The sequence below is a fragment of the Muntiacus reevesi genome, chromosome 2 (genome assembly GCF_963930625.1).
Source record: "Muntiacus reevesi chromosome 2, mMunRee1.1, whole genome shotgun sequence".
Taxonomy (NCBI): Eukaryota; Metazoa; Chordata; class Mammalia; order Artiodactyla; family Cervidae; genus Muntiacus; species Muntiacus reevesi.
The window spans coordinates 170,590,755-170,732,675 of NC_089250.1; the positions used below are offsets into that span (position 1 = coordinate 170,590,755).

Below are 141,921 nucleotides of genomic sequence, written 5' to 3' on the forward strand. Positions count from 1 at the left end.
GTGAGACGGTTTTCATTCACCTGTTGCAAAGTCATTACTTCTACTTTTCCATTGACTTAGCCATCCTCTTTTAAATCATTAATGATGTCTGTAAAAAGTAATAATGCAGTGGGTTGCCATTTCCTTCTCTAGGGTATCTTCCCAACCCAGGGATCAAACCCATGTCTTCTGCACTGGCGGATGGATTCTTCACCACTCAGCCACCATGGAAGCCCTTGTTTTACATATTGAGATATATATATATATATATATGTATGGCCAGAAGCACAGAGCCTGGCACGTAGTAAGTATTTAATAAATGCTCTTTCCTTTCTTCTTGCCCTCTTATTTAAAAAAAAGCTCCCAGAACTTCCTTGGGCACTAGTATAGATTATTGACTGTTTCATTCCTTTGAAATTCACAATTTCTTTAGATGTTCTGTGACAATGGTGTTCATCATCTTTGCCTGGAAACGCGTCTCCCTAAACGGCAATAGCTCTCCTTCTTATTTTCCAGAGCTTGAGGAAACCATCCCCTGCAGAGAGAAGCGAAACCCCACCCCCAGGCCATCTGCCTGGTTCCAGTCCGCCAGGGCACTCGTCCCTGGGGAGCGAGCGGTCTTTCTTTTCCAGGATGTTTTCTGTGCCCTCCGGGAGGGCTGGTCTCCCCCGGGGCAGAGCCTGGCCTGCAGTGGGCGCTCGGGAAGTCCCCGCCCACGGGTGGTTAACCATCTTCAGTGGTCACTCCTGCACCCTTGATTTGCCGTCATCCTCACAGCAATGCTGCAGATTTCCCTGGTGGCTCAGACGGTAAAGCGTCTGCTTACAAATGCAGAAGACCCAGGTTCGATCCCTGAGTCGAGAAGATCTCCTGGAGAAGGAAATGGCACCCCACTCCAGTACTCTTGCCTGGAAAATCCCATGGATGGAGGAGCGTGGTAGGCTACAGTCCATGGGGTCGCAAAGAGTCGGACACGACTGAGCAACTTCACTTTCACAGCAACGCTGCAGGTCTGCCTTCAGGTTCGGATAAAGAATCAGAGACGTCAGCCTCAGAGACGCGGCTGCACAGGTTGAAAGGCGGACCTGAATTCAGACACGCCTCTGTCTGGATGTCTTCTGCCCTCGCCTTTCGTTCTGTGGAAAACCTCCTCATTACTTAGCAGGTCTTCTGAAACCCAGTGAGTTTGACCAAACAACAGCAACAGTTCAACAAAAGAGCTCTGCTAGTTGGCCCAGGGGCCTTGATGTCCCCGTAGGAGTTTCCAGGCACGGCTGCTGGGTACAGAGCCCCGCAGGCTTCCTCAAGGGGCGCCTCTGCTGTGCACAGACGTGAATAATCCTTATTGTGAACACCCACCTTTGTGCTCAAGGTGGCTCATGCCTGGGAGTGTGTGGTCAAGGGCTTCTCTTCCTAAAAATCTGTGTCCCCCGTGCCCAGCACAGAGGGGACCCAGTCAGGGTGTGCAGGGCTGAGCCGATGAATGGACGCCTTCAGCAGAGGTGTTTGTGGGGTCACCTGCCTGCCCTGGGCTATTTTCCGCTAAAGACAGCCGATGGATGTTTCTGGGATGTTAAGTGGGACAACAAAACAACGAGAACGCACAAACCATCCACTGGTCCACCTCTTGTCTTTGTATCATGTCTTATGCTTCCATGCCCCAGTCCAAGTGTTACTAAAGAGTGGCCGGCCAGGACCGCCTGCAGGGCCCCACGTCAGCCCGCCGCTCCTGCCTTGCTCGTCAGGCGGGCAGCACACGGACAGCTGCTCCACCCCAAGGCGATTAGAGTCGGAAGGATGCCCGTCTCTCTAGAAAGTCAGCACGGGTACCGCGAGGGGCCCACTCACATGGACAGCTGCTCCGCCCCAAGGCAGTTAGAGTCCGAAGGATGCCCGTCTTTCTAGAAAGTCAGCATGTGTTCATCTTCCTAAGGGTCATGGCTTTGTCTCCACGTTATTTTTGCTCAGGTTATTATTTTTTTTTATGGCAAGACTCAGTATTAGATTTTTCTAATTGCAATCCTTATAATGATCCAGGTTTATTTCATTAAGGCAAATCATAATGATAATAGCAATAATAATAAACCACCATTTTCAACTTTCAAACTAATATCCCTACACAGAGACCTTTGGGATCTAAGCCATTTCCCTACGTTATTCCCTGACATTGTACATATGTCCTTCAGGGATGATCAAAAATAGGAAATTATTTGAAAGGCTTTACCACCAGTGCAAATTAGAGATTTGTACAATACTGTAAAACGTGTGTGCCTCCATCCATCCCATAATGGGACTGTAAACACTTGCTACATACAGTGGGCAGGGATTTTATAGTCTGTCATTTTGTATTTTCTACATAGGTGCTGTAGAAAAATTAAAATATTAATAAACCACATATGTGCTTGCGAAAGCATTAGCTTTAGATTTGAACCTTTTATCTCGCTTTAACTCACCTCTGCGTCTCAGCCCTGCATAATGATTGTTAAACGCCAGACACGAGTATACTTCCTGTGCTCTGCTGTTTCGGCAGTAGGTGGAAATTTTAGCGTGATGTTTTATATTTCATCCTAAAATTTTTTTATTTGCAGGTGTATGAAGTCACATTGGCTATGTTTGACAATCCATTTTTGGCACGTATTTTCATATAAATTATAGGGTGTTTTTGCCTCTCGGCTCTCACAACATAGTAAGGAGAAACCCCCAGGCTGTGGAAATATGACTGAGGCCACGTTAGCGTGTGGGTTGGAAATAATAAGGATTATAAATGACTCGGTGGGTAGAGAAAACAAGGGGAGAAGACTTATTGGGGAGAAGTAAAACAGCTTGCTCTGTTTATGCGCAGCTGAAAGAAGGCTCCCTGAAAGATATATCACTAGTCACCTTCTTTTTATTTCTGAGGGGCTTTTATTAACCCCTTTTTATCAATCAAAATAAATTGATTGCCAGTGGATACCATCTTTTCTGACTGTTTGAAATTATAAAACAAAAGCAAAGGTACACAAACTCACATACTACATCTTTTGGTAAAGAAGAGACAAATCCGTCCAAAGGGATTGCTAAATAGTGTTAAAGATTTTTATCGCTGTCCTTAAAACAGAACATCTCATTTAGGGATCAGAGTAGGCCTTGGGATTCTTCTAAACTCGGCTTCCCTATCTGTGTCAGTGGACAGGAATTCCAGAACACTGTTATTTAATATTTATGTCCCGTCATAAAAGGACATGTTTCTGTAGGGTAAATAGTTATGCCCATTAATAACTCAGTGCTGGGTAAGACCTGATTCAAGGGGAGAAAAAAAGCAGGGCGGCCAGGAATCCCCGTGACGCACATCTGGTCATTTCTAGCCGTGAAGCCGCCACAAAGGATGTGCGGAAACTGGAAAACCAGCCTCTCACCCAGGTGGGCAGGAGCCCCCTCCGGTCCTCACCCGTTGGAGAGAAAAGCCTGAGAGTTTGGGGAGTGGGCGTAAGACACAGCAGTGCAGGAGGAGGGGTTTCAGGGGTGCAGGGTCTGGGGGCGTGGGCTAGCAGGCCGCGGCCGCAGACCTCCCTGAGGCCCCGGGAGCTTTGCCTCAGCCCTCTCAGCCTCGGGGCTGCTTCGGCCTGACCTCTGAGGGGCTTGGCGCCTGGCAGAGCCAGGGCTGGGGGTCGGGTTTGCTTCCTCCCTCAGGCCCACACCGTGAAGGGCCGCCCGCTGGGAGGCCCCGACTTCTCTTAGGAAGGAGACCGTCCCGGTCATGTATCTCCTGTTAATCATCTCATAGCTCAACAGACCATGGACTGAAAAAAGAACGTATGTCATAGCTGGAAAGTCTGAAGGTCATGTGGGCATCGACAGGTTTACATGAGATAATTATTCTGATTAAAATAGTGAAGCATATTTCATACAGAGGAGCGAAGAATAGATCCTAACTTAAGTTTAAGCAAATAATGGAATCACCGCTAAGTTTTTTGCTTTATTCTGATGGAGGTTTGGCTGCTTTATCATGAGAGCCTGAAATCCTGACCCAGATTTATTTTACTCTTTTCAGACTTTTGTGTTTTATTTCAAAAGCTGAAATAAGACAAAATAAAGGTCTACCAAGTCGTAGGGAAGAGACATGAGGATACCAAAGGTCAGAAAAAGGAGAATGGGTGGCAATGGTACAGACATGGCAAGAGCGTAGAACTCAAATCCTCTGGATAAAGAAAAAAATGTGCAAAATGTGTTTTGAATATAAGTTAAACTTATTTGCTGTTCAAGGTGAGAAATGCATGCAAGAGAGCACTCACCACCCCCCAAAATGTGTGTGTTTGGGACGGTGGACGCTAGTAACGGGGCAGGAACCGACCCGGTTATTTTATATACACGCTACAGGGGACTTCCGTGGTGGCTCAGCCGGTAAAGAATCCGCCTGCAATAAGGGAGACCTCTGTTCGAGCGCTAGGTCGGGAAGATCCCCTGGAGAAGGGAATGGCTACCCACTCCATTATTCTGGCCTGGAGAATTCCAGGACAGAGGAGCCTGGTGGGCTACAGTCCATGGGGTCGCAAAGCGTCGGACACAATTGAGCAACAGTCACTTTCACTGGGCAATAGAGCTTAAGTATCATTTAAAAATCAGTGGTTTGCTTTTTCCTTTCTTGTTTGTTTGGTACTAGAGGAAGGAAATTTAAGTCAGCAATTTTTTTCTTTTCTTTCTTGGTTTTTTTTTAAACAGAAAATCATCCCAGCCATTGTAATCTGAGGTGGGTGAGCCAGTTGAGAGAGCATGGGAACTGGGAAGGCTTTCAGACTCTGACACAAACCCAGGTCTGTTCCCATCATCCGGGGTTATTGTACTATTTCACCACCTCCCTGAGCTGCAGCAGGAGCGGCGGCTGCCACACCGTGGGGCCGGGGGCTCCCACATCTGCTCAGCGGGAGAGCACCAGCGTCCCTGCCGTCCCGCCGCTGGACTCCGGCAGGGCTGTGACCAGCCAAGGCTAACACAGCCTGCCCCACAGCGCTGGAAAGCTTCAAGAGTACAGATTTCCGAGTCATATTGATGCATGGCAAAAGCCATCACAACATTCCAAAGTAATTATCCTCGTAAAATAAATAAACTTAAAAGAATACAGATAACAGATGATTAAAAAAAGATACCTGGTGTTCCTTTGCCCCATACCTGGGGGAAATGCCACCGTTATCTTTTAGATAACAGAGAGGCTGGGGAGGAGGCCTTTGTAGGTGTACCAGATTTTTGAGGCATTTTGTCAAACATAGGATTGTTGTGGTCATTGGTTAAATCAGCTAGCTCTCCTGGTTGGGATGGCTCCTGCCTCGTACAAGAGAATCACTGACTGGCCATGGCTTGGTTCCTGGCACTGCACGGTAGGGTGTATTCTTTAAGGGGTGTGTGTTCTCAGCGTACCCCGACTTGCTTGTACACGTAAGAAGGGCCAGCTCTGCTCACAGCGCTCGCCGTACACTCCAGACATCCGCCCTGTGAGGAGAGGTCTAAAGGCAGAAGCGACCCACGAGAGTGCCAAGGTCAGTGGGACGGAGGGCCTGTGAACTCCAGGGTGGAAGGGTCCCCTCTGAGACAGGACACCTCAGAACCACTTAGCCCAAGGGGCTTGACTGCTTGACTGCTTAAGACTTCTTAGCTCTCTTTAGAATTACCTTGGATTTTACAAGGGATCTTGTTTGTGACAGCAAAGCCATTTGTATCCTTAAACAAGAATTACAAGCAGCAACAGAAAATTAACTCCAAAATAACCTGGAGAATAAATACACAGACACACCCGCACACACACACACACCACCGTTTATATGCGAAACGTTTGACTCAAGACAACACACAGCTGCATACAAATGTACACAGTGACTCTGTACACTCATGACCAACCAAGTGCCATCCCATCTGTATGTGGGTGGTCATGCAGAAAACGGAACCGTCGGGTAGACAAAGGTGCGTGTAGCTGTGTGTGCGAGTTTCTCCTCCTCCCTCACCGCGCATCCCAGCCCCGGCCCCCGTACTGGCCTCTTTCTTCTGTACAGGGCAGACTCGGTACATTTTACAGGACCTCACATACACTGCTGGTTGAACTGAGCAGGCAGGAGAAGGTATTAAAAATTGGCAGGTCAGGGGTGAAGCATGTTTTTGCAGGATCGACAGAGCCTCTACAGATAGAGCATCAAGATAGAGCATCAGTTTGGGTTGATCCTGAATTGCGGAGTCTCCAGGTTGAATAAAGAAACCACTCAACAAAGGATGCTCCTTCCCCAGGCTGAAGAAGCAGCTGGTGCCACCTACAGCCTGGAAACTGGTTCTACAACCCGCACCTGCCGCCCTGGCTGGTCCTCTGAGGAAGACAGATTAGAATTGATGCAAGGGATGGAAAATGGGCAGTCAGCTCTCAAGATGAATTTTCTCTGATAAATTGCCAACAACTAGAAGTGTGTTTAAAAATGATTTTGGCTAAAGAGATTTTGAAGATTGTAGCAATTAGGTCAAGATTTGTGAACTTCATTTCTTATAAATATATTTCTTCTAGAGCGCATCTTATGAGATGTGGTCACTTTTTTTTTTTTTTGACATATAGCAATCCCAAATCGTCCAGCCCAGTCCTAGATTAGGTTAGTGGGCACACACTTATCCACACTGTCCTGTCTTAGGGGAAACGGGATTACTATGAAACCATCAGAGAGCACGCACTTCTGAAAAGAAAGGAAATGTATTTTTATTGGCGGAGCCAAGATGAAGTATGTCTTGAAATCTGTTTTACAAATAAACTTGCCCATAAATTGTCCATTCACTGCTTCGAAATCTTTTTTCACATTTGAGGAGCTGTCAGAGGTCCCTAATAAACATGAGTCTTATTTAGTTTACTGGATATGTAATTCTTTTTTTCTTTGAAAATAATTATTTTTCAAGCAAGTGCAGCAAAAATACAACCAATAAAAATCTCGCTATGGCAGCATAAACAACCTTTATAGCCAGCATATACATAGAGTTCTTCCAATAAAAGCAGTTCTTGGTAAGGAAGGGGACAGAAAATTGGCCAGACTTTGCCAAGATCGCGTGCAGGGCTCCCTAGGGTTGACAGAGGAAACCTCACACCCGTATCCACCTCCGTATCCCAGACCAGTTCTTGGCTATTAGGATGAGAGTTGGAGCATCTCAGTTGCTGGGGAGGCCCTTGGGCCACAGAGAACAGGGCGTGGTCACTTGGTGGGAACCCCGTGTGTCCAGTTTATCTCAGCATCATTTGTGAGGCAACCTTCCCAAGGCCCATTCTTGAAGCCCCCAAAGCTGGTGGATCGTGGGGTGAAATTCCCTGGGGGCTCCCGAGGGGCAGAACACAGACCATCCACCTCTTAGTTACCTTGCTCTCATTCCAGACCGGGGGCCCCTCAGCAGGATTCTGCCCTGGGGCAGTCCAATAGGGGTGACCCTCTGGGGCTCCTGGGGAGGAGCCTTTGTTCAGCCCTCCCAGGCCTGCGGCCAGCCGTGGTCTGTGGTCACACCACCACCCCACCCGGCTCGGGTCACCCCAGCGGACTGAGCCCCAGTCCGGGAGGATGCCCCCCGGGGAGCTCCGTGTGGGCAGGTTCCCAGCAGAGGTGTGGGCGCTCATTTATGCCTTTACAGGAGCTTGAGAAGATGTTATCGCAGCTTGAGAACAGAAATTAAAACATGTATCCTTCAGGTGCAAATCTACTGTACTTACAGTTTTACTGTTTCTCAGCAGGGGGGCTCCATTAATCTTGTAACAGTGAAATTCCTGAGGAAATTAGTTTCTTCCAGTTGGGTTATCCTCAACCAGTCTTTGGGGGAGGAGTAATTAGGATTTAAGACTCTCTCTTAAAGCAAAGGAAGTATGGCCATTTTACCTGAGTAACGACACTTTTCAATGCCATGCTTTGCCCATTAAAAACCTGTGTGTCTCTCAGCTCGCCGACAGGGTTTACAAAGATTTAGCCAGGTGGGAACTCAATTCCAAGTCCTCATCTATAGCGGCCAGGTAGGTGTTTTTCTCTGCCTGGGTTATCTGTGCCCACCTAGCAGTCAGCACTCTACCCTGCTGGGGAGTAACCCTTGGGTCCAAGAGGGAATAATGTGCTCTCAAAAATGGGATGGCTAAAATATGTCCTCACTTATTCAGAAGCGCTGAAATGTTAGCTGTCATTAAACATAATTACACCTCAACCACACCTACATATCTCTCTTTGAACTGGGGTCAATTCACAGATGCAGGGTGCAGCACTTTGCCTGCAATAAATGCTTCATTTTTCTTCCCCCCACCCCCTGCAACCTGGGGCTGGTAGATTGGCTTTACTGTGGGCAGGCGAGCGGACCCAAGTTTGGTTAGGTATCACAGGCAGTGACGTTTTTGCATCATGGACTGAAAACAGCAAGGGCTTTGGGAAGCTGAAAAGCACTCTGTAGCTGTGTATAACCTTGTCTACCTGTAGCTCAGATGCGACAAGCCCTGGTACATGACTGGGGCTCAGAGCCTCGAGGAGTGGTCTTCATTGCCGAGCTCAGTGATCCACTTGCTGAACATTAGACTTGTTGATGTCAACAGTGGTAACTGCATAAAGGGCAGAATCTTCCAAGGAGAGGACATCCCTGGTGGTCAGAGGCTAAGATTCTGTGCTCCCAATGCAGGGAGCCTGGGCTTGATCCCTGGTCAGGGAACTAGATACCACATGCAACTAAAAATTTGTGAGCCACAATGAAGAGCGAAGATCCTCTGTGCCACCACTAAGACCTGGCACAGCCAAATAAATGAATATTAAAACTCCCCTGTTCTCCCTCTCCGGGAGCAAGTGCTCCTAACTTGTTGGGGCACATCCTTCTGAAGACTTGTTCTTTGCTACATTCACCTATACAGTAATATGTTGTATTTATAGAATTCTGCTTAAAGATGGTCATCAGAGCAAACACCTTGTGTTGCAACATGCTGTTGTCTCCCCTTTTGTTGCATTTTTCATAGCAATCTCTAGATTTTATCTACTTTTTAAGAAAAATAATCTTTTTATTTAAAAATAATTGTAGGGTCACATGCAGTTACAACCCACTCTAGTACTCTTGCCTGGAGAATCCCATGGGCAGAGGAGCCTGACAGACTACAGTCCATGGGGTTGCAAAGAATTGGACATGACTGAAGTGACTCAGCATGCATGCAGTTATAAGAAATAACATGAAGAGATTCTGTGTATGTTTTTTCCCCAAGGACAGCATCTTGAAACACTGTAGTACAATATCATAATTAGGATGTGGATGGATATTCATACAATCTGTCCATCTTCCTCCATTTCCTCAGCTTTACTTTTTGTGTGTTTTTTTTTGTTGTTCTATGCTATTTTGATCACATTCAGGTTTGTGTATCCACTACCAAAGCCAGGATACAAAACATTTCCTCTCTTTTTACATTTTAAATAATGTAATTTACCCTCTTCAGTTACATCTTCTCGGGCTGAGTCACAGGTGTAACTGAAGGCCCCTGTCAGTCACTGGCACAATGCTGCCCCAGAGAAAACACAAAGTGAGCCAAAAATGAGTCACCTGCATACTTTAAACATCTCTAGCAACCACATTTAAAGGGTGAAAGTGAAAGGTGGTACAGAGTTGTGTTCGATTCTTTGTGATCCTATGGACTGTAGCCCACCAGGTCCTCTGTCCATGGAATTTCCCAGAGTATTGCAGTGGGTTGCCATTTCCTTCTCCAGGGGACCTTCCCAACCCAGGGATCGAACCTGGGTCTGCTGCATTGCAGGCAGATTCTTTACCAACTGACTTACTAGGGAAGCCCCATTTAAAGGGCAGAAAGAAGTAAATCTAATTTTAATAATACATTTCACACAACCCAGTATATTTCAACATGCAATAACTGTAAAGACTCTTCACGGGATACACTACATGAACCTATTTTGGTAATGAGTCTGAAACTCCGGAAGTCCTCTTCGCCCCTCCTCCCCCCGGTCGCAAGTAGAGAGCGTGGTTCACAGCACCTGCCACGTGCCGGGCTCTCACTCAGGCTCTGGGATGGAGACACAACTCCCGCCCTTGATGTGAGACCACAGACGCTTTTAACACGGTGACGGGTGAGGCGTGCCCGCAGTACAAGCTGCGCGGGAGCCCTCACCCGAGGGTGGCTCCATGGGGCCTGTCCTTCAGCCGGGTACAGAGCCAGAAAACCCCACATGTCTGGAGGAGCCCCACGTGTCTGGGTGGAAGCAATGGCGGTAGTGAACCTGGGATCCAGGAGGGGCGCTTTGGAGACAGGGCCGGGGCTGGTCTGGGGGGAACCTTAAAGAGACCATCCTCCCCCGCCCGCCCCTAGCCATGGGCATCTGGGGCAGGGGAGGGCGCTCTGCGGGAGGTTTCCTTGGCGATGGAGGCTACCGGGACCATGGACAAGGTCAACCAGGCTGGAGAGGAGTGCGAAGCAGTGGTGGACAGGTGGCGAGGGGGCACTGCCTGGAGCGTCAGCATCAGGAGGTGCCCAGGGGATCCGGGGAGGCCTGAGGTTAGAGGGGCGCGGGGCGAGGGTGAGCGGGTCCTGGAGCCGGGCCTGACCTCACGGTGGGTGATGGTGGGCCATGCGCTGGCGCGGCTTCGGGTTCTTCAGGGCCGAATTCGAAACTCCTTGTTAGCGATGCGGTTCGGAGAGGGCGCAACCTCCCTTCCCCTGATCTCCCTTTCTTCCATCCCTACATTTTGGATTAAAATTTCAGCTTGTTAAATACACGCTTCCCTGGTGGCTCAGATGGTAGAGAGTCTGCCTGCAGGGTGGGAGACTCAGGTTCGATCCCTGGGTTGGGAAGATCCCCAGAGAAGGAAATGGCAACCCACTCCAGTACTCTTGCCTGGAGAATCCCATGGACAGAGGAGCCTGGCGGGCTGCAGCCCATGAGGTCGCAAAGAGTCGGACACGACTGAGCGCCTTCACTCACTCAAATACACACTCACATCACACACACACACACACACACACACACACACACACGCATAAACCCTTCTCCCAGATGCCTTAGGAGCTGCTAGCATCGCAGGAAGCCCTGACTTCCAGGAGCCCCGGAGGTCAGGATTCCTGAGAGTCCAGAGCCCCGGGGTCAGGGTCCTACTTGGCCGGCCGGAAGCCGCAACCCCAGGGTGTTCACCTGCTCCTGGCTGGCACGCGGCCCTGGGGGGGGCGGGGCGGGCCAGGGGGTGGGGCCTCCGGGACGGCCGGGGCGGGGCTTCCTGCGCCACCGCCCGCGCTCCGCCCCCATCGGCCGCCCGCGCTCGATTGCTCTAGTCTGGCGGCGGCAGCATGGCGGCGGGGGCGGCTGAGGCAGCGGCGGCCGTGGTGGAGGTCGGCTCAGCCGGGCAGTTTGAGGAGCTGCTGCGTCTCAGAGCCAAGTAAGCGAGGCGGCGGGCGGCAGGGTTGAGGAGACGCGGCGGGGGCCGGCCTCATGGGCGGACTGCCCGGCTCCCTCATGCGCGGCCCAGCCTGGGCGGCCCGGACCCCGAGCTCGGGTCCCCGCCCCTGTGAGGGAGCTGGTCCACCGCAGACCGAGGTCCCGAGCCGCCGGGCTCCCCGAGGCGCCAGGCCCGGCGGCCCCCCGGGAGGCGGCGACGCGGGGACCCAGCCCCCGGCCGGGGGTGGGCGCGGAGACCCCGGCCCTTTGCCGTGTCGTCCCGGGCGGCCGCTGCAGGGAGGCCGAGCGGGGCCGGCAGTTGGCGTCTGACGGCGCTCGTGGTCGGGCCGAGCGCGCCTGCCCGGGCGCTGGACGGGGCTCTCCCGTCTCCTGAGCGCCGCCCTCGGTTCTGGTTTTGCCCGCCTGCCTCTCGCCCTAGGGGGAGGCGTCGGAAGAAGACCCGCGGGGGTGCGTTGGGCCCGTTTGGGGGACACCCGGAAACACAGCCCCCGCCCCCCAACTTGCGGGTCGGCGCTGGCGGGCGCGCGGGGCCTCCGGGCGGTCTCTCCGCTTCCACGTCGAGCCCTCGCCTGGGCACCCGCTCCCCGCTCAGCCCCCTGCTAGCCCAGGGCCTCCCCTGTGCTCGCGCCCTGGCGAGGCCTCGGTGTCCTCTGCGATGAGGGGGGTCAGGGCCGTGGGCGGCGCGTGGCCGGCGGGCGGGAGCGCTCGGAGGCCCCAAGGGGCAGAGAGCCTGCGCGGAGCTCAGGGCGGTGGGGCGTGTGAACCTGAATGCAGCCCCGAGTTTGAGTTGGAGACAGATGGGGAGCGCCCTGGGAGCGTGGCAGGGGGCGGGGGGGAGTGGGGGTGCGGGTGAGAGGGGAGAGCCTTCCTCGCCGCGGTGCCGAAAAGTGTTCATCAGAACAGCTCATTTGGCGTTTCAGGTCCACTTGGTAAATTGTTGAAAGAGGTGGGCCCGGGGAGGCGGGTGCGTGGGGAATGACGTTGACTCATTGATGGAAAGGGATGCGGTCCGGAGGCGGTCTCTGGAAGGAGCCGGGCTTGTGTGGATCTGTCCTTAATAAACGCTCAGTTTACCCATCTTAAGTAAACAGCGCCTGACGTCATGAGGACAGAAACCTGAAGCAAACATAAACGCGGTCACTCTCTCCCGGTGAGGGTGAAGACTATTTTGTTGTTTGTGTGTTTGGCATTTTTGATTCTATGTTTCATTTTTTTTTTTTAACGTATAGGTCCGTAAGACGTCACAGTCGGTTAAAATTTCGATGTTAATACCATTTGGATGCATTCTTGCCTGTATCTGAAATGACCCAAGTTCAGAGCGGTGGCAAGAACACATCCAGATGGTGTTAGCATTGAAATGATTCCTTTAGATGGGCACATGGGAAGTGGCTTGGCATCTGGGGAAGGAACAGGTCTGTGCTCCTTTTGGTGGAAATGGCAGCATTTCAGAACATGAAACGCCTTGTTAATGCCATTTAACGTCTGTTTGACAGATCATCGCTTCTCAATTTTAAAATTTCATGTGAATTGAAAATGGTTTTTGCCTAAGTCATCTAATCACATGTTTATGTGTTATCGAAATCTCAGTTAGCCTATACAGTGGGGATATTAATACCCATTTGCAGAGTAATTAAGGTTTTGCCCATTTGTAAAATATTTAACTAATATAGTTTAATACTATATGATTTTAGTACATGGTAGTTGGTGTTATCTGCACAGGATTAACCTCAGGAGCAGGACATCTGAAATAACAGAGAGACAGCCGTTTATTGACCACTAATTATTTTACTGACAACCAAGGTTCACTACGTTGTTTAGAAGCACAATAGTTAGGATTTGAGCCTCGGTCTTCTCTAAAAGGTTTTTCCTTAAACAGTGCACCCTGCACATTGGGCTATCCATGAAGATGGAGAGAGCAGTGTGACGTCAGGAAAGGGAGACAGCATTTATGTTTGTTTCAGGTTTATGTCCTCATGATATTAGGCATTGTTCACTTAATTGGAAAGTAGAAGTTAAGCATCTAAATATGAGAATAGCGTGGATAATTTAAAATAACATTAATGTAATTCTTTAATGTTTTTAAAGGGCTTACATATTTTTGTTTGATCTTCCCAACCTTCCAGGGTATTATTGCTGTTTCACAGATGTGGAAGTTAGGTTAAATTACTCTCCAAAGCCGCATTAGTAGTGATGGAATTTAAGTTGTATATGTGTACTTTTTTCTTTTTTACATACGTTGGCACATACTGTTAAAAAGTTTTGTAATCTATTTTAATTTTTTTAAAATGTACTCTTTGTAAGCATTTTCCTGTTATTAATTGTTCTTTGAGATATGATTTTTAATGACTTTATAATATTTTATGATCATTAAGAAAACTATATTGTTGAACAATAGCTTTTTACAGTTACTTGCTATGTAGAATACTGGGGAAGTATCCATATACATACATCTTTGTCTCTTTAATGACTTCTGTAGGATAGATTCTTGACAAGAAATTTCTGAAAGTTTCCAATTGAACTTTTAGCAGTGGGATATGAAAGTGTTGTCTCACTTTATCCTTTTTATCATTGAATATTATGATTTTAAAAATCATTTTTCAGTTTGGTAAGAAGTGGTAATGTCCAGCTGCATGGGTGAGAGGAAGAGGAAGCAGTAATTGGTGAAGTGTCAATACTTCCTCCATAGTCTCCGGCCATGCGCCAGCGCTCCTCTGAGTTCTAGATACAGCGGGGCCTTACCGTGTGTTCCTCTCCTGCCTTAGGTGGCTCTTCCTTCGGAGCCTCCTGCTTTCTGTGTCCCAGGCAGCTGTCCCTTCTTCTTTGGTCCTGTCTGTGACCCTTGTCCTCCATTTTCCTTTGTTTGAGCACAAGACCTTGCTTCCTACCTGGGAAAATAGGACTTCAGTAGCCTCATCAGACTGCTTCTTCTATGCGCCCCTCCCCCAACACAACAGATTTACTTGTAGCTTTTCCCACTCTAGGTGCTTCCTGGTGGCTCAGACAGTAAAGAATCCGCCTGCAATGCAGGAGACCTGGGTTCGGGTTCGATTCCTGGGTCAGGAATATCCCCTGGAGAAGGGAATGGCAACTCACTCTAGTACTCTTGCCTGGAGAATCACGTGGACAGAGGAGCCTGACAGGCTACAGTCCATGGAGTTGCAAAGAATTGGGCACGACTGAGCATCTAACACTTTTTTTCACTTTACCCATTCTTGATTCCTTTGCTCCTGACCCAGAGGAAACTGTCCTCTTCTCAAGGTGAATTCTTCTCTACTCTAGATTTCCCTGTCCTGCCACCTTGAATCTCATGTCTTTAGCCTCTCCCTCTCATTTGCACTGTCCCCTCACAAAATAAGCTATGAAGATTTTCTTGCACTGAAAAAAACCCATCCCTTGATCTGTCTGGATCCTTGCTCTCTCTTTGTCAACAGCCCAGTCTCTTACCTAGTAGGTTCCTAGCAGTTTACTTCCTCATCCTCAGCTCAGTGGTCCACACATTGCTTCTCTCACCTGCTGAAATGACTCCCCACTGCTGGTTACTTTTTTTGCTCCATTTGCTGGTTGTCCCCCTCCCTTCCTGACTCCTGTGAGACCCCTGAACCTTCTCTGGTCTACCGCCAGACTCCTGTTCCTCCGTCTCTCTTGACTTGGTGTTGACGAGCCCCAGAGGCTCTGCCCTTGGCCCCTTTATTCTCCGGCGTGGATGAGTGTGGTGCCCACTATCTCTTGATTCGCACATCTGCGGATTAAGTGCGGCTGCCTTTCCTGAGCTCGACTGTCACTAACAGCCCACTTGACTTCCTTTCCTCTCAAGTTGCCAGCTTCTAGACTGTGATTCGTGGTGAGTGCCACCACTGCCTAAGTCACTAAGCCAGAAACTCGGAGGTACTAAGCCCCTTCTTTTCTCAGTTGTATTGTTTTAATGGTTTAACAGTTGATTACTTTTTTCCTTGCCCAGGTTTAATTGTCCTTGTTTTTTTCCTCCTTGTAACATATTTTTCGATGTGTTTTCCTGAGTTTTCAGATTTTTTGTACGTGAAAGTGAAAGTTGCTTAGTCGTGTCCTACTCTTTGCGACCCCATGAACTGTATAGTCCATGGAATTCTCCAGGCCAGAATACTGGAGTGGGTAGCCTTTTCCTTCTCCAGGGGATCTCCCCAACCCAGGAATCGAACCCCGGTCTCCTGCATTGCAGGTGGATTCTTTACCAACTGAGCTGTGAGGGAAGCCTTTTTGTAGTTGAGAGAGAGTGTATTTGAATTTGGGCTTCCCAGGTGGTGCTGGTGGTAAAGAACCCCCCGGCCAGTGCAGGAGCCATAAGAGGCTCAGGTTCGTCCCTGAGTTGGGGAGATCACGGTGCCCACTCCAGCCTTCTTGCCTGGAGAATCCCGTGGACGGAGGAGCTTGGCGGGCTCCAGTCCGTGGGGTCGCAGACTTGCACACGACTGAAGCAGCTGTTTGAATTTAGAGTTTTGTAAAAGTGAAGGGTTTTTCAGTTGAGTATGAGGTTAGACTTAAAGGTGTCTTTGCCAACATAATTTCATATGAAAATAGTTAATAGATATATACTGAGATTTCTAAGGATTTTATCAACAGTTTATTAGTCCACTATTCTGTCTGTTCATACTGTCAATTTTTAGAAAATACTTTGTAGCATAATATAAGAAAGTTTGTCTGTAAAAAGCGGTTCTGTGTTTTTCCTTGTTTTCTGCCTATATATTTCATTTGCCACATTTTATTCCTAGTCCTATGATCACTTCATTACAATACCATGTTTAAAAATACTAACATTAATAGTAACGCATATACAGTCATGTTTCACAAACATTGTGTCCTGACTGCAGAAATCTAATTTCTGCAGGGTCTCAAAATAGAGTTAATTTACATGTCTAGTAGTTGAGGTGGGTGAATGTTCAGAACCACTTCATGTGAGCTAAATATTGACTCAAAAAATATCGTTAATTTGAAAATTCATCTGAAAGAAGACCTTGAAATCACATTTCAGCCTGTGTTTAATATAAGATTCTAGCAGTACAAAAACAATTAAGGCGGTCCTTGAAAGGTTTCTTTGGTAGTAAAATTTAATCTATCACTGTTCGCTTATTTCTAAAGCTACTGTTTTTAAAAGCTGTGTTTTTCGGATTTACAGGTCCCTTCTTGTGGTCCATTTCTGGGCACCATGGGCTCCGCAGTGTGCTCAGATGAACGATGTGATGGCAGAACTCGCCAAAGAGCACCCACAAGTCTCGTTTGTGAAGGTACTGCGTTTTCAGTGTCTTGTCTTAGGAATTTAATTCTGATTTTTGGGTTAGACTACATTTTATTGACATAGAAAGGAGTGGTGGTGTGGGATTCCTCATATTCATAGGTAGTGTTGGGATCTGTTATTTGCACAGTAGATTATTCTTAAACATCTTAAAATGGGTTTATAGTTTTCAAGCAAGAAGTGGTGTAAAACTCACCACACTTTCCTGAATACATGCTTGGGTGGGAGGACAGGATGGGCAGTCAGGAGAGGGTTTACGTCGGCACTGGCAGGCGAGATCACTCATTGTGGGTAATTGTGGTTTTATACAGTAGAGATGTTAACAAGACTTGCTTCATTGAAAAAGTAAGTGGGACATGGAAAGTGATTCAAGAAAGGGTGTGTGAGGGCTACAGGGAACAGGGGAGGAGGGAGAGCTTGCTGCCAGGGGTCGGGTAAATGCAGGCCTGCAGGGAAACCAGAGTCTCTCTGTCGCCTTGGGGAAGCAGAGGGAGAAGGAAGCCAGCCTCTCCCTGGCTGCCTTTGTTTTCGCTCACTTTGCATGTGGCCTTCTTTGTCCTTGCTCTGGTGCTCCAGGCCCCTCATTCCTGGTGTCTGTCTCGGCTAGGCAGGACTAGGGTAGTGAGAGTTACAAAGGACAAGCTCACTTGGTTTTAGCACATTTAATGTATCAGTCAGGACTTGTTGAGGCAACATGGCCAACATGTGAGCTGAGTGTTTTAGAAATGAACTTTTGGGAAGGGAGGCATCCCCTGTATTCAGAAGCTGAATCTTTAGGATTTAAGAAAACAGACAAAACCCCAAAGCCTTATTTTTTTAAAAAATAACTAGAGGATGTGTTGGCTAGCATGTGGAGTTAAAAGTGATATCAACTGTATTTGTCTGTGTGCCACTTTTTATGTAAACTGAAGACCCAGAATTCTGACACATTAATTTATTTGTATAGTGGCTGATACACTTTTCAGACAGTTTCTGTTTAAATATGTGTCCTTTTAACAGGTATTGATTGCACATAGATGGTTCAAAATCAAAACAGTGTAGGAAGAAGTCCATTGACAAGGCCCAGCCTACTCCTTCCCACCAGCCCTGCCGTCCCATCCCATAAGTAACACTTGTATTAATTTTGTATGAATTCTTGCCGTGTTTCCTTATGCAGATAGAGCACGTATGAATAGTTAGCTTTTTAAAATTTAAGAACTTATTTAAAATTCCAATGAAATGTGTAATGTAACCTTAGAATACAACCTTAAAATGTCCAATATAAATAATAGAAGCGGACATTAAAACTGCATGTTTGGTCAGTGATAAAAGATAACGATTACAAGTGAAATAAATGATTAAACATTTCAATCGTAAGATTAATCAAGACAATGGTAATTGTTGTAAGTCTGCTTTTCTGTGTATCATGTTACTGGTTCAGGTAACACATTGTTCTTAGCTGCCATTTGAATGATTTATTTAAAGTGACTATAGGATTACTTCTCACATCAGTACTGGACTTGGCAGTGAGATTTTAAGTTGTTCAAGTGCTTAAGTGTCTCGGCAAGCCAAGGATTGGGAACCCTCATCTGTTGGGGATACCTAACTCTGACTGCACCTGCTGTTCAGAGAGGGTGACAGGTTTACGTGGGTAGTTTGCTCAGGTGTTAGTTTCTGGGAAGTCACTCTGTGGCATAGTTTTTCTTTTCTTAGACATCTTCAGAGGCAAAGATGATTTGCATGTAGGTAGGTGATTTAAAGGTCACAATGCTGAGCAGTAGCCAGCCCAGGAGAGGTGAGGTCCCTGAGAGGGGCGCTGGCATTTCCCAGAGGAGGGGCATGTGGTTCAACTAAACACAGCTTTCTCAGTGAGAGCTCTGTGACTCTTCCAGTCTATAGAATCGACATTTTCTAACTCTCTGTTTCTTATGATTTGATTTTTTGCTTTTTTTTTTTTTTTTAAACAACTGCAGTTGTTCGGCAGTTTTGACTTGAGGTATAGAGATTAGTTCATTCTATGACTTAGATTTGCAGAATCATTGCATAGGACGATCTTAAACACTGTGTTTTTAATACTTTGATTCTAAAGTTTTGTGATCAGTTCCTTATTTTGTAGAAGATGGTAAAATAACATCTGAGAAAAACCTAGAATACATTTTTTTTTTAATCCAGTTGTTTGTGCCCATTGGAATAGGTTGCTGAAAGGCAAGGTTTTCACTTCCTGCGTTTGAATCCCCTCACTTCCTGGACGGATGATACGGTGATGAAGGACATGTGCGCCTTCCTGGTGCCACGTGTAGGCCGCCTGCCGTGTGTCCACCTGTGTTGGCTCCACGTCCCGTCAGGTCCTGGGGCTCTTCCCTGACCTTCTCACACCTCCAAGGGCTCAGAGGAGATAGTGAAGTATTTCTGTTGCTTGAAGTCTCACAGAAACCTTACATTTATTCAGAATAAGATTAAATAGCTAATGAAAATGTCAAGTGTCTTTGCATTTTAAATTATGTAAAGTCAGTTTGTTAGTACTTTAACTACAATGGGAATACACATTTATCATTAAATCAAATTGTTTGGTCAGTAGATTATTTCAAGATACAGTGTCTGGTGGTGGCGTGGGAAAGAGGAAGAATAGTTTTGGGTGGTGAAATTGGGGCCACTGGTCAAATTCATGGTTCAAATCAAAGCCATTTAAAAAAAAATAGGAGTGGCAATTTATTTTTAAATTCTTACATTTGATATTATTATGACTTTTGCTTTTTAAATAAAGATTGTGTGTATTTAAAGTGTACAAAGTGATGATTTAAATCAAATCCATTTTGTGTGATGTCTTTTTTGTGTACCTCTGTGACTTTTTTTTAACTTTCCTCTTTTTCTGAACTTAGTCTGTTCCATTGGTTGGACTGTCAGGGAGTCTCTTGTTTTTTCATTGGCCCTGTCGTTTCGTTCCTATTTGGTTGACTTCTTGACTAGGTGGTGAGATACTTGAGGTCAGGACCTTTACCGTACCATGTTTGTTTTAAATTGCTTTTCTTCGTGCAGGTGGCTCCCACCTCACGTGCCAGCCCTTTCTCCTCTTTATTCCCTCCCCCGAATTCTAGCTTAGTCCTGTTAGACTCTGATACTCAATTTACCATATACTGCACTTTGGTATAAAAAATTTATTCTTGAAGTTAGACTTAGCAACCACCTGGTTGGTGAGATTTTGTGTTAAATGTATTTAATTTACTATTAATCTTGTTTGTATGGTAGCTGCTGTTCTTGCATTTTATGTACATTGTATTTTCAGATATGAAATCAAGGGTACAGAAGGAATTATATACTTAAATTTTTTTTTTATTCCTTAAAAAATAGGAATCTATAGTTTGATATATTCTTAAATGTGCAACCATCTTAAAGAACAGCTTACACTGTAATTTTTAAAGGTTTGTACAGTTAGTATAGATATTTCTGTAGCTTACACTGTTTAAATTCTAAATAATCTGTATGATTAGTGAGTGTAAGCAGAAAATGTAGGGCAGTCTCCAGAAGGGTGCCAACTAGCTGTGTAACTAGGTTTTGGCTAACTGGCTGTATAACTGCTATCAGCATCGGCTAACTGGTCTCAGCTGATAACTAGTATCAGCTGACTATCTGAACTTGCTTTTTCTGTGTGTCAGATTATTGATCAGTTTATTTGGTGTCTTACAGAGCATATGTAGGATTCCATTTTTTAGGAACTATAAAAATGTGTCTCAGATAATTCTAGTAGGATGGTTAAATCTTAAAAATAACATAGTTTATTAGCTGTTACTGGGTAAAGTTTGGCAAACTGTTATAAAAAGTTATTAGAAATGTTCATTTAAATACTATTTTGAAATTTATATTTGACTTTCTGACAAACAAAAAATTTGACTTTGAAAGAGTCACCTTTTATAGCACGTCACAGAGTAGAAAGAAGCCCTGTATGAGGTATAACAGTGTCCCAGAATGTCAGGTGCTTTTGTTTGCTTGCTTGTTTTTTTGAAGTCTAGTTGATTTACGTTGAAATGTCAAGTTTTCTCATCCTTGCCTTTACCTTGGAGCCTCAGTGCTGCCACTGGCAAGTAGTCACTTGTGTTTTTGGCTTAGGAATAGTGACTACTGTTTGTTCAGAATTCTGTTTCTTGAACACTTAATTATATGCCACACAGGATGCTAGTTATTGGGAATACAGGACAGTAAGGGTATAGACAGTAAATGGGTAACACAGAACCAAGGTAATTTTAGGTGGCATGGTGTTCAACAAAAGGAATAAACAGGCAGGCTGTGAAGAGCGGGTCTTGGGTAGGCGGGGTGCTTTTATGTAGGTTGTGCTGAAAGGGTGTATCTACCAAGTGAGAGTTAAAAAACGCAAAGATGGCAGTCACTGGAAGAGCTAGCAGAGAGCCTTTAGGTAGAGGCTTAGCAGGTGCAGACCTCAGAAGAGCAGTGGGCAGTCAGCGGGGCTGGAGAAGAGGGAAGGGGTCGAGGCCCTGACCGGAAGCTGCAGAGGCAGGGAGGGCCACGTGGCCTTGTGAGCCGTGGTCGAATTTTGGTTTTATTGCAAGTTCAGTCTGATGCAGTTTGATTCCTAAGTCGATTACTGTGGCTGCCACGTGGAGAATGGTTTGACGTGGTAAGGGGGCAGACTTGAAGCAGGTCTTCCAGTTAGGAGGCTGTTTGACTAGGCCAGGTAAGAGATTTCTCAGACGTTAGTGGGGAGATTGTTGAAATGCTGTTGTCATCTGTGTCGGCTTATAGTTTAGAGGGGGCACCCAGGAGACCTGTTGATGGATTGGATGTCAGGGTGGAGGAAATAGATCAGTCAAGGTTGTCTCCTCTTGATCTGAGCAGCTCAGTGGATTAAATGAGATGGGGCTGCCCTGGGGAGGAACAGGTGCAGTGGGAAATATCTAGTGGGGATCTGTGGGCACATGTCGAGTGTGTGGCTTGGAGGTGAGAGGAGAGGTTTGTGCTGGGTAGAGGTTAGGTGGCGGTGCCATACTGGAGCCTTAGAGCCAGGGTGTTGCCTGAGACCACTCTAGGAAAATGAGTGTAGGTAAGAGAAGCAGGTGCAGAACCAAAGCCTGGGGTGTGCAGCAATGTCGTGGTTGGCAAAGGTGAAGGAAGAAGCCAGACACTCAGTCCAGGAATTAGAGGAAGAAAAGACACGGAAAGCCAAGGGACGGGAATCTGAGAAGGCAGCTGTGGTCATGCCTACTGGGTGGGACTGAAAGGTCAGTAAAGTGAGGAGACAAGGAGGAACCGTTGGGTCTGGTGAGGTGCTAACAGGGCTGTGTAGAGTGGAGTGTGCCTGGAGCCAGACTGCCTCGCTCCCCCGCTCAACAGTGTAGTGACCTAGAAACCAGGTGTGATGACAGCACCTGCTGTGAGGATCCTTGCTGGGGCTCAGACGGTAAAGAATCTGCCCACAATGCAGAGGACCTGGGTTTGATCCTTGGGTTGGGAAGCTTTCCCTGGAGAAGAGATTGGCTACCCACTCTAGTATTCTTGCCTGGAGAATTCCATGGACAGAGGAGCCTGGCAGGCTACACTCCATGGGGTTGTACAGAGTCAGACACGACTGAGCGACTAACACTCACTCGCACACTCACTGTAAGGATTAAATGAACCCAGTATGTGAACACACTCAGAATGTTGTCTGGCCTAGAATACACCGTAGCTCTTAGCCGTTACTATCACGGTGGTCTTTGGGGACCCCTGATATATCGAAGGAGATGATGGAGATTCCTTTCCTCTGGATTCATCCTGCTGCGGTAGTGCTCCCTTGCCCTCCTCCCCTCTCCACAGACACACAGCATCCTGGGTGGGAAGGGTCTGAGTTTGAGATTCACGGTGTAGGAAGCACGTGGTTCCCTCAAGGCATTCTGGCTGGGAATCCATTCCGGACATGTCCATGTCTGTTTGGTCCTGAAGTCATATATAATCGTGTCTTTTAAATTTGCTGTTTCTTATTTGTTGTGGTAGAAAAGGTAACCGTAGCATAATGAGAAAAGCACAGGGTTTGTCATCAAACAGACATGGGTTTGTTTCTCAGCTGCTAATTAACTGTGTCTGGAGTGACCTCTGTCCTGGCCCCTGTGGAGCTGAGATGATAACACGGCCCCTACTTTCCAGGTTGTGACAAGTCTGGTGTATAGCGCAGAGCAGGCCTCCAAGGAAGGTAGCTCTTGTTGGCCGTCTTTGGTCACTTCAGAATGCAGAAGAAAATTGAAATTAAAAGTTTTGAATATTTATGCATTTATCTTCTGTTGCTTTACATCCAACAGAAATATTTCCAAGGAGTTTTAGTGCTGTGAAGGTTTTCGGACTTCAGCTGCCCTTGCTATTCTGGGGAGCGGCTTTGCCTTTAATGGCCCTCCTGGTCTGGACTCAGGAGGATTTGCCTGTCACTGTTGCCTTTGTCTTATTAAGCTCTGTCTTCTGGGAGCTCATTTGAGGGGAGGCACGTGTAGTGATACTCCTGGTTTCAGCAGGAATTTTGAGAGCATCATTTGCTTCCCATAAGAGTTGTCAGTAAGGGGCCCTACTGGAAACCAGCAGAAATATGAGAAGAGATCAGCTTTTAAAAGCATATAGGAATTTGATTTTATGAGTCAGGATGTGACTTGTTTTGTTCTGTTTAAGACTCTGTTATCTTGCTTTTACTTAGTAGCACCTGTTTTTTGATTTGTATTACTTTTCTGTTAGAATCCCGGAGTGCAAGCGATGGGGATCTTCACTGAGCCTGGCCCAGTTCCCAGAGTGTGGGGGGCACTCATCAGATGTTAGTGCTGCCTCGGTCACCACCTTTCTGCTCTTCTTTGGTCTAGTGTGGAATTGTCTGAAAGAATATGGTACAGAAGTTCCTTAGACTTTAGAAAGAATGTCTTCTGAATAGCTGTCTCCAAATGCTTAACCTTCTCTTTGTTCTTTTTTTCAGTTTTATTGGACAGTTGACATTGATTTTAAAATATATGTGGTTTCTCACATTAAAAATGAAAATAATTTAAGCTATTGTTTCAAAAGGGTGTTCTAAATAAAATAGAATTAAGGCGGTAAAAGAGCACCCAAGAATATATGAGATGGAAGACACAAGCCACAGACATAGGATAGCCTCCCCCTGTGTCATGGTCATTTTTATGGATAGAAACAATGGATTGGTTAAAGCTCTGGATAAAGAGTATTTTAAGCCCAGTGGAAATCTTTTACTCTTGGAAAAACACAGTGTATATATATTTAAAACTCTTTAATAACATAATTTATCAGTAAACTCTATTTCCTATAGGTATAATGTGGATACAGATTCTTATTGGTTTTAAAAGTTTATATTACATTGACAGTCCTGTGAGGGAAAAACACAATATATCTTGGTTTTTCTCAAAGTATATAAAGTCCACATAAAAAGCTTATAGTAATTGTATTCTCATTATTTAGAGAGCATGTTACTAAATACATTTAAATTTATGTGTCAAATATCACATCAGATCTTGTTGAAGGGCTTCAAGGAAATTTTCAAATAGAATGTGGTCATCTTATTTAAAATGCATTCAAATGTATGAACAGACCCAGAAGCAAGTAACCTAGCAAGATATCTATCTGCTTAGGGTTCAGCAGCCTTTCAGGAGTTAAAAGTAAAATTTATCAGACATCAATAGTTTATTGAAGAAATACTCCTTTTTGCTTCATAATTTGCAGAAGGCTGCAACTGTCAGTCATGATGTACTGCCTCTTGAAATTAGTCAATAGAGCAAACAGCAAGAATTGCTGTGGGCAGAAAATAAGCACTGTAATCATGACATAACTGGGGTCAGTGATTTATGGATTTCAATATAGTAGTAGCTGCATATGATTGAAAATTTACTAGGTCACTAGTGCACCAAAAATTTTATTCACAGCCTCCAGGCATCTTTTGAAATGTGCAACAAAATAAAAACCTCTGAACCTGTTTTGACACCGCAGACTCAGTGGATGACATGCCAGCCCAGTGAGTCTCATTTAAATGTAAATGTGTCATAAACTTTTGTACTGTACTCTTTAAAACCGTCAACTACCTGAAGGGATAATGCATGTGAAACTGATTTACATGTTGAAGTAGTTAAAAAGAAAAGACCTTTTTATAATCACGCTTAATTCTTTTATTTTAAAGTTGGAAGCAGAAGCTGTTCCTGAAGTATCTGAAAAATATGAAATTAGTTCTGTTCCCACCTTTCTGTTTTTCAAGGTAAGGATAAACATGGTGGAGGAGACGCTTTGTCAGTAACACGGGGCCGTCTGTGCTGGTTCCCCTGATTGCTGAGCACGGGGTGTTCGCTTGCTCATCGCCTTCACTGTCTTGTAGTCTCATTACTTGCTTGCCCTGGGGGTCCTGGAAAAGTGACATGGTCTGTGGAGGTCCAGCCACCAGAATGCGTGACTGTAAACCCAAAATGTTTCCTGAGTTGGGTCAGAAGTTGATTGGTTGGGAAGTTGGTTGGTTGGGGCCTGTGCCTGGAGATGATGAAACATCTGGCCGCTTCTGGTTTGCTTAGTGACTCTCTCAGGAAGTGGGTGCAAATCTGTGTCAGGGCACTCCTGGGTGTCACCATAGTCCCCCAGGTGCCTCCTTTATACTTCATAACAGCCTGACCACAGTGGGGGGGAGATCCTTTCTGATCTGGTTTGAGGAGTAGTGCTTCTTTCCCAGCGTTTGCAAAAAGGAAAAAGGAAACCAACTATTTATTTCTAAAATTGACATGTATAGCAGGCGGTTTGTAATCTGAGTTTTCAAAAATTTCTCTCGTGATAGTGTTGACTGACCTCTTTAAATATTGGCTAGAGCTATGGACTTGTGCTTGTTATAATTTTGGAGCCTAAAATAGATGATGAAGGAATGTACACATACTCTAAATGACTTCTTTAATTTTAGAATTCTCAGAAAATCGACCGATTAGATGGTGCCCATGCCCCAGAGTTGACCAAAAAAGTTCAGCGACATGCGTCTAGCGGCTCCTTCTCACCAAGTGGTGGTGAGCACCCGAAGGAAGACCTCAGCCTGCGCCTGAAGAAGTTAATTCACGCTGCCCCCTGCATGCTGTTCATGAAGGGAACTCCTCAGGAGCCGCGCTGCGGTAAGGGGCTGCTGTGAGCCATGGCCTCACGGGGGTTGGGCTTGAGACCACGTGCTCTGTGCAGGCTGTGCTGGACAGCTTATATCGATGCTTGTGATCAGACACCCTTAGAAGAGCAGAAAGGTTGTAATTTCCAGTGGACTCTGTAGTTAGGTGATGAGAACTTGTTTGCAGTGTAGACTTGGAGAATGTTGGAACCAAAAGGCATTTTGGAAATCATCTAATTCAAAACCTTTGTTGTCTGCCTAATTCCCAGTGAAGGCGATTTGCTCAGCCACGGAGTAGCAGAGTTGGGGCTGAGTCCCGGCCACCATATTGCTGTTTCCATTAATAGGCTTTGGTCTGTTCAGCTAGTCTGGCTCTTAACACTTACCTTCTCTTTCTTGGCAGCCTCCTTTAATTCATATGGTTCAGATTCAGCAGTTCAGAAATGCACGGAATTACGGTAGCGTTCCAGTGTCTACCCTGTATGCTTTTGCCTTTCCTGTTGTCTCTCACCGTCTGATCACACTGTTCACCCATGCTGTCATTTCCAGTTCATTGCTTCTCGGGATTTAAAGATTCCTAATTCTGTGGCTTATAGTCACTCTTACTGTCTTACCTCAGATATACATGGAGTTTTGTCCTTAAGTAAATTTCAGAGTTATTTGACCCCTCTGGTATTGAATTTATGTTGTTTTCTTTTTACTGTGCCTCGCGAAACATTATTATGCTGCATAATTGAGCATTTAATGCCTTTCGTTGATGCTGTTGAGAACCTAAGAGTGTTGGCTTCAACTACACAGGAGGGATTTGTTAAAGATAGGTGGCAGGGAAATTAAATGTGTTATCAATATCATTACTGCTTGTCCAGTGTGACTTTATAAATACAGCCAAACTTCCACTATAAAGTTAGTTGTAAATTCTTCCCTATATAGTTAGCAAATTACACATTAAATTACGAAAAAGTCTAGTTTTAAATGTGAAGTTTTCATGGTGAATTCTGTCTTAGTTACTAAGAAATGGTTCCTTTCTTAGTTCTGCTTGAAAATTTTCTTTGCCAGCATTTACATGTTAGTTGCCTGCTGTTTATGTACGGAAAGGCTGATTTAGTCTGTGTGAAAGTTAACCAGAGAGAGCCGCAGATGGGTTCTGCGTGTTCGTTGTCTGTTTTTAATGGATGCTGCGCCTGGCCCGCCTCCTCCATCACGCAGGAGCACCATTTCTGACACGCTCTGTGCTGACCTCACAGCAGCAGTCCCGTCGGTCCTAGTCAGGACCTTCATCAGGCCCGAACCATGCAGAACTGGCTCTAGGGCACGGAGGAACCTGCGTGACAGGTTAGACATAGTAGACCCACAGTAAAACCAGTAGGGTGTTATCTTCTTTGGGAACAGAGCAGTGATATTCTCTTAATCTCTTCTGAATGAAGAGATTACCTGGCAAGTAAAACTGGCAGGTGGTGAAACTGCAGCTGGGGAAGGTAGTCTGAATCGGCAGAGGGGAAGGGGATGTCCTGGAATGCTTCGCAGACCAGATGCTGGCAAGCAGGCGCTTGTTGGCTGTGCCTGCCCTGATGCCTCGAGCTTCAAGTCTGCCTCATGCCTTCAGTTCTTCCTTGGTAGTGTCAGAAGGTCGGAGTCAACCTTGGAGAGCCATCCAGATGCTGAATGATTATTCAAATAAAATAGAATTACACTTAAAATAATCATTTTTCTGCTTACCATGTACTTTATTAGGCTGAATGTATGAGGTATTTCTAGCCATCTTTATATTAACCACCTGAGTGGCATTTAGAAGGCTGTACAAATAATGAGTTAGAATGAAAAAGAAGCTTTGAAACATTTCAGAGCAATATATTATTGCTCTATATTATACAGTATAACATACACTATATTATATACATTTAGATAATACTTAGGAGATATAAAAACGATTTTTAGATACATATGATAAACATAGTTTCATTCCTTATTATTTTTATATATATGTTTGGTAGAATTTTTGTAACTACGTTTTAGTAGGCTTTTCTGTTTCCCAGTATTTGGTTTCTGTGACAGCACGTCTTTCTTCACATACAGTAAATAGATTATTTTGGAGTATTGGTATTCTTTACACAAGCACCTAGTTGAGGCTTAATCAGGAGTCTTCCGCCGTGACTGTGCCTGCTGCCCCTTCACTTTCGCTGCTCTGACCGTTGGCCCTTGCCTGTGTGTGCGGCGCTGCGCGCTGTCTTTATCTTGGAATGGTCCTCTTACAGGAACGTACACAACTTTTACCCTCTTCCCTTCCCCTCTTCCTTGTTTACTGGAAAATTGCTTTCGCTTTTCTGATGGTACGTTAGTGGTGAGACCTAGGCAAACTCTTCTTTATAAGAGAACAGCCATCAGCTCTCATGAACTCAGGTGGCTGGTATTTCCACACTTTGAAGGCACTGCTGTCGTTAACACGCATTACTCCCTTTGAACTCCCCGTGGGAGTAGAGCTACACTTGATTTTTGATTAGCGCGTCCGCACTTTGCTTTCAGTAAAACAGAAAAACATGAATGAATAACGCTTAAACTTTCTATCAAGGAAACCTTGAAAGCCGTTTCAGGGTCTGCCCGGGGATCTGCTTGGACTCAGCCCAGCCCCTGCACATTGCACATCTCTGTCTTCTCAGCCTTAACTTTTGGTTTTGGGCTCTACCTGTAGCATGGTTAGTGTCTCAGGAGCCTGGCATGCTGATAGGGTCTCAGTCGTCAGAGGGTTAGACTTCCTTTTTCTGTGCTGCCCAGGAGGACAGGAAAGAAGGCTGTTGTGCTCTAGGATGATTTTCGAGGAGCACTGAGATGCGCATCTTTTAAAACAGAATGATAAATCCTTGATCTTGCAGGTTAATTAAGTTTTCTGTGAGTTTTCATATCTGTTTCCTCTAATAGAGCTTTTAGTAAAGCAAAAGGTATTTGAACTATGGTACAGAAATTTCTCCTGCAGTGAGTCATCTAATTGGGTTTTACTTTTTAAATCAAACATGGAAACATTACAGATTCCAAAGAATTCTTTAGGGCTTTATTGTTGTTAGATAGTGATGAAATGTGGCGGTTAGGCTCCTTATTCATGTCATCTGTCATGAGTGGAAATGATTGTGGAGAAAAATGGTGGTTCTATAACAGTTAAACATGGTTTTTCTACTTCTAAATATTTTTACTGCATTCATGCATTTTTCTTAAAAAAAAGTGTGTAAATATTTTGTTATTAAAATAAAGCCTTCTATTTTATCCTTCAGCATAACATTTCCAGTCTGCCACTTTAACCCTTAAAAATGAAACACTACCAATCAATCTCTCTAGTCTGCATGTAATTGCCTAAAGCAAAAATAAAGCTTTTTCTCAGTCAGTTACAGTAGAAATGAGTTAATATATTGGCAACAGAATAACCATCAGCAATCAGCCGTTAGCTGTTTACTAATGAACTCCCAGATGAATGAAAAAATTTCAGAATCAGTGTTTTACTTCAGGCTGTACATGAACTTAACACTTCAGTTGTAGGAAAAGCAACTTACATGCTATACAAATAAACACTGGTGCTTCATCTCAGTGAATGGCAGATCTAAAAATGTCTGGAACTCAGTAATAGATCCACGTTTTAATAGTAGAAGTGCTTTTGCATGACATCAGGTAAAGCCTATTCATGATTTGATTTTATTTAAAAATAATTGCAGATGCTATTACCTTCTAGGAATTAATCTGAAGAGTAGGTTATTTTCCAGTGGATTACGACTGTTTGGAAAGAAGAATGATGGAATGTGAAAGAGTGGAGTACAGAGTGTTGAAAAACAATCAGGAAGAATTAGCTTATAGGAAGAAAAATACCCTCTTTTCAGACAAGACTAAATAGGTTTATAAAAGACTGATATGCACACTCTTATTCTTCAGTAGTAATGTCATAATAAGAAAATGATGTCAAAAAAGTACAGAACAAAAATGTGTCACAAAAGTGTAATAAAATCATGGAACATAAGATTGTCACTACAGTGTGGTTAAAAAAAAAAGAAATCATATTACATGCTTTGGGGAATATAAATAGTTTTAGAAAAGAAACTGTCAAGTAAGGACACTGGATGAGAAAGGATACTGTCAGTCTATTGACAGTTCATACACAGCAGTGGAGGAGATAGCTTTGAAATTCAGTGCGCTGTGTCATTCTAGACTAAAAGAGAACATACTACTTTCTTGATTTTTAATTTATTCCATTGAGGGATGATGAAAATTGAGAACTATTGGAATGGATACACAGGAAGTAGTAAAAGGACAATAGAAGCCAGACAGAATTGGGTTTCCGAGCATGGTCCAGTAGTAGTGGAAAATAGCAGTTGTAGAGTTTTCTCTTCCACCTAGTGCTGGTTCTCACAGATTCACAGGACAGCAGGGCCTGGGGGCGGGGGTACTGTCTGGGTGTCCAGGTCAGTCTCCCAACTGATAGCAAAGTGCAGGGAGGGGGAGGTGGCCTCCAGACCTGCAGTGGGCCTCCGCTTGGTGAACGGAGCTGGCTGCCTGGGCTTGAGGTCTGTGCTGTTGGCTGGCACTGTTTCCCCTACTATGAAAATGTACCTAATATTGAAGAGGAACTTGGATAAAAAGACACACTTTTTTAAAAAACCCACAAGTGCGTTAAAAAGTTACGCCATACCTGAACATATAGTGTGGTTCAAGGTCAGAGAAGGGGTTCTTGGAATTGGTTTCCTCCTTACACACTAGTCAGCCAAGCTGATTAAATTATTGGTAAAATAGAGGCAGATTGTCTGTGTTCGGTAGGTAGTGTACACTCTGAATTAACATAAAATTGTGTGTACATGAGAGAGAGAAATAAATTTCTTTATTTTCTTTTTCTTTGTGCAGGTTTCAGCAAGCAGATGGTGGAAATTCTTAACAAACATAATATTCAGTTTAGCAGTTTTGACATCTTCTCAGATGAGGAAGTTCGTCAAGGCCTCAAAACCTATTCCAACTGGCCCACCTATCCCCAGCTCTATGTTTCTGGAGAGCTCATAGGAGGACTTGATATAATTAAGGTTAGAATTGAGAAGACCATTGTAAAGAATTTTCATGTTTATTGTTGTTTAGTCGCTAAGTTGTATCTGACTCTTGCGACCCCATGGACTGCAGCTCACCAGGCTTCTCTGTCCATGGGGATTTCGTAGGCAAGAATACTGGAGTGGGTTGCAGTTTCTTCCTTCAGGGGATCTTACTGACTCTGGGATTGAACTTGTGTCTCTTGCATTGTCAGGCGGGTTCTTTACCACTGAGCCACCAGTTTGGTATTTTCATATTTAAGCATACTTTTATAAGTGCTGTATTAAATCAAAAGTATACATTTTTGTAGAATCTACATTTTTGAATCTGGAATAAATAAAATATTTCTGATTCACTCCCATGAATTCACTAATAGGTGATTCATTAATATTTTATATAATGGTATGCCCGAGGAGATTTGTTATAATAAATGTATAAATAAAATATGTTTATTTTAGGAGCTAGAAGCATCTAAAGAACTAGATACGATTTGCCCCAAAGCCCCCAAGTTAGAGGAAAGGTAAGTGTGTTTAAAGTTTCAGTCTGCTATTATTTAAAAAAAAATTTTTGAGTTTTCATTTTTGTACTACTCTTTCTATGTAGAAATCAGAGGTTTGCTATTGTATGCCAAGGTCATAATTGTTACAGACTTAACCATGCAAACTTGGAAAGATCTCATTTGGACTGGAGAAAATTTTGCACCAATTTAATGATTATGTGGAGGATATTCTTGGTTTTTGTAGAAATGTCACTGTCACCATGAAATGACCAGATTTTAGCTCTCTGCAGTTTGGAGCTGGCCTCCAGTCTTGGTGTTCGGTTTCAGCTTTCTCGTGTGTCCTGCATGGCGGCCTCGGGCCGGCTGCTGTCTCCATCTTGGTAGAGCTCGGTGAGACGTGTTGAATGCGGAAGGCAGAGGCTGAGCATGGAAGTCGTGTGGAGACTCTGGGATTTCTCATTGCCGTTCTTAGGACCGTGGTAGCTTAAAATTCAAGGACCTTTTGTTTGGAGCTGTAAAACTGCTGTCTTATGAAGGGTCTCAATCTGCTTTTAAAGATTTTATCTTATAGAAAGTTTGGACTTGGGTCTGTAGGATTTTAATTTTAATAAATGTTAATTGTAATAAATAGTTATAATAAATATTAATGTAGAGGATTAAAAAGCAATTTATTTTGAAATACAGCAGCGTATCAACCATTCATAGTTGGTGCTTGAGTTTATAAGGTAAAACTTTCTCTCGTAATTTTCTTCTCATTCAACATTTTAAGATTTCCTGCAAGTGTTCACTTGGCTGTTTTGGTTAGTACAGTGCCCCTCATAGTTGGCGTGTGTGCCGAGCTGACCTGGAGGTGCCACGTGCTCTCAGATGGCGGGCCCCTCTCAGATGGCGGGCCCCCTGACGGGAAGGTGCAGCTGCGTGCCCCGTGGCACTCGTCTCCTGGGCCAGGGTGTGCTCTGTAGCCTGAGTGGCTCAAGGAGGGCGCGGCCCCGGAAGACTGTCTCCAGACACACTGGTATTTTCTTAGTTTATTTTCCTCTGTGTTGAGTTCACCTTTGCTGTTTGTATCCCTGTTTTCATTAGACCACTCTTTCCTAATGTGCTGTGTTCAGGCACCAGAAGATGACTGGTTAGAATTATATAGAAAGTAATAGTCAGTACATTTTGAGTCATAATTTAAAGGGCTCCTGGAAAGCGCAGTGTCGGAGCCCAAGTTCCTGGCCTTGGCCACGTCTCTGTGGTGGGACAGATGGACCTGTTTCGGTTCCCTGGATCCCAGTAGCTGGAGCTCCAGGTGAGAGGGGGCTTCTGAAAATTGGCTTCCACAGCACCATGTGAAAGTGTGTGTGACGCAGCTTTGTGCTTGATTTGTCTACTTCATTTGTGAGACCTTTTTTCTCGGAGGAGATTTGGAGCCGTGAGTGTTCCAGAGCACGTGGAAGGAGGAGAACGCGGTGCGGTGACCAACGCGGTGTGGTGACCACCGCGGGGCCCCTGGTCCTGATGCGGGTGGGTCCTGGGATCCGCTGTGGGCTCCAGGGTGTGTGCAGATGGTCAGCGTTCTGGACAGCAAGCTAGATCAGGAGGTTTGAAAGATGGTATAAAGTTGAGAGGAGAGCATTAGACTTCAGCAAGTGAGGCTGAGCGCGTCTCCCCCCAGGTGGGACCCTGTGGCCATGAAGAGTGTGGGGCTGTGCTGGCCTCATGGTGGGAAAGGACACACGTGTCTAGTTCAGGAAATTCCAGGCGGGCTCAGTCTGTATGTCCCTTATTGAGCAATTCCTTACTGAGTTGGTTATTATTTTTTTTAGTTCTGTGAGTTGATGGGCTTAAATTTGCAATTTGAAGGCACATTTGTTGCCTTAAAAAGCCATATTGTGTTTTACAGTGGCTTAGGGAGACAGTGAAATAAAGGGAAATGTCAGTGCATTTGCTTGTTTAATACACTCAGTGCTGTGAACTCTCATCCTGCCGTCCCTCAAATGTGCACGGTACCCGTGAAGCGGAGCGAAAGTGGTGTTTAATAATTGAGCTGAGCCCTTTCATATCAATTTTCTCTCTTCAGGCTCAAAGTACTGACAAATAAAGCTTCTGTGATGCTCTTTATGAAAGGAAACAAACAGGTAAAGAATTCAAAAATGGTTTTATTTGTAATTTCTTTTGATGTTAACATCTGCAACAAGGGGACACTTAAATCTTTTTTTCCTAGCTTTAGCTAATGAAGCTGTAGTGGTAGCAGGAAGTTATCCAGGCCTTAATTGGTGCTTATGGAGATCAAACAAAGTAATCTACATTTTCCTTGACTTTATCATCAGCATCTCAGCAGGGTGTATTTCTTTCTGCTGCCAAACTTTGTCAGCGGATGTGGTCAGTACTGCTAGCACTGGACGGGTTCCGTTAGCTGCTATCTACTCCCAGAGCGTGCACTTCGGGGCTGAGAACCTCACAGTTCTTGGTTTGCAGCTCTGGACCATGGTCTAAAGTGCTGGCGATGGAGAAAGATGCAGGGCTGCATCTAGGGGGCTCAGAACTTGTTTGATGAATGAGTGGAACGGTTTGACAGTGTTTATTTGTAATTGGGTGGTTCTTGTCGCGCCCATGGATGAAAGTTGTACTGATTGTGCATCATTCTGAATACCAAGTTTGATAGCTCACCCCCACTGATAAGTTGATCAAAACCATCTAACCTGTGTATTTGAATTAGATTGGTGATCTCTAGAAGCCAGCCTCTGTTACCTTCCTTTGTTCTAACCAGGTGCTGAGGTGGGCAGGGCTGGGCAGAGGACAGTAGAACTCTGGAAGGCTGGGCGGAGGCGGTCACGACTCTGCCGTTCCATCTGCCTCACCTGTCCAGTGGGGTGTGTTGGGCAAGCCACTCGCCCCAGAGCTTCAGTGTCCCCTCTAGTGGATGGACAGGGTCATTCTGGGAAATTTATATAAGTAGTACAGCTTATACAACTAGTAAACATAGCTGTTACAGTGGAAGTAACAGTAACTAGGAAGATGTGGTGATATACACTTTACCAGATTGGGGTCACTAGATTAGGACCTGGATTCCTTGACTGCTTCACTGTATTTTTTAAAACAAAGTAGAGGAAGTTAATAATTCCCAGTCACCTTTTTTTTTTTTTTTCCTTCTTGGCGGTTATTTAAAGCAGATTTTTATATTTTGTTCCTGGAAGCCCAGGAAGTAATCATGAATTCTGGGAATGGAATTGTGAGTGCTGGTAAGATGTTTACATGGGGCCAAGTCTTCTCTATAGGACTGGGATTTGGGATCTTCTGGCATGAAAAAAAAACTGTTAGACTTTCCTTTAACCTCAGAAAAGTTTGGTACTCCATAATGTAAACATATGTTTAAAAAGTGGGAGTAGGAAAAGGATGATCCCAACAACTGCAGAAAGGAGGTGTTGCGGCTGTGGGTCTGCGTGAAGTGGAGCAGAGGCAGCAGGGTTTGACTCAGGCGGTTCTTGATCACAGGGTGACAGTGTCAGAACACAGTCATCTCCAGTGCTGACAAGCCCAAGTCAGGCTGGGGGCCGCGTGCCTGAGGTGACATCTGGATGGGTCCTTCTTGAAGGGGCAGGTTTCATCCTTCCGTCGGCTCTGGTACGAGGAGGCCCTGGGAGCTGGCCGTCTTCTGCAGTGCCGTCTCCTGGACAGAGCCTCAGACAGGGCTGTGCTTGTGGGCTGTGTGGGCATGTGGTGTACCCTAAAGTTTGTGTTTTTTTCTAAATGTAGGAAGCTAAGTGTGGCTTCAGCAGACAGATTTTGGAAATACTAAATAGTACTGGGTAAGTAAATCTTGTTTTCAGAGGGTGTATTTAAGAAGTTCTAAGTTTTCAATTCTGACACTGATTCTTCTTAGTTGTTACATCTGTTCATATATTTCTATGTTTGTTTTTGCTGTAGCATTTTGTGAATGCTTTAACTTAGACCACAGTAGAATTTTTTTGACCAATGCCAACCTATTGGTAACATAAAGGAGGTATTTTGGCAGCCATTGAAATAACTATTTGTCTACTTTCCCAGAGGAAAATTACTGAGTTCTTAGCATGCATAAAGATATTTTAGGGAAAGTGTATTACAGGTTTTTAATTTTCTTTAAAAAAAAAAAAAATTCTAGTTTCCAAATAGTTTGTGAAACAGGAAGCACAAGAAGGTCCGTTATCTGGATCTGTTATGTAGCAAATTAGATTGTGGTGCTCGTGCTTCTGATCTCAGCGATGAAGCTGCCAGGTAAGAAAACTGAAATTGTGGTCAAACCACTTATTTAGAGATACTTAACTCATGTTCTGTATTGTCCAGTGTTTTTGCTTATTTTTCTTCCTTATTACTTCTCAACTGCCTCTTTTATTATAAGGATTCTAACTGTAGCTTTAGATAGACTCTCCAACCCTATGACTTGACAGGGAAAGTCACCTTTGAAGTGTGTGGGCCTTCTTGGGCTGGGTGGAGGAACACAGCCCCAGATGCAGCTTTCAGGACAAAAGAGGAACAGTCGCTCTATTCAGGTGACTGTGACACTTCACAGAGGAGAGTCTGGCTGCTGCTGTCCTCTGGCCTCCAGCTGCCCCGTCCTCACCCCGCCCTGGGCTGCAGGAGAGGCTGGCTCTCCTCTGGTCACGTCCTTCCCTTTGCCACGTCTCCCGTGAGTCACCCTCAGGCCGCCTGTCCTTAGCATCGGCCAGTGCCCTGGGGTTCTGAGAGCAGGATGGGACAGTTCTGGGCCCATTACAGCCTGAGTGTTTGCTGGGAAGTCTCCATCACTTACTTTCTGTCCCGTATCTGTCTAAACTGGATTGGATTGGATTGGATTGGATTGAAAGCACCGGTTCCCCTAGAGCAGGGAGCTTCTTTGGGACAGAGTACCCTCCCGACTCCAGGCTGGCTGAACACCTCCCAGGGTCTGTTAACGTGGAAGACTGTGCCTACTGGAGCTGTTGGAATATGGGGGGGGGGGGGGGGGAGTGCTTTTAGCGCTCTATTCCTTTCCTCCATCCTTGCTCTTGTCTGTTCCTTCCATAGGAAAGACACGTGTGCCCTGAGGAGCTGAGCACCCAGTGTGCATTGGGGTGTGGGAGGCGCCCTTTACAGGGGACTTGAGGAGGTGTACCTGTGTACATGTAGGCCCAGCATTTCTTAGAGCCCTTATATCAGTGGGCAGTTCCAGAACTCAGTATTTTTATAATATTGTGTCAATTAGGAGATCTGCCTCTTTAGTTCAACTTGAAGGGAGGCTTACACTGTGTGGTTCTGTTTTTCTTTTTTTAATCTTTTTTGCTCTTCTTCCAAACATTACTTTCTTGATGCTTGTTGATTTATCCTGTCAAGTTCTTTTTTTGACTCCTTCTTGCATTATGGACCATTTTCTTTGGAACTTGTATATTAAGTAAACAGGATTTCCCTATGAAAATGGCTTTGGTTTTATGGAAAGCAAAATTATTTTTTTCATATGTGGTGTTCTTTGGCCAGGTTTTGAAATTGCACATATACTCACAGTCTTCCTGCAGGGATCCAGTCACACATGCTTACTAATTCCTTGACCACCTTGTAATGAAATCCTCCTGAGTAGATGTTGAATTTTCACTCATTTATACAAGTAGCGTTCATTACACGGCATAAAGCCACAACCCTTTCACTGGTTGTATGCATCGTGGAAATAGCATGTGTGTTCTAAAGTAAGTCATGCTCTGTGGAAGGCTCATTTCCAGAGGGCTAGCTGGTGGGAGTGTGTCCCCCAGCTGGTGAACTCCCAGCCCCCATCCCTGGGCGCTGCAGGGCTGTTCCGTCCTCCTGAAGCGCAGAAAATCCAGAAAAATTTGTATCTTGGGATGATTTATTCTGTCAAGTACAAGACAGATAAAGAAGTAAAATAATTTCTGTTTTCCCCCAAATTTTGTTAGCAACAAAACAGTTTTACTTTTCTTGACTGTTTTTGAAACACCAAATACAGTTTATAATTTTTGTCTAAAACTGTATTTCTTGTTAAAATGTTGTCTCCTTTTTGTAGGATTGAATATGAGACATTTGATATATTGGAGGATGAAGAAGTAAGTTCTGTGTTTTAGGTTTTGTCTTTTGTCTTAGTTTTAACCATCAGGATTGTCATTTATTCTAATCTGATAGGATGATTTCAGGGTTCCTGTTGTTTCTGTAGGTTCGGCAAGGATTAAAAGCTTACTCCAATTGGCCAACATACCCTCAGCTGTATGTGAAGGGGGAGCTTGTCGGAGGACTGGACATTGTTAAGGTGAGGTCAGGAATCACTGGGAGCCTGGAGGAATGAAAGCCTGAGCGTGTATGAAAACTGTCGTTTCACTGGACTCGTCCTTGGTGTCCTGTTCTGGCCTTGTGTCTGATCGCTCCAGCCCAGAGCTACCATCTCTCCGCCAAGAATATCTTGTCTCTTACCTCTCACCTGAGCCAGTCAGAGTCAGCCCCTCACTGTACGGCCTTGCCTACCCACTAGGTCCTTTGCTCTGGCTCTGAGGAGCTGCCAGCCAGGGTCCGCAGAGAGACTCGGCGCTCAGAGCAGCTCTGGGTGTGGCTAGGCTCCAGCCCTGATTCACTCTCACTCTACTGTTCTTCCGTGTTTCAGCTTCTTTCTCCACTGTCTCTACTTTGGGTTTCCGTGCAGAGTCCACATCTGTATCCTTCAGGCTCCTCTTGTCTGTGAATCTTAGGTTTCTTCAGCCAGAAATGATTGCTTTGCATCTGCTTCTGAAGTTCTCCTGCCCTGCTACATTTATATCGCTATAATTAGATTACTTTCTGGTGTCATTTCAGTTGCCTTACTCACATGTACTCGGTGATGGAGTAAAGAGTGCTGGGCTACGGGCCGGGGGCCTGGGACACAGTGCTGGCCTGGCCCTGCTAGCTGTGCCCCTGAGGCCTGAGGACTGGGTGAGGTCATCTCCAGGTCCCCCACTGGTTCTCAGATGCTGGGAAACTGGAGACCTCTGTCAGGTTGTCAGTGTATTTCAAGGACTCTGTTTCTTCTGCGTGTTTGATGATGGATTTTCTAGTTGGACTGGCTTTCAGTTCAGTTGCTTAGTTGTGTCTGACTCTTAGCAACCCCATGGACTGCAGCACACCATGCTTCCTGTCCATCACCAACTCTCAGAGCTTGCTCAAACTCATGTGCATTGAGTCAGTGATGCCATCCAACCGTCTCATCCTCTGTCGTCCTCTTCTCCTCCCGCCTTCAATCTTTCCCAGCATCAGGGTCTTTTCCAAGGGGTCAGTTCTTTGCATCAGGTGGCCAAAGTATTGGAGTTTCAGCTTCAGCGTCAGTCCTTGCAATGAATATTCAGGACTGATTTCCTTTAAGATTGACTGGTTTGATCTCCTTGCAGTCCAAGGGACTCTAAAGGATCTTCTGTAACAACACAGTTCAAAAGCATCAATTCTTTGGCACTCAGCTATCTTTATAGTCCAACTGTCATATCCATACACAACAACTGGAAAAACCATAGCTTTGAGTAGATGGATCTTTGTCGGCAAAGTAATGTCTCTGCTTTTTAGTATGCTGTCTATGTTGGTCATAGCTTTTCTTCCAGGGAGCAAAGCATCTTTTAATTTCATGACTGCAGTCACCATCCGCAAAATGATTTTGGAGCCCAAGAAAAGAAAATCTGTCACTGTTTCCATTGTTTCTCCATCTGTTTGCCATGAAGTGATGGGATTGGATGCCATCATCTTAGTTTTCTGAATGTTGAGTTTTAAGCCAGCTTTTTCACTCTCCTCTTTCACTTTCATCAAGAGGCTCTTTAGTTCCTCTTCACTGTCTGCCATATGGGTGGTGTCATCTGCATATCTGAGGTTATTGATATTTCTTCCTGCAATCTTGATTCCAGCTTGTGCTTCATCAGCCTGGAATTTCTCATGATGTATTCTGCATATAAGTTAAATAAGCAGGGTGACAATGTACAGCCTTGAGAAGTACTCCTTTCTCAATTTTGAACCAGTCCATTGTTCTATGTCTGGTTCTAACTGTTGCTTCTTGACCTGCATACAGATTTCTCAGGAGGCAGGTCAGGTGGTCTGGTATTCCCATCTCTTGATGAATTTCCCATAGTTTATTGTAATCTACACAGTCAAAGACTTTGCGTAATCAATAAAGCAGAAGTAGATGTTTTTTCTGGAATTCTCTTGCTTTTTCTATGACCCAACGGATGTTGGCAATTTGATCTCTGATTCTTCTTCCTTTTCTACGTCCAGCTTGAACATCTGGAAGTTCATGGTTCATGTATTATTGAAGCCTGGCTTGGAGCATTTTGAGCATTACTCTGCTAGCGTGTGAGATGAGTGCAGTTGTGTGGTAGTTTGAGCATTCTTTGGCATTGCCTTTCTTTGGGATTGGAATGAAAACTGACCTTTTCCAGTCCTGTGGCCACTGCAGAGTTTTCCAAATTTCCTGGCATATTGAGAGCAGCACTTTCACAGCAGCATCTTTTAGGATTTGAAATAGCTTAACTGGAATTCCATCACATCCACCAGCTTTATTTGTTGTGATGCTTCCTAAGGCCCACTTGACTTCACATTCTAGGATGTTTGCTCTAGGTGAGTGATCACACCATCGTGGTTATCTGAATCATTAAGATCTTTTTTGTACAGTTTTTCTGTGTATTCTTGCCACCTCTTTTTAATATCTTTTGCTTCTGTTAGATACTGGCTTTAAGTAAATTCGAAGTGAATTTTAAACAGACATGACTTTGTAGGATTTCAAATCCAGAACCTAGGGCCCCTCACCTGGTAGCACCCATGTATCTGGAGCTCTCCTCAGCAGCCCAGGACAACAGGGGGCAGCTGCAGCTTTAACATCCTCGAAGCCTCCCTGGAGCCCGGCCCTCCCCTGGCATCGCAGCGATAGGGGATGGTGGCATTGCTGGGCGCAGGAAGGCCTGGGCAGCAGTGAGGGCTCAGCTGCAGGAGTGCCAGCCTTCATGGAAGGCGGTGAGTGGTGCTGCCCGGGCTCAGGCCCTCCTCGGCCTTGCCAGTTAGGGGATTTTATCTGAGGTCAGGTCCTTGATGTTTTAAGTGGAAAGCAAGTAGTAAGTGCTGCTGCCCCTGGTTGTCTTATAACCTGCTGTCTGGTTGCTGATGCCTCTGTAAGTTTTTGACTTGATGCCGTCATCCCATGAAAGAGCTCTGGCCCAGCCCTGGGGTCTTTAGCACTGAGTGCCGGCAGGTTTTCCAGGTCACAGGGCTGCGGTCCTGCGGTTTCATTGCCCAGGTTTTGTCTCCTGCTGAGTTCCAGGTTTGATGTCACACTTCTTGAGGAAGCCAGTGAATCATTTCCCCAGTAAACTCTCATTCCTGGAGGGAAGAAAACATCTAACATAGTAGCTGTGAACAGCCCTGAGGCAGCAAAACTCGGTCTGCATTTGTTGTTCTGTATCTGTTTGTGTGAGACAGGCAGTGTTCAGAGCCCAGACACTCCCGAGCCTGTTCTTGTCTGAAGGTTTATGGCCTGTCCCTCAGCCACTGCAGCCCTGGGGAAGATGCAGTCACGATGTCTCTTTTCACTCTGAAGCTGAGCTGCGTGGGCAGCTTCTTTTAGGTGTGTAACAGTGTGTGTTACGTGACTTCTTGTGTTCTCCTGCTAAGAACTTACACGTCTGGAAGTTTGTGATACTGGTGACAGTGTTCTGTGAAAAGATAACGGGTTTGATGTCATGTGCTGTGTTGGTCTCTTCTGGCAGAGGGCAGCGCTCCATCTTTACGTCAGTTACAGTCTTAGCTGTGTTGCTGACGGCTCACCCCTGGCTTCCTCAGCAGGAGCCGTGAGTGCTGGTTTGGTTGAATGATGAGTGAATGGATTATGTGGTGATGTCTGGATAAAAGTGTCGATAGCTTAGTATGGATGCAGAGAGGTAACATTAGTGGCTCTGCAGCATTGCAGAGTTTGGGATGCAGAATCAGCTGAGAGTCAGGTGCTTCCCGTACGTCACTGCCTATTACCCTCCCAGCAGGCGAGGAAACACAGGGAAGTTGGGGGAGTGGTGTGCGCCCTCCTGGCCAGGGAGCTGTTGGGTCCCGGTCCCACGCCGGGCCCGCCCACCCACCCACCCACCCATTGAGCTGCGTGGCCGGCTGCCTCCGAGTCGTGTGCTCCGAGGTCGTGCATGGCTTCTTGATGTCTCCAGATGTTTGCTTGTTAAATGGGTACAAGATCCCAAGAACTGCCTGTCTGGGTTTAATCCAGAGAGAGTGCCAGTGGATTTTAGTGGTTTTATTGATTGATGTTCATGAAGCTTAAGAATAACCTGAAATGTTCTGTCAAATTGTTTATTTTAGACTAGAAAATCTTATTTATCCTCCACCGTCACATTTTAAACCTGATGGCTTGTTCCAGTTTTAGATCTGAAAGAGAAAGATAGGCACAAACCCTTTGTGAATACCTCAGCTTTTTACTGGCTTCCGGCCTCTGTGTTTACATATCAGTGCCCGGCTTTTCCAGGTTGCATTGAAACTGTGAAGCCTCTTTACTACCTGTAGGGAGCAGGTGTCCTGCGCATTGTATCTGAGTAGACCTGATGTTTCTTCAATCACTTAAAGTTCATTTTCCCTGTTAATTGCTATTGTTTAAATAGGAAGCTTCACTGTTTTGCTCCAATTGCTGTGTTTGCTAATGCTGAAAAATCTGTGGATTTTCAAACATCTTTTAACTCTAATTTTGTAATGTGATAGTGTGCCAGTTTTTAGGGCGGTGCCCTAAAAGTGTGCTGGTGGACTGGAATTCGCATCCAGTGAGGTGTTTCTTTGGGTTCTCTGATAGAGATGCCATCTGCCATTGTATAGATGTTTTTATTTTCTATATATATGTATGCATGATACTGTTTCCTTCTTTATTTTTAGGAACTGAAAGAAAATGGGGAGTTGCTGCCTATACTGAAAGGAGAAAATTAATGAACATTAGACTTGGTGCCCACCCACTGCAGGAAGGCTTCCTCCAGCGGAGCAGTTCAGGATTTAGTCCTCAGAAACGGACTAGGAGGAGAAAATGCTCATCCCCAGTTACGCTTTGTGTATTTCACAAGGCTGTGCTAAATAACATATGTGACCTTTTTTTTCCACCAAAAATAGAACGTAATAAACATCTTCAAGTTCAATTAAAAATAATTGTATAAAAAAGTGTGTCTTTATAGTGATGTTAGGCGTGTAGTTACTGTAACTACCCCACTTTTCATCTCTTTTTCATCATCTGTGGGCATCTTGCAGTTAAGAAATAGACAGTCTTCAGAGAGTGAGGAACTTGAGAATCTGAACCACACCAGCATTTAGAGCCACTCACAGACCAAACCAATGGCTCCCCTCACTGGCCGAAGATCTTTTTACAGCTCAGAAAATTGTGCTGCAGGCCTTTTTCTGAGCATCACTGAGCTGGGCCCTGGTGAAATGGCTGTGTCCGTGCCGGCATCTGCAGATTCAGGAGCTGTGTCAGTCCCAGCAACGTAGTACCTGGGAGCCTCTCAGGAAGGGGACTTCTCAGCGGATTTCTTTCATTACTTGTCCAAGGACAGGCAGCCTGGCAGAGAGCAGGATGGTGTTGTTGGGTTGTGTTACACATCACAACTTACTCTAATCTTTGCACTAAAAATACTGATTTAGTCCTTAAATAAGTTGAGAACATCCAGAAGTCCATGAACATTTCAGTAGTATTTTTGATTCTAACATACTGAATTTTGAATCTAACATACTGAAAAAACAGTTGCTCCTTTAGGTCTCTGCCAGGCATGTGTTAAACAGAAGGCTGAGTCCATTGCGATGTTCTTAGACTCTCTTGGTACTTGAGGCACATGTTATCCTCATGGAGTTTTCCCTGCCTGTTGCGCTGGGTGGCTAAGGCTCCAGAAGATTGGTGTTGGTCAGGAAAGGGGCGCAGCAGCTAGCAGTTGAGGTGGGAGAGACGGGAGGAAACGCAGGCAGTTCCAGCACAGGTAAGCCTTCGCTCACTAGGGCGCTGGCATTTCCCACCTCTCATGCGACAGGCCATCTCGCTGCCGTTCCGCGTGCAGAGAGGAGAGACGTGCCTGTGTGAGTTACGCGTGGCCTTGCTTCCTGCCACGAGGACGACACGCCTCATGGTTCAGTGTCTTCTACTTAGATGTGGCTCTTTTGGGCATTAGTCTATGAACTACGTTTTTCCACTTTGAAAATAACTGTATAAGCAAAACCTCTAAAATGCAGATGGAGATGGATTTTGACTGAAATTTTATTAAGCCGTCAGCTCCAGGGATGTGCGTGACTCATGGAGGGGCCCTGATTTCCTTTATCCCAAACAATCTAAACCCCATACCACTTTTGTGACTTCTGCACTGTCCATGGGTGCTGTCTGCCCTGTTGTATTTTCTACTAAGTCAGGTTTTAACCTCACTGTATCCCAAGCAACAGTATCTGCTGTCACAACAACACGAAAAGATCTTTTTTTATTTTTCCTCTTGCATATTCAAATAAAATGCATAACTTTTAGCAAAAATTCTGCCCTCCAATTAGGGAGCCACCCTTCTGCTCAAGAGGTGTTACTCTGATAATATAAGATGCTGCATGCGTTCTAGGACAGACTCCCTTCAGGGGACTCTGGGCGTGATGAAGAGCTCTGGCAGTATCGTCCTCGGTTGAGCATCTGGTTTGAGTTGGGAGAGTGGGGAGCTGTCCCTGTGCTGAACATGAGGGTGATCTCTAAGCCCTGCTAGTTGTTGGCTCTGTTGGCTCCAGGTATGTTGGAGTAACAGTGGACCAGATTTCCATCTTGCAGGTGTTTCCAGCGAGACGTCGGGAAGTCCTCGAGACCTTCGTGCAAACCGATAGCATTCCTCGCTGACTTTCTGGATGTATTTTAGGAGTGAGGCAGGTGAGTCCTGTGCCCAGTGGAACTTCACCTTCCATAGGTCGACCCCGATGAGATTTCCTAACAGTCGAGCCTGCCCTAGTCATCACCTTTGTCAGAGTTGGTATCTTCTCTTTGGAGGCAAAGTAGTTCCCAGCATCCAAGAGACCTCAGTGGGGGAGGCGACAGAGTGTCATCCAGATGCTACCCGAGGCCGAGCTCTGCTGGGAGCAGACTGCGGCCCAGTGCTGTGTGGGGCTCTAGTGAGGTCAGGAACTTGGGGAGCAGGCGTGCGTGTGGATAGAAAGGCTGAGCATCACTGCTGTCCGCCAGGGAGCACGGCCTCTGCGCGGCTCCCTGTGCTTGAATTCACTTGGGAATTCAGGGAGGCCTGCTGGGCCGGGGGCTCGTGCCGGGCTGGGGCCCGGGAGCAGCGGGTCACCGCGCGTGAGGCCGCTGGCAGCGCCTGCTGCCAGGACTTCGTCTCTGGGTCTCTGGACCCCGGGGAAGCAAGCCTCCCATCGTCCGGGTTGCCCTTCCGGGAACCAGGAGGGCTCACTGGGGAAGGGCAGGCAGCTCCGCTCGACTGTGGGTCCTGCCCTGAGGTGGCCTCCTAGTGTGGGTTCCTGGGGGATTGGTAGCCACTTGGGGAAGCAGCTTGCAGGAATGGACTTTAAAAATCCCAATAGAACCACTTTGATTTTACTTTTAAGCAGACATGGGGGAAAAAAAAATGAAACCAATGAAAGGAGTTAGGAATTCAGGTGAGGAACTCAGGGAACTACGAGACTCATCAGCTGCAGGACCCAGTGGAACTACGAGACTCATCAGCTGCAGGACCCAGTGCAGGGCTGGGCTTTCATGTGTGACTCCAGGACTGTACGACTCCCGAGACGTGCGGCTCGCCCTGTCCGTGAGGCCGCCCCACCAAGGTGGATGGAATCAGACTGCCTTTCTGCCCGTGATGAGAAGTGCGGGGTGGCCAGCCAGCACGCTCCGCTCTGGCTGGCCCTCTCTTGAGCATCAGGGAGGCAGTTCATCCCACCTCCTCCATCACTGTTACTCCTGTAGTCCAAGGATTGACCTGAAGAAGGCTGTAGGCACATGTGTTGAAGCTTGCTCTAATAATGTCAGTGGTCCTTGGAAGATTAAAGGACAGGGGGTGACCTTGCCCTGTGCTGATGGAGCCCCCGTGTCATTCTGGGTCAGTGGGGCAGCCGTGCTGTTCTTGGGTCCTGCCCATCTCGACTGATGGAAAACTTTCTCAAGAAAGAAGAATTATTCTCCATTTTCAGACACCTACTGATGAGTTTGAAATACAGACTGCTTTTTTTAAAAAGCACATTTTTATAATTAGAAAATCTCATTTAAAAAAAAAAAAAACAACTTTCCAGTCATGTAGAGAAGTTACAGTCAGTTAGTTTAGTTGCTCAGTCATGTCCAACCTTTTGTGGCCCCATGGAATGTAGCATGCCCAGCCTCCCTGTCCATCACCAACTCCCGGAGTTTGCTCAAACCCATGTCCATCGAGTTGGTGATGCCATCCAGCCATCTCATCCTCTGTCTGCGTCCCCTTCTAACTTCAGTGTTTCTCAGCATCAGGGTCCTTTCAAATGAGTCAGTTCTACACATCAGATGGCCAAAGTATTGGAGCTTCAGCTTCAGCATCAGTCTTTCCAATGAATATTCAGGACTGACTTCCTTTAGGATTGACCTGTTTGATCTCCTTGCAGTCCAAAGGACTCTCAAGAATCTTCTCCAACACCACAGTTCAAAAGCATCAATTCTTCAGCACTTAGATTTATTTATGGTCCAACTTTCACATCCATACATGACAACTGGAAAAATCATAGCTTTGACTAGACGGATCTTTGTCGGCAAACTGAATGTCTCTGCTTTTTAATATGCTTCCTAGGTTGGTCGTAGTTTTTCTTCCAAGGAGCACGCATCTTTTAATTTCATGACTGCAGTCACCATCCGCAGTGATTTTGGAGCCCAAGAAAAGGAAGTCTGTCACTGCTTCCACTGTTTCCCCATCTACTTCCCATGAAGTGATGGGACTGGATGCCATGATCTTAGTGTTCTGTATGTTGAGTTTTAAACCAGCTTTTTCACTCTCCTCTTTCACTTTCATCAAGAGGCTCTTTAGTTCCTCTTCACTTTCTGCCATAAGGGTGGTATCATCTGCATATCTGAGGTTATTGACATTTCTCCCAGCAATCTTGATTCCAGCTTGTGCTTCCTCTAGCCCAGCATTTCTCATGATGTACTCTGCATATAAATTAAATAAGCAGGGTGACAATATACAACCTTGACATACTCCTTTTCCTATTTGGAACCAGTCTGTTGTTCCATGTCTAGTTCTAACTGTTGCTTCTTGACCTGCATAGAGATATCTCAAGAGGCAGGTTGGGTGGTCTGGTATTCCCATCTCGAAGAATTTCCCACAGTTTGTTGTGATCTACAGTCAAAGGCTTTGCATAGTCAGTGAAGCAGAAGTAGATGTTTTTCTGGACCTCTCTTGCTTTTTCAATGATCAGTGGATGTTGGCAAGTTGATTTCCGTTTCCTTTGCCTTTTCTAAATCCAGCTTGAACATCTGGAAGTTCCTGGTTCACGTACTGTTGAAGCCTGACTTGGAGAATTTTGAGCATTTCTTTGCTAGTGTGTGAGATGAGTGCAGTTGTGCGGTAGTTTGAGCATTCTTTGGGATTGCCTTTCTTTGGGACTGGAATGAAAACACCTTTTCCAGTCCTGTGGCCACTGCTCAGTTTCCCAAATTTGCTGGCATATTGAGTGCAGCACTTTCACTGCATCATCTTTTAGGATTTGAAATAATTCAACTGGAATTCCATCACCTCCACTAGTTTTGTTTGTAGTGATGCTTCCTAAGGCCCACTTGACTTCACATTCCAGGATGTCTGAGTCTAGGTGAGTGATCACACCATCGTGGTTATCTGGGTCATTAAGATCTTTTTTGTATAGTTCTGTGTATTCCTGCCACCTCTTCTTAATATCTTCTGCTTCTGTTAGGTTAAACTTCTGCAGAGAAGTTTAGTTGACCTCAGAAACAGCTGTAATGCATTTAAAGCACTTGACACAGGTGATCATTACCTGCCTCATTGGAAGGAATTACAGAAATAAGACCTATCCCGTGGCCAAATCAGAAGTTCAAAGCTTAAGACCAAAATATGAAACATGATTTCTGGCTTAATTTTTAATGAAAGTCAGTTTTCTTAAACTTGACAATAGATACATGTTACCAAAATTCAAACATTTTTTCCCCTGAAGGTGAAAGTGTTGACTCTTTGAGACCCCATGCAACCCACCAGGCTCCTCTCTCCATGGAATTCTCCAGGCAAGAATACTGGACTGGGTTGCCATTCCCTTCCCCAAGGGATCGTCCCTTCCCAGGGATTGAACCTGGGTCTTCTGCATTGCAGGTACACTCTTTATCATCTGAGCCACCTTGCAGATGAATTCATTTTTTATACCACATTTCAGATGGTGAGCTGGAATGGATATGTAAGTTGCTGCCTCATTCACCAAAATGGGTAATGTCAGAGACAGGGTTTTATAGTTCACAGCCACACACAGGCTTCAGAGCTCCAGGCCCTCTTCATAGAGGTCTGTCCGATGTCTATAGGTGTTCAGATCCGGAAGATGTGAGTTCAGCTGGTTTTAGCTCAGTCGGGCCACAGCGGGGAGGGTGTGTGTTGGGCGTTGCCGGGCTCACCACGCGCCGGCTCGGCTGAGACCTCAGCATGCCTGGGGACGACTTCAGGGTGTCTAAGTCACTCTGCAGGGGTCTGGGGCTGGCAGCGGGGTCTGAGCCAGGAGGACGCTGACTCCAGCCCTGGGAACTGTGCTTTGGGCATCTTGACACGACAGCTTCAGCCGGAGGTCTTGGGCTTCCGAGATGACAGGACTTTACATCCGTCAAGAGTACTGTGGATTTTAAAATTAGGTGCCAGGACTCAGCACAGGACCAAAAGGGCCTCTCTTCTGCTCCCCCACCTTCATCTAAATGGATGCCATTTGTAGATAATTTTTAATCATCTAAAACAACACATTTTGTGAGCAAATTACAAGTTTCCCATAGGAATCCCTGGAGGTCAGAAAGGCAGACAGGGTTCCTGGTCACATGTGGCTCTTAGAATGCTATTGCCTTCTTTCTGTGTACGAAGCAAGTTGTGGTCTGAGTGGAAAGCATGGCCTCGGGGCTCTGGGGTCATAGGTGTAACACGCTCCCCTGCACTTGCTCTGAGTCTTGAGGGCGTCCTGTGCACGGGGCACTGGGATTCTATGCTGTGTATGAACGGGGGATAGGGGTCATGTATGAATGCATGTCATGGGCACTTACTGTCCACACACACACCCTTGTCCCATAGGACTTCAGTTCAGTTGCTCAGTCGTGTCCGACTCTTTGCAACCCCATGAATCACAGCACGCCAGGCCTCCCTGTCCATCACCAACCCCTGGAGTTTATGCAAACTCATGTCTATTGAGTCGGTGATGCCATCCAGCCATCTCATCCTCTGTCGTCCCCTTCTCCTCCTGCCCTCAATCCCTCCCAGCATCAGGGTCTTTTCCAGTGAGTCAGCTCTTCACATCAGGTAACCAAAGTATTGGAGTTTCAGCTTCAGCATCAGTCCTTCCAATGAATATTCGGGACTTATTTCCTTTAGGATGGACTGGGTGGATCTCCTTGCAGTCCAAGGGACTCTCAAGAGTCTTCTCCAACACCACAGTTCAAAAGCATCAATTCTTTGGTGCTCAGCTTTCATAACGAAAGTCTGACTCTCACATCCATACATGACTACTGGCTATACATACAGGAATATAGTCCAACTCTCACATCGACACAGGACTTCACTTAGCAAACCCAAGTCCAAAGGTACAGTGATGATGCATTTCAAGGTGACAGGGGAGTGTTGAACAGCCTGGGTTCCCTGAGGGTGGGCCTGCCAGGGGTCCTGAACAGGCCAAAGAAGCCCTGGGGTGTGTTCTGTGGGGGCATCAGTGTTGTTCCCTAGGCATCCTGCTAAAGCACCACTTGGGGTAACCACCGGCCTCCTGAGTCTTCTCTTTGAACTTGACTGAAACTGTTAGCCAGGGGAACACACATTACCCTCATCCTGGTCACTGGGTCCTGGCTCCTGGCTCCGCGTGCATCCCTGAGTTAGTGACGTGGTGTAAGGACAGCTAGCCCCCACCTACCTGGTGCTGATGACCTGTCAAGTCCTGTCCTATATATTTGATGCCATGAATCACTTACTTCTCACTATGACCCTGTGAGGTGGGCATCATCAACCCCATGTTATACTTGGGGACGCTGAGCAGAGAGGGTGAGCCACCTGCTCCAGGTCACGCAGTACCCGGGGGGCTGGTGTTTGGCCCTGGGTCACCTGGCCCCGGTGCTCATCCTGCACAGAGCAGAGTCACCGACTCAGCTCCTTCCCTGGGGCCGCAGAGGGAGGCCATTCACGTTCCCGGGTGTCCGGGGGGGACTGAGCACAGGGCACGGCTCTGCCCTAACAGGGCGGAGAGCGGGCGCGGGGTGGGGGTGCGGGGTGGGGAGAAGAGCCCCTGCGGATCACCGGGGCTGCCCCTGCTGAAGGCCCGTCTGCGGGAAGCCTGGTGCTTCTCGTGTAGGAACTGCTGAGGACTTGGCACATTGGGTGCCACAGGTGTCGTTTTTGTCGTGGGGGGAACAGGTGCAGAAATTTGCCGAAGTCGCCCCTGTAAGGGGGTGGTTGAGCTCCTAGGCCCCGCACCTCTGGAGCGCAGCGCAGGGTCATCACCAGCCGCTGGGCTCAGGCTGGGGAGCCGGCCAGTCGCCCCTTGGCTCCCCAAGTGGCTGCAGTCAGCAAGGGCCCCTCTCTGTGCGGGGCGAGCCCCTCTCTGCCCAGTGGGCCCGACCGGGTGCTGTCACCCTGGGGCAGCCTGGGGAGCAGCAGGCGCTGAGGGAGCAAGGCTCCCGCCCTCTGTGCAAACACCAAAGTGCTAAATCTAGGGAACACAGCGTTACTGTGTGTGTTCTCTCAACCTGACACACACCCAGCCAGTGACCCGGAGGCCTGCCCTTGAATTAGCCCTTGGAGGGCTGCCCGGGTCGTGGCAGATCGCCCCGCCCGGCCGCCCCTCTCTCCCACCTGTTTCCCTGGCCATACCCGAGGGCTGGTGCCCAGACCCATCCCGCCCGGGACAGGGACAGGTGTGCGTCCTCGGGGGGCGCACCGGGGAGGGCGCGTGGAGCACGTGCGGGGGGGTGGGGGGGCGGTGCGCTGCGCAGACTACTTTCTGGAGGGCTCGGCCCCAGTGCACCCCGTTCTAGAGAGGTCAACCCAGGTGCTCCCTGCCTCTGGAGAGGTAAGTCCCGGTGCGCCCCTCTTCTGGAGGGGTGGGCCCCTGTGCGCCCTGCCTTCTGGAAGGGCTGGCCTGGGCGCGTCCGTGCTGGCGGGGGTTGGTCGGTGGGTGTGGGGTCTCCTCTCCCTTGGGGACGCGCAGCCCTTGGCCAGGGTCCGGGGCGCACTGCCCAGGAGGACGCGCGCAGAAACCGGCCCTGTAACCAGAGGTCGGAACGCGTGGCCAGCCCCGCCTGGCTGGGGCGGGTCCCTGCCCCCGGACCCCCGGCCCCCGGCCCGTGTGCCGCGGTCGTAGCTCTACACGGACAGCAGGCGACACCCAGGGCCCCGCGTGACGCCCGGGCGGCCTGGGGGGGACCAGGCCGGGGAACTGACGGTCACAGGCGCCAGGAGGTCCTCCAGGGGCTCTCACGCGTCCGTTCTGCCGCCTGCAGAACAGCCCAGGCTGGCGGGCTCGCTCTCCGGCCGCTCCCGTATCGCAGGGGTCCGCGCGGGCTCAGCGGCGGGTGGACCGGGGGAGCGGCATGGACGTGAGCGGCGGCCCTCCGCGCGGGCGGAGGCGGCGCGTGTCCACGCGGGGGCGCTGCTCTCCGCGCTCGGGGCCGGCCCGCGCCGCCCACAGGGCCGGCCGCCGGGCGCCAGGGGGCGCGCGAGGACCGAGGCTCGCGCGGGAGCGGGTCCCGGAGCGCGCGCCGGGCCGTGTGCGCACGCGCGCTCTGGGGTTGGCGGGGAGGCACCGGAAGCCGGAGATTCTCGCGAGGACACCTCGCGCGGTTGTGCAGGTGTCTCTCGTCGGCGTTGCCTCTCTTCAGGCTTCCGCCCTGGGCCAGACCGTGGGCCTCATTTCCAGGCCGGCACACGGAGGCCGCGGTGCTCAGGGACGACGACTGCTCCTTCGGCCCACGGGGATCTCTGTGGCCCGGGGCGCCCCCACAGGGCGGCACCCGAGACCTCCGCCCTGGGGGTCCTTGGGCGTCCCGGGGTCTGCGCCTCTGCGGGGGAGGGACCCTGCGACCCCTCCTTGCCCGGCTGGCCGCGGGGAGCCCCAGCCGGCAACCTCGCAGCCGGCCCGGTTTATCTGGACAGCTGTTGGGGGTGGGGCGTCGAGCCCCGCTTGCTCTTGGGCGCCTCGCGGCTGGTACCGGGCTGGAAACCCGCACGCCCCTCCCAGGTGCGCACAGGTGACCCGGCCCGCTGCTGCGGCTCCCAAGGACAGGCCTGCCCGGCCTCAGCTCACTCAGGCCTCTGGCCCCTTTGGGTCAGCTTACCCCCCTCTGAGTCTGGTGTTTTAGCCTCAGAAGACCTTCCTTGTCCTACAAAGGGGGAGCTGAAGGACCTAGGGGGACAGTCGGGACCATCGGGGGTTAGTTGTTGTTTTTAAAAATTTATTTATTTAAATTAATTATTTAATTAATAGACTTTTGATTTTTTTCAGACTAGTTTTAGATTTACAGAAAACTGGGTCACAAAGTTCAGAGGGTTCCATATCCCCGTCACCACCCTGCTTCCTGTGTTACTAGTGTTTTACACCAGTAGGGATGATTTGCTGTAATTAATGAACCAATATTGATACATTATTATCAGAAGTTCATACCTCATTCATATTTTCTAATGGTATGGACCTAACAGAAGCAGACGATAAGAAGAGGTGGCAAGAATACACAGAACTGTACAAAAGAGATCCTAATGACTCAGATAACCACGATGTTGTGATCACTCACCTAGAGCCAGACATCCTGGAATGTGAAGTCAAGTGGGCCTTAGGAAGCATCACTACAAAGAAAGCTAGTGGAGGTGATGGAATTCCAGCTGAGCTATTTCAAGTCCTAAAAGATGATGCTGTGAAAGTGCCTCAACTCAATATGCCAGCAAATTTGGAAAACTCTGTAGTGGCCATAGGACTGGGAAAGGTCAGTTTTCATTCCAATCTCAAAGGCAATGCCAAAGAATGCTCAAACTGCCACACACTGGCAGTCATCTCATACACTAGCAAAGGAATTTCTAAAATTCTCCAAGCCAGGCTTCAACAGTATGTGAACTGAGAACTTCCAGATGTTCAAGCTGAATTTAGAAAAGGCAGAGAACCAGAGATCAAATTGACAAATTCTGTTGGATCATCAAAAAAGCAAGAGAATTCCAGAGGACATCTACTTTTGCTTCATTGACTACACGAAAGCCTTTGACTGTGTGGATCACAACAAACTGGAAAATTCTTCAAGAGATGGGAATACCAGACCACCTGACCCACCTCCTGAGAAATCTGTAGACTGGTCAAGAAACAACAGTTACAACTGGACATGGGATAATGGAGTGGTTCCAAAATGGGAAAGGAGTATGTTAAGGCTGTATATTGTCACCCTGCTTATTTAACTTATATGCAGAGTTAGTTCAGTTCAGTTGCTCAGTCATGTCCGACTCTTTGTGACCCCATGAACCGCAGCATGCCAGGCCTCCCTGTCCATCACCAACTCCCGGAGTTCACCCAAACCCATGTCCATCGAGTCGATGATGCCATCCAACCATCTCATCCTCTGTCGTCCTCTTCTCCTCCTGCCTTCAGTCTTTTCCAGCATCAGGGTCTTTTCCAGTGAGTCAGCTCTTCGCATCAGGTGGCCAAAGTATTGGAGTTTCAGCTTCAACATCAGTCCCTCCAATGAACACCCAGGACTGATCTCCTTTAGGATGGACTGGCTGGATCTCCTTGCAGTCCAAGGGACTCTCAAGAGTCTTCTCCAACACCACAGTTCAAAAGTATCAATTCTTCGGCACTCAGCTTTCTTCACAGTCCAACTCTCACATCCATACATGACCACTGGAAAAACCATAGCCTTGACTAGATGGACCTTTGTTGGCAAAGTAATGTCTCTGCTTTTTAATATGCGGTCTAGTCATAGCATATTAAAAGTCATAGATTTTTTAATGATAACTTTAATGATAATGATAACAGCTTTTTAATATGCTGTCTTGGTCATAACTTTCCTTCCAAGGAGTAAGCATCTTTTCATGGCTGCAGTCACCATCTGCAGTGATTTTGGAGCCCAGAAAAATAAAGTCAGCCACTGTTTCCACTGTTTCCCCATCTATTTGCCATGAAGTGATGGGACTAGATGCCATGATCTTAGTTTTCTGAATGTTGAGCTTTAAGCCAACTTTTTCACTCTCAGAGACAAGTATGCTTCTCATCACGTCCTGCCCAGAGTGTGGTCCATACTTGTGGACCATATGGTCCACACGTGACTGACGCTGCTGATGGCGACCTTGGTCACCTGGCTGAGGTCTGTCAGATGCCTGCACAGTCCGGTCACTATTTCCCCTGGTCAGGGTCCTCTGGGAGGAAGCCATCTGCACGGGCCACATGTAAGGGGTGTCGTTAGGGAGAGTATTGGAGTTCTTCTACAAGGAGATTTGGGGAGATTTGTCTCTTTTCTCCATTTATTTATTTTTCCAATAATATATTTATTGTGGTGTGGACTTGGGTATTTAGCAGGCAGTGTGATTTAAGATTGAGCAAGGCTGGTGGTCTATACATGGTTTTCATTGTATGAGCCACTGTTCTTGTCTGAAATGTTTCAAGTGCAGTGAATGGGAGGTGAGTGTAGGGCTGACGTCCCGGGGCTGAACCAGGCTGGTGGACAGTCACGTCCCCATGTGCCCCCTTGGCAAGGACGGCGGTACCCGCCCCTTCTCCCTTGCCCCGCCCCTTGTCTGTGGTCACGGCCAGGGCAACCAAGGTGCAGGCTCACCATCACTTAACATCCAGAACCTGCCGTTTGCAGGGTCCTCGCTCAGCTGACACAGACCGAGTCCAGGCCCCGCTGGTCCAGGCTGCCTCCCTTCCAGGTGCCCTGACTGGGCACTCACCCTGCCCCACGCTGGCCTACGTGGAGCCCGTGGAAGACCGTGTGGCCTGGCAAAGCCCTGGGCTGGACCCCGTTCCTCACGCGATCTTCGGTCAGGTCTGTGATTTGTGCCCCAGGTGGAACCTCTGCCGGGTTTGGGCCACATGGCATCCTGAGCAAGGCGCGTCTGCAGGGGCCCGGCCCCTCCGCTGAACCTCCCCCCTCGCTTGGATGGCTGCCCGCCTATGCTGGAGGATGTGGATTCATTATCTTGTCTGTCTTGCGGGACGGTGTTAGCTTGGCAGTTAATAAAGGATTTTAATTAAAGAGGGAAGAATCATATTGGCAAACTAGCCTTGTTCACAAACTCAAATGACCCGTCAAAGTTATAAGTTGGGTTCATTTCCATCTGAGCCTCTGCTGTTTGGGGGGGGTTCAGCACAGAGCCTGGGGGTGATGTGGGCACCTGGGGGAGCCTGACCCTGCCTCCTCCCCCCGAAGCCCAGGCAGCCATGCCATCCTTGCTGCTCCAGGCTGCCCCGGCCTGCAGCCCCCGGCCCCCAGGAGGCCCCCCGCATCCACATCCGCTCATCCCTTAAGGGGTCCAGCCTCCCTGTAGCCTTTTCTCCGAGTGCTGGCCGGCGGGGCTTTGACAAAACTGGAGATAACTGTAGGCTCATGAGCAAGGGTAACCAGGAGTCCTGGCTGTCCTCACACCGTGCCCACGCAGGGTCAGCGACGGCAGGCTGGCCGCAGTGACTGCCCACTGACCTCCGTCAGATCTTACCCGTCTGGGTGCCCTGCTGTGTGCTTGCGTGTGTGTGCTCTTGGGGGTCCCCGTGCGTGCATGCGTGTGTGTGGGCACGTGCACGTGCCTAGTTCTCTGCCCTTTACCACATGTGTGAACTCATGCACCCACGTCCACTGTCAGGACACAGAACAGCCTGGTCCCTGCGGGGCTCCCTGCCGCTGGCCTTGTGTGCCCAGGGCCACCTCTCCTGCCCCCCTCACCTGGCCAGTGAGGCCCCTTCTCAGCAGATCACTGCCCTCCCCAGCTCTCGCCTTCCTCTCCTGACGCTTGACCCTCCTCGGCTCAGCCCATGGGCGCTTGGTGATGGTGAGAGTAGCGGCCTTTGGCTCTGCGCTGCCTGGGGTGTTGGGCTTTCGCTGGCCTGACTTCTCCTCCCCTGCTGCCCGCAGGAGGGGACAGGAACGAGCTCGGGTCCGGGTCAGCTGCCCCCCACGCCTTGATGCCTTTGCCCGAGCGCCCACTCCCTTTCTCCCGAGCTCTGGCTCCACTGAGGCACGAGGCATGTCCTGCTTGTCTGCGTCCAGCATCCATGCGGGTCCCTTGGCCACTCGGGGAACTAGCACAGCGGCTGAAAGCCCACCTGTCATAAGTGTGGGTCTGGGCCCTGACCACGCAGAGGGCCGGGGAACCCCGGAGGCCCCTGGGCAGTGGCGATGGGAAGTTCAACTCTGCTCAACTAGACGGGCCTGGGAGGCGAGGCAGGGGACGCCATGCCAGGGAGGCTGGCCTCAAGGAGGCCATGGCGGGAATCCAGGTGTGGGCGGCTGGACGCGGCTGTGGACAAAGCGATGGAGGTAAAGGTCATGCTCAGGTGTGAGCCCAGGTCAGACAAGACCCCACGGGGCCGTCCTCCCAGCCCCTCGGTGCCGGGGGCGGGTTGTGCATCAGTGTGGGGCCTGGCAGGCCCACTCCTTGCTGGGCAGGCGGGTCAGAGGACGGGAGGAGAGCCGCTCCCTCCCGTGTGATTCTCGGCAGCCTGAGTGTGGTCTCCTGGCCCGGAAGGTGCGCTGGGCCGGGCGGCCCTTCCCTGGTATCGGGGCAGGACCCTGGTTTCCAGGGCAAAGAGCCCAGCGTCTGACGAGACTCCTCCCTCCTGCGTGCGGCTGGGTTTTGGTTGGCTTTGGTGTAAATCGGGCGGTTGCTGGTATCACCTCCGCGCCAGCGCGCACCCCGCCCCTCCGCCGCCCGCTCGGGGTCTCTGGTCCCGCCTTGGCCTCATCTGGTGGGGGGCCTCACCTACATGGGGTGGGTGGGGTCAGCTGGGGGCTGCTCCCACGAGGCCCCTCCTCGTCCCCCGGCCAGCCTGTGCTTGTCCTGGCCGTGGTCACAGGGCAGCGACAGGCGCGGGCGTCTAGTGCCTCCGGAGCCCCGGCGGGAGCTGTGCCCTGTCCTCCCCTCCGCAGCTGCGGGCCCGGGGCGGAGGGAACCTGTCTTCTCCGTGGGCCCCGGGCGGGGTCCACTCTGCTGAGCGGGGCAGCTGAGCTTCCGGGGGGAGGGCTCCCGGTGTCCCAGGCAGCGCCCGGGGAGATAGGCTGGTGCGTACGCGGGTGCACGTGTGTGGGTGTGGGGGTGCGTTTGCCCACGGGCGTGTCCACACACGCGTGTACGCGTGCAGCTGTGTGGGAAGACGCAGCCCGTCTCCGACCCGTCTCGTGGGCGTTCCTGCCGCCGCCCCGGGCCGTCTTACGGGGCCGGCATCTGCGTCCAGACGCCGCCGGGCAGGAGCTGCCGGCCGGGCCGAGCGGCCCGTCAGAGCGCGGTCCAGCCGGGCCGCCCAGGGAGCCCGGGGCTGCTCGCGCACGCCCCTAGCGGCGGTGTTGCTGGGAGCGCGCTGGCGTGACCGATGCTCTGAGCATGTGTGGGCGCAGCGGCCGCAGGCGCTCCGAGCCCCGGCTTGTCTGACTCGGCCTGAGCTGGCGTGCGGCCGGCCTGTTCTCCCTACTGGCGGCTCGGGGCGTCTGGGCCCTGCCTCCCTGGGCTCCGGGCGATGCTGACTGGGCTGCCCCTTGCCAGGGAGGGGGCCTGTGGCCCTGAAGTTGCGGGGAGGGCCCTGGCCCCCGCGCTCCCCGCCCCACATCCTCTGTGCCGGCTGGAGTCAGTCGGATTTGCTGGGACTTTCTTCTCCCGCCCGCGGAAGTCGTGGGAGCAGAGAGGATCTTTCATCAGGACGTAAAAAGTGGGGAGCGATTTCCTTCAGTGCCTGTGGCTGAGACCCTCGCCACAGAACAGGGAAAGGGTAGCCCTGCCCCCAGCGTCTCCACCGATGCCCGGGAGAGCGGCCTTCCTGGTGTCACGTGTCGCCCCCCGCCTCTTGCAGGGTGACTCGTGCGGCCACGTGGAGGAGCCCCTCCAGGTGGTTCGGGGGTCAGAGCAGGCGGCCCACGGGGCGGGGGGATGCTCTCAACCGCAGAGGGCGGAGTCCCCGGGGGTGATTCTCACAGCCTGCTGTGAGGGCTGCACCCTCTGTCCGGAGGGGCTCTCTTGTCCCTGGGGACCAGGCCCTGAGCCACCGTTGTCATCATCACCTGGGCGGGAGGCGGGTGGAGAAGCCCCCGGGACCCTTCATGAGGGAACCCCTGTCCTGGGCCCAGCAGGACATCAGACAACTCCCTGGACCTCAGCCAGATGGGAAACGAGGCCCCTGAGTCCACCTCTGGCCCTGGGGAAGGTGTCCCGTGGAGGTGGATGCCAGTCCTAACTCAGCCCCCCGGGGCGGGGCTGCCTTCCTGGTCAGGATTGGCCAGCTGGAGCTGACCGGAAGGGAGAGGGATCCACTTAGAGGAGAGGGGCTTGGGTGTGACGGGGGCGAAGGGGAGACCAAGGCCCGGGAGAGCGGCTGCCCCAGGGCTTCCAGGAGCTGGTGGCGGAGCTGGGTGGGCTGGTCACCCCGCCCCGCGCTGGGGGACAGTGTGGAGGTTGGGGGAGGGGATGGTTGGGTGCAGCCTGTCCACCTGGATCGGTGGGGTGGGGATGAGCACGCCTGCCCTTGCAACCTTCCCGTCTCCTTGAAGCAAGAGCTTTGTCTACGCTGGCGAAGGGCTGGAAAGGCGGCTAGATCATCAGGGTTTTGATGCGGGGGTGTCGTCCACGCCCGTCCTGCACCCTCAGCCACTTTCTCCAGCCACGTGCACCGGATCCGGGGGATCTGGGTTATCTGTGCAGTTCAGGACCCGTTTGTGTGCATGGATAGTCTTACTCAAGTGTTTCACCCTCACGTGCCACAGGGCTCACGGGGTTCCGGTTTATGGGGCTTTTTCAAATGTGGAAGCCATGAGAATGAACAGTCCTGCCCCCATCTGCCAGGCCGCCTCCAGGACGGGCCCCTTGTGGCCCATCGCATGTCTGCCCGTGTGGTGTGAGACGCGCTTCTGTTTGAGCGGTTGTCTTACAGCCTTCCGCAGCCAGGCTGTTCAGTCCCAGAGGAGGCCACTGGCCCTGGCAAGGGGCAGAAGGGCCAGCCAGCGAGAGCCCAGCGCCAGCGCCCACCGCCCATCCGCTGTACCAGCCGGGGCCCCAGAGCCGCGCCGTTCCCCCTGAAAGGACATCCGGAGATGAGCACCATCTTTCAGAATTAACTTCTCCCAGGGAACGTCAGAAGTCCCATAACTTCATTAGGAGCGATCGGAAAACTCCATTTGCTTTTATTAGTTTGAAAGCTGCTCTCAGGGCCGACGTGCGGAGCAGCCCCAGAGGACAGGGTGACTCCCAGCACGGGAGGAGGAGAGTCCAGCCCAGTGTCAAGGTCATGGCTGCCGTGACCTGCGTCCCAGCCTGTCGGATGCCTCTGCCCTTGAGGCCACCCTTGGAGGCTGAGGATCGCTTTCTGCTTTGTAAAACCTGCATGCCTGTGTGCAATGGAATATTATTTAGCATTAAACGGAAGGCAGTTCTGACACCTGCTATCACGGGGGTGAACTTTGAGGACATCCTGCTCAGTGAAGTAAGCCAGACACAAGAGGATAAGCAGCAAGTGATTCCTTTTCTGTGAAGTATCGGAAATAATCACATTCGTAGAGGCAGGAAGTAGATGGTGGGCGCTGGGGCCTGGGGGTGGGGAATGGTAAGTTAGTGTGGTTGTTTGGGTAAGATTTTTTTCTTCTTTTTTGGATGTGGACCATTTCTAAAGTCTTTATTGAATTGGTTACAGTATTGTTTCTGTTTTGTGTGTGTGTTTTTTGGCTGCCAGGCATGTGGGATCTTTGCTCCCCTGAGAGTTCTGGAGGTGGGCAGTGGTGATGTCACCGAGTCCAACCTTGTAGCCCTCACTGCATGACAGGCCAGTTGATCGGAGACGACGTATCGGGGCAGTGGAGAGTGGCTTTATTCAGAGGCCGGCAGACCAAGAAGGTGGCAGACTAGCGTCCCAAGAACCATCTTCCCCAAGTCAGAATTCAGGCTTTTATACTCAGAGGGGACGGAGTGAAGGTCTGGTTTAGCTGGACTCTGGAGGGAATGTTAATTTCTTCCTTCCTGCAGCCTTCACAGGGTAGGTCTGGTTCGAATGTTTCCTACGAGCTAAGCAAAGGTGTTTTAGCTTAATGCTCGTTACCTGGGATGTAGGACGACCACAACTGGGCCATTATGTGTAATCTAAGCTTGTAGGTGATATCCCGCTAGTGATGAACTTGAAATAGGACATGAAGGTCCTTCCCTGTCTTAGTGATAGTTACACAGCCGTGAGAACGTACTTCATACTGAACTGTGCACTTAAAGATGATCCATTTTATGTTCTGAATGTTTCCCCATGATTTAAAGGATAGGAAATAATGCACTCTTTTCAGCCTGGACCCCCTGAGCCCCCAGTAAACCTGGAAATGCATTAGCATATGTGATAAACCAGCCTTAGGACTCGGACAAAGCTGCAGTGAGGGCATGGAGAGCTTTCACTGCAGACGTCCAGGCTGCCTGGGCTGTGAACCTGGGCACATCACTCCGCCCTCACGGGGTCGGCCCCGCCAGTATCTTAGCAGACTCAGAATCTGCATCAGACGCGCCTTTTCTTCTCAGTCCCCAAATTCTCGGGTGATGTCGCTGTAACCAGGGTGACCACATGTCCCAGCCTGGCTGGCCCATCCCAGTTCAGCCTGCGGAGAGCTGGGTGGGCCTCTGTCCTCCTGGTGCGGGTGACGTCATAGGGCCATCCTAACAGGAGATGCCCCAGTGCCCTGGCTCCTCTTGGGGTGCCAAGGTTTACGCCCTGGCTGCTGGGAGACTGCGGCCAGTTCAGCCCTCTCCCAGAAGTGCCCTCTGCCCGCCCGACCTGGGGACCCTCCTAGCTGAGCCGGAGAGGTTGTGAAACCACCTCCAGGAAGTCAGCGGAGACCTGATGCCCCCGGCGAGCTGGCGGTGTCCCTCTGAAGGCACGCGGGGTGCCGGGGAGCAGGCAGGCCCCATGATGGGGACGAGTTAGTCCCGTCTGAGCCGGGGACGTGTGTTCCAGGGCGGGGTAGAAGATGCTAGAGCCACCAGTGTCCACCACGGGGGCTTGGACACGAGCACTCAGGCTGCGACCCAGGAGGGCACTGGGTCATCCAGGATGAGTTAGCGCTGGCCGGTGAGGGAGATGGCGGACCCGAGGGGGTGAGGGGGCCTGAGCAGGGGAGGGGGCCTGAGGGGGTGAGGGGGACCTGAGGAGGTGAGGGGGACCTGAGAGGTGAGGGGGACCTGAGGAGGTGAGGGCGACCTGAGAGGTGAGGGGGGCCCTAGGAAGGTGAGGGGGGCCTGAGGAGCTGAGGGGGACCCCAGGGAGATGAGGGGGACCCTAGGAAGGTAAGGGGGACCTGAGGAGGTGAGGAGGGCAGTGAGGCACTGACAGGTTCAGCTTGACCACTTCCTGCTCCCAAATCTTTTGATTTATCGTTTAAATCCTGGTAACAGGCACACAGTGAACTGTACCCTCTTAGCTGTTCCCAGTGTACAGTGCAGTGATGCTAAGTACATAACACTGTTCTGCACTCTTTGCCCCAAATCTCCAAGGTCCCCAGGTCCTGCAGGAGCCCCAGGCCTCGGTTTTCATAACTCTCTGTCCCATTTTGCTGGTGGCTTTGTGGGTCCTTGATGGTCGGGGAGAAAGCCACAGCCTCCTCCTGGCTTCTCCACGGTAACCTCCTGCCGTTGAGACCCACAGTGACCATTCGCTCGTAGGCATTAATTGGTTTTTAACACATGAGAGAATCTTACCATGACCCTCCCCCAAGGAACGCTTAGCTTTTTAGAGAGCTCCCAGGAAGTCAGAATAATTCCCACTGGTTGTTTTTAACACTCTTGTTACAGGAGTCGCACAAGCAATAGTCAGCAGTTGGATGTAGTTTTTCTCCTTGAAGCCCTGGGGCTGTGTCAGCCCTGGAGAGCCCTGCCCGTCCGCCGCCCCTCCCTCCCTTCCACTCCCCCCTTCGCCCCCTCTCCCTTCCCTTCCCATCTGGGGGCTCGGGGATTGCAGATGTCAGGCTAATACCCATGGCTCTTCACATGCCACCCTGTGTCTGGTGCCCGATGCCCTGAGCAGCAGAGGTTATGAAATGCTGGCTGTGGTCCGAGCGTTGGTTGGTGGGTGCCCACCACAAGGCCCGGGGGCAGACCTGTGCTTCGGTGGCAGCTCTCAGCTGCTGTGCCTGGCTCGGACCTGCCAGACGGGCTCAGGGTTGGCGTCTGGTAGAGGATGTCGCTCCAGCCACAGAGGCCAGAAGTCCAGCATCCTTGGCGGGGCCTGGGGTTCAGATGGTTTTCTGGACCATCGCCTCATTCATGAAAGCAGGTCCTCCAGGCCTCTGGCCACAGTGGGTGATGACCAGAGCCGGAGACATCCTCACTGTCGTGGGCACAGTCTGTTGGCAGCCTTGGGCTCCCAGCCATGTCCTGTGTCCCTGTGGACCCCTGACCTGGCCCGCGTGGGGTCCCGCCCCAGTCTGCCCTCAGACGAAGGAGCTCTGGTGCAGGGCTTCTGGCTGCCTGTCTTTCTGACCTTGGCTCCAAAACCCGTTGAAACTCTTATGTTACAAATTCTGTAAATACTGTTATTTCATGTTGAAAATGCTGACCAGGAGACTTAGCCAGAGTCTTGAAGGTCACAAAGGGTTTGTGAAGCCAGCATGGAAAGACACTTGTGGTGAACACAAACTCCTGGACACTTTTCTGTTTCTTGTGGTTTTCACTATTCAACAGGCAATGAGATTTATCTCATACTTTTGTTCTCGTTTTCCGCTAAAGATAATTATGTATGATACACTCGGGTGTGCTGAGTTCCCCTTTCTGTGTTCCCTGACTTTGAGATGTGAAGGTGTTATAAATTGTGCAATAAAAAGCTGATTCTGTAGCGAATGAAACAGAAAGACTCTCTTTCTAATTGTATCTGTTAATCTCCTACACGTCTTCATTAGGGGTTTTGGTATATTGCAAAGATGCATCAAAGTTGGCAATTAAGGAAGCGTCTTCATCAGTATGGGTTAGTACATTTTTCTGTGTCGGCGGTCAAGGGTAGGGGTGCATCCAGGACAGGGCTCCAGTCTGCACGCAGTCCCTTCCGCTCTCTTGGCCGAGATGAGCGTCCGCTTCTCGGGGTGCCTGGACCAGGGGCTCAGAGCCAAGCGCTCATGTGCACGTATCCTCCCAGCATGACCGAGCGCTCACCCTGACTCTGTTCTGCAGACGGGGAGCAGGTTCAGAGAGGTAAGGAGAGGCGCAGAGTGCAGATGTGGATCTGAGCCCAAACCACAGGCCCCCCTGAGCCCAGGGGGTACCTGCCCCAGAACAGTCAGGAAGCAGGGGGTCTGTGAGTCGTGTGTTAGTCCTGCTTTCCCTCTGGGGACTCACGGCCCACAGCTGCCTCTGGTCCCCCAGCTGGTCGGTGGAGGGGCCTGCTCCGCACCAGGCCCTCTTCCGGCAGGTCTGTCCAGCACCACGGACAGAGGCGGGCCGAGGCTGCCCAGAGTGGGCGTGGGAAAGGACCAGGACCAAGAATGGAAGACCTGCCTGCTGCTAAATGTAGCCGTTTGGCTTCAGGATCTGAGAGTGAGGAATTAGGAGAACTTTTGAGGGAAAAACACTTAAGTGACAGTTTATGGGTCTAGTCGAGGAAAGAATGATGGGAATTTATTTTCCTGAGGAGCCAGTTATTTAATCAGCGGCTGATAAACAGGCTCGAGGCTGACTCGGAATTTTGAGGAGCTGTATTTTCCTCCCGCCTCTGCCATGGTGAGAGGCTTAGCTCATGGCTTAGCTCATTCCGTCTTTCTCATTATTTTCATTCTGTTAATTAACTCAGCCAGCCACATGTGACATTTATAAAAAGCATCGGGAACGTTCTGTGCAGAAGCAGCGCTTACCTGTGACGGCGTTCTGCTGTAAGCAGGGGGTGGCATTTTCATGGAGAAGCGTCATGAAGGGGCCACGCGCTTGCCCCCGCCGGGTAGGGGCCTGAGTCCAACGGGCGGAAGCTGGTGTCCAGGCAGGGGCCTGAGTCCGGCGGGCGGAGGCCAGCGCGTCCAGGCAGGGGCCTGAGTCCGGCGGGCGGAGGCCGGCGTCCAGGCAGGGGCCTGAGTCCGGCGGGCGGAGGCCGGCGTCCAGGCAGGGGCCTGAGTCCGGCGGGTGGAGGCCGGCGTCCAGGCAGGGGCCTGAGTCCGGCGGGTGGAGGCCGGCGTCCAGGCAGGGGCTCCCCCTCTTGCGTCGGGGTGGGTGGTGCTGCTATGACACGTTTGTCGGCACGAGGAGGCTCCTGGAGGGAGCGTCCTCGGCCCGGGAAGTTCTGGAGTAACTTAATGGTCAGCACAGGTGGTGTGCGCTTGGCCTGCCCTTGTGCAGCCGGACCACTTTGGAAGTGGGGGGGTGGGTTGAGCCCTGATATGTTACCAAATGACTGCCACCTGCCGCCTAGTTCAGGCAGGAGAGGGGTCACTGTGATAAATACACGCGTGCTTGGGCTGAATGTTCAGATGCTTCTGCGCGGCCAGCAGCATGTGCGGTGTCCTCATATATTCCATTGTTGCTGTTCAGTTGCTCAGTTGTGTCACATCACTCTTTGCGAGCCCATGGACTGCAGCATCCCAGGCTTCCCCGTCCTCCACTATCTCCCGAAGTTTGCTCAAATTCACGTCCATTGAGTTGGTGATGCCATCCAACCATCTCATCTTCTGTCATCCCCTTCTCCTCCTGCCTTCAATCTTTCCCAGCATCAGGGTCTTTTAAAATGAGTCAGTTCTTCCCACCAGGTGACCAAAGTATTGGAGTTTCCGCTTCAGCTTCAGTCCTTCCAGTGAATATTCAGGACTGATTTCCTTTAGGATGGACAGGTTGGATCTCCTTGCAGCCCAAGGGACTCTCAAGAGTCTTCTCTAGCACCACAGTTCAAAAGCATCAGTTCTTCGATGTTCAGCCTTCTTTATGGTCCAACTCTCACATTAGTACATGACTATTGGAAAACCCATAGCTTTGACTGGACAAAGTGATGTCTCTGCTTTTTAATACGCTGTCTTGGTTGGTAATAGGTTTTCTTCCAAGGAGCAAGTGTCTTTAAATTTCATGGCTGCAGTCACTGTCCACAGTTAATCCTCAGAAAAATCCTGTGAGATGTTCTTTTTTTTCCCCAGATTTTCTTTTTCTTTCTTTCTTTCTTTCTTTTTTTAGAAATATTTATTTATTTTTGGCTGCGCTGGGTCTTTGCTGCCTTGAACAGGGATTTCTCTAGTTGTGGCGGGCGGGGGCTTCTCTCTATTGTGGTATGTGGCTCCTCACTGCAGTGGCATCTCTTGTTGCAGAGCAGGGGCTCTTCAGTAGCTGCAGCTCTTAGTTGCCCCGAGACATGTGGAATCTTCTTGGACCAGGAATCGAACCCTTGTTCCCTGCTTTGGCAGGTGGATTCTTAACCACTGGAAACCAGGGAAGTGCCTGTGAAGTATTATTCTTATTTGAAAGATGAGAAAACTGACACTTAAAGAATGAGAATCTTGATCCAAGCCCTGTAACTAATAAACCAAAAATCCGGGACCCACAGAAATTCTAAATAATGGGCTTAACATATAATCATACATCAGTGAGTACATGGAATGCATTTGAAAACACCCTAGAATGTGTTTATCGAGTGTTTTCTAATGTCAACTATCGTGGGATTTTCAGGAGCAAAGGTGAATGAGGCCTGGTCACCCTGGCCCTGAGGCCCCCATAGGACCAGGGTAGATGTGTGTCAGCTGGGGTGTTGGGGACAGCCCGTGAGGGAGGGAGGGCAGCTGCCCTGGACACTGGACGGCCCCCCGTACTCCAAAGTCCTCGGCACAAACTCAGGCTGCAGAAGCCCTCTGCAGGGCAGGGGGTGGGCGAGCAGCTCTGGGTTGGACCTGGGTGCGTGCTCTGGCCCCATGCTGCTGTTGCTGGGTGGCCTGCACAAACTGCTTGACCGGTCTGTGGTTCTGCCTTCCCATCTGTTACAGCAGGTGGTGACCGTGGCTCCTTTGAGTCTCAGTAAGTGTGGGCTCCTGGCCTCAGCACAGGCCGGGAGGCGCAAACACGCATGTGGGCGGTTAGAACTCTTCTTCATCAGCACATGGTTTTGGAGAACGTGTTTCCCTTTTCCTTTCTAAGTTACAAAAGTAATAGATACTCATAAGTTCCAACAATATTTGTTTAGTCGCTAAGTCGTGCCATGAACTGTAGCCCACCAGGCTCCTCTGTCCATGGGATTTCAACTATAGATGTATTTAATTATAAAGCCAAGTGTGAACTTGCTTCATGCTTTGCTGCACCTTCTGGAGGGGAAGACCACTGTCAGCTGTTGGCAGATGGTTTCCTAGATCCTTTTTCTAGGTGTTTACCATGTGGATCCACCATGTGCGTTTACAGCGTTGCCTCAGCACTCACTATACTGCATGTAGAGCAGCATGTCCTGGCCCTGCTTGTGTCATTTGATGTACAATGTCGACATTTACAAATGCTACCTTTCCTGTGGCACAAGTTACCTCAATTCTTTAAGATTTACACTTGGCTGCGGTGGGTCTTTGCTGCTCGCCCGGGCTTTCTCTAGTCGTGGTGAGCGGGGGCCACGCTGAACCTGCAGCGTGCAGGCTTCTCACTGCAGTGGCTCCTCTTGTTGCAGAGCACAGTCCCTGAGGCGCCTGGGCTCAGTAGTTTGGTGCTTGGGCTTAGTAGTCCTGCAGCGTGTGGACTCTTCCCAGACCAGAGATTGAACGTGCCTCTTATGTTGGCAGGTGAATTCTTAACCACTGGACCACCAGGGAAGTCTACCTCGGTTTTTAAATCACTTCCTTACCTGGTGGACGTTGAGGAGTCTGGCCTGCATTCTCCCCACCCCCATATTTCATTTAGAAAGAACACCGCATCAGACATCCCTGTCCATTCATCTTTCAGTTGGGGGAAGATCTGCATTCAGTGAAAGAAATCCCAGCACATTCAGTGTCTGCCCAGTGGTCCAGGAGTCTGCCCTGGTGAGTGCTGCTCCATCTCTGAGATGTTCCAGTGGGGCAGGCTGGCCCTCTGTTGGTGAGGTCCTAGAGGGGACTGCTGGGCTATGGGTGTAGAGCTCTTGGCTCTTGGGAGAATTTTGGCAGTGTCTATTTAGGAGTCTAAATAGACATGTCAATGGTAAAACAAAATGGTGAGGATTATATTAAGAGAATTAAATATTAATTGACAAGTGGGAGTGCATCTAGGCGAGGATTTCCAGGCTGGTGGAAGATTTCAAAACTGTGTTTTCATCAGCCGGGATGTTCAGCCTGAAAAGCACGGGGACCACCATCAGAACCACCATTAGGGATCACCTATTGGAAGGACAGAAGAAGGAAACCTTTTCTCTGTGGTTCCAGAGGATGGAGCTAAGGCTAATGAATCCAACTTAGAGGAGGCTGACTTAGACTCAAAATGCAGAAGACCTTTGGGCATTCAGATATTTCTGCAGAAGCACTGGGCTGAAAGTCCAGGTCCCTATGGGGTGGAGGGGTTGGTGGATCCAGGCATATTCCTCTCTTCTCTGCTCCTGACTCAAGTGCTTGAGAAGTGAACTGTTAAAAAACTAAACAAAGGAGCCACGTTCAAAAGGAAGAGGAGAGCTTCCAGCCCCAGGAGTGGGGAGAAATCCAGGGAGAGCAGAGGCTGGAGCAGTGGGTTCAAGGGAGGTGGACTGGAGGGAGCAGTGGAACTCAGGCTTTTGAAGCCCCAAATGCTTCTTGTAAGATCTGCTTTTAACCACACAACCGGCAGGCAAGGTTGACGCAACTGCAAAATCGGATAAGAGGGAAAATGTCCAGGGCACACGTTGCAAACAGAATTACAAATCATAAGAAAAGACTCAAGAAACAGCCAGGAGATGACACACATCAGAGAATGGGCACTGAGCGAAATAGGGATTATGACTGTCTGAACACAGCTTTAAGGTGGAGGGTTCAGAATCAAGGAGACTGCGGAAGGAACTGTGTTCCATCCCCTTGAAATGGAAAAGGAGGGCGTGGGGCTAGGTCTGGTCCAGTTCCTGTGAGGCAGACTCTGGAAGGAAGTCTTCTGTGCAGGGCGTTTATCTCAGGGGCTCTGGAGCGATACCTGTAGGCGTTTGAGGGAAGATGGGACAGACAGAGGACTTGAACGCTGATGCAGCCACAATGGAGGCCACACACAAGCCCGCGGTGCTGGTGCTGGGAGCTTAGAGCTTGGGCGGCTCTCAGAATTGTCCCCAGGGAGGCAGGGGGTGTCTGTAGCCCCGGGCAGGGTGGCTGTGTTCAGCCGGGCTTGGGGATTGGGGCCTGGCTCTGCCAGTGATTTGGAGGCTCTGACACTGCTTCTTCAGTGTGGACACTTCTGTGGCTTTGGGTAGGTGTCTAGGGCCCAGGTGACTCAGACGGTAAAGCATCTGCCTACAATCCAGGAGATCCAGGTTTGATCCGTGGGTCAGGAAGATGCCCTGGAGAAGGAAATGGCAACCCACTTCAGTACTCTTGCCTGGAAAATCCCATGGATGGAGGAGCCTGGTGGGCTACAGTCCATGGAGTCACAATGAGTCAGACACAACTGAGTGACTTCACTTTCTTTGTTTCTAGGGCCCAGATATCTCATTTCTTTGTTGATTAATACAGTACTTTTCCTGGTCCAGATGTGGTGATGAGATTTGTGTTTTTTGCAAATGTTGTTTCTCTTGTGTTATTACCTAATCAGATGGCTCCCAGCTATACAACACTTTGAAGCAGTTATTCTAAGTACAAGGAAATTTTTCTAGCTAAAAAGCCATGCACGATAATGCTCATGTATATTTCATCACTACTGTTGTTTGAAATCATTCACAGTTAAAAAAAATAGAAATTTGTTGCTTTGAAAAGGTAATAGAACCTGAAACCAGTGGGACGACGGAAGACTCTGTATGCATCACAGAGAGAACTGCAGGTCTTGGTGTTTGCTGGACTGTTGGCGATGTGGAGCTGGCCCCGTGGCCTGTGGTCGGCAGGGGGCACAGCTGGGGGCAGGGCCAACACACAGTGTGACCCCTGCCCCTCCTCCCCTTGCCGGGGGAGAAATTCCAAATTCCAGAGAACCAGGCTCCGTGCACATTTTGTGAGTTCAGGTTCTCTTAACTGCGTGCTGGTCCGCAGCTAGGTGGCTCTGACGGCCCTGTCCTGGGGATAGGGAAACTTAGGGTAAGGGATGCTCGGGGTTCAGTGTCAGCATTGATGAGGAGCTCTGGCCTGTCACCCACAGAGGTCTTGTTACGGAGCCAAGCTCGAGTCCGCTCACCCTTGCTATAAAGCCAATCTGCCGCCAGGTCGGGGGGAAGGAACGTGCAGTGTTTGCTGCAGGTGCCAAGCAAGGAGCCAGGCGACTGGTGCTCAGAAGACCTGAACTCCCTGAAGGCTGCAGGAAAAGGCTTTTAAAGACAGGATGAGGGAGGGGTTGTGGGGGTGTGGCCAGCTCATGGACGCTCTTCTGATTGGCTGATGGTGAGGTCATCGGAAGTCACCCTCCTCAGCCTTCTAGTTCCGGCTGATCTGGGGTCTATTGCTGGTGGGCAGCATGCAGTCAACTTCTCCTGGTGGGGGCTTCAGTATCTGCAAGACAGCTCCCAGGACACGGCTCAGAGTATTATCTATGCCCTTGCGTGTGCGTGCTAAGTTGCTTCAGTTGTGTCTGACTCTGTGACCCCATGGACTGTAGCCATCAGGTTCCTCTGTCCAGGGTATTCTCCAGGGAAGAATACTGGAGTGGGTTGCCGTTTCCTGCTCCAGGGGATCTTCCCAACCCAGAGATCGAACATAAGGCTTTTATGTCTCCTGCTTTGGCAGGCGGGTTCTTTACCACTGGTGCCGCCTGGGACCCCCTGTAGCCCTTGAGGGAGATCTAAAGGCCCTTGGCTTGTTTAACGGCTGAACTATTAGTGTGTTGTCTTCCCTGTTTTCCTTTCTTTCTGCATTTTCTCACTTCTCTGATAACATTTATTCTTGGGAACTGGGGGAATGCCTAGGAGGCTGAAGTTTCTGCACAGACAAGGCAGGTGGAGGAAGTGGGAGGGTGGTGTCTGTCCCCAGAAGGCCCCAGTGGGTCCGGCTCGGTCACACTGAGTTTTCAGATCCTTTGCTGTGCCAGGACACTTCCGTCTCCCACACCTGCTCCTCCAGGAACGGTAATGCCTCTCCGGTGGTTCAGGAGAAACAGGCTTCTGTACTCTCTCTCCTCCGTGTGGGTCTTTTCCCAGGCATGCCGTCAGGGCCGGAGCGTGACAACTGCTGTTTGTTTGCCCGCTGGCCACACCGATGCTTGTCAGCTGTGTGAGTTTTCCGGGCGCTGTGGGAACAAATGGCCGCAGACTGGGCAGCGGAGGGAGTTCATTCTCTCTCCGCCCAGAGGCCCGAAGTCTGCAGTCATGGTGTGGGCAGGGCCGGCTCCCTCCCCAGGCTCTTGCAGAGGGGCACCTTTTCTTCCCTCTTCTGTGTCGGGAGGCTCCGAGTGCCCTTGGCTCATGGCCACGTGGCTCCCGTCTCTGTGTCCATCTTCCCTGTATCTCCTCTTCTTCTGTCTCTTCAAAGGACACTCGTCACCAGATTTAGGGCCCTTGGGCAGGAGGGAGATCCAACCAGTCCATCCTAAAGGAAATCAGTCCTGAATATTTATTGGAAGGACTGATGCTGAAGCTGAAACTCCAATACTTTGCTCACGTCATGCAAAGAACTGACTCATTGGACAAGACCCTGATGCTGGGAAAGATTGAAGGTGGGAGGAGAAGGGGATGACAGAGGATGAGATGGTTGGATGGCATCACTGACTCGATGGACATAAGTTTGAGTAAACTCTGGGAGCTGGTGATGGACAGGGAGGCCTGGCGTGCTGCGGTCCATGTGGTCGCAAAGAATCAGACTGAGCGACTGAACTGAACTGGGATCATCCAGGATGGTCTCATCTCTGATGAGATCCTTGAGTTGATTACATCTGCAAAGACTCTATTTTCAAATCAGGTTAGCCCACAGGTGCTGGGGGCTAGGGTGTGGACACGTCTTTTAAGGCCTCTGTGTCACCACTGCGTCACCCAAGATGCACGTGAGGCTGTGGACGTGAGAGCACCCTGGAGTCTGGGCACTGCTGGTAGTTTCATGGTCGAAGGATGAGAAGGACACGGGCTTTCTGGGCTGGGAGGGTCGCTTGGACTAAGCGTGTGAACACGAGGATGCCGAAAGGGCTTGCTGCACCGGCTGGGGAAGCCCTCGGAGGTGTTGAGGGGGCGGGGTGGGCAGGACTGGGATGTCCACTGTGACTACAGTGCTTGGGTCACTTCGTCCTTAGGCGGACTCGACGGCCTCAGCCGGGTGAGCTGGGGGTGGCGGAGGAGGGGCGGGCTCTGCCTCCCAGAGCTGGGTGCAGGCAGGCCTCTAAGCCCACCTCTACTTGGACTTGGCTTGATTTGGGGTTGATGTCCCAGGTGGGAGGGCTGCCCACAGAGGTATCTGTGTGGACAGTTCCCTCCCTTTATTTCCAGCCTGTGGCCTTGAGCTAGGCAGCTTCTCCGGGGCTCCTGGGGGGCTGCTGTCCCTCCGAGTTGGCCGCTGAACCAGCGTGGGCATCTCGTGGTGTGAGGAGGGGTGGAGGCCGTGGGAGGCGGTGGCCACGGGTGGTGAGAGCTATGTCAGGGTCCCTGGAGACCCAGGTGAACGTAGGAGGGTGTGCTCACCCCCAGGTCCCTGGGCACGCCCATCAAGGACTGTTCTGCCTGATTCCTGCCCTCCCGGGAGCCGGCTCTCCAGCCCCGGGGCGGGGGTCGCGTCCCCTCTCACCCAGGGCCTCCCGCCATCTAGGGAGCCATCTGGCCAGGGGGTGCCCCCAGTGGTCCCCATCTGTCCCCTCTGCAGGGGCTGCATTGGGCTTCCCTGGGCCCCGGCACCCTGGCCTTGTGGGCCCTTCCTCTGTAGGAACATGTTAAAATTACATTTTACCACTATGGCAACCCACTCTAGTGTTCTCGCCTGGGAAATTCACGGACAGAGGAGCCTGGCGGGCTACAGTCCATGGGGTCGCAGAGTCGGACAGAACTGAGCGCTGTGCGCGCACACACAGACACAAGTTGGTATAAAGGCGAACAGAAGGAAGACGTGACGAGGCTTGCTTATTGGGAGAAATGGAATGATTCTGCGGGCCCTGGCCTGAGCCTGTGGCGGCCTCCCCTCCTGCACCTCCCACCCCCGGCTTGGGGCTCCTGTAGTGATGGACGGCACTCATGAGCACTGGCCCCAACCACCCTCACTCCCGCCCTGCGAGACCCGGCAGAAACACTGCAATTTCTTCTTATTTTTAGGGTGAAGTGTTGTTGATTTACAATGTTGTGTTGGTTTCAGGCATACAGCAGAGTGATTTAGCTCTCTCTCTCTATACAAGCATACATATATATGTATATACATATTTCGAGAGATTTCCCATTGTAGGTTGTTGTAAGATATTGAATACAGTTCCCTGTGTGGTACAGTAAATCCTCATTGTCTGTCTGTTTTATGCAGAATAGTTTGTACCTGTTAATCCTGGACTCCTGGTTTACCCCTCCCCCTCTTCCTTTCCCCTTTGGTAACCAGGAATTTTTCTATGCCTCTGAGGCTGTTTCTGTTTTGTGTATAGATTCATTTGTTTTATCTTTTAGATTCCACGTATAAAGTGACATCATATAATGTTTGCCTTACTGTGTCTGACATACTTCCTGGGTACCTCAGCTGGTAAAGAATCCACTGCAATGCAGGAGACCCTGGTTCGATTCCTGGGTCAGAAAGTTCCCCTGGAGAAGGGAGAGGGTACCCACTCCAGTATTCTTGGGTTTCCCTGGTGGCTCAGATGGTAAAGAATCCGCCTGCAATGCGGGAGACCTGGGTTCGGTCCCTAGTTGGGAAGATCCCTTGGGTTGGGAAGAGGAGGGCATGGCAACCCACTCCAGTATTCTTGCCTGGAGAACCCCCATGGACCAAGGAGCTTGGCGGGCTATAGTCCATGGGGTCACAAAGAATTGGAGATGACTGAGCGACTAAGCGTATATGTACGTATATGCCACATTTTCTTTGCCCGTTCCTCTGTTGACCAACATTAAGTTTGCTTCCTTGTCTTGGCTATTGTAAACAGTGCTGCAATCAATACTGGGATGCATGTGTCTTTACTAATATCAGGGCCATGGTTTTCTCCAGATACATGTCCAGGAGTGGGATTGCTGGGTCACATGGTAGCTCTGTTTAAAGTGTTTTTTTTGGCCAGCCAGTTGCCACTTTCAGAGCTTCACCACCTCTACTTTTGTACTGGCCTCCTCCCCTGTCAATGCATGGCAAAACCCACCATACTATTGTAATTAGCCTCCAATTAAAATTAATTAATTAATTAAAAAAAAGAAAAGAAACCTCCATACTGTTCTCCACCGTAGCTGCACCAACTTACATTCCCACCCACAGTGCAGGAGCGCTTCACTCTCTCTCTGCCCTCTCTGGCATTCACTGTTTTTGGACTTTTTGCTGATGGCCTTTCTGACTGGTGTGGGTGATACCTCACGGTGGCTTTGGTTTGCATTTCTCTAATAATTAGCAATGCTGAGCCTCTTTTCATGTGCTGTTGGCCATCTGCGGGTCTTTTGCTGGCTGTTTGTCTCCGGCTCTGCCACAGGACATGTGGGACCTCGGTTCCCGCTGTTGCTAGCTTGCTCAGTTGTGTCCAACTCTTCGCCACCCCTTGGACTACAGCACGCCAGGCTGCCCTGCCCTTCACCATCTCCTGGAATTTGCTTAGAGTCATGTCCAGTACTCTTGCCTGGAGAATCCCATGGGCAGAGGAGCCTGGCGGGTCAGGGTCCCTGGGGCCGCAGAGGGTCGGACACGACTGAAGTGGCTAAGCGGCAGCAGCAGCATGCCCATTGAGTCAGTGATGCCATCCAACCATCTCGTCCTCGTTTATTCCTGACCGGGAGTAAAACTCACGACCCCTGCAGTGGAAGCACAGAGTCTTAGCCACCAGACTACCACAGAAGGCCTATGTCTTCTTTGGAGAAATGTCTGTGTAGATCTTCAGCCCATTTTTTTAATTGGATCTTTTTTTGGTGCTAAGTTGTATATGCTGTTCATATATTTTGGATACTAACCCCTTGTCAGTCATGTTGCTTGCAAGTATTTTCTCCCACTCTATAGGCTGCCTTCTCATTTTATTTATGGTTTTCTTTGCTGTGCATAAGCTTTTAAGTTTGATCAGGTTCCATTTGTTTATTTTTGCTTTTATTTCTTTTGCCTTGGGAGACTGACCTAAGAACATACTGTGCTTTTGAATAAACAAATGTCAGAATGACTCCTGACCCCAGTGGTTTAGGCGCCCACCAGGGTTTCCCAGTGCTCATAAGTCTAGTGATTTTATTACTTTAGGAATTTGCATTGCCCATTACTGGAGCAGTTGGGAACTTAATCGGCAAAATTAAGGACACATATTTCAGAGGGTACAGTAAATATTCACTGATGGATTACCTCGGGCCAGGCCTGCTGGGGCATTGGGCGCAGTCACCGCTTTCCTGCCTGGACGTTTATCCCAGCATGGGCGGAAGCTGCAGGGCAGCCGCCTCCCTGGGGGGGACTTTCTCTGGCCCTGAGAAGGGGGATGGCTCTAGGGGAAGGGTGGGGGTGAGTGGAATTTGGATCCGTGCCAGCAGGAGGGCGAGGGGACTGAACTTCGTCTGTCACATGGGCAGCCGTGTGACAGCCCTGTTTGGAAAAATGAAACCCGCCCTTGCTGACATCCTGATGAGGATATGAGTGAGGGGTGATGGTCCAGGGAAGCCGATGGGGCCTCCCGCTAACACGGCCTGGGCACTCTCCACGCTGCGGGTGTGTGGCCCCCCAGCAAGCAGGCAGACCCTCGTGGGGGCAAGTGTTGCTGTGAACAGTAGGTGGGATCTCAGGGCACTCCAAAGTTTGTAAGTCCACGTGCCCCTGATAATTCTGAACTGATCTCCAGTAGAAGGAACACCAAGAGGGTTTTAAAAAATCAAGCAGAACCACAAGGACCTGTCCGTAATAGTCTTCTTGAATTATGCTCTGGGCAGTCACAGACCCCCATGCCCCACACTGGGCAGAGTGCCTGAAGCGGTCTCTCCTGCAGGGTCCTCATGGGGTCCAGCAATGGGGGCCCAGCTGGGTGTCCGGTCCCTGCAAGGGTAGCCCTTCCCCCGAGGGGCCTGCAGAGGGATCATCCTGTTTCACACTGTGGATCCTTCTGTTTGGGGTTTTCCTGTGATGGGGTGAGAAGAGAAGGAGGTGAACAGGATTGGATCTGCGGCTGAGCAGGGCAGGTGGCCCACCCAGGCCCTGGACGTTCACCTTTAAGATGGGTCCTTTTCCTGGGCGGGTAGAGAAGGGTCTGGAAGTCCTTGGTACAGTCATCAGCCCCATTGCCTGACCCGGTCCTGCCTGACTGCAGCCTGGTCTCCGGACCAGGTGGAGCGGGAGCGTCCTGGTGTAGGAAGGAGGCTGTTCTCAAGGGGAAAGTGATCAGCCTCACCCTGTGAATTCTGAGACGAGCCCATCGCTGCATTTAGAGTCCTGAGGCCTGGATGTGGGGAGCTGGCTCTTGGTAGCCGTGTTTCATGAATTTGTATTTCAACGTGTTTCCTTTCTAAAACCCAGGTGGTCCTATAGTAGATTGATTCCCAAAGGGGCCAAGCATCAGAGTCACTGGAAGAGCTTAAAAATGTGCATCTCCAGGCCTGTCCCCAGAGGTGTTGAGGGATCTGTTGATTTAACACGTAGCAATCCTGTCATCCTTGGCTACCCTGTATGTGCTCAATCGCTCAGTCCTGTCCGACTCTCTGCGACCCCATAGATTGTAGCCCACCAGGCTCCTCTGTCCATGGGACTCTTGCGGTAAGAATACTGGAACAGGTGGCCATTTCCCATGCCAGGGGATCTTCCCGACTCAAGGATCAAACCCACATCTCCTGCATTGACAGGTGGGTTCTTTCCCATTGAGCCACCTGGGAAGGTGCCTGCTCTTTGTACCTATATCTAAAGAATCAGGGATTTTTTTTTTTTTTTTGCCAGCTGAATTTAAAAAAAGAAAGAAAAAGAGAAGCAGCAGAGACACCAGCAGCTTCCCTCTTTGAGTGATGTAATTGCTCAACTCAGGGGTCACCTGACCCACCTGAGTCCTTGTTGAAAATGCAGGTTCCAGGGCCTCACCTTGGAACCACTGAACTGGCCTGACATGGAATGGGGGATAGAATGTGCATTTCCGACACACACCCAGGGATTCTGGAACCAGTGGTCCATCGAGGGGACTCACATCAGGCCACAGTAGCTGTGAAGGTCTCATGTGCGGCAGCCCTAAGCATTTTCCCTAAGCATTCAGATTTAGCTGCCAGGGCCCTGACAAAGACCACAGGATGCCCTTTGAATGTGGGCAGGATGAAGCAAAGAGCCTCAGGTTTAGCCCACCTCTCCTTCCTCCTGGGGCCTGCCAGCCTCCTGGTCCTCCACCCTGTGGCCCACGAGATGCTAACCACCCTGCAGGCGCTGGGAACCAACAGTGGAGACATGGCCTTCATTAGCAATGCAGTTCAGAGGTCAGCTGCAAGACCACCAATTAAAACAGGATCCTGCTAACTTCTGACACAAAATCAAAGCCATGAGCCTCAGCAGGAGTGGCCTGGGCAGAGGGCTCTGATGTGTCCCGAGGGCTGGGCCATGTGGCCTGTTCATCGCAGTTGACTCTGGCTCCATGTGGGCCTAGAAGGTCCGGGACCGGCTGAGCCCTCTGAGTCCTCTCTGGCCTGGCCTGGACTGGGCTGTCCCTCTGAGTCCTCTCTGGCCTGGCCTGGCCTGAGGCCGTCTCTGGACACTTGGAGGCACAGCCCCAGAAGCTTGGCCCCCGGGTCTGGGGCAGTGGGTCTGCACTGAACGTTGGCTCCGTGTTCATAGCAAAAATCTATCAGCTTTTGGGCTGACAAACTCAGGATCCCTGAAGGTCTGAGTTGTCATGTCCCATCTGAGTGGCCTTCACTTCATCTCTTTGTTCACATGCATCTGTTTAGTGAATTTATTTGAATCAAAGGTGATTTCCTTTTAGATGCCGCACGCTGAGGTGGGGTGTAAGTTGGGGTGGCTTTTCTGGAAAAAAGTATGCATGGAGCAACCTGAGCAGACACACCCATTGCCTGATTATTCCTCGGCTAGCAATGGGCCAAGCTTGGGCTCAAGGTGCAGCCTTCAGGATACACGTCTCTGCTGTGCTTGTGACACTGAACGCAGGCGGGCAGCCTCAGTGTTCTCTGTTATGAATTAGTCCAAATGAAATGCGATCAAGCCACGTCATGTCATGTTCTACAGTCATTAAAATACAACATTCAAGAAGAAGAGTTAATCAAATGGGAAATACTGTAATAAGTGACATTTTAAGAGGCATTAAAAGAGTAGATGAAGTAAATCTTATTTTGGTTGACGATGAGGAAAAAAATATCCTTGAATGTGTCTCCATGCAAATGTGTGGATGGTTCTCTGGAATGTGTGCAGACACGTGTGTGTGTGTGTCTAAGGGGAGGACAGATTCTCCTCTACCTTCTTTGAGTCTCTGCTGGTTGGACCTAAGAATTAAGTGGACATAAGATAGATTGACAGGAGAAAATTTTATTGAATTTGTGCATATATATGAATCTTTACCAGAGAATGAAGGTGTGCAGAAGTGACCAGAGCAGGAGGCTTTCACATCTTTTAGATGAAGGAACAGTAAGTCTGTGGAGTTGACAGAGGGGTCTGGGCTGGGGGCTGTAGAGGGTGAGGATGTAACTAGGAGCTAAGGGTTAGTTTGGCCTTCCCTGGTGACTCAGTGGTGAAGAATCCGCATACAATTCAGGAGATGCAGGTTGGACCCCTGGGTCAGGAAGATCCCTGGAGAAGGAAGTGGCAACCCACTCCAGTACTCTTGCCTGGAGAATTCCTTGGACAGAGGAGCCTGGCGGGTTGCAGTCCATGCGGTCGCGTGGTCAGACGTGCCTGAGCAACTAAACGACAAGGGTTAGTCTGGCAGGCTTGTGTGTCCAGGTCTCTCAGCCCCGGTGATAAGGACGTCTCCCTTCCCGGGGGCGCTGGAGGCCCTTCCAGGAGCCTTGCCTCCTGCTTCCGGCAGAGGACGGCGGGTCAGCGTCCCCCCGCCCCGTGTCTCCTGCTCCAAGCAGCGCGTCGTGAGGCGGCGAGCTCTGCTTCCCTTGTCTGGAGGCGCTGTCGTGCGCCAGAATGAGTTGGGTCATTTCTGGGGTGTAGGGTCACTAGCTTCAATTTTCTTTTGTATTTTAAATTTGTAATAAAAGCGCAGATTTAAAAACTGTGATACAAAAGTAGCCTCAAGCAGACGGGCCAGTCCCTTCTGCTCTGGCAGATGTGCTGATGGGGCGGGCAGTGGTGTTGGGGAGCCACGCTGACGAGCCACACTGACGAAGGGACGGGCCAGAGACAGTGGCCGGAATGAGTGTCCTGTGACCACGATGGCCCCCCGCCATTGCACAGTGGAGAGAGGAAGAGCCTCTCGTGGCCCAGTGCGGCTGCACCTGCTGCTGAGCCTCCTTTTTGTGCTGTTGTCTGATGCCACCCCTTCTCCTGGGGGGGCCTTTGGGATCCTCCCAAGCCCCCCACTGCAGAGCTCTCCCTTTAACACCTCCTGCTCTGAATCTGCATCTTCTCTTTGGCTCCCGTTATCTCCTCTTCTTCCTCCTCTTGCCTGTCTTACCGCCTCTGTTTTCTTACTTTTGTAAAATATGTATAACATAAAATTTAACCATTTGAAAATTTTGACCATTCTTAATTGTACCATTTAGTGGGATCAAGCATATTCACATTATTGTGCAGCCATCACCACCATCATCTCCAGATCACTTTCCATCACTTTGCCCCCATTAAACACAGCTCTCTGTAATGTAGACAGCATATTAAAAAGCAGAGACATCACTTTGCCAACAAAGGTGGATATAGCCAAAGCTATGGTTTTTCCACTAGTCATGTACAGATGTGAGAGTTGGACCACAAAGATGGCTGAGCGATGAAGAATTGATGCATTTGAACTATGGTGCTGGAGAAGACTCTTGAGAGTCCTTTGGACTGCAAGGAGATCCAAACAGTCAATCCTAAAGGAAATCAACCCTGAATATTCATTAGAAGGAGTGATGCTGAAGCTGAAGCTCCAATACTTTGGTCACCTGATATGAAGAGCCGACTTATTAGAAAAGACTTTGATGCTGGGAAAGATTGAAGGCAAAAGGAGAAGGGGGCGGCAGAGGATGAGATGGTTGGATGGCATCAGTGAATCAGTGGGTGTAAGTTTGAGCAAACTCTGGGAAATAGTGAAGGACAGGGAAGCCTGGCATGCTGCAGTCCATGGGGTTGCAAAGGGTCCAACAAGACTGAGCAACTGAACAACAACCACCCATCCCCCTTCTCCCTACCCACTGTCCACCTTGTGTCTCTGGGAGTCTCTGCCTCTTCTATGCACCTCGAATAAGTGGAATCACAGTATTTGTCCTTTTGTGACGGGGTCATTTCACTGAGTATAATGTCCTCAAGGTTCTTCCCTGTTGTAGCAGGCACTAGAATATCATTGCTTTTTAAGATTGAATAATAGGTTGACTGCTTGACACATGACCCATGAGCCACTTTGCAGACCTCACATTTATTTGCATCCTTAAGGATGTGCTTGCAGAGGACAGGTGTGTCAGGCCAAGATTGAAGGGATGCAAAGAATAAACATCCTGTTGATGAAGGGAGCCCAACCTGGAGGGGTGGGTGTCTACTGGAAATGCTCTCAGCTTCTGGCCCTGCTGGCCTGGGCCCTTGAGGATCGTCTGTGGCCCTTGAGCATCCAGTGAGGTGGCCGTGAGCGTCCTCCACGTGTGGTTAGTGAAGAGCTGACCACGTGCAGGACACAGCGACTTCTGCGATGGTTGGGATTGGTGAGCGTTACGGGCTCAAGGGGCTGGTTTAGGGTCTTTGAGAACCGGTCTGGTGGACTGGGGCCATGGGAGGAGTGGATGGATGGGCCAGTGAGGGCTTTGAATTTGGATACCTTCCTGTAGCAGGCCTGCCAGCGGCTCTGTCATCCATCACCTCGGCAGAGAACTTTCCGAAGCAAATATCCATCTTCAAGAAGAGCAACTCTGGGCTCCCTGACAGCATGTAACCAGGGAGACATTTGTTCAGGGCTTAGGAAGTATTCATGCCATAAACTTCCTGCAAAATCAGGGGCTGTTACAGACTCATCACAAGGTGTATCTTTTTAATAATGTGATGTTCAGTGATTCTCTGACTTGGCTGCCGGCCCTCGTCCTTGGTGCCTGCCTGTGTAGGAGGTGGGGTCTCCTGACCCCCGGAGGGCAGAGAACACAAGGCTTCCTGCCCGCAGGTCAGGGCGGCCAATGCCCATTTCAGCAAGAGGTGCATTTGGGCAAAACCCTGACCTTTGGCCAGTGATAACAGGGGAAGCAACACACATTTCCATCAAAGAGGTAGAGGAGGAGATGTTTGCTTAGGTTTCATTTCATGAGTCGTCGGAGATGCTGAAACAGGGAAGAAGGTAATGAGCCAGGTCAGTGACGTGGCTTCCGGGCTTCCACTTCACCTGTAGGCACTGGGGGTCTGCAGGGTGGCTGGCACCTCTCAGGTGACCCGAGGCGTGTCCGTAGCAGCATAACTGTCCTGGCTGTCTTCCAAGTCACAGAAACCGTCAATGTGTGCTGTTTAGTAGCCTTGACTCAGAGTGCTTGAGGTGCATGAGCATCTCATGCGTGTTTGTGTGTGTACATGTGTGTTTATATGTGTGTGTTTGCATGTGTGTTAAGCTGAACAGTTAAACATTCAACAAGTGAAGAGTGAAAGTGCTGGTTGCTGAGTCATTTTTCGACCCCATGGACCGCAGCCCACCAGGCTCCTCTGTCCATGGGATTCTCCAGGCAAGAGTACTGGAGTGGGTAGCCATTTCCACCTCCAGGGGATCTTCCCGACCCGGGCATTGAACCCCGGTCTCCTGCACTGCATTCCTGACCGTCTGAGCCACCAGCGAAGCCTGACATTCGCCCATGTTGACCTGCAAAGCCGCAGTTTCCTGTGGCTCAATCTAACATATCTCTGTGGATGTGTGTATTTTATATCACATTTCAGAAACATTTGTTTTTCTGACTATGAGAGAAACGACTGTGAGCATTTGGAAAGCGAAGAAAGCTGTGAGGAGCAGATGAAGCTCGCCGAGCCCCAGCAGGCGGGGGTGTCCCCCGTTACGTTCCTGCGTGTGTGTGTTGTCCTCCTATTCATGTGGGATCCTGGGGATCCTACACCGTCTACAGCTTTCAATTCCCGGGCGGACCACGGCTCTCCGTGCTCGCCCAGGGGTAGTTCTCCCCCTTCTTTCCCGTCCCAGCCCCTCTCCTCCTCTCGCTGCCTCCCTGGGGCCCCGGCAGGCCTACCTCTGGGGTTGGCCGCTCCTGGGTCTTCTTCCCCTATTGGCTGGCTTTCACTCGGGCTCAGCCAATGAGAGGCCAGCAGGAGGCTGGAGGGCGGGAGGAGAGAGTGGCCCAGCTTCCGGTTCCGGCAGCGCCTCCCCCGAGCGGCCTGCCCTCCTCACGCCCGGATGTCGCCTGGCCCCTCCTCTCGGATGATGCCCTCTGAGTGGCGGCCATGCCGCTCTGGGTGCCTCACCGTTCTCTGTGTGACCCTGTAGGTAGAAGCCGCATCACAGCCTCTGCGTTTGGACCCTGCGGGGCGAACTCTCTCCCCTGGTTGACGCGGCCGTGTTTCAGACGCTAACCCATCCGGACGGCGTCACCACCCGGGGACGCAGCGCCGTGAGCTTCTCCGGCCTGCGCTCTGACCCTGCGTCGTTCACACCTGACGAGGCCCTCGGTTCAAGGACAGGTCGTGTCAGCACGGCCTGACCTGCAGGTGCTCTGCCCTGGCTGAAACCCCAAGCCGCAGCGGAGACCCGGAAGGGTGTGCGTGGGCTGTTGGCCTCCGCGGGGCGGTGATGCTTGGCAGCTGACAGCCAGGTCTCCTGTGGAAGGACTGCGTACACAGCAGGGGCTGGACGCCCTCCCGCCCCCGGGGAGTGATCCCAGGACCTCTCCGTGAACCCAGGGCGACCTGCCTGCAACCCCGTATTGATGGTCTGGTTTCGTAGATGCGGTAGCGGATGCTCCGAGAGATGAAGTGATGGTACTCAAAATGGGATTTGCAGCGAGGCAATTTACATTTTATGACTTTTTAAAAAGTACTCCGGAGTGCCGACTGTACGGCTCTCGTTCCGCCTTTCCCCCGTGTCGCATATCCCGCGTGACTGCAGGGTCCCCGAGGGCCTCCCTGAGTGACGGTGGCGCATCCCGAGAGGGCGCTTGACTGCCCCCGTCCCCCGTGGTGGTGTCAGGAGGTGAGGCCTTTGGGGGTGATGTTCTTGTAAACGCGGCCCCGGACAGCAGGCTCTCCCCTCCCACCACCAAGGACTCGGGGAGGAGGCGGCCGCCTGCAGACAGAAGGGGGTCCTCACCCAGACCTGAGTGCGAGGCCTCAGACTGCAGCCTCCGGATCGCTCAGAGGTAACGGCCCTCCGTGAGCCGCCCGTCTGCGATGTGTGCTGATGGTGGCTCCCGGGCCGACACTTCCCAGGAAACCAGGCCTTGGCCAAGACATCTGCAAAAGTCCAGAGGACTGGGTTAGCCCAGTAGGTGTCGAACCTACCAGTCTTTACTAGTGGGTTTACTTATTTGAATATATATATTTTACAAAGGGTTCTATCTGGTTGCTCACTTGGATTTTGGCAGAACCAGAGCCCCTGTGAACACTGCCTAGTGACCGACACAAAATATCTGGAGGAGAAGGAAGCAGCTGGAGGCATTGGAGGGGCTGAGGAATAATCTGTGAATTATCTCCTTTGGTGCTCATGAGCCAGAGGAGAAGGAACGGTTCTCCGCAAAATCAGCCTTGGAAGAAGTCCAAGGAATGCCCACGCTATGTGCTTTTTTTTTAAATAAAATGTTCATTTTGGAATAGTTTTATATTTACAGAAAAGTTACAAGGACAGCACAGAGCATTCCTGTGTACTCCTCACCCAGTTTCCCGTGGAGTCAACACCTTCTGCTACATGGTTGTTTTTTAATCACAACTCAGAAGCAGCACTGGCACGTTACGAGTAATGAACTCTAGGCTTCACTTGGCGGTCACCCGTTTCCCCGCAGGTTCTTTTTCTCTTCCGGAATCCGGTTCAGGAGGTAAGGATAACGCTGCCCGTGGTTGTTGAGTCTCCTTTGGCTCCTCTGGGGTGGCGCGGTTTCTCATTCTTTACCTCCCTTTTAGTGACCTCCCCGGTTCTGAGGACATTGGTCATGCATGTTATACTTTTCCACAGGCCATTATGGTTTTTTTGGATAAATACCACTCATGCTAAGTGCCCGTCCATCGTGTTAGAGGATATGTACTTTCAACACGGCCTCCCGCTGCTGATTGAGCCTAGGCGCGTGTTTACGGGTGTGTTTGCCAGGTCCTCCTTGGCTGCCCCTGGCCCCGGTCAGGTCACGTTCCCTCCTGTCCAGACTATTCTGTGGGAGCACGTGGGTTCAGAATCAATCTCTCCTTTCTGGAGGGGGAAGTGACCACATAAATTACTTGAACTTCTGTAAGGAAGACGTCTGTCTCCTCCTCGTTTATTCAAATGTTTCTTTACTTCGACTGGGACGCCTGCATATTGAGTTTGCACTTTTGGTTATAGTTCCATTTTGCATTATTTATTTTGTTCCTCAGATTGGTCCAACTTTGGTCCACCACCTTTTCCAGACGCCGCGTGAAGGAGCCTTGCACACGGCGCCTTCCAGTCTGGCTTCTCCCACCGGGGCCAGTGCAGCGGGTGCGCGGGTCAACAGCTCGTCCCGTTCCACCCCTGAGTGGCATCCATTTGCGGATGTGCCCGAGTTTGTTTATCCCACCATTTATGTGCCAGTTTTTGGAAATTATGAATCAAGCTGCTGTAAACACAATGCAAGGTGTCTGTGTGAAGATTGGTCCTGGGTTCTCTGGGATAAATGCCCCTCAGTCCAGTTCTGGGCTGTGCCTTTTGGGGGTTGAGGCTGCATCCATGGCGGCTGGGGAAGTTGCAAGGCACCGAAGAGGAAGGGGTGTGTGTGTGTGTGTGTGACTCTGTCCCGCTCAGCCCCCAAGACTGAGACAACTGGAGGGCTGTGACTGGCATGGGGTCACCCCAGGGTGCCCCTGGAGGAGGAGGGGACAGGCCCGGCACCCTCCGTGGTGGGCACGACCGCCCGCAGTTCCTGCTTGGGAAACCGAGCCACAGAATCTGGTTGCTCACCAGGTTTTGCTCCTGGTGATGGTGCGGCTGCAGCTGAGCCAGATGGCTTGGTACGGGGTTCACACCCTCTCTGGCTCATCCCGCCACCCCTGGAGGCCTTGGCGCCAGGCCTGGGGCTCTGGAGCTGTCCCAAAGGGAGGGGGAGACTCATCCGGGACGAGCACGACTGTCTTTGCAAAGGGCCCGGTGGGCTGCTGGACGGATGGGAGGGGGTGCAGGCTGAGGGGCCCGTGCAGGGCAGCCGTGGTTGTCCACGTTGGCATCAGGGCCGGGCTGGGGGGCGGATGGTGAGTGGTGAACGTGTGTTGGGGGTGAGGAGGGGTCACTATGAATTCCTCCAGGTGAAGAGATGTGTCCATTTTCTAAGATCGCAGGTATGAGGACCTGAGGGCTTCCCGGGTGGCTCAGTGGTGAAGAATCCGTCTGCAATGCAGGAGACGCAGGGCCAGTCCTTGGGTGGGGAAGATTCCCTGGAGAAGGGAATGGCAACCCTCTTGGAGGCGCCTGGTAGGCTACAGTCCATAGGGTCGCAAAGAGTTGGACACGACCGAAGCGACTTAGTATGCATGCATGGAGAATTGAGTTGACTTGGTGTATCGGTCAGCGTGGCTGCATAACAAAACCAGACACTGGGGAGTTTATGCCGTGGTAATGGATTTTCCCACGATTCTGGGGGCTGGAAGTTGGAGGTCAAGGTGTGGGCAGGCTGGGTCCTCCCGAGGCCTCTCTCCTTGGCTGACAGTGTCCTGCCGTGATCCTCCCCTGGTGTCTGCATCCTCATCTCCTCTTATAAGGACTCCAGTCACAACGGATAGGGCCATCCTATGACCTTGGTTTACCATGACCTCTTTAAAGACAGTGTGTCCAAATGCAGCCACACCGTGAGGTTCTGGGGGTGGGTGTTAGTCACTGAGTCGTATCTGACCCTGTGACCCCACGGACTGTAGTCCACCAGGCTCCTCTGTCCATAATTCTCCAGGCAAGGATGAGCCTTTCCAGTCTCCAGGGGATCTTCCCAACCCAGGGATTGAACCTGGGTGTCCTGCATTGCAGGTGGATTCTTTACCGTCTGAGTCACCAGGATAAGGGCTTCGGTGTGAATCTGGGGACACTGTTTATCCCCTGACACTTAGGAATGGGGTTCGAGGAGCCCATGGGATACACCTGAGGGGGTGATGGTGGCTGTTTAGGCCTCGAGTTGAGGACAGAGGTGGGGACTGGTGACTTGGGAGCGGGCAGGTTACAACGAGATGGGATGGAACCTTCTAGCAGATCCTGGTTTCCAACATGACCACAAGCCCGTCCATCCTCATGATTCAAGGCGACCCTCCCATCGAGAGTTGGGCTGGGTTCTCTCTCCTCCACCTTGGGTGGAGCCGTGGTCCGATGGAAGTGACACCCATGACTCGTGCGGCCGAGTCTCACAGTGGTGCCCTAGCTCCTGGCTCTCTGGGGGAGATGCTCCCGGAGACCCGTCATCCTGCGGTGGGGGCAGGGAGGGTGTGCGGGGAGCAGTGCCCTCCAGATGTGCTGCTGGGAGCCAGCCATCCAGCTCTGCCCTAGAGACAAGACGATAAATCGGGCTGTTGTCTGGAGCCCCTGCATTTGGGGCTGATTTGTTATGCAGCGGTGGTGGCTGGAAGCACTGTTTTCTCTCCAGCTTCAAGGAATGAAGTAAGATTTATTGTTCAGCGCTTTTAAGCTTAGTTAGGCCGAGACACAGAAGGAATGAAATATGGTCACTTGTGCGTGGAGCGTGCTTTTCACACTCCTGTCGCTTTACGGACAAAGTGGAGCCAACACTAGCCCGAGTTTAGAAATGGCAGAGTTTTAAAAAGTGATGCTCATTAATCAAACCTAATGGTCTCTGGTGCTTTTATGTGAGTCTCAGAATTCAGTTTTGCTAATTGTCTTCTTTTTAATTTGTGAGTCTTCTATGGAAGTTAGTCAAATAATCTTACCATCTACGGTTGGAATGAGACCCTTTGGTGTATAGATTTCTTAAGTATAATTTAAAACAAAAAGCACATGGAGGGAAGTTTGATTAAACAGACTTTTATAGCCTTGGTTTTCTAAACAACAAAAGTTAATTACAGCAGGGTATTCACACTTGCACAGGACTCTTCATCCGCAGAATTCTGAGCAGTTTACTGAAACTTGAAATGTTAGTCTGGCATTTATTCAGTATGCAAATAAAGCATGTAAAATATTCCATCAAGCACTTTAAATAGTCAGCCAAACATATCTTTTTTATTATTAGATCAGGAAACTCAAATACAGTTACTCTTTATTGGTTTAATTAACATATTGAATATACAATTTGGTGTAAACCTATTCTTTTCTCATCAGAGCTTGGAACACCAGCAACTCTTTTGTGGGATTTGAAATTCTATTCTTTAAGGTAAATAGCTGTGTTTTCTATTAATGACCTCGTTATTTATTTAGATCAGACAGGAAGGCAGCCATGGGATGAAAACATTCATTTAAAGGCTGGTGGTGATTTTCTGTTTGTTTGATGCTGAACTAATATTGGCCCTCTAAGAAGTTAATTTCATTCTTTCTGTTTTGATAGAAACCTCCAAAGCAAATTACTGTGGGCCGTTTCTGTTCTTGAAGGGCGTGATCATACTCTCAAGGTCTTAGCTGTGGAAATCCCACACCTGGGCTGCCCACACTGCGGGAGGGGAAGGTCCGAGGGGTGCTCCGTCAAGGGCATTTTGGGTCCTCCGGGGGAATCAGCTCTGGGCAAGGAAGGGGAAGGGATATGGGGGCAGAGGGCGGGTCCAGGTGGAAAGGAGGCCCCCTTCCCGGCCACAGCTTGTCTGTCCAGGCACCAGCACATGACCTGCTCCCACGGGAGATTTATTCTTGGGATTTGGCCAACTGTCCCCCCAGTTTTTAAAAATTCAGGTTATCCCCGGGAGACTCTGTGCTGGTGTCATTAACACTCCCTGGGCCTGGAGTGGAGAGAAGGGGGTGGCCTAGGAGTCGGCGGTCCTGGAGGGGCCGTGTGGATGAGGGGCAGCGGTGCCCGTGCTGGGGCAGATCATGCCAGGCTCTCCCAGGGCCAGACGCCCGTGGCCGCACCTGCCTCAGCTGTCCCCAGGTGGGGTGGGAGCGCCTGGCTAGGGAGGGTCCGTGATGCTGTGTCCTGACCCAGCCCCAGATCCTCCCCGCAATCTCCCTGAAATCCCACAGCAGATGCCTTCGGGTCTGCACTGGGGCCAGGTGGGTGGGCGGACACTCCCCAGTCCTGCCCATCCCCGTGTCCCCCACCTGCTGGCTCCCCACTTCTGGACTCGATGCGTGCTGGTCCATGCCACCTGCTCACTTGCTCAGACAAGTCTGCCTTCCAGCTGTGTGCCAAGCTGATCTTCCTGTGGAAACCACTTAAAGGAAACTTTGCTTGGAAGCATAAACCAGTTAGGGGCTTCCCAGGTGGCGCTAGTGGTAAAGAACCTGACTGCTAATGTAGGAGACAAAAGGGATGCAGGTTTGATCCTTGGGTCGGGAAGATCCCCTGGAGGAGGGCATGGCAACCCACCCCAATATTCTTGCCTGGACAATCCCGTGGACAGAGGAGCCTGAGGATCGTACTCTCAAAGTCTTAGCTGTGGAATCCCACACTACAGTCCCTAGGGTCGCAAAGAGTCTGCCATGACTGAAGTGACTTAGCGAGCACACAGAAACCAGTTAGGCAGTTAACGCTGCTTTCATTCTGGTCGGGGTACCAAAGGGTGCCGGGCCTTGCCTTCCCCGCTCTCCCTCCACAGCGGACCCTGAAGAAGTTTCCAGATACTGAAAAAGTCTGGAGACGAGTTATAATGTTCTGTGTGCTCTGCGGCATTTGACTGTTTCCCAGGACTCTTGCAGACATGACTGGTTGTATTTCGTTGTTTTTCGAAACAGAATTCAATCTGGTTTGGCCCCTAATCACCTGGTTGGCGGTTGGAAGTAAACTGGAACTTCAGTTGGTGGAAGAAGCAGGCAATTAAGAAAGTAGATCCAATAATGACGTGGTGGGAGGTGGCATGGGGTCCGGGATTTCTGGAGGCTCCTCCCCCTCCCCTCGGATCTTATCAGGACCCGGGACAGGGGAGCCCCCCTCCTCCTCATTCCCTTCTGGGACCCAGAGCTGCTTGCTGGCCAGGCGCTCAGTCCGGGCGAGGCGCCGGGGAGGCAGCCCCTGCCCCCTCCTCCGTGACCCCGGGCTGAAGATGTGGCTGCATCGTTGGTCCTGCACTCGCAGCCCTGCCCGCAGGTCACCACGGCCCCCTCTTCACGCCTCCTCTCCGGGGGCTGGGGGCATCGCCTCTCTGAGTCAGGAACCGCAAACCTCAGCCGTGCCATCCCAGGGACACTCCGGCTCTGTCCTCCCTGGTGGGTGGGGAGACCCTCAGAGGGGAGGGGAGGCGAGGCCGTCCGTCCCTGGACTGAGCAGCACGGCAGGTTTCTGTGTTAACATCCTGGTTCCCGGAGGCCACGTACAGACGTGGAGGAGTGACCCCGCAGAGGTTGTTGTCCTCGAGTTCCGGATGGCTCAGAGCCCCATGTGGGTCGGCAGAGCGAACTCCTGCTGGAGACGGCCAGCTCACTGCCTCCCGCGGCTCTGGAGGGGCCCGCGGGCCTCGGCAGACGCCCCAGCATGCTCCAGCCTCTGCCTCCGTCTCCCCACGTCTCGTTCTCTGGCCTGCCCGCCTCTCCCTCTCAGGAGGATGACAGCGGCTCCCCCAGGGAATCCGAGAGCGTCTCCCTATCTCAGCGCTGTTGTCCTCATTACATCCACAAAGTCCCTTCTGCCGCGTGAGGTCTGTCTGGGGGCCCGGCCGTGGGCATGCCCCCGGGGTCTTTGTTCTGCTGACCAGGTCACTTCTGTGCACCTCACCCTGTGATGTGCCCGCCTTTCCGCCTGCTTCCCGGGGCTCCGTCCCTGGCTCTGTCTGCACTCGGTCTGGCCCCGGGTGAGCCCCGACTCCAGGGCGTTGCTGGCCACGCTTTCTGTCGGATCCTTGCCCGTCCCTTCCGTGGGTGGGTCTCGCTTGGCCCAGCCCGGACCTGGCCCTCAGCAGGCCCTGTGCCTTCCGGCAGCGTGTCCCGGCCTGCTCTGGCACTGCTGAGCCCCGACCCGGGCTCACCCCTGGCTGGCAGCCTCTCCGAACTGGATCTCAGGGATTTGGTTTAGGCGGGACTGTGGCTGGAGATGCAGAAACTGTTCCGAGAAGGATCTTGACACCTTTCACCGGCGTTTTGATGACGGGACGCTGCAGGTTCGGGGAGGCTGCTCAGCTGCTGGGGGCCATCTGGGTCTCAGGGGCCGGGGGGTCCAGGTGTCCTGCCCTGGCCAGGCTCCGGCCCGTCCACTTCCCGGTGCCCCGAGGCAGCCGCGAGCCCGCTGCGTGAGCTCAGGCTGGCGGCAGGGCGTGACTCGGTGTGACAGGGCGCCTTTAAGGACCATGTTTTCTATCAGCTGGAACTCGCTTCTCTGATATTCCCATGTCGGATTTGTGTCAATGAAGCCCTTGCTTTTTTTATCAGTCAGTTTTTGATTCTTAATCATGAAGGAAGAGTTACTCGGAATTTTTTTTCCTGGGGTCATTCATTCTGGCTTTCAAATTAAGTACATTTGTCAGCTTAGTCCAGAAACCAGGAGCTTGTGTGAGCTGACCCTCGTGGTGAGTGTCTGGTTCTCAGAAACACAGGATCTGGGCTGATTTGGGGGCTGGGGTCAGGGCAGCTCTGCTCTACTCACTGCAGAGAGAGCCAAGGCCTTCCTGATTTGTTTATGTCCCGCAGGCCCGTGCGTCCTGACCATCTGGTTTTATAAGTTAACACTGTTTGGTCCAGTTATTTAGTGATTGAGGAAAAAACAATAACCACAGGGCCCAGGGAGATTTGAACTCAAAACCCCTGGTTTACACGTGTTAGTTGCTCAGTCGTCTCTGACTCTTTGCGAACCTATGGACAGTAGTCCACCAGGCTCCTCCGTCCATGGGATTCTACAGGTAAGAATACTGGAGTGGGTTGCCATTTGCTTCTCCAGGGGATCTTCCAATCTAGGGATTGAACTCGGGTCTCCTGCATTGCAGACAGATTCTTTACCGCCTGAGCCAAGTGGTTCACAAGACCCCTGCTCTAACCCTTGATCTATGACTCAATAGGGATACTTTGGCTTTTTCATGGCCGTGCTCTGCGTTCAGAGCATCAGCGCTATCTCTTCTTGTTTGGCGGCTGTGTAGCTGGTTTTCCTAGTGGCTTGAAGTGTGTTTTCCTTGTCCTTCGCAATACATTTCTTGTGTTGGAGCAGGCGCCTCTCCCCAGCTGGCGTGTCTCTGTGATGCAAACAGAAGAGCTTTTAAAATTAACAGGACATCAGAGACTTAGGTTTGTTGTAAAATTTCTCCAGGAACACAGTCTGCATACAAACGCCCAGGCTCCAGATTTGGCAGGGCTGACTTCTCTGGGGCTGAATCGCTTTCATAGTTAATTTTTCTTTCCCTTTACTGAGATATAGTTGACATATAACATCATATTAATTTGGGGTGTGCAGCATAATGATTCAATATTTTTATGTATTTTCGTTTTATCTCTTGGGCTTCCCTGGCGGCTCAGATGGTGAAGGATCTGCCTGTAATGCAGGACACTGGGATTCAATCCCTGGGCCGGGAAGACCCCCTGAAGGAGGAAAATGGCAACTCACTCCAATATTCTTGCCTGGAGAATCTCACGGACAGGAGCCTGGTGAACTACAGTCCATGGGATCGCACGGAGTTAGACATGACTGAGTGAATAACAAGTTAACTTTCATCTTACCTCTACTATTTGCTTATTAGTTTTTTTCTTTCTTTTTTATTTATTGTGATTGCTCTAGGATTTACATATAGTGTAAAAAAAACTCATTTTTTTATAGTATACTTCTGCTAGAGATGAAATCTGTCAGCTTTTGTTTGTTCAAAGTCTGTATTTTACCTTTCTTTTTCAAATATATTTTTGCTGCTGAGTGTAGAATTCCAAGTTGACATTTTTCTTTTAGCAATTCACTGGAAGAAAAATCCACTGTGCTCTGGATTTTATGGTTTCTGATAAGAGCTTGACCATCATTCTTACCTTTATTCCTTAGTACACGGGCTGTTCCCCCCTCCCCCCCACCGGTTCCTTTTAGGAATTTTCTCTTTAGAACTAATTTATAGCAATGTGATTATGATGTGTCTGTGTTATTTTAATTAATTAACTGCTTGGTTTATTTATTCATTTATGTTTATACTGTCTACTGCTTGTCCAGCTTCTTGAAACTGTGGGTTTATGAAGTGAAGTGAAGTCGCTCAGTCGTGTCCGACTCTTTGCGACCCCATGGACTGTAGTCTCTCGGGCTCCTCCATCCATAGGGTTTTCCAGGCAAGAGTACTGGAGTGGGCTGCCATTATCACCTAATTTGGATCACTTCCAATAGCGATTCCTTCAAATATGTTTTCTGTCTCCCTTCTCTCTCCCCTCCTCATTGGACTTCAGTCACACATATATTAAACCACTTTCTGTTGTTCCAGAAGTCGCTGAGCCTCTGTTCATATTTTTTCCTTCTGGGCTTCATTGTGTATAGTTTTTATTGCTTTGTAGTCAAGTTCATGGATCTCTTCTTTGGCATCTCTTCTACTGTTTATTTCATCCAGTGTACTTTTAAACTCAGATGTTGTATTTTTTCATGTCTAGAAGTTTTATTCAGATCTTTAAAAGTATCTTCCATGTCTCTTCTCATTGTGTTTCTGGTTGCCTTCACTTCCTTGAGTGTGTGGAGCATGTTGATAATAGCTAGGTTAATGTCCTTCCTGCTAATTCCATCTTTCCTGTGTTTGTTCCTGTTGATGGATTTCTCTCCTTGTTATGGGTCACCTTGTCCTGCTTTTGTATACATGTTGATTTTTGCTTGGGTGCTGGATGTTTTCTGCTGAATGCAGAGTTTCATTTCATTCCTTTAGAGAGTGTTGGACTTTTTCTGGTTGGTATTTAAATTACTTGTGGATTGAACCGTAAAGAAGGCTGAGTGCCAAAGAATTGATACTTCCGAACTGTGGTGCTAGAGAAGACTCTTTCAAGTGCCTTGGACAGCAAGGAGATCAAACCAGTGAATCCTAAAGGAAATCAACCCTGAATATTCATTGGAAGGACTGATGCTGAAGTTCCAATCCTTTGGCCACCTGATACGAAGAGCCGACTCATTGGAAAAGACCCTGATGCTGGGAAAGATTGAGGGCAGGAAGAGAAGGGTACGACAGAAGATGAGATGGTTGGATGGCATAGTCAACTCAATGGACATGAATTTGAGCAAACTCTGGGAGACAGTGAAGGACAGGGAAGCCTGGCGTACATACTGCAGTCCATGGGGTCGCAAAGAGTCGGACACAACAGTGACTGAAAAACAGTGGCTTAGTGTGAGCTTTTTGAGGTTCACTTTTAAGTCCTTTTAGAGCAGGTCTATGCATCTTTTATTTCAGAGCTATTTTAGCTCCATTTTAAAGAATGGCCCTCCTGGGGTCTGTGCTCAATGTCCAGTCTTTAGTTAGGTTTGTCTCATCTGATTGGAGACAGTTGGACAGTTTTCACCCCTGGCTGTGTGATGGGAATTGTTTGTTGGACAGCACCTTAAAATCCTTCCCAGGGCGTTGGTCCTGTCTGGCCTGGTGGGCTCCATTTGGCTCAGTGTGTAGCTTGGCATTTAGCCAAAGACTCAAGGGCACTTGCTCTTGGCATAGCTCCCTCCCCTCTGGAATTCTCGTCCTAAATTCTAGTTGCGTTGTCCTCCAAGAACGCTAATCTCCTCAACTGAGAGAGACCGCTGAGCCCTGTTTGGGTTCCCCACGAATATTCTATGAGCTGGGGTGAATGTCAGGTTCACGCCACTTTTTCTCTTCGCTTAGGGATCACAGTCTTGCGTTGTCTTGTGTCCATTTTTAATTTTCTCCTCGAAACAGTCATTTTATGTATTTTGTCTGATTCTCTGGTTGTTTCTGGCAGGAGGACAGTTCTGGGAGTAGTTAACTCTTCACAGCCAGTGACGGAAGTTCTGGTTACTTCTGAAAGACTGTTCGGAGTCCTTTATTGTTGAAATGCTCTCTTGTCCTCTGGAGGCGGGGGTGGCAAGTGCCAGTGCTGGAAATAACCCGAAGGTCGCAGTCCCAGCAGGGCTGGGGGCTGTGGCAGTTTGCTGTGACACGTTTGGACAGTGTGGGGCTTCCTCCTTGACTCCTGCAGGCTGTTCTGTGATCCTCAGTGAACATCCAGGAACCTCCATCATGCTTCAGAGGAAGGAGATTTAGAGTGGTCTTAGGTGGAGGAAGCTCCAGGTACATTGCTTCCTCTTTCCTTCTTTACATTTTAGGAGAAGAGAAATGGTGTATTTTCCCCTGAAAATGTGTCTGGTGGCCCTGGTGGCGGCAGCAATGTATTTTGAAAGTTTGTTAATTGCAGAGAAGTGAGAACTAAATTTAAGTACAAAAGCAGCCGACTCTTAAATGCAGCTAGTTTTCTTTTATTGCTCTTATGAAAGCCTCAAAGTCAAGTCTGGGTACCGGGTAAGACCATGAACCTGGAGTCTGAGTTTATATTTTAGCTTCCCCCTTCTGGCTGTTTGATCTTGGACTGATCTTCTTTCCTTCTTTGGCTAAAGTTGGCACATCAGTACGATGGGATCCCAATAACAAACAGCTCCAGGAGGTTGTCATGAAGCTTGAATGAGCTGGTCCATGCAGAGTGCTGGGCGTGTGGTTAGAGTGTGGTGAACGTGCGCGGGTCACTGTCGACTCTGCTGTGAGTGGCCATGAACGCTCTGTCTGTCAGGTGGAGTTTCAGGATTAGTTAGTCATGGGGTGGCTGTCACAAGGAAAGACAGAACACATGGGCCTACTCGGCACGGTGGTTCCCGAACGCCTCGCAGGACTGGCTGCTCAGAGAACACCTGGGGCGCTTGTTAAAATCCAAGTACCTGGCCCCACCTCAGCCCAGCTGGATCCGAAGTTTTAGGACGTGTGTGTTTGTTCCTTGGGTGATCCTGATCCGTGACTAAGTTTAGAAACATCAGTTCACTTCAGTTCAGTTGCTCAGTCGTGTCCGACTCTGCGACCCCATGAACAGCAGCACGCCAGGCCTCCCTGTCCATCGCCAGCTCCTGGAGTTTACTCAAACTCATGTTCGTCGAGTTGGTGATGCCATCCAGCCATCTCATCCTCTTTCGTCCCCTTCTCCTCTTGCCTTGGAAACATCAGTTTACACAAAATGAGTTTTCCTTATTTGTGTAGTGTTTAAAAACACATGGAATTTTGAAAGGAAAAAAACAATAAAAAATAATAACTGACTGCTAGAGTTATCGCAAAGCCTGGAACGGCAGGATTTCTGTCTCTAGCTGTTGGACGTAGAGGAGGCATGGTACAATGAGACAGTAAGTTATATTCGTTCATTTTTCAAGGTGCTCCCTAGCTTTGTTTTCTGCCTTTTTTGATGGTCACTTTGGAACCAAGCAGCTGGTAGATTTAGGCAAAGGCATGAAAAGAGTGGGTGACTTTATTAAGTCTCTGAAGCCCACGTGCACCTGCCACAACTTGCCCCTTGTCTTCCTTGCAAACACTCAAAAACTTCTTCTCTGGGTGTGTTTTAGGGCAAATTCCAAACATCCCGTGACTTCTCCCGTGAATACTTTACTATCTGTCTCTAACAGACAAGGACTTAAAAATAGAACCAAAATTTCGTTATCACATTGAGTAGAATTAGCAATGGTTTCTGCATATAATCTATACCCAACCCGTGTTCAGTTTCCCCCAACCTCCTCCTAAAAAGAGCGTGCTTGTGCAGTTGGTTTGTTTTTGATCAGAAGCTAAGCATGCTGCTCATGTTGCTTTTATTTGTCACGTCTGTTAAGGGACTTAATCATAGATGACGGCCCCTCTTCCTCCTGTCGTCCTCATGCCAGTGACTTTAATGGAGCTGGGGTGTTTGTCCTGTGGCACCTCCAGACTCTGGGTTCCGTGGTGGAGAGCTGTGCCTTTGTTTTATGTGGTCTCTTATCCTCTTCCTGCATGTTGGAAGTTAGAGTCAAGTTTAGCTGCAGCTTCATTTCTGTCCTTTGGTGAAAGGAGATTTCCCAGGGGTGCTGTGTAAATCAGATTGGATCTGCACATTTCTTGTTCTTGTTCTTCTCCATCTCCTCCTCACTATCTCACACCCCTTGCAATTTATTGTTTGGAAAAACCCATTTTATTGGTCCTGTAGGGGCTCCCACAGCTTAGGTTTTGTTGACTGCATGCTGTGTGTGTGATATACATTCCCCTGCATTTTCTGTAAGCTGGTAATTAGATCTCAAACTTCAATCGCATTCAAGGTTGTGGGGTTTTCTTGACCAGAGGGAGATGTGAGCCCTTCCATTAAAAGGCAATGGAGTGTAAGTCTCTCTTTTTATGATGTGTTAAACCATCAATGATCAGCCCAAATCTGCTAATTTACTAGGGATTGAATTTCAAATGGTGAGAGTATAGTTCTTCCTTTATTAGATGTACTATTTCTACAATAAGAAGTCTCATTAATTTTTTAGTTAAAAGAGAAAGTTCATAGAGGAAGGCAGGATAAATGCTTGATCCGTTTCCTCTGTTTACTATTAATATCTTTCTGAATAATGACCTGGTTCTCTCACATGCTCCAAAGGTGACCAGTGACTCAAAAAAATGATCATGATGAACTCATAGCTTTGAACAGTTTGATGCATTTAACCTGTTGCAGTTGTTATCTTTATTGATTCTGAGATTTGTTCTGTCTTGGGACTATGGGAGCATCTTCACACTGGATTCTGAGTCCTTTTGACCTGACCCCAATCTTTGATAGCATCTTCGCTTTCTGCTGACATAAAATGTTCCAGGCACATCTTGTACATTTTCCATCCCACTGAATCAGATATTTGACAAGAAGGATTGTTTAGTTTTCGTGTGACCTAGTATTATAGGAAATAGGGTGTGGGAATGCTTAGCGCTACTGGATCAGTGGTTGTTTTTAGGCTTTTTCAGTAGTCAAGCTAGGAAGCACACAGATGTTTTTAGAGATAAAGAAACAGATTCATACGATCGTTTCAGTTAAAATGGAAGCCTATAGAATTTTTACTTAACCGTGTTTCTCTTGCATCTCTCTCTGCCTGTCTCCTGTGCTGAAAATTCCATCTCCCAAGTGCACCAGTGTAATTACTGGTTTACAAGATGCTGCACCGTGACAGTCCCAGAATAATACCAGCACAATCACGCCTATCTCCAACACTGCCGCCCCTGCTAACAATATGACTCCTGAGATCAGTTTAAAAGGTTCTGGCAATTCTTTTTGTCCTTAGACTATATCCCACTAGGAAGTATAATTACCTTGCTGTGATTTAAACTTATTACTTATTTAAAATAATTCCTCTTTAAGAAGTTATGCCATTAACTCAAAACATAGTTATGTTTGTATGACTCAACTTTGAATTTTAGGGACTGATTTTAAATTTAATTTTGGTTTATAGACATATAACATATCTACTTGTTTTCAAAGTCAAATCTATAAAAACCATGTATATTTGCAAAGAATGGATTTCTTCCCTTGTTGCTTCCTCTCTGTTCGGTCTCCCTCCAAAAGTAACCATTAAAAATATCTTTTAAATTAATTTTTAAATGAAATACATTTAGAAATGTATTTATTATCTGTTTTATTTTTAGAAAACATAAACCGACTCGATGGCATCACTGACTCGATGGACGTGAGTTTGAACAAGCTCCGGGAGTTGGTGATGGATAGGGAAGCCTGGCGTGCTGCAGTCCATGGGGTCACAAAGAGTCGGACACGACTGAACAGCTGAACTTATTTTCATATGTTCAAATATATACTTAGAGATGTTTTAAAAGCCTCTCCTTTTTAAAGATTTACTCACTTTTTGGCCGTGCTGGGTCTTTGTGGCTCTGCAGGCTTTTCTGTACTTGCCACGTGCAGGCTTCTCATTTCATGACTTTTCTTGTTGCCGAGCACTAACTCTAGGGCACTTGGGCTTATCCGCTCACGTGGGCTCTTCCTGAATCAGGGTTCAAACGCGTGTCTTCTGCATTGGCAGGCAGTTTCTTTACCACAGAGCCACCGGGGAAGCCCTCTACCTTTTTTTCAAAAGAACATACCATATGTATTTTTGTCCACCCTGCTTTTTTTCTGCTTAATATCCTGGAGGTCACTCCACATAAGTATATAGAGAAATTCCTTTTTCTGTTTTACAGGTGTATGGTATCCCATTCTGTGAATGTATACCATTGTTTAATCAAACAGTTCCCGTTAAAGAAAATTCAAGTGAGTTTCAGCGTGTTCTATCACTAACTGTACTTCTGTAAATAGCTTGGGGCATATGTCTAACATGCATCAGAGTAGATTTATACAATTGCCATTACTGTATCAAAGAATCATCGCATATGTAATTTTCCTAAATACTGCCATACTCCCATACCCTCTGTGATGTATTGGCATGGTGATTTTTAAAGTCTGTCGTTTCTTCTGCACTTACTAACTGGATTGCCAATAAAGACTGTTCATCCTCATTAACTATTTGATTTAGCTGAAGTACAGTCCCTACAGAACAGGTAAGATAGATGCTTTATTCTTTCCTTTTTATAAGTTACAGTTCATACAGATGAGTTGGCTTAAACCTCATCATTTTCAGTATTACCACGCACCCATGAATTTATATCTATTGTGATTTAACCCTTCAGAGTCACTTATATTTTAAAAGTATACTTGTTATTTTGGAATAATTGTAAGTTTATAAAAAAGTGGCCTAGGGTCACTGTACCCTCTTCACACCGTTTCCCTAATGCTGACATCCTGATGTTACAAGGTCAATTAGTCAAAGTTAAGAAAACAATGTTGGTATGTGGTCATGTTAGCTAAACTCCAGATTTTCTCTGGATTCCTCCGGTTTTCCCACCATCACTCTTTTTTCTGTAGGATTTAATCTAAGATATCACACTGCGATTAACATTAACCTTTTCAGTGTTCATTCTTTTTCCTATCCAACCAGCTCCTAACATTTAGGTGAAATCCTGATGGCCTTTGACTGTGTGACTGTGTGACTGTGTGTGTGTCTAGGCTGATAAAATGGTCTTCAGCTCATTTGGAGCATTTCCTGCTCCAGACCTGGAATGAACTGTTTTTCTAAGGCTCTTTTGTCCTTTTCAGTGAGAAATGGCATTTAGAGACCATAATCTCAGAGCTAGGGGTGCTCACTGCTGCTGGATTTTCCTTGACTTTTTAGGCCTTTTCAGTGCACAGAATTGAGAAATACATGCTTTTTAGAAAGGACAAAAAATTATGAGTTCATACCTATATCTACAATTCAAGTTAAAGATCATCAGGTCTTCAGCTTCATGACTTGACAGTAATTTTATATTTGCTTCTCTTTTGCCCTGAAAATCTTGGTCCTTAGCAGAACAATTACTATGCTCCTTATTGTATGGGGTCTTCCCAGGGCGCTCAGTGTTAAAGAACACGCCTGCCAATGCAGGAGACGCCGGTCCCGTCTCCAGGTCAGGAAGATCCCCTGGAGGAGAAAAGGCAACCCACTCCAGTGTTCTTGCCTGGAGAATCCCAGGGACTGAGGAGCCTGGCCAGCTATAGTCCATGGGGTCGAGAAGCGTTGGGCACAGCTGAGTCAGTACACACAGGCGCAGGCTTACTGTGTATAATCGCTGTGTTCCTTATTGTTGTACGTAAACCAAACAGTGTCAGTGGAGATAAGTCAGGTCAGAGTGTGAAATCCCAGAGGTTTGCTACAACAAGGGTTTATTGCATGTTTTCACCCTGCACCCGTCACAGTTGGCTGTGGTTCTGTCTTCACTTGGAGCCCGGATTCATGTAGCCCCTCTTTCTGAAGCATGGTTCATTGTTCTGGTGGAGAGAACAGAGACTCCATGGACTACATGCTGGCTTTTAATCTTCTGGCAGCATCATTTCCACCCGCATTTTCTTTTTTGCCTCATCAGGTTGTGTGGCCCATCCTGAGTTCAGCAGGGTGGACCCTGCAGATCATTTAGCCCAAGACAAGCCAGTGGGGCAGGAGTGTGAAGTCCAGCTGCAAGGGGGGAACACAGATAATTGTGAGTAATCCCTGTGAACGTGGATGTTATTAAAAAGAATAAGATGACTGAATGCAGTGTTAGAGGCCCCTTTGTCCACAGGCTGTTCTCAAAGTAAAGACCGAACGGTCAAGCATGTGCTTCAGGTTCATTCAGAATTTTTTCTCTGTGCGGTTGTGGCATCAACTTGATGTACTGTGAAGTTTGTTTCACTTTGTTTTTTGATTTTGAGGGACCACCTTTTAGCTTTTTATCCTTTTATTTATTTTTCATAGGAAGCATTTATGTATCCCCAAATTCAAAATATAAGACCAGGTATATTGAGAAAAGCCTACCTTACCTCCTTTTCCCCTCTTCTTTCTTCTCTACGTTAGAGCTAATGTAGAGAAGTAGTTTTTTATCAGATACAAAATTAACTCATTTGTCATTATACATTAATATATTTGTAGTTTATAATGAAAATAAAATAAGGTCATTCATTCATTTTATCATTCCTTTGTTTTTGTTTTTGAAAATACACGTAAATATTTTCACCTATGTTTTGGGCATTGACTTGAGCCCCAGCTTGGAAGAGATGCTCAGGCCCACCCCCAGCCATCACACTTGCAGGCAGCAGTGTGCTGACTGTCGCCCTCTGAGTTTCTCAGCAGGGCTGACTTGAAGCCCGGGTGTGGCATCTCTCTGTCCTGGGGGCCGTCTGCGGTTCAGCCTGGTCTGAGAGCACCCCATCACAGATGCGGTGATCCTGCTTCTGCATCTGCTTGGGAGCAGATGTTGGTTTGAGGGGAGGGAGTCAAGGTAGGTCTGGCGTCATCAGAAGTGGAGCTTTCTGGACGCATAGCCCCGAAGTCTTGCGTGAATGGTGAGGGACAGCCTGGGCACGTTGGCCGCTCGCCAGTTCTCATCTTCCTCGCCCCTCCCAGGTCCCCTCCTCTAGACCCCCCGCCCTGCGCCACCCCGTCAAGTGAGTGCACGTTCGTGGTAAAAGTGGCCATCTCCGCTCCTCTGGCTCCCTGGAGCTGGAGGGGCCGTGAGAGCTCTGCTTCTCTGAGACCAAATGAAATCTGTTTACAGCCCAGGGAAGCGCGTTATCCTGGGTTTGGAGTTCGATGCACACCAGGCTCTAAGAGGGCGGGGATGTTGGCACAATAGAGTTTGTGGTTGCTCAGACCTCGTCCTGAAAGACCGTGCTCATTTAGTGAGCTTGTTCCAAAGGGGCCCTGCTTCTGCCAGCCTTCCAGGACGTGCCAGGAGCATCTCCCCTTCCCAGACGGAAGGTCACTCCGCAGGGCCACCTGGACAGTCAGATGTGCTCGGAGACAGCGTCTGTCTCCTCTTCCAGGCTGAGCGCAGGCATCTCAAAATGTCCCTTTCAGCCAACAGAGCTGACTTTCTTATTAAAACCTGGGGCGAAGTGTTGGCTGATATTATCTTGTTTGTATCACGCTCTCTCTTGAAACCAAAGGAGTAATTTATTTTAACTTCTGAAGAAAGCACTTCCTGGAAAGGCTGGTTACGTCGGAGTGTTAGAAGGCTTACGGGGGCTTCGAGATAAGAGCCTCGTGGCTCTGCTAGAAGATTTAATATGGTTCTTATCGCTTTTATTGATGCAGTCCAAGGGGGGTTAGATGTTTGCAGTGAGAGAGTTAGCAACTTTGGGCACTGAACCATTTTGTACTGAAATGTTACTGGTCATGGAAGAGACTCAGGCACTCCATTGCACCAGCAAGGGTGGATTTTGGTCGGAGTTTGTAACTGGCTGACCACTGACTGACCGCCTTTTTGGGGTCCTGATTGCCCCTGGATTGCCTTTGTAGGAGCCATCTCAGCTTTTCTTAGAGAAGTTTCACAGATCTAAGTCAAGGGAGATGCTGTGACTGGACTGTCATTATTCTGCATAGAAATAATCTCCTTTGTGCCCAGGGAGTTCAAAGAGGCTGGTCTATATATACAGGGAAATTTTACCTGACAGAAAAACAGTCTCCATGTGTGTGTGTGGCCTGGGCGATCTCGTTTCCTCCTCCCCTTCTATAAATTCTGCAGGGACTCTGGTCCTGGGGGTTTTTTCCCAGGGTCGTGTGCCCAGCATGCTGCATGGCACCCAGCCACGGCAGAGACTGAAGAACTTCTGTGAATAAGTTAGAAAGTTTTCCCACGGTTCTGCAGTCCTGAGAGAGCTCCTGGGGCCAACTACAAAAGCGCCACGAAAACCACTTCCAGCAAACGGTCCAGGGATCTTGCCACAGAACTCTGTTTGATCTGGTCCGGTGGCCACCAGAGCGCGGCTGTTAAATCTGGTCCCGTCGGACTCCAAGGAAATGACATGAAAAAAACGCTGTAGTTTTAATTCTCCCAAAGGCTTATCTTCTCTCTCCTAAATGTGAGCTTTTTTCCTTTTTTTTTTTTTTTAAAAAAAAAAACCTACTAAATGTAGTTATGTAAAAATTGCTTGTTCAGAACTTTACAAGCTACAAAATGTATTATTGCAATCTGTAGTTATATAATAAACAGACATGGAACTATGTAACAATTCCCAGTATGAAATAATCATAAAATCCAATATTACTTTTTCCCCGGCATAGCCTATATTTTTTAATAAACTGTCACTTCTTCCGCTCTCCACAAACTCCAAGTTTCCTTTGCAGCCTGAATATTGCGCTTTGTCTCATTTTGAACATAACAGGGAAGGGCTGCTTCTTATCTTTCCAGTGAACTGCCCAGGGATTTGGGATGATAAACAGGTTTGCTCTTAAATCAGCCTGAACTTTCGGGAACTGTCCAAATGCTGACTGCTTCTGGGGGAACCCATGGTTTATAGCTACACAAGCCGTGTGAATTAGGCTGCTGTCGCCGACCACCTCTGCGTGTCACATGCCCTTTGAAAGAGACCCCGCCTGTCCTTGGCTGGGATGTCCTCCATGGTCTGGGACGCCCCTGGCTCTGTTCCCCTGGTGTTTCCAGCCTTGTCACCAGCCGTGCTCCCCACTGTGCTCCCCCCGTGCTCCCCACTGCACCCCACAGTGCAGCCCAGGGGACACGCTTTGGACTTTGGATTTCCTCTGCACCAGTTTAGGAAAATAGTTAGGGGCTGGAAGGGGACATTAAAGGAGGTTTTCCAGTGATCTCAAAGGCAAGAATAGTCTTCTCTTTTGCAGAGAAAAGCCTGTCCTACCTAGGGGCTGATCCCCTTGGCCACCCTGCCGGCCCCAGTCTGTCCTCAGACGGAGAAGGTGGTTGTACACACGCCAAGCAGACTGATTCTAGCCACTATTTCCCCACCTGGGGGCAGCAGGGCTTCAGGATGGAAACTGGCTCTGCCTTTTCTGGTCCAATTTTAAATCATCTTCTTTCTTTGTGTCCAAATGTTTGCTTTGACCCTGGGGAGGGATGTTTTCTAACCAAGAGCCTCCCGATTTGTTCCAAGTGACATTCCTAATGAGATGGGTAGCTGTGGGCTGGTTATTGATGGAGGTTATGGTGAAATTAATAATAATAGTAATAAAAGTAGGAGCTCGTTGCCAGTCCTGGATGGAGGCCTGCCCTCGGGGGGATCCTGCGGTTGACTGGGAGGACCTGCCCTGCGTGGGAGTCACCTCCTTATGGGGTATGGGGCGACAGAGTCAGCTGCTGTCCCACGCCTACGTGCCACTTTCTCCACGAGGGCCAAGGGAGACTCCTGACCCCCCTCTGCCTTACCCCTCTTAACTGGTTTAGGACTCAGGGGGGCAAACGGGGATTAGCCCCCCACCTCCCGGAGGAGCCAGCTGAGGCCAGTCTCTCAGTGCTCGGTTCAACAGAGATCAGGGTCAGAGTTTCCATGAGGGAGGGCGGTGGGGAGGGGCCGGGGGTCGGTACTGGCCCTGGGGACTTCGTGGGGAGCGGAGCGTGGATGGGATCCTGCCGGGCCGTGTGACCCAGGCAGAGAGTAGCCCAGCTCAGGGTTGAGCTCACCCACCCTTGGGAGCAGGAGAAAGACCGAGGCAGGAGAAGCTACAGATTTGCGATGAGACAGTTACAGCAAACTGCACACCTTGTCCAGGTACAGATCGGAATGTCCCATGAACAGCAGGTTAAACTTTTCCCTCTGAAGATGCATTAATTCAGAGGAAGCCAGAGTGTACTTTTTACTAGCTACTGGGAGCTGAGTGGACTTATCTAGATTTAATCTTAATTCATTATCTTAGTCTTTGGCACATGGGGCTGGGGGGTGGTGGTGGGGAGAGTGATGGGTGGCTGTCTCAGTCCCTAGGTGCTGTGTTCTCACTATATTGAAAGTCGCTCATTCCTGTCCGATTCTTTGTTACCCCATGGACTATACAGTCCATGGAATTCTTCAGGCCAGAATACTGGAGTAGGCAGCCTTTTTCTTCTCCTGGGGATCTTCCCAACCCAGGGATTGAACCCGGGTCTCCTGCATTGTAGGCAGATTCTTTACCAGCTGACCCACAAGGGAAGCCCAAGAATACTGGAGTGGGTAACCTTTCCCTTGTCCAGGGGATCTTCCCGACCCAGGGATCGAACTGGGGTCTCCTGCATTGCAGGCGGATTCTTTACCGGCCGACTATCAGGGAAGCCTGTGTTCTCATTAGGCAGATGGGACTTTGGAAACTGGAATGATACCACAGATGAAACATGGGCTTATAGTTCTGGAAGACTGGCTACTACTCTGTCTGCACCAGGGAGGTGGGGGAGCTCCAGGCCCTGGGGTATTTGGTGCCGGCCGTGTGTTAACCCAAGCGTTTGAAAAGACCTGCACTCTGATCTCCCCTGGGGGGAAGCAAGTCTTCCTTGACCACCCCCTCCATCCCGGAAGGGAAGCCGCCACAAGGAGTGATTACAGCCCAGCAACTGTAGCGTGGACAAAACGCTGCACCCCATCAGACTGCAGGCTGGGCCCCCCACCTTCCCAATCGAGTCCACGACTTTGCACATCCTAAGTGCTCAGTGATGTCTGTCACCAAGAGCGTGGCTCACTGATTTTCACCAGAGTGGTAAACAATTCAAATAGTCGTCAGTTTAGGAGGAGAATATACAGGGCCCTCCCCTCCCATCACGGACCCCGAGGGTCCTCCTCAGAGGCGACCGTGGTCCCTGGTTCCCGAGTGTCATTCCAGATATCTGTTTGCATATTAGAGCGAATGCATTTACATATGTGCTCCACTCGATGAAAGCCTGGACGTATCCGCTGTCTCCTCCCACCTGTGTTTCTCACAGTGTCTTGGAAATTGCTCCACACTCACACTTGAAGAACTACCCCATCCCCCTACGGCCTGCCTAGAGCCACAGTCAGTGGATGTCGGAGCATTTGCTTAGTGGGGCCCTGGGCTTTAATGACTAGCAGTTTCTAGTCCCTTGTGATTTCAAGCTACCAGCCAACCTGATGGTACATACGCCGTGCTGCCCATAGCCCAGCCTTTCCGTGGAACCGCTCCAGGACTGAAATTGCCGGGCCAGAGGGCAGAAGCTCTCAGCATACTGATGGATGTCGCCAAGGTGCTCTGCAGAGACCCTGTATATGTGGGTGTCCCTCACCCTCCCGCCAGCGGGAGGAGGTGCAGAGGCTGCCTTCTGCACCCCCCAGAAGGCAGTCTGGCCCCCGCGGGCCGGTCCCCAGGGCCTCGCATTAGGACTTCAAGAAATATCGAGTGCTTGTGGTGATGTTTTGAAAAGTGAGTTTTTAATGTGGGTTTGTCTCTAGAAATTCAAATTGCTTCAAGCTGCTGGTGTTTTGTATGTGTTACACGACATTTTGAATCAAGTGACAGGTAAATCCCAGGAGTGCTGACTGGAGCGTACTGAGTATTCAACAAGTGGTACTTTTTCCCTTGAAGGATGACTGTCTGTGGTTCTTTTCCAGAAGAAGGCAGCGTTAGACTGAGGATGTGTTGGGCCGGGGTATGGCACCACATCCTAAGTCCAGGTGACTCCCCGCAGCCCTCGGAGGGGGTGGTGTTACCTGCACCTGTAGGGGCACAGGTGGGACCCCGAGGGGTCAGGTGCCTTCTCAAGATCACAATCGGTGGACAGACAAGACCCCAAAGACCGTACAGTCTGTCCCACGCTAGTGGTTGTTCAGATCAGCCGTGGGGAGCAGTGGGCTTTTGTGTGGAGCAAGCCCTCTAGGACCAGATGTCTGGAAGCCTCTTCTTTGGACATGTATAAAGTTATCCACTGCTGAGCACCCGTCAGTCCAGTGGGGCGGGTGGAGAGATGCGCATAGATTGCATTTAAGCGTCTATTTACCTTTCTCTCTATTGGTCCAGCCAACAGGTCTCAGCGCTATTTCCAAATTATTCAAGTTAGGAAATAAAACTGGAAGGAATTCATGTCCATGCCTGATGCATTATTGATAAAGCAGGGAGAAGCTCCCCCCGTGAAAGTAGTAAGATCTTCGGAAAAGTAATTTTAACATTGACGCGGCCACATAGGTTTTTAGAGCGGATAGAGGGTCATTTTATACCAAGCTCCCCAAGCTTCCAAATGAGGCAGAGAGACTTATAATGAAGCCCAAAGGAAACAACTCTGACCGGCACAAACCTGCCTTTCCCCCGTTATTAAGTGGATGTCTTCCTGCAGAGGGAAATACTCGGGAAGACGCTGCTCCCGGCAGCATGCGGACTGCTGAGTGACAGCTCCGGGTCATGGCCCTCCTGGACGGGGCTGGCGGTCACTCTCTGACCCCTGGGGGAGGGCGGCCGGCTCGCCTTCCAGCCCAAGCTGTCCCCGGTGCCAGGGGCGGGACGTGGCCGCGGACTGTTCCTGAACGGGCTTGGCTCCCAAGACACCCGCTTTTATCTGAAGAAAACCATGAATGTTTGCGGGTTTAGGGAAGATCCATTTCATAGAAGCCCGGCTCTGCCCTTTCACACAAGTGCCGAATGTGCCCGTGTCCTGGGGCCGCCCCAACAAATCACCACAAACAGCAGCTTAAAACTGCAGGCACTTCTCTGCTCGCAGCTCTGGAGGCGGGGTCCAAAGTTGAGGAGGTGCGGGCAGGACTGGGCTCCCTCTAGGGCTCTGGAGGGCTCCCTCCTCCCCATCCACCTCCCAGAAGCTCCTAGTGGGTCTGACTTGTGACTGCACCCTCCCGACCTCTGCCTCTGCCTACACACATCCCCCTGCCCCGTGCGTCTCCCCTCCTCGTAAGGACTCCAGTCCTTGGGTTTAGGGCCACCGGACCTGTTGTGGCCTCAGCGGAACTGATGACACCTGCAGAGACCCTGTCTCCAGATCAGACCACATTCTGGAATTCCAGCTGGACGGGAATTCCAGCTGGACGGGAACACCGTTGAATCCACTGTGCTATGTGGTATGCTTAGCTGCTCAGCGGTGTTGGACTGTTTGTGACCCCGTGGACTGTAGCCCTCCAGGCTCCTCTGTCCCTGGGATTCTGTAGGTGAGAATACTGGAGTGGGTTGCCATTCCCTCCTCCAGGGGATCTTTCCCACCGAGGGCCTGAACACACGTCTCTGGTGTCTGGCAATGGCAGGCGGGCTCTCTACCACTGCGCCACCAGGAATGCCCCATTCAGTCTGCCACACTCAATAAATAAAATATTTAGCTTAAGGATGGGTAAGCTAGGAAAAATATCTTACACACAGAATTTCTTGAAATAAGGAATTTTAGTGTCTCGAATGGGGATACCTGTCATTTAACTGTGAGATTGCAGTAGTGTCCAGCAGGCATGGCAAATACAGGGCAAAAAGCTTATTTTGTCTTCGACACCTCTGGGGTTGCAAGCACAGAGTCACACATTCTGTTTCCCTGGTCCAAAGCGGCTGCAGGGCTTCCTGCCAGTGGACATAGGATCAGGGCCCTGGACACTGGCACTCCAGGACGCTCTCCTCAGCTTATTATGATTATGTTTACTGCTTTTAGTAAGTTTCAAGTATAACCCATTTGAATTCATTGTGACTGCTGAGTCCCTGCAGGGAGGGTGTTTGTGACGGGGTGGGGTCAGCATCTGGGCGTGGGTCTAACCCAGACCCTGGGTTCTGTGCCCTCCACCCCCCCCAAAGGGGGGCCTGCTCTTAGCCGCTGTTAGCGAGCGCTCTTTGTACCTTTAGATACACGTGTGGGTGTACGTCTTCATAACACAGACCACCAGATTCTAATCCTCCAAAGCCAGACTTGAGGATTCTTTTTGCTATTTCCCTTTCAGTGTAACATTTCAGTAGTATTTTGTTTGTTTTTAGAACCAGCTGGGCTTTTCTTCGGCCACAGTTTAATAATATAGAATTATAATGGTGAAAATAATATGAAATACTACATGCCCTAAAGCCTATACAAATAAAAGCTACTTTTATGAAGACAGGGTGGGCAGGAAACTGGCTTGGATTTAAAGCTTTGCTGTCAGAGCAGGAAGGAGACAAAAGCCATGACTCTGTCGGTCAGTGTGGAAGAGGGGCCTGGGGTCTTCCCATGCTCCCCCCAGCTCTGCTCAGAAGCTCTGCCATCTCTGGGGTCTCACTCCCTTCTCTTTCAGGAGGCAGGACGTGGGTGCCTCTTGTGCCCCTGAATCAGTGGGCTGGCAGCTCTTATTTCATGCGTCAAATGAAGGGACTGCTCCTCCTGGGGTCCATGAGCCAGAACATCCCATTTTCTGGGAGCTCCCCTGTGATACATATATATATTTAATCCAGGACACCTTGCGACCTGTGGGATCTTAGCCAATCAGGGATCGGGTTAGTGGAAGCACTGGGTCTTAACCATTGGACCACCAGGGAAATCCCTGGAATTTTTTAAATGCTTTGTCAACTATGTCCAAGTTAAGTAGTAACAATAATATATAATTTTTGTTGGTACATATAGATGCACACACTGGAGAAGGAAATGGCAACCCACTCCAGTATTCTTGCCTGGAGAATCCCATGCACAGAGAAGTCTGGTGGGCTGCAGTCCGTGGGGTTGCAAAGAGTCAGACACGACTGAGTGACTAACACATACACATGCACACACACAGAAAAAGATTCATTCTTAGGAAGGGGAAGGGGATTGTAGATTCATCTGTAATGTTTCACTTTTTTCAATAATTTTTTTCTTTTTCAAAGGAAATAGTAAATGTATGTGGTATAAGTCACATATCACCGCTAAACTAATAATCAGAACAGCAGTCACTGCCCCAAGCTCTCTCTTTAGATTCTTGCCCATTTCCAGGCGAGACTATTGTCACTCTGTTGAGCTCTTTCTTTTGAAATTTAATTCTGTATATTTAAAATGGGCTTATATTTTTGATTGCTCCATTGGGAGTATTATTTATGGACTTTTCATTGACTTTACTATTTGATAATTAATTCTTGGCATGAATATTCCCTTGGTATCTCTAATTTTCTTGAAGAGATCTCTAGTCTTTCCCATTCTCTTGTTTTCCTCTATTTCTTTGCGTTGATTGCTGAGGAAGGCTTTCTTATCTCTCCTTGCTATTCTTTGGAACTCTGCATTCAGATGGGTATATTGTTCATTTTCTCCTTTGCCTTTTGCTTCCCTTCTTTTCTCAGCTATTTTTGTAAGACCTCCTCAGACAACCATTTTACCTTTCTGCATTTCTTTTTCTTGGGGATGGTCTTGATCACTGCCTTTGGTACAATGTCACGAACCTATGTCCATAGTTCTTCAGGCACTCTGTCTATCAGATCTAATCCCTTGAATCTATTTCTTACTTCCATTGTATAATCATAAGGGATTTGATTTAGGTCATACCTGAATGGTCTAGTGATTTTCCCCACTTTCTTCAATTTAAGTCTGAATTTGTCAGTAAGGAGTTCATGATCTGAGCCACAGTCAGCTCCTGGTCTTGTTTCTGCTGACTGTATAGAGCTTCTCCATCTTTGGCTGCAAAGAATATAATCAATCTGATTTCAGTGTTGACCATCTGGTGATGTCCATGTGTAGAATCTTCTCTTGTGTTGTTGGAAGAGGGTGTTTGCTATGACTAGTGTGTTCTCTTGGCAAAACTGTATTAGTCTTTGCCCTGCTTCATTCTGTACTCCAAGGTCAAATTTGCCTGTTCCTCTAGGTGTTTCTTGACTTCCTACTTTTGCATTCCAGTCCCCTATAATGAAAAGGAAATCTTTTTTGGGTGTTAGTTCTAGAAGGTCTTGTACATCTTCAAAAACCCATTCCACTTCAGCTTCTTCAGCATTACTGTTTGGGGGACAGACTTGGATTACTGTGATATTGAATGGTTTGCCTTGGAAATGAATAGAGATCATTCAGTCATTTTTGAGATTGCATCCAAGTACTGCATTTCTGACTCTTTTGTTGACTATGATGGCTAGTCCATTTCTTCTAAGGGATTCTTGCCCACAGTAGTAGATATAATGGTCATCTGAGTTAAATTCACCCATTCATTCCAGTCCATTTTAGTTCTCTGATTCCTAAAATGTCAATGTTCACTCTTGCCATTTCCTGTTTGACCACTTCCAATTTGCCTTGATTCATGGAGCTAACATTCTAGGTTCCTATGCAATATTGCTGTTTACAGTGTCAGACTTTACTTCTATCACCAGTCACATCCACAACTGGGTGTTGTTTTTGCTTTGGCTCTGCTCTTCATTCTTTCTGAAGTTATTTCTCCACTGATCTCCAGTAGCATACTGGGCACCTACTGACCTGGGGAGTTCATCTTTCAGTGTCCTATCTTTTTGCCTTTTCACACTGTTCATGGGGTTGTCAAGGCAAGAATACTGAAGTGGTTTGCTGTCCCCTTCTCCAATGGACCAATTCTGTCAGAACTCTCCACCATGACCCGTCCGTCTTGGGTGGTCCTACATGGCGTGACTCATAGTTTCATTGAGTTAGACGGGGCTGTGATCCATGTGATCAGATTGGCTAGCTTTCTGTGATTGTGGTTGTCAGTCTGTCTGCCCGCTGATGGAGAAGGGTGAGAGAGGCGGCAAGCATGCACTGAGCTGTGCACAACAGACCCTCATGGCCCACATGGCCTGATGGTGCGTCACTGACCCAGAGCCAGGCGTCCTGGAGTGTGAAGCCAAGGGGGCCTCGGGAAGCATCACTGTGAACAAAGCTGGTGGGGGTGATGGAATTCCAGCTGAGCTATTTCAAATCCTGAAACACGATGCTGTGAAAGTGCTGCACTCAATATGCCAGCAAATTTGGAAAACTCAGCAGTGGCCACAGGACTGGAAAAGGTCAGTTTTCACTCCAATCCCTGAGAAAGGCAGTGCCAAAGTACCAAATGCATTACCAAAGGCAACGCCAAACTAATGTCAAACTACTGCACAATTGCACTCATCTCACACGCTAGCAGAGTAATGCTCAAAATTCTCCAAGTCAGGCTTCAACAGTATGTGAACTGTAAATTTCCAGGTGTTCAAGCTGGATTTAGGAAAGGCAGAGGAACCATATATCCAACTGACAACATCCGTTGGATCATTGAAAAAGCAAGAGAGTTCCAGAAAAACATCTACTTCTGCTTTATTTAGTATGCCAAAGCCTTTGACTGTGTGGATCACGACAAACTGTGGAAAATTCTTCAAGAGATGGGAATACCAGATCACCTGACCTGCCTCCTGAGAAATCTGTTTGCAGGTGAAGAAGCAACAGAGTTAACTGGACATGGAACAACAGACTGACTCCAAATAGCGAAAGCAGTACATCAAGGCTGTATGTTGTCACCCTGCTTATTTAACTTACATGAAGAGTACATCATGAGAAACACTGGGCTGGATGAAGCACAAGCTGGGAACAAGATTGCCAGGAGAAATATCAATAACCTCAGATATGCAGATGACACCACTCTTATGGCAGAAAGCGAAGAAGAACTAAAGAATCTCTTGATGAAAATGAAAGAGGAGAGTGAAAAATTTGGCTTAAAACTCAACATTCAGAAAACTAAAATAATGGCATCTGGTCCCATCACTTCACGGCAAATAGATGGGCAAACAGTGGAAACAGTGACAGGCTTTATTTTTGGGGAGCTCCAAAATCACTGCAGATGGTGACTGCAGCCATGAAATTAAAAGACGCTTACCCTTGGAAGAAAAGTTATGACCAACCTAGACAGCATATTAAAAAGCAGAGACATTACTTTGCCAACAAAGGTCCGTCTAGTGAAAGCTATGGTTTTTCCAGTGGTCATGTATGGATGTGAGAGCTGGACTGTGAAGAAAGCTGAGCACAGAAGAATTGATGCTTTTGAACTGTGGTGTTGGAGAAGACTCTTGAGAGTCCCTTGGACTGCTGTGAGGCGAGCAGAAGTAACGCAGCTTAGATTGGGAGTAGACCTTCCTACTTGGTAACATTATCAGGCCAACACTGACCACTGTTTGCCAATTAGGAAATTAGGAACGGGGCGGAAACCCCCAGGAGAGTCCCGCGCACGCGCGAAAGTTTTGACCAATGAAATTGCTTTGCAAACGTGTAACCAATCCACTTCTCACCCTATAAATTTGTGTAACAGCTTGGGCTCGCGGCTCTCTGACCCGCACCACTGCAGTGGTTGCGGCAGGGAGTCCTGGCTCGAGTCAGTAATAAACTTCCCCTTTTTGCCAGTTGCATTGTCTTGGAAGCCTTCTCTCTTCCCGCTTGGGGATTCGGACATCGGGCATAACACTGCAAGGAGATCCAACCAGTTCATCCTAAGAGAAATCAGTCCTGAATATTCATTGGAAGGACTGATGCTGAAGCTGAAACTCCAATACTTTGGCCACCTGATGCAAACAACTGACTCATTGGAATAGACCCTGATGCTGGGAAAGATTGAAGGTAGGAGAAGAGGATGACAGAGGATGAGATGGTTGGATGGCATAACCGATTAATGGACATGCGTTTGAGCAAGCTCTGGGAGTTGGTGATGGACAAGGAGGCCTGGCGTGCTGCAGCCCATGGGATCACAAAGAGTCAGACATGACTGAGCGATTGAACTGAATTGAACTGAAGTGAATTAATTGTTTTCTTCTCTTGTCCTTCCCTGCTTCTGGAACTCTTAGTTTTTGAATATTGGACCTCCTTGATGAATCAGCTACTTCCCTATTTTTTTTTTGATCTCTTGTTTTCTATCTCTTTTTGTTCACCTATTTGGAATGTGTCCTTCATTTTGTCTTTCCAACCTCTGAAATAGCTTTCCTTTAGGTCTGCTCTCATGCTTCTCACTTCTAAGGGCTCTCTGTCTTCTTACCTGGAGGTTCCTGTTTTCTACACGCCGACCCTTCTTTTGTGGACGCACCATCTCCTTCCGCCTCCCTAGGACACCAATCTTAGGTTTCTGCCCGCAGTGCATCTGCTCAGATCGCTGCACTGTGTCTGCTGCTTCTGAATCCCCTGTGTTTGGTTGGGTTGGTTTCTCTTCCAGAGCCTTTTCTTGCTGGCCTGGTGGCTCGTGGCCTCTCACTGGCATCTAAGGGAGAGGCACCGAGAGGCGGGTTGAAGCCTTCTGCAGGTGGCACTTCCCGACTGGTGGTTCCGTGGGGGTGGCTGCTGGGTCCTGCTCTTTTACTGGGAAGCTCCTCTTGTTGGTTTCTGCGTGTCTTCCTCCTGGGCAGACGTTTTCCTGGAGAGGAACCCACCACCGCCGGCTAACAGGGGTGTATGAGATTGCTGGGGCTGCCATGACCCGATACCACAATTGGGGTGGCTGGCAACAGCCATTTGTCTCCTCCCAAGCTGGACATCCAAGGCAGGCTGTCCAAGGTCAAGGTGTCAACACCTTGGTTGGTTCTCTTTCTCACTGATGCTTCTGTGTGGGCATCCTCCGTCTTTCTTCCTCTTCCGACACGTCCGACAAGCCTATCAGGGCAGGACCCCACCCTTAATGAGTTCGCCTAACCAGTCACCTCTTTAAAGGCCCTGTTTCTGGACACAGGCCTGTTGGGGGTTAGGGCTCCAGCGTGTGGACTGTGGGGGGGACACAGTTCGATCCATAACGTGGGGTGTAAGCTGGCTGTCAGCGTCTGTGAGCCTGGGGCGGGGGCCGGGAGCCTCATGTTGAAAATGACTTTCACTGAATGCCGATTCCGTGCTTCATTCTGCACCTTCGAGTCTCATCCTCGAGTCCAGGGCGTCCGGTCCTCAAGCCCAGGGCCTGTGTGGTTCTTCCGCCCAGAGACATCCCGTTTCTCCTCGGGTCGGGGGTGCCATGCGGATCTGGGTTCACAGCGGCTCCTGCCCAGTCTCGCTGGGCTCCCCCTCAGGGAAGCCGGGGCTCTGGTTCCCTTTCCAGGAATTCCCGAGCCCTACTCCCCCACCCACTGCGTCGCCTGCTCACAGCTGCTTGCTGCTCTGACCTCGCTGGTCAGCCGTGGTTTCTTTCTCCTCTTTGTCCCTGTGGGGCTATCCCCCTTATTCCTGTATTGCTATTGTTATGGTGAGTTGGGCAGGATCTGAGGAAACAGCAGTGTTTGGGTGGGCCACGTCTGATCAGAAGTCCATGGTGGGTGCCTCCTGTGTGGGGTGAGCCTGCTGAAGGCAGCGGGGAGACACTGCAACTTCACCCTTGTGATTTCTGTGACCTAAGACAGCAGTATCACATTGGTGTGGCTACATCACGGTATGGGGTTCATGGTGAAACTGAATACATCTTTTCTTGCAGAAAACCTTGTTGGACTGACTCTCAGGACCAAGTTTAAATAGCATTCATGGGTTTATTTGTTCAGAATCCAGTGAAGATATTTTGTGGAAATAAATGCTGCTGAGAGGTAAGGACTCTTCAGCGATGGAGCATCGGGATCAGCTTTATCTTTGAATTAACGGGACCCGGACGGATTAAACAGATCTTGTGTCACCATCTGCTATAGTTCTTGAGACTCAAGTCAAAATATTTTTCCCTCTTCATGTGTTTTGCCAAGTGCTTGTCTTTATTATTTAAGAAATTCATCGCTGTTGTTTCAGGCTGAGATTCTATTCTTCCTAAAACTCGATGACACCCCTCCTCTTCCTGCTCCTTTCTGTTGTTTAAACTGATGTTTTGACCTTAATATGATGTCTTATCAACTGTTAAATGATAAAGGAACACGAGTGGGAACCTTTCTAATTACTTCCTTAGACGTTTCCGGGGAATGCCTACAAATTGAGCGGAGCCCCACGGGTGAATAAGCCTCCTGGTTTTAGAGTGCTGCATCTGTGAGTGTAATTAACGCCAGGGTCCGTGAAAGAGCCCTGTGTGTGCCTCGTAAAACTCGGGGAAGGCGTGAAAGCCCCTCGTGCCACTGGTTGTCATGGTTACTGTTTGGGGAGCACTTCGTCATCCATTTCCAGCCCCTTCCTTCCCGCAGCAGGATGCTAAGGCCATGGATTTGTGGCTCTCCACTGCCCTGCTGCGTCTCGCCTTCTCTCCCTGTTAAGAACCTGGGCCTGGCTGGGGGTGGGGGGTCAGGCCGGGTGCATTAATGACCCCGAGTCAGGTCACAGGTCAGTGATGAAGCGAATCGGCCAGTAGAGGGAGGCTGGGCTGCTGTAGTTTGAGAGGACTCGGGGTGGGGAAAGGGGAAGAGGTCCTCTCTGCAGGGGACCGAGGGGGCCGAGGGCCCTGGGGGACCCCTGGGCAGGGGCACGGGGCAGCCAGCGCCCCGCTGCAGCGACTCAGAGAGGATGCAGGAGGAGGAGGAGGCAGCTCCTCCTCAGGCCATCAGTCCAGCCAGTCTGCACATCGGGCCCTGGGGAGGGGAGTGGCTTCGAGTTGCTCTCTGTGTGACCGTGAACAGATCGCTGCCCGCTCCGAGCTTCAGTGTCCTCGTTTCTTATGGGAACCATGCTGCTGTCTGGTCACTTCAGTCGTGTCCGACTCTGTGACCCTGTGGACCGCAGCCCGCCAGGCTCCTCTGTCCGTGGGATTCTCCAGGCGAGAACACTGGAGTGGGTTGCCAAGCCCTCCTCCAGGGGATCTTCCCGACCTGGGGATCTAATCTGTGTCTCCTGTGTTGCAGGCAGATTCTTTACCACTGAGCCACCAGAGGAGCCCGTTATATTCCTACGTATTTACTATAATCTTAACAGCAATTCTGGAGCCGTTTGGCATCACAGGTCCCTGTACGTCAGAACCTGGACTCGGAAGCGTCCACCCTGACATCTTCACGCCGTCCAAGAGCGAGCCGCGTGAAGGAAGGGGAGTGTGCAGAGCTGTTTAAAGGTGTTGGTGCAGCTCTGGAAAGGCCTGAGTGCACTTTGTCTTTAAACTGAAGCTTAATTTTGTTCTTCCTGCTTCAGAGTAGACTTAGTGTGATTTTCATAGCGAATTTGTCATTGGCTTTAACTATTATTTATTAAAAGTGATTACTTCCTCTTTTGAAGCCTAAAATGGAAACAGTGGAGTCAGGCTCTGGAGGACTTGGTGTTTTTGCTGCTCCTGTTCTCACGTAAGCAGATGGCAGCTGAAAATAGGGGATGTTATTCAGGTGGAGGGCTTCTCTGGTGCCTCAGTGATAAAGAATCTGCCTGCCAGGCAGGAGACTCAGTTTTGATCCCTGGGTCGGGAAGACCTCCTGGAGGAGGGCATGGCAACCCACTCCAGTATTCTTGCCGGGAGAATCCCGTGGACAGAGGAGCCTGGCGGGCTGCAGTCCTTGGAGTCACAGAGTCGGACGTGACTGAAGCGACTCAGCAGCAGCAGCGTTCAGGTGGAAGCAAACCTTGCGAATAGCGCTGGGTTTCGAACTTCAATTTAACATTAAATGACTGTGACGAAATATCCAAAATAAAGATGCTTTTCGGGATTCTGTTGTCTCTAACTCAGAGAAAAGTATAATGAATATGCATGAAACTGACAAGGAATGCCTTGTAAGGCTGTTAAATTCCAAACGCTAGCTGTTTCGGAACAGTATTTCTGGAGCGTTTGCTGACGGTGTGGCTGGTGATGCAGGCAGCCCCCTGTCCTGGAATCGCCTGGGGGGTCAGTTGGCTCCAGACCCTGGTGTGACGCTGGAGAGGAACTTCTTCCTCCCCAGTCCTCTCCCCTGGCCCCCAGGTGCTTCCCAGAGAAAGGCTGAGAGTACTTCTCGACAACCTTAAGTCACATTTATTTCTGTGACATGTGGACTTTTGACGGTTCCCCAGAGAGATGCTTGAAACTGTAAGTGCTTCCCCCAAATCCCCCCAAACCCACAGTGTTCCCGCGTCCTTCCCGCGAATGGCAGAGTCTGAGTGCTCACGGGTCGGATCCCGGCCGCGCGGCTCTCAGGATTACTCCTGGAGAAGTTCGCGTCCTGATGTCAAGGGGGTTGCTTTAAACAATGGCCAGTGTTGGATATTTTTAATGCAGTTACTCTGATTGTTTTGGTCTGGGAGGCTCGGTGACTGTATCTTCATTTTGAGCTCAGACCTGTTCATGGAAAACTGCTGATGCCGCCTATTCGAATGGACTGGGTCATTTTTTTCCAGCTTTATTGGGGTACAGTTGACTTCTGATGTGTGAATTTAAGGTGTACAGTGTGTTCATGTAATATGCTTACATCCTGCACAAATGATGCTACCATGGGTGTAACGGACACCTCCATCATATCACATGACTACAATTCATGTGTGTGTGTGTATGTGGTGAGAACATTAAGGATCTACTCTCCTAGCAGGTGGCACTAGTAGTAAAGAGCCTGTCTGCTAATGCAGGAGACATAAGAGACAGAGGTTCCATCCCTGGGTCAGGAACATCCCCTGGAGGAGGGCATGGCCACCCACACCAGTATTCTTGCATGGAGAATCCCCAGCGACAGAGGAGCCTGGCAGGCTCTGATCCATAGGTTGCAGAGAGTTGGACACAACTGATGCGACTTAGCACACATGCCTGCTCCTTGCCACTGTCAAGTATGCATGTGTGCGTGCCAAGTTGCTTTAGTCATGTCCGACTCTTTGTGACCCCATGTACTTTAGCCCACCAGGCTCCGTCTATGGAATTTCCCAGGCAAGAATACTGGAGTGGGTTGCCATTTCCTTTTCCAGGGGATCTTCCCGGCCCAGGGATCGAACCCACGTTTCCTGCATCTCCTGCACTGGCTCAGTCGCCTCAGTCATGTCTGACTCTTGGCGACCCCATGAACTGTACCCCGCCAGGCTCCCCTGTCCATGGGATTCTCCAGGCAAGAATACTGGAGTGGGGTGCCATTTCCTTCTCCAGGGTATCTTCCATACCGAAGGGAGTGAACCTGAGTCTCTTGCATCTCCTGCACTGGCAGCTGGTTCTTTATCAGCTGAGCCACTGGGGAAGCCCCACGCATGTAACAGCGTTGGTAACTGTAGTCACCATGCTGCCTGTTAGATCCCCAGCCCTCATCCATCTTATCACTGGAAATCTGTGCCAGTGACGCTCCAGTCCTCCCCAGCCCCCTCCAGCACTGGTAACCACTGTTTCACTGTGTTTCTATGAGCTTAGCTTCCTTAGATCTCACATGTAAGTGATAGCATACAGTACTGTCTTTATCTGACTTATGAAGGGCTATTCCTTAAACTCTGAGGCGTGTCTTTTCCTCTCAAAAGGGAGGGTGGGACCAACCCTTTAGAGTGCTCGGGTTGGTGTGGAGGGAGCTTGTGGAGGTGAAGCTGTAATCAGAGGTGCAGGTTTCTCCTACCGCACATTCCCAGCATCACCCTGCTCCCTCCCCCTGCGAGCCTGGCCCCGGAAGTGCTTAGGAAAATCAACATGGTCTATTTCCAGAAGCAGTCGCTGGACACTGTTTTTGCTAATAAAACATGCACATCTGACAACCCGGTCGGGTGTTCCTCTCCAGACTCCGCACCCTCAGGCAGCGCCTGCAATCCAGGGCGTCCGTGGGTTGCTCGGCCGGGCCTCAGTCCTGGGGTCTGAGCCTGGTCACCAGGCCCTCCTCAGGGTGTGGGTGCTGTGTTTATACGGGTATCACAGCAGCTGTTGTTCCGGGGAGCTCTGAGGGCGCCCACGAGGGTCCCCTGGGCTCTGCGTGTCTTCCTCCATGTCCCCTCTGTGTGATGAAGGCTTGCTTCCAGGGATCGGGGTCAGTCACCCCTGCGAGACCCGGGTCTCCTGTTCTTGCCTGAATGTAAGGAGCCCGAGGTGCCCAGGCATCAGCCGGCGACCCTGAGTCAGGGACCCTGGGTGTCTCCTGGCGAGAGTGTGTCCCCTGTGGGGATCAAGCCCTCCGCCCACCCGACTCCACCCTACCCCAGAGTGCAGAGCTGCGGGAAGTGCAGACCGAAGGCTCTGTGAGCGCTGGCAGGATGCTAAGTGGACGACCACGGCCGCCCGGCTGTTGCTGCCAGGTCAGCTCTAACACACCGGCCGGGCTGAGTGGCCGTGAACCGTGCTGGGGCTGTCCCCTCCTCCTGCAGCTGCTCGTACGGGGCCCTCTTGTTCCCAGTTCCCTGTCCCTCTCCCTCCTCCCCACCAGTGCTCCCTACAGTCCCGACCCGTCAACTACTGCGCTCAGACCTCTACCCTAAGCTCAGCTCCTGGGGAACCTGAACTGAGACGTGGTGAATCTTGTGCTTTAGGAGGACCGGTGCCTGTTTTGCTTGCTGGGGAGAAATTCACGTGCTGTGTGTGCTAAGTTGCTTTGGTCACGTCCGACTCTGATGCCCTGGACTGTGGCCCAGCAGGCTCCTCTGTCCGTGGATTTCCCAGGCAGGAATGCTGGAGTGGGTTGCCATTTCCTTCTGCAGGGGATCTTCCCGACCCAGGGACTGAGCCCGGGTCTCTTACATCTCTCCTGCATTGGCAGGTGGGTTCTTTGCTACCAGTGCCACCCGGGAAGCTTGGCACAAAAATATCCCTCCAGAAAACCGCGGCCCCGGCCCCGTCTGCATCTTCAGCTGAGCCAGTCAGGAGCGCTGTGCAGTGCTGGGAATGCCCCCTCTGGGGCTTGTCCTGGAGTCCCTGCCACTGGCCTGCGGTCTCTGGGTGGCCCTCCTCCATCATGGGGGACACAGCAAAGGCTGAGTGACCCCCGGGCACCGTGGGGGGGACCTTGTCATCTCCTATCCCGGGGGAGGTTCCATGTCAAGACGCCTTCTCCGCCCAGAGCTGGGACTCCACGGGCTCTTTCAGTTATAACCCGCCAGGACGACCGCTGGACATGGGCCAACGCCGGGTTCTGCCTGTCGCTCACCCTCCTGGCTTATCACGCCCTGTCACCAGAGACTGCGCCCAACTTCCAGTTCACCCTCCAGATTTGAAGATTTCCCACCAGTTCAAAATAGTTTGTTATACTTCCTTGAAAGCAACTGGTAAAGAGGTTTTTTCCCGTAATGAAATAAAAATAGATGTTTTTAGGAAACTGTGTGTACTTGAATGTGTAAATTTGACCCATTTAGTGAAATATTGGTCTCACTGACTAGAATTACATCTCATATGTGACTTTTTTTCTTTTTTTTTTCAAAGTAGGCTTTTGGGAACCACTTTGGGTTTTCACAAAAAAACTTGACTTTTTTCAAGAGCTTGGTAATACCAAAGAACTTTTCTTTTGTATTTGGCAAAAAGGAAGCCTTCTCCATCCTGTAGACCAAAGGAAAACACCCCCCCCCCCCCAACATACAAAACCTCTGGAGAAAGCACTGAGCTCAAGAAATCAGAGTTCCAGGAAGAAGAATCTCCACGACCAGGTCTGCAAGGGTGTCTTGAACTTTTAAATGCAAATATGGTTGGAATCGATAGTTTTTTGAAACTGTGTAATATGGCGAGTGAGTGCTGCCAATATAGCATAATTACCCCGGGCCCATGGGAGCAGGAATCCTTTTGATGAGAACTGACTGCCCGGATGAAAGGAGTCCCTGCCTGTGAACAGGCTGGGGAAGGATCCTTTCATATTCTTAGAAGAGGCTGATGGGTTTGCATGATGTCAGTGGCCTTTCAACCAAAAGGCCCAGAAACATTCTCCCTTGAACCGCAGAAAGTGGGCCATTACTAACCCCCAAGAATCATATCGATTTTAATTACTTTTCCTTTGAATTCTTACTCAGAAACCAAGCTTGAGAGTGGTTGGGGCTCATCTGTTTCTTTGCAATTACTTTATAGATAATTTGGAGTATCAATTGAAAGATGTGTGTTTTCATGGGGGAAGTAGGGTCATTTTTAGATCACTCAAAATCAGCAAAACTTAAGTTTTGTGAAGAGATGTCAGTAGACTTCAGCCTTTGGGAGCACACATTCAGCTCCTCTGCATCCTGTTTCTCATTGCTGTAAAGGAGGTCTTTGTAGACACGCCTGCCAGTTGCAAGTTTGGGTTCCTGGGAATGGTTTCTCCAAAGTGAAGTCTGATACCCCTGGGTGCCCCTGGGGGCTCGATGGATGAAGCTGACCCCTGGCTTTGCCATTTCGGGATCGGCTGTGACGTTACTCTGAGCCCACTGCCCTCGCTTGTTACAGCAGGGGACGCACACATGGATTTTGTGTACCGTGGCCATCTCGTCTTCCCTGGAAACAAGAACACCTTCCTTTTTGCACAGAGAGAAAAAGACCCCCTGCACTTCCTTGCTTTTCTGGAAGGAAGCTTCATGTTTTCACCTGATCTTCAGGTGACGTGTAGGTGAGAAACATCTCAAAAACACATTCCTCCTGCCATTTCTCCTGGATAAACAAGGCCCTGCTGTGTAGCCAACCAAAACTTTCTGTCCTCTGAGCCCTCAAGGTCTTCTGTACTTTCATTGTAGTTAATAGGAAAAGGATTTTTACCAAACATCCCTTTTTTTTCGCTCTAAATCCTTGGACTTTCAATTCAATAGCTCCTTGTTTGTAACTCGGGCAGCTCCTAAAGACAGAGATCAGTCACTGAGCCTCAAAACTCCACCTTCTCATCAATAACACAATCAGTGTGTATAGGACTTTCCAGATTCCCAGAGGGAATCGTTACTGGGATAATCATTTAAAGACATTTCTTTGGCGCATTTCCCCAGAAATGAGATCTGGGAGCCCTACCTCCCGGGTCTGTTTCCTGGGGCTGCTGTAACTGATTACTCCACGTTGGGTGGCTTGAGGCAAGAGAACTGTGTTCCCTGACAATTGCTGAGGCTAGAAATCCAAAACCAAGGTGTCAGCTCCTTGTGCTGTGCTCACTGAGGGGTCCCTATGGGAGGATCCTCGTGGCCTCTTCTGGCGTCTGGGGGCTCTGGTGATCCTCTGTTTCCTGGCTCGTAGGTGCATCTTTCTTTCTTTACTTATTTTTGACTGTGCGGGACCTTTGTTGCTGCATGGGCTTTCTCTCGTTGTGGCGAGCGGGGGCTTCTCATTGCAGGGGCTGCTCTTGTTGCAGACATAGGCCCTAGGGTACACGGGCTTCAGTAGTTGTGGCTCCCAGGTTCAGTTGCTCTGCAGCATGTGGGATCTTCCTGGGCCAGGGATCGAACCCCAGTCCCCAGCATTGTGAGGAGGAGCCTTAACCACTGGACCAGCAGGGAAATCCGTTGTAGGCGCATCGCTGCAGGCTCTCTCTCCATCTTCAGGTGGCTTTCTTCCTCTGTGTCTCTGTCTCCTCTTTGTCTTGTTAAGTGCACTTGTCATTGGGTTTAGGGCCATCATAAATCCAGGATGATCTCATCTTGAGGTCCTTAATTATTTATATCTGCAAAGATCCTTTCTCTAAGTAAGATCACCGCAGTCCCCGGCTCCTGGGTTTAGGGCGTGGGCCCACCTTCTTGGGCACAGCGTCTCTGCCTCTCCCGTGGTGTATGATTGCAGTGCACGCAGCAGACACGTCCTCTGGGGTCACAGGCCTTGGGAGCGGGTGGCAGGGATGCCCTCGCTGCTGCTGCTGCCCAGTTGCTCAGGCATGTCTGACTCTTTGCAGCCCCCTGGACTGTAGCCCGCCAGGCTCCTCTGTCCATGGAATCCTCCAGGCAGGAATACTGGAGTGGGTTGACATTGCCTTCTCCAGGGGATCTTCCGCACCCAGGGATCAAACCTGGGTCTCCCGCTTTGCAGACAGATTCTTTATCATCTGAGCCACCAGGGAAGGCCATGTGGAAGCAGAAAGCCACGTGTAACAGACAGCCGCTTGCAAGGGTTTCAAACAGTGGGGAATGTGACCAAGTGTTGGTTTGGGAATCCTCCCCCAGCCCCCCGGGGGGGCTGGTGCAGGGACACCCTGCCGAGGGGTGGGTGTGGCTGCGAAGTGGGGCGGGCTCCAGGTCGGGGCAGGGGACTCGGCGCCCTGAAAGACCGTCTAATTTACATTCAGAGACTCTCTCAGTTTCACCTCATTAGAAAGGGATGCAACTCGACACAAGGACAGCTTGGTAAATTAACGCATGAAGCTCTGGGAAGACAGGGAGGCTGGATTAAAAGCCCTTAAAAGCCAGTGACTATCCCCTGTGGATGCACTGTTTGACTCCATCAGCTGCAGGTGCATCCCAGTGGGGCCAGGGTGGATGGAGGCCACCTGGGAGGGCTGTGCCCCCTGCCTGCCAGGCCTGGCCCCGCCCAGGGTTGGGGGCTGTGCCGCCTGCCCGTCCCCTCCCTGCCCAGGGTGGGGGGCTGCACACCCTGCCCCTCTGCCCCCGCCACCCCGGGTGAGGAGCTGTGTGCCCGCCCGGGCCACCTGTCCCTGCTGGGCTCAGCCGCCGCGCTGCCTCTGGCCGCCTTCCCAGCCTGTCCCAGTGGTTCCTGCAGCACTGCCAGCAGGGCCCCGGCTGGATTTGCAATGCTGACCACACAGGGGGATCTTGGCAGCTCTTCTGAGGGCTGGGCCTCCAAGGCCAGTGTCGCCTCCAGGGTCTGGGTCCGAGGCCTGGGGCCGCCTGCCCGACAGCAGCGCTGGCTGCGAGAGGGACAGGCCAGGTCCGACCCCGCCGTCTGTCAGCTGGGACGGTCCGCAGCGTGAGGCCAGGGGTGCTGGGAGGAGAGGACAGGGCTCCTCTGGCCGTCTGTGGACCCTGCAGGTAGAGAGGGTTTTGGCAGAACCCACCGTGTGGCCGTGCCCACGGCGGCTCCAGGCGCTCGTGGGGCGCTTGTTCTCGCTCAGGGCACAGCGCAGGCCTCAGCCCACCGCTCATGCCCAGCACGGTGGTTCCTGGACGCCTGGTCCGGGGTGACCAGGGCAAGGATCCCACGTTCTCCTCCGCAAGTGGAGCTGGGGCATGAGAAGGCTCTGTGCCCGGGTGGTGCCCACACCCAGGGACGGAGGCAGAAATGTCCTGAGCTCATCCTGGAGCCTGGAAGACGGCAGGTTCAGTGGTCAGGCAGGCATCCACAGGCCAGGTGGCGGCGGAGACGGGGGCCTGGCTGAGCCCCAGTTCCGGTTCTGACTCGAAATTTCTGCGTGGAAACCACAGCAACACACGCGTGGACGCTTCCATTCGGCAGGCGGTCCCTGCGTGGTGAGCGGAGGCTTCGTGGCCTCAGTGTGGACGACGTCTGTTTTAGGTGAGCTGACCCGGGCCAGCCCGAGCCGTGAAGGGGATGTCCCGGCTGAGCCGCGGGGCGCCCCCAGAGACCAGGCAGCCGTGAACCCCGCTCGCAGCCCCGCCCCTGGCCTGGCCTCCTCCCCAGCCCCACCTCGGGCAGGAAGGACATGTAAGCTGGCCAATTCCTGGCTCTGATTCTCGCCTCCCGGGAAAGAAGGCGGAGCTGGGTCTCCTCCGCCAGGGCAGCCTGACCTGTGTCCTGGGCTGATCCCGGCTTCGGTCACTGTGACCACGGCCTGGATGCTCTCTGCCCCAGGAAGCTGGCATCGGTCACGGGGTGTGGGTCGGTGCGGGGACATTGGTGGCTCAGTCAGTCTTCCCCTTATTCCTACCACGTCACCTGCATCTCGGTATTCCTTTAAATCCATCTCTCTAGGTCCTTCTTCTTCCTCTTCTTTTTCTTTCCCTTCCCCTAAAATCAGATTCTAAATATGGTCATGAACAGCATACTGACTTATGACTGTAATTGCCAAAAGAGCCCTGGGCACAAAAGGGGATTTGTGGGCTCATATAACTGAACACGCAGAGTGAGAGTGTGGTCTCTTGCTGGTGGTGAATGCACTGCCGCCTGTGGTGGGGACCAGTGGCCCTGTCTCTGCCCTTTTGGGTGTGGAGGACTCTTCGCTTTGCACACTCCTCACTCCCAGCTGCCACGTCGTGGCCCGTTTCCTCCCCAGATGTCCCGGGTGGGAGTCACGGGGACCAGGGTGGATGGACAGTGCCCTGGGCTTGGGGAGGACCCTCTTCCCCGGGGGAGGGTCGGAGGTGTGTGTGCACCGGCTGGAGACCAGCCAGGAGTGGGCATCCGCTGGCCAGGTTCTGTGCTGGGCCCCTTGTCTGGTCCTTGCTCCCAGATGCCTAAAGGCGCAGCAGCTCCTCGGCAGGCTTCTGTGGCATCAATTTCTTTTAAAGATGACATTAGTGTCAGCAAGCATCCTGGCAGTTTTGGACATCATCCTTCTGTTCAGTGAGTGCTGCCCTAAAATGAAACCATTTTGAGCAGGATCGATAGAGTTATTAGGAATTATTTTCCTAGACTCAGAATGAAAGTGCTATCGATCCCTGTGTCCATTCCAGGTCATTGGGGCTGAAGCCGGGCAGGATTGTGGGGGCACTCAGAATCCTCGTGATGGAGCTCTGTGTTTGAAGCCTGGATACAGGAAATTTCAGAAGAGGATGGTTCTGTGCCTAACGGTGGGTTGGCTTGACAGACCCCTGAGTTGCAAACGTATTCTATGTTTTCTTCAAGCAGCTATATTCTTTAAGCTTTTGCATTTAGGCTTGTGATATGTTTTGAATTAATTTTTGTTTACAGCATGTGGTAAGGGTCGAGAAATTTATTTTCATGTGGATATATCTGGTTCCTCTGAGACGGTTTGGTATAAAGACTTTCCTTTTCACGTATGATCTCTTCTGTGCCTCTGTTGAACCTACTTTTGCTCTCTCTACCCTGTTTCATTGATGTATTTGTTGGTATTTTATGCCAGTGTCACGCTGCCTTGATTACTGGAGCTTTGCAGTAAGTATGGAAGTCAGGTAGCAAGTCTGCCAACATTATTTTCTTTTTCTAAAATTCTTTTGGCATTTGAAAATTGTTTTGGCATTTCCATACAAATTTTAGAACCAGCTTGTAAATTTCCACATATAAGCCAGCTGTGCTTGTGATTGGGATTGTGTTAAATTTCCTTCCAAGGAGTAAGCGTCTTTTAATTTCATGGCTACAATCACCATCTGCAGTGATTTTGGAGCCCCCCAAAAATAAAGTCAGCCAATGTTTCCACTGTTTCCCCATCTATTTGCCATGAAGTGATGGGATCGGATGCCATGATCTTAGTTTTCTGAATGTTGAGCTTTAAGCCAACTTTTTCACTCTCCTCTTTTACTTACACCAAGAGGCTCTTTAGTTCTTCTTCACTTTCTGACATAAGGGTGGTGTCATCCGCATATCTGAGGTTATTGACATTTCTCCCAGCAGTCTTGATCCCAGCTTGTGCTTCATCCAGTCCAGCGTTTCTCATGATGTACTCTGCATATAAGTTAAATAAGCAGGGTGACAATATACAGCCTTGATGGACTCCTTTCGCTACTTGGAACTAGTCTGTTGTTCCATGTCCAGTTCTAACTGTTGCTTCCTGACCTGCATACAGGTTTCTTAAGAGGCAGGTCAGGTGGTCTGGTATTCCCATCTCTTGAAGAATTTTCCACAGTTTATTGTGATCCCACACAGTCAAAGATTTTGGCATAGTCAATAAAGCAGAAGTAGATGTTTTTCTGGAACTCTCTTGCTTTTTCAATGATTCAGCAAATGTTGGCAATTTGATCTCTGGTTCCTCTGCCTTTTCTAAAACCAACTTGAATATCTGGAAGTTCATGGTTCACATATTGCTGAAGCCTGGATTGGAGAATTTTGAGCATTACTTTACTAGCGTGTGAGATGAGTGCAATTGTGCACTAGTTTGAGCATTCTTTGGCATTCCCTTTCTTTGGGATTGAAATGAAAACTGACCTTTTCCAGTCCTGTGGCCACTACTGAGTTTTCCAAATTTGCTGGCATATTGAGTGCAACACTTTCACAGTATCATCTTTCAGGATTTGAAATAGCTCAACTGGAATTCCATCACCTCCACTAGCTTTGTTCATAGTGATGCTTCCTAAGGCCCACTTCACTTCACATTCTAGGATGTCTGGCTCTAGGTGAGTGATCACACCAACCTAGACAGCATATTAAAAAGCACAGACATTACTTTGTCATCAAAGGTCTGTCTAGTCAAGGCTATGGTTTTTCCAGTAGTCATGTATGGATGTGAGAGTTGGACTATAAAGAAAACTGAGTGCCAAAGAATTGATGCTTTTGAACTGTGGTGTTGGAGAAGACTCTGGAGAGTCCCTTGGACTGCAAGGAGATCCAACCAGTCCCTCCTAAAGGATATGAGTCCTGGGTGTTCATTGGAAGGACTGATGTTGAAGCTGAAGCTCCAATATTTTGGCCACCTGATGGGAAGAGCTGACTCATTTGAAAAGACCGATGTTGGGAAAGATTGAGGGCAGGAGGAGCAGCGGGCGACAGAGGATGAGATGGTTGGATGGTATCACCAACTCAATGAACATGAGTTTGGGTAAGCTCTGGGAGTTGGTGATGGACAGGGAGGCCTGGCGTGCTGCAGTTCATGGGGTGGCAAAGAGTTGGACATGACTGAGTGACTGAACTGACTGACTGATGTTAAATTTGTAGAGGAATTTTGGGGGTGATTGACATTCTTAGCAATATTGAGTCTTCAAAGTCATGAACATGGGTCATCTCTTCACTTATTTAGATCTTACTTAATGTCTTTATTACTTAAAGCCCACCAGGGCTTCCCTGGTGGCTCAGCTGGTAAAGAATCCACCTGCAATGCAGGAGACCTGGGTTTGACCCCTGGGTTGGGAAGATCCCCTGGAGAAGGGAAAGGCTACCCACTCCAGTATTCTGGCCTGGAGAATTCTGGGTTGCAGACACAACTGAGTGACTGAGTCAGACACAAATGAGCAACTTTCACTTTCATGTCTCTCAGTAATATTTTAAGTGAACAGGTATTGCATACACTTGTGAATTTATTGCTAAGTATTTTGTTTTTTGATGTTATTGCAAAAATAATTTAAAAAATTTAATTTTCCAGTTTTTGCTGGTGGTAGTGGTGGTTTAGTTGCTAAGTCGTGTCTGACTCTTGCGACTCCATGGACTGTAGCCTGCCAGGCTCCTCTTGTCCATGCGATTTTCCAGGCAAGAATACTAGAGTGGATTGCCATTTCCTTCTCCAGTGGAATCTTCCTGACCCAGGAATTGAACTCGGGTGTCCTGCATTGCAGGCAGATTCTTTACCAACTGAGCTATGAGGGAATTGTTGCTAGGATATAAAATTACAGCCTATTGTATTTTAAATGTGTTCTGGGGCCTTGCTAATTCATCTTTTAGTTCTAATAATTTTATAAATCCCTAAGGATTATCTCTGTAAGTGGTGAGATTATATGCAAATAATTTTACTTTTTTTTTCTGATCCCTATGGTTTTTATTTGCTTTTTCTTATCTGATTACAGTGGCTAGGACTTCTAGTATCATCACTGTGTGTGCTGAGAGCAGAGCAGAGGTCATTGCATTATTCTCTATAGTGGGGGGGGAAGTATTCAGTCTTTTAACATTTGGTGGTATAACTTTATTTGTTTTTGTTGTTGTTGCTGGGTTTTTTTTTTTTTTATCTCTTTAGCAGATTGGACATATTCCTTTCTATCCCTAGTTTGCTGAGATTCTAAAAATCATGAATGATTGTTGCATTTTGTTAAATGATCAAATGTTTTTTTCATGTCTATTGTAATAATCATGTGATTTTGTTTTATTCTGTTAATAATGCAACTTACTGCTTTTCTAAACCAACCATGTCTTCTTGGGATAATTCTCACATGGTCATATTATCTTCTTTATGTATGCTAATATTTTGTTAAGGAAATATGCATGTATTGTGACTTATTATTTTCTGTAACTTTCTTTTACTGTAGTATACTTTGAGGTTATTGTATTAGAATTATGCTGGCCTCCTATAGTGGGTTGGAAAATGTTCCCCACTTATTTTCTGAAAGAATTTGTACAAGAGTGCTGTTATTTTCTTCTTTAACATATGCAAGGCTATTCAGATTTTATGCTTCATCTGTGTCAAATTTGGTAAGCTACACATTTTTCACAAATTTGTTCATTTCATCTGACTCACCAAATTTGTTGGCAAAAACTCATTCAAATACTCCTTTATTTTTCCTTTTAAAACCTGTAGTTTCTACAGCAATACTCCATACTTCTCTCCTGAAATTGATCATTTGTCCTCTTTCTTTCTTTTTTTTTTTTTCAGAGAATAGCATGGATTTACTGAAATAAGGACAAGTACTGCATGATATCGCTCCTATTTGGGATCTGAAATACAAAACAAACGCATGAACATAACACAAAAAGAGAAACAGGCTCACAGATGTGGCGAGCAAACCCGTGGTCACCAGTGGGAGAGGGAAGTGGGAGAGGGAGGCAGTGCAGGGGACATACTGAGTCGCTCGGTCCCATCTGATTCTTTGCAACCTGTAGCCAGCCAGGCTCCTCTATCCATGGGCTTCTCCAGGCAAGAATCCTGGAGTGGGTTGCCATTTCCTTCTCCTCTTTCTTTTTTTAAACCAGTACAGCTAGGGGTTTATAAATTTTATTGGTCTTGTTTGTTTTCCATTTCATTGATTTTATTATTTCCTTCCTTCTGTTTGAGTTTACTTTGCTCTACTTTTACTTGGTTCTTGGGTTATATACTGATTCATTAATTTTTCAACTGTTTTTATTTTCTAACATAGACATCTGAAGTTATAAATCTCAGCATATTCCAAAAATCATGAGTTGTATTTTCATTGTTATTTGCTGTGAATATTTTCTGAATTTCCCTTATGTTTTCTTGTATGAGAAGAATTTTCACACAGTTTTTTGAAATACCTTACTATTAATTTCTAATTTAATTCCACTTTGGTCAGAGAACAATCTTTACATTTATCAGGTCTTATTCTGTTGGACTGTGTAGTGTGTCCTGGTGAACATTCTAGGTGGACTTACAAAGAATGTGTAGCATGAAGTTTCTGGTTGTAGCACAGAGTAAATCTATATAGCTTTACTCATTTTCAATCTATTTGTTTTATGTATAAGGGAAGGAAATTTAAAATCTTCAACACTCCTTTTGGAATTGTCTATTCTTTCAGTTCTATCAATTTTTTGCTGAATGGAGTTTGAAATCCTATTAGGTACATGCATATTTAAGATTGTTTTGTTTTCCTGTTTCTCTGTGTATCTTGTATTTTTGGATTCTATCCTATACCTTGTTAGTGTCACAGGGACTTTGGATTTTTTTCTGTGTCTCCAGAGAGTACTTATTTTCTTTGTTAAGCAGGCAGTATATGTGGCTGAACTCAAACTTCAAATCCCGTGTCTTTTGCAGTGTGGATAGCTCACGTCCAAGTTCAGTTCGTTCAGTCTTGGCAGGGCCACTGTAGCCTGGCCTGTGTCTGTGGTGTTCAGCGGTCAGCAGAGACGTGGGCTGAGTTATGCACAGAGGACCTTCTCCGGTCCTGGCTGTGTCCTCTCCAGGATTTCCCACATGTTCTCCAGTGGCTGTGTTTGCCCTGAACTCTCTACTCTGGTTCTTCAAGCCAGAAAGACTGAGAATTTGCTGGTGAAGCTTAACTTTCTTGGTTGTCTCAGATTTGCACCTACTCTTAGACCAAAAGTGATATAAATGGGAGATCCAACTCATGCAAAGATGCTGAAGGGCTCAGCCCTGGGCTCCAGCGACCCCATCACACTGCCGTCTGTTGGCACAAGCAGAGGACGTGGAGCATGTCCTTTCAGGGGCGTGACCTGGGGGCCCAAGGGCGGCACTTCACCGATAGGACCGGAGGCCAGCCCGGGCCGTGGGTGTGCAGACTGAAAGTAAGACAGGGATCCTGGTATGAAATCAGAAACGCAGAGGGCGGCCTCCAAGTCTTTGTTGCTGTCCAGTCACTAACTTGTGTCCGACTCTTTGCAACCCCATGGACTGCAGCACGCCAGGCTTCCCTGTCTCCCACCATCTCCCAGAGTTTGCTCAAACTCATGTCCTTTGAGTCAGTGATGCCATCCAACCATCTCATCCTCTGTCACCCCCTTCTGCTCTCAATCTTTCCCAGCATCAGGGTCTTTTCCAATGAGCTGGCTCTTTGCATCAGGAGGCCTAAGTATTAGAGCTTCAGCATCAGTCCTTCCAATGAATATTCAGGGTTGATTTTCTTTAGGTTGGACTGGTTTGATCTCCTTGCTGTCCAAGAGACAGAGTCCCAGCCTTTACGATGTGAAATTTCACTTTGTCACCTTCCTCTCGATGTGTCCCACCTGCATGACTTAGATGAACGGAATTTACTTCTGTTGTTCAAGCCTCCTCAAGAAGGAGAAATCCTCTATGACACTTCCCCATCTCATATATGTGGAAATCACAATAAACAGATTTTGTGTAATCTATTTATGCAAAACTCTGAGTTTAAATTGCTCACTGAGATTGAAATCTCCAGCAAACACTTGGTCTGCGGCCTGCCGGGTGGCATGTGGGGAAGGTCTGTAGTTAATGGTACAGCGTAGACTGGGGAGCTCGGGTCTTATGATCATTGTGTTATCGTCAATCTAAGCCTAATATCCTCTTTCATGGTATTTTCTGCTGCCCTAAATCTTCCCTCTGAAAAGCAATAACGGAAGACCATCAGCCGAGTTTATGAGGAAACCATCGTGCCTATAGCAGCACCGAGTACTGGACGAGGCCCCTGCTGGCTCTTCGGGGACGGTGTGACTCAGTGGATGACCTGGACTGTAGCCAGGGATGGGCCCCCGCCCAGCATGTCGTTAAGATGAACGATCGGGCTGCTGGGACAGATGGCGCTGTCCTGGGTTCTGGCATCCTTCTGCAGGGAGGCACCTTGGAGCAGAGAGGAGGACCGGGCAGTGTGGCACGCACAGGCTGGCCCAGCGCCGTGCAGTCTCAGGGGAGGGTGGGAGCCCGAGGCTTCACCCTCCCTAGACAGGAGGGATCGTGAAATTCCGCAGAGCCTGATTCACTATCCTGAGGTGAGAAGCGAAGTCTGTGCTTTTTTTCCTTCCTGCAGAGGATGATTGGAGACGGGAATTTCAAGGCACTGGCTCAGATAAGCTTAGGAAACCGGTGGCCTTACAAAGGACAGAGGTAACACTGGCCCCTGCATCAGTCCGCTCGGCCTGTCAGAGGACCAAGACGGGGCGGCTCAGACAACGGAGATCTAGTCCTCATGGCCCTGGGGGCTGGAGGCCTGAGGCCCAGGCGCCTGGGGCTGGTTCCTCCTGCGACCTCTCTCCCTGGCGTGTAGGCAGCCTCCTCCTCCACGTCCTCGGGTGGTCTTGCCCGTGTGCATGGCATCCCTGTATATATATACACATGGGGCTTCCCAGGTGATGCTAGTGGTGAAGCACCCACTGCCAAGCAGGAGACGTAACAGACACGGGGGTTCAATCCCTGGGTCAGGAAGATCCCCTGGGGGAGGGCATGGCAACCCACTCCAGTGTGCTTGCCTGGAGAATCCCATGGATGGAGGAGCCTGGTGAGTTACAATCCATGGGGTTGCAAAGAGTCGGGCACGACTGAAGGGGCTTAGCAGGTATGTGTGTGGGTGTCAGTTCAGTTCAGTTGCTCGGTTGTGTCTGTGTGTGTGTGTATACACACACACACATACTGTGACCTTTTCATTTCTACCACGTGATATTCTTTTTCTTTAACCCTCTTAGTTCAAATCTCAGCGAAATCGCTGGTCTTGCTTTCCAGCTGGCCTGTAGTATTTCTCACCGAGATGCTCCCTTTTGTGGTCCGTGGTGTTGTCTCGGGGTATTTTCTGTCACACACAGCTGACCTGCAGTAGCTCCAGCCTACTGCACAGTCACACATTTGTCTGATGGGTGCCGTGATACGTCTCGCCTTTTCTCTTAGCCGGTGTGACAGAGACGGCGTGATAGAGAAGAGATTCCTGAAGAGAGGAAACATATGAGCTGAAGATGTCAGACACAAAAACGCTGACTTTTCAGTTGTCATTACATTCAACAAACGCATCACGGTGGGTCTTTGAGTTTTGCCAGCACTGTGGAATCTTTTCTCTGGGTGAGTTAAGATTTGGGTTGTAGATGTGTGCCCATCAACCACGTTTGTGTCATCGGTAGCAATCAATCTGTTATATTTTACGGGGATGCAGTCTTTTACTCTCTCCTCCTTTAGATCCAAAAAAAAATCCCAAGCTGTGTGGTTTGTCCTGTGATTCACAAGCCAATGTGTCTGTTCTTCCTGAGAAATCCTGGGGGTCCAGGCATTTCTGGCTCCCCGGTTGGCATCATGCCTTTTGGCATTTTAAGGACACTTCTGGTCTGGAGTTGATCTCACGTCACTAGTCCTAGAATCTAAGAGTCAGAGTAAGTCATCTTATAATTTTTTAATTAAATTAAATTTTTTCTTGTGAAATACACATAAATGAAAGTTAGCACTGTCATCATTTTTAAGTGTCTAGTTCAATGGCATTAAGTACATTCACAGTGTTCTGCAATCAGCTCCCTCACCCGTCCATGGACCTTTCTCGTCTTCCCAAACAGAGACTCTGCCCATCAAACAGTGACTCCCCGTTCCCCTAGTCATCTTTTAGGTGTGCTCACGAAGGAGATTTGTGCAGCTGCTAGGGTGTGAAGGCGCACTTCCCTCGGCACTAAACACGGTAAGGTTTGATGGTCATCCTGGGGTGTGAGGACACAACCAGCGTATCAGTGGGGCTGGCGAGGCTCGGGAGGGGCCCACCTGTGTCCCTGTCCATCCGGCCCCACCAGCTGGTGCCTAACTTCTATGCCTGCATCTTGCCTTCTGGGAGGCTGCAACGCTGATGGCATCTCCCTCCCAGGCATCGAGAGTCAGCCTGTTGTCCCATTAGGTGTGCGTTCAGCAGGTGATCTCTGCATGGCGTTGGAAGCACATGGCAGAAGCAGAGCTGTCACACCAATATGCGTCACCAACACGTGCTCCTAGAGGCAGGCTGGGACCTGGTCCCTGAACGCAGCTCTCCCTCCAAACAGAGGATTCCAGACCCCGAGGACGCGTGACCGTGCCTGGGGGGACTCCGGGCAGAGGGGACACACGGCGTCCACCCCGCTCTCAGTCCAGGGAGCTTCCTTGCTCTTCCCCCGTCACTGGACTCCTGACCCCCGGCCTGGGCTCTCCCGGCAGACCCGGGTAATGACTGCGGCAGGCCGTCACAGGGACAGTGGCCGTCGGGCAATTGGCTGACCGGCTTTGCTGTGCTGAAAGCAAATGGGTCTTTAAACGGGAGCTTTTAAAAATCTTGTCGTGGAGTGAGTTGACCTTTGGTTCTAGAATTTGCTGCCATAACCTTTATTATCCGCCACGGAGGTAGTGCTCGGGCCAGCCCTGCCTGCCAGCTGGAGGGATGAGAGATGGTTTCTGCTGAGGCGCGGTGTGCAGTGCAGCACCAACCTGAGGCTTCAACGCTCTTTCCTTAAACGACTGGGGTGGGGGTGGACCCCGAGGAGCAGACTCAGGAGAGTGAATCTGGAACCCAATAAAACGGATGAAGGAAGCTGACGCAGTCAGAGACCTTGTCGAGGAGAACTGCTGGGTGGACTCTGGACCCCGGTCTGTAAAATAATTGCTCTCGATGTTTTTATAAGAAAGGATCCGTTCACATCCATTCCACAGAATCCACGTTCTGAAACAGTTCTGCTAGCCAGCCCTCCTCTGAACACATGTCCATCTGCCAGGTTATAATGCCCTGTGTCCTTCCAGGAAGGACTGAGGTTGAAGCTGAAACTCCAGGACTTTGGCCCCCTGATGTGAAGAGCTGATTCATTTGAGAAGCCCCTGATGCTGGGAAAGATTGAAGGTGGGAGAAGAAGGGGACGACAGAGGATGAGATGGTTGGATGGCATCACTGACTCAATGGACACGAGTTTGGGTAGGCTCCAGGAGTTGGTGATGGACAGGGAGGCCTGGCTTGCTGCAGTCCATGGGGTCACAGAGTTGGACACGACTGAGCGACTGAACTGATCTGAAGTGCCCCGTGTCTCTCTACCAGTCAGAGACACCACTGACTTAGAGTCACAGCCTCTGTCATCTTTGGCCACAGCCAGCACACCAGTCAATGTGATTTAGTCAAGGGAGCTTGGGGATTCACAACATAATAAAGGCCATATATGTATTGTAGCCTTTAGCTAATGTCATCCTCAGTGGTGAAAGGTTGAAAGCTTTTCCTCTAAGATCAGGAACAAGATGAGGGTGCCTACTCTCACCACACCTATTCACCTTCGTATGGGAAGTCCCAGCCACAGCAATCAGGCAAGAAAAAAAGGTATCAGAAATGGAAAGGAAGAAATTGTCTCTATTTGCAGATGATGTCATTGTATATGTAGAAAATCCCAAAGACTCAACCAAAAAAACATGTTATATCTAATCAAAGAATTTAGTAAAGTTGTAGGACACAAATTAATATAAAAATCAGTAGTGTTTCTATACATTAACAATGAATTTTCTGAAAAAGAAGTAATCAATTTCATTTATAATAGTATCAAAAATAATAGAATGCTTATAAATAAATTTATCCAAGGAAGTGAAAGATCTTTATTCTGAAAACTTATCAGAAGACATGGGTAAAAGGAACTGAAAAAGGCACAAATAAATGGAGAGGTGTCCTGTGTTCATAGATTGGAAGAACTAATATTGTTAAAATGTCGTTACTACCAAAGCCACCTATAGATTCGATGCAACGTTTGTGAGCCCAAGTGTAAAACTATGGGCGCTGGGCGATGCTGGTGTGTTAATGTGGGCTCATCAGTGGCAGCAAATGTGTGATCCTGGTGGGGATTTTGATAGTGGAGGAAGGTATGCGTGTGTGGAAGCAGGAGAAATCTTTAGCTTCCTTTCAACTTTGCTGTGAACCTAAAATTGCTCTAAAGATCAAGGTTTATTAAAAATATAAAAATGAGTTTAGGTACTCCAGAGAAACAGAATCAATAGGACGTGTATTTATGTATAGAGAGGGAGAGAGACCAGGAAAGAGAGAAACAGAGTTATTTTAATGAACTGGATCACGTGGCTCTGGAGGTTGGCATGACTGAAATCTACAGGGCTGGCTGGCAGGCTGGAGACCCAGGGAGGAGACAGCATTGCACATCCGTCTTGGGGCCATCTGGAGCAGAATCCGTTCTTCCTTGGGGGACCTCAGCCTTACTCGTAAGGTCTTCAACTGATTGGATGAGGGAGGACTGCCACATAGCAGAGTTGATCTGCTTTACTTGATGACCTAAATGTTAACCTCATCCTAAAAACAACTTCATGGTGATCTGGGTTGGCATTTGACCTAACAACTGAGCATGGTGGTCTTGCCAAGTTGACTATCACAGCAGTCTGCAAATGTGATGTCATCTCCCATTTGTGGCCTGGGTTCATAAAGGTGAGGAAGTTACCTTTGCATATTTTTCCAAATGAAAACTTTTTTTTCTGATCCTAAAAATAATAATACATCTTCATGTATTTAACTGTGAAGGTCAATAAGGAATGCAGAATTAGAAGTCCACTCTCATACTTCTCTTTCCAAAAGAGCCGCTATTCACATCTCTTCAAAGCAAATAGGCATACACGTCTACATGTGTGCACACGCATGTGTGAGCACACACACACATGCTTTAATTGAAACAACATTAAATTATGCTTATGCTTATTGCATAAGCGGTCCTCTTCTGTCTTTGCTGGGCAGCATCACTAACCTACATGATGGATGTTGGTGTATATCACTCTTATTAGTGGCTGCCTTGGTTTCCATTGAATCAATCTATCATCCTCTATGTAACCAACTGCATAATCATGGGTATTTAGGGTGTTTCATGTGATTTGAATATATATTTTAAGCAGTTGTCTAATGACAACTTCCCAGGACAAATTCCCAGGAAAGGAATGAGTGCAGAGCCATGCTTGTTAGATTTGGATTCCTATTGCTCAGCTGGCCTCGGGTGTGGTTGCCTCAATTTACAGTCCTGCCAGCAGCCAACTTTGAAGGTTTGCCAACGTGATACATGGGGAGGGACAGCCATTGTTCTTTACACTCGAGTCCTTGAAATATATCTGCCATTCTTCTCATGATTTTAAACCCATCTCCTCTGTCCTGCTGACTGTCGTGCGTATAGAACACAGTAAAGAAGGAAGAATGATATTCCCTTTTCAGAATAAAGGAAGGGCATCTGTTATGGACTCAGTGTTTTACATCCAGAAGCGCAGGACTGTAACCAGCGATGTGGGCACCTGGAAGGAAGGTGTAGGGAGAACCACAATGACAGCATCTTTAATTGTCAACACTGAGGTGTGGGAATCTTTGCAGAAATAAAAATCAGGTTGTGAACACACCCTCTTCAATCAAGACTGCATCTGCAATACAGTGCAGAGATGTTGAAAAGCCGCCAGCAGTGGGTAGAGATGATAAAAGGGAGAGGAGAGGTTTACGGTCGCTCAGTCCTGAGGAGAATGGGGAGCCTGTGGATGCCAAGAGCTGAGGGCCTTTAGTTTCAGAACAAGTCTGCTCTCCAGTCGTTGAGTTCCCTGTAAGGAGGGAGCATGTTGTGTGCTAAAACATCTGCCGATCCCACAGAGAGAGCACTCCTTCCCAAGTGTGAATCTCGTGTGAGCAAATCTGCTCCCTTCTCACCCTGTCTGAGCCAAGCATCCCAGTGGACACAGCCCTCAGCAGACGGAGAGAGGGTGGGGCTGCATCTGCGGGCTCCTCACAGATCCTGAGTCACAGTGACCTCACTGCTCCTCGAACCCTGCATTACCCTGAGGCCTCACCCCCTCCTTGCCCTTGGTGCTTTATTTTTTATTTTTATTGATATGGACTTCCCAGATAGCACTAGTGGTAAAGAACCCACTTGCCAATGCAGGAAACAAGGTGTGGGTTTGATCCCTGGGGTTGGGAAGATCCCCTGGAGGAGGGCAGGGCAACCCACTGCAGTATTCTTGCCTGGAGAATCCCATGGACAGAGGAGCCCGGTGGGCTGCAGTCTGTGGGGCTGCAAAGAGTTGGACACGACTGAGATGACATGGCACACAAGTTGATGTGGTGCTGGTGGTAAAGACTCTGTCTGCCACTGCAGGAGACGTAAGAGACGTGGGTTTGATCCCTGGGTCGGAAAGATATCCTGGAGGAGGTCATGGCAACCCACTCCAGTATCCTTGCCTGGAGAATCCCATGGACAAGGAGCCGGGCGGGCTACAGCCCATAGGGTTGCACTCAGACACGACTGAAGTGACTTCGAATGCATGCACAATTGATGTATAATATTATATAACTTCAGTTCAGTTCAGTCACTCAGTTGTGTCAGACCCTTTGTGACCCCATGAATCGCAGCACGCCAGGTCTCCCTGTCCATCACCAACTCCCGGAGTCCTCCCAAAATCATGTCCATTGAGTCGGTGATGCCATCCAGCCATCTCATCCTCTGTCATCCCCTTCTCCTCCTGCCTTCAATCTTTCCCAGCATCAGGATCTTTTCCAATGAGTCAGCATCAGGTGGCCAAAGTATTAGAGTTTCAACTTCAACATCAGTCCTTCCAGTGAACACCCAGGACTGATCTCCTTTAGGGTGGACTGGTTGGATCTCTTTGCAGTCCAAGGGACTCTCAAGAGTCTTCTCCAACACCACATTCCAAAAGCATCAATTCTTCCGTGCTCAGCTTTCTTCACAGTCCAACTCTCACATCCATACATGACTACTGGTAAAACCATAGGCTTGACTAGATAGACCTTTGTTGACAAAGTAATGTTTCTGCTTTTTAATATGCTGTCTAGGTTGATCAAAACCTTCCTTCCAAGGAGTAAGCATCTTTTAATTTCATGGCTGCAATCACCATCTGCACTGATTTTGCAGACATCAGCAAGCCTCGAGGGCGAGTCTCTAGTGGGACGACCACTGCTTCCCCTGCCCCCAGAAGGGAAGGGGGTGAGGGAGAGAAGCAAGAAGCACAGGGACAGACAACCTACTGAATGGGAGAAAATGTCTGCAAGTGATGTGACCAGAAACGGGTTAATATCCAAAATATACAAACAGATCATACAACTCAACGTCAAAAAAACCACCTGATTTTAAAATGGACAGAAGACCTGAATAGACAGGTTTCCAAAGATGACCTACAGATGGCCAACAGGCACATGAAAGGATGCTCAGCCTCACTAACCAGGGAAATGGACAGAAGACCTGGGGGCGACTCCCCCGAGTGGGACAGGACTCCCGCGGCGTCTGGTTCCACTCTGCCCGCTCAGACACGCACAGAATGGACGGCATCTCTTTGTCTAAGCTTCTACCCCCAGGAACCCCAAAGGCTAACCCCTGAGAGGGCACCCCAGCCCAGGCCTGGCCCCCACCCCTCACCCACCTTGGGGGCAGACTCGGGGACTCTCTGCCTCTCCCTCTCTTGGCCCCTCCTCTCCTGCTGCTGGGGAGCCGAGCCCCTCTTGCTGCCTTCCCAGCATCTGATTACAGGAGAGGATGTTTCCAGAGTACGACCTGAAGGACGGGGAGGCCTGGCGCCTGCTTTGTCGGGACCAGCCTGGCCCTGGGTAGCGATCAGTCATGCTCCCTTTCACCCTCACAGCTGGCTCAGTCTGGGGTGCACACTACAGGATCTCCGGCTGTTGGGACCCTCGTTGGTTGAAGCATCACCCGCAGTGGGCTTCACCGGCGGATGGGGTGACCGGCAGAGTGGTGGACACAGCTCCCCGGGGAGCAGCCCGGGCGGGGGATGGGCTCTGTGTGGCCTGCTCCTCATCAGAGCCTCCCCACAGCCTGCGACAGGCAGGACCGCGCTGCTCGTACCTGGGGTGGGGGGTGGGGGGGCAGACAGATTTGTTCTAGATTTTTCTCTCTCCGTCTTCTCACGTGTGCCTGTTCACAGATTTATCAGTTCTTAGCTGTTGTCATCTTTAATGGTCACATAGCATCTTACCTTTTTGGCCTCAGCATCTCCTTTCACTTCCGGTTGTTGGTGTGTTCCCGTGCATCTGCGCGTCTGCAGCCCTGGCTCCTCAGGAGAGTTGCGGGGAAGAGCCACTGGGTCAGCTCCGAGGCTCTGCGCCCTCATGGCTGAGTTGCATCTGGAAGCTCCGAGCTGTTGACCCCACTCCTGGCAGTGAGGCCAGAGCCTGATCCCCTGCCTGGCTGTAGCATTTTAATCTCATCACGACTTGGGAGCAGCAAGGGCTGGGGCAGCTGGGGGCTTTGCTCCTTTTATCAGCTTTTTAGCTGTGTTGGCCCAGCACGGTCACCAGGTCTAACAAAGGTCAAGAAGCAGGCCGGCTGCTGGCTTGGACCTCTCACCGTGAGCCCAAAGCACAGCCCTTCGTGAAGACGTCCTCACACAAGGTCCTACCTGCGGGCGCTGCTCAGGCATTGGGGGCCTGCGAGGTGTCTGTTTTCTGGATGGACAATTCCAGCACGTGCTGCCTGCCTTCCAGACCGGCAGACCCAACGTGAGCGCTCCCTCCAGCTGAACGGGTCCCTCTGGGCTGCTCCCCTTGCTCTGTGCCTGCACCAGAAACTTTGTCTGTGGGCTGATTGGACAGCACCTGGAGGATCCCCGCCCTGCCCCGCCCACAGCCCCGCCCCAAACCCCGCCCACACCCCGCCCACAGGTTGCCCACAGCCCCGCCCATAGCCCCCCAGCCCCGCCCACATCCGGCCCACAGCCCCGCCCGCAGCCCCACCACGTGCAGAACCGGGTCTGTCTGTGCTGGGCCGGGAGCCCAGTGCCTGCCCTGGGCGTGTGAGTGCAGATGTGTGTGTGCCTGCAAGCATGTGAGTGTGTGTCCTTGAGTGTGTGAATGAGTATCTGTTGCCGTCTTTGTGTTCATGATACAGCTGACAACAGCCTCTCTTCCTTGATCTGGTTGATAACTTAGACCCTCTACCTCCTGCCCTGGGATGGAGGCTAGATGTAGGTCTGGAAGCTTTCTGATTCCTGGCGGTCCAGGCCTGGCCAGGTCCTGACCCCACCAAAGAAATGCACCCACAATTCTGGAGGAAGAGGAGCCCAAGACCGAGAGGACTCCGTGCCCACCTGGGATGGGGTGCATGAGGCCCCGGAGGCCGAGGCTCGGGAGGACTGAGGGCCAGAGGAGGGCATCCTAGACCTCAGGCTGGACCAAGGCCTCGGGTCTGGCCTTTAGCCTGTCTGGAGCCCTGCACCTTTTGGGGCCTGACTTGCCACCACCCCGAGGCTTCCAATCCTGGGAAGTGCTGATGGAAACGCTAGTGGGTTCCATCCATCCTGGGCCTCATGGGAGCCAGGTGGGTGGTGAGCCTCGCAGTGGGACCGGGGTGTCTCAGAGAAGGAGGCGTGAGGGGAGCCTGTCGAACATTTCCCCTCTGGGGATTGGTTATGCTGGGGAAGGTTTGGGTTCCTCGGGTGAAGACAGAGCTCCTGCCAGGAGGGCTTCGGTAGGGAGGTGGATGCTGCCAGCCGCCTGCCTGGGGGATGGGACTGCCCTGGAGGCGGGAAGGAGGGGGCCGGGGGCTACTTCTGTCCCTGTGGCCCCGCGGGCACGCTCCACGTGAGGCTTCTCATCTGTTGGGAGTTTAGCCTGAACACAGAGCCCAGCCACCCCCGCCCCCAACTGGAGCATCCCCCGCCTTGTGCTGACTTTGCCAGAAGTCACCTTGGGTTTTAAAGATGGATTGTGCCTTCAGGAACGTGGCCTTCCTGGGTGGTTGACTGTCACTGGCAGTTTTCTGAAAAAACAAAGTTTTTAAAATGTGGTGCCTGATTTAGTTTTTTTCAGCAAATGGCCTGAGATCTTTCTTAAAGTTGTGTTTTATTGCTGATGGAAAATAAGCACTAAATGATCTCCTTTTTGCTGATCATGCTGCTTTAATTGCTCTCGCAAATTTAGAAGATGTTCTTCTAAATGGAGATTGTTTGAGTGTTTTTGTCAGGGAGGCAGGGCTAGGACAGAGGGCAGGCTGTTGCTGGCATCTTTTGGTGGAGCCCTGTGTTGAAGAACCAGCTCTGATCAGCACGCCGGTGTCTCCAAACTGACGGATGGGAGAAGCTGGAGCAGAGAGGGGCTTCTGTGGGCCCACCTGGGCTTACCTTGGGGCCTGTTTGTGTGCTAAGGCTCTTAGTCACGTCTGACTCTTTGCAACCCCGTGGACTGTAGCCCACCAGGTTCCTTTGTCCATGGGATTCTCCAGGCAAGAATACTGGAGTGGGTTGCTATGCCCTCCTTCAGGGGATCTTCCCGACCCAGGGATCGAACTCATGTCTCTTATGTCTCCTGCATTGACAGATGTGTTCTTAACCACTGCGCCATCTGGGAAGCTCTACCTTGGGGCAACTCCTTGTAATACTTCCTTAAAAATAAGAAATGCTGGGACAGATGTGAAACTGGGCAGGATGGCAGATTAGCGGGGGTTGACTGGACTGTCCTGGGCAGGGTAGGGTTTGGGGTGGAGTGGGCCTCATCCCCCCATGAGCAGACCTGCTCCATCCAGTGTGTCTGGGGTCACCGACCTGCAGAGGCTCTGCCCGAGAGAGGCTCTGGAAGGAGCTGGGAACAGGTCCTGAGTACCAGACAGGGAGGGGCCATGTGCCCCCTTCATTGCTGCCACCCATGGGGTGGTGACATCCTGTTCATGTGGCCTCATGAGCTTCGTGTCCTAGACTTTCTAGAGACGGAGCCTCTGGTCAAAGAGCAAGCCCACCGTGGCATCTGCTGCGCCCTGCTCAGAGGCTGATGCTGTGTGCTCTGTCTGCAGAAGTTTCTGCTTGGCCCCTCTGGAAGGGGGAATTCATTTTTTAACATGGTCCACATTTGAACCCAAGATGAGCTTCGCAGGGCTACTGTAGCAAGTTGCCATGAATGGGGTGGCTTCCGACAATAGGAATGTATTCTCCCCCAGCTCTGGAGGCCAGAAGTCTGAAATCAAGGTGTCTGCAGGTCTGTTCCTTCTGGAGAGATTCCCTCCACGCCCCT

General features: G+C 49.6%; 2 protein-coding genes across 2 annotated transcripts; one reads left to right on the top strand and one right to left on the bottom strand.

The window, feature by feature from the left end:
• The first annotated feature begins 11,225 nt into the window (after window positions 1-11,225).
• On the top strand, window positions 11,226-42,388 carry GLRX3 (glutaredoxin 3). The gene is made up of 11 exons (XM_065923557.1): window positions 11,226-11,352; window positions 16,522-16,630; window positions 24,761-24,835; window positions 25,520-25,721; window positions 30,581-30,753; window positions 31,213-31,274; window positions 33,319-33,376; window positions 34,995-35,047; window positions 37,267-37,306; window positions 37,414-37,506; window positions 42,117-42,388. The coding sequence occupies exons 1-11, from the start codon at window positions 11,264-11,266 to the stop codon at window positions 42,165-42,167; spliced, it is 1,005 nt and encodes a 334-aa protein (XP_065779629.1). The 5' UTR covers window positions 11,226-11,263; the 3' UTR covers window positions 42,168-42,388.
• A 2,016-nt stretch (window positions 42,389-44,404) lies between these two features.
• LOC136157308 (serine/arginine repetitive matrix protein 1-like) lies at window positions 44,405-55,632 on the bottom strand. Its single transcript, XM_065919233.1, has 7 exons — window positions 55,306-55,632; window positions 53,667-53,797; window positions 50,837-51,541; window positions 50,623-50,752; window positions 50,261-50,420; window positions 49,627-49,866; window positions 44,405-44,646 (listed from the first exon to the last, which is right to left on the bottom strand). Exons 1-7 carry the CDS (start codon window positions 55,630-55,632, stop codon window positions 44,405-44,407), a joined length of 1,935 nt encoding a protein of 644 aa, XP_065775305.1.
• Between the last annotated feature and the right edge of the window lie 86,289 nt (window positions 55,633-141,921).

Excerpts from the sequence above, each read along its gene's own strand:
- LOC136157308 (XM_065919233.1), bottom strand. The coding sequence starts at position 55,632 with ATGCTGGACGCAGACAAGCAGGACATGCCTCGTGCCTCAGTGGAGCCA. Across the intron at positions 50,753-50,836 it reads TGGAGGACCTCCTGGCGCCT|AGCTACGACCGCGGCACACG; the intron begins GTGACCGTCAGT and ends CTGTCCGTGTAG. Across the intron at positions 44,647-49,626 it reads CCGCGCCCGCTCTCCGCCCT|TGAGCCCTCCTGGTTCCCGG; the intron begins GTTAGGGCAGAG and ends GCCCTTCCCCAG.
- GLRX3 (XM_065923557.1), top strand. The coding sequence starts at position 11,264 with ATGGCGGCGGGGGCGGCTGAGGCAGCGGCGGCCGTGGTGGAGGTCGGC. Across the intron at positions 37,307-37,413 it reads ATATATTGGAGGATGAAGAA|GTTCGGCAAGGATTAAAAGC; the intron begins GTAAGTTCTGTG and ends TTGTTTCTGTAG. Across the intron at positions 37,507-42,116 it reads GAGGACTGGACATTGTTAAG|GAACTGAAAGAAAATGGGGA; the intron begins GTGAGGTCAGGA and ends CTTTATTTTTAG.